At 42.5% G+C, this 144,179-nt stretch overlaps 3 protein-coding genes across 5 annotated transcripts in view; 2 read left to right on the top strand and 1 right to left on the bottom strand.

Annotated features, from left to right (window-relative positions):
• LRCH2 (leucine rich repeats and calponin homology domain containing 2) overlaps positions 1-3,321 on the top strand; it is a 35,275-nt gene extending 31,954 nt beyond the window's left edge. Inside the window, exon 22 of the mRNA XM_062503170.1 lies at positions 1,392-3,321. Within this exon, the coding sequence (XP_062359154.1) occupies positions 1,392-1,511 (120 nt within the window). The 3' untranslated portion in view covers positions 1,512-3,321. The remainder of the gene's footprint in view (positions 1-1,391) is intronic.
• A 21,543-nt stretch (positions 3,322-24,864) lies between these two features.
• IL13RA2 (interleukin 13 receptor subunit alpha 2) lies at positions 24,865-35,462 on the top strand. The gene is made up of 7 exons (XM_062502985.1): positions 24,865-24,943; positions 27,771-27,922; positions 30,023-30,176; positions 30,707-30,827; positions 32,574-32,758; positions 33,832-33,989; positions 35,199-35,462. The coding sequence occupies exons 1-7, from the start codon at positions 24,865-24,867 to the stop codon at positions 35,460-35,462; spliced, it is 1,113 nt and encodes a 370-aa protein (XP_062358969.1).
• A 14,658-nt stretch (positions 35,463-50,120) lies between these two features.
• HTR2C (5-hydroxytryptamine receptor 2C) lies at positions 50,121-128,685 on the bottom strand. Of its 3 annotated transcripts, XM_062502870.1 has the most exons (7): positions 128,459-128,685; positions 121,010-121,429; positions 103,746-103,918; positions 101,664-101,746; positions 87,989-88,631; positions 61,943-62,143; positions 50,121-51,080 (listed from the first exon to the last, which is right to left on the bottom strand). In XM_062502870.1, the coding sequence occupies exons 5-7, from the start codon at positions 88,371-88,373 to the stop codon at positions 50,248-50,250; spliced, it is 1,419 nt and encodes a 472-aa protein (XP_062358854.1). In that variant the 5' UTR covers positions 88,374-88,631; positions 101,664-101,746; positions 103,746-103,918; positions 121,010-121,429; positions 128,459-128,685; the 3' UTR covers positions 50,121-50,247. The 3 variants fall into 3 exon arrangements, with proteins under 3 accessions (XP_062358854.1, XP_062358856.1, XP_062358855.1); XM_062502872.1 differs by lacking the exon at positions 61,943-62,143; XM_062502871.1 differs by lacking the exons at positions 101,664-101,746; positions 103,746-103,918.
• Positions 128,686-144,179: the final 15,494 nt, after the last annotated feature.

The raw sequence follows: 144,179 nt of genomic DNA, 5'->3' as shown, positions 1-144,179 counted from the left end.
GAAAGAAAGTTTTGAATTTAGGAACTCACTTTGGCATTAATTCAGTTTGCCTAGGAAATGTGCTGCACTTCCTGAAGTCTGTAGGCTGGGTGATTGGTTGTCTTTTTCATCATGTCTGTAGTCGCAGCCCATTACTTGTGCTTCTACTGCCCAAATTTATCCTCTTACCTCTTTTTATAAGGGGGGAAAAGCCTGAAACTTCAGTAATTCCTGAATGTTATGAGACAAAAAATTCCCTTTATCTTCTTTAGTGCAAGAATGAAGTGAAATTAGTTCATAGATTTTGAAGCTTGTTTGCTGCTCTGCCATAGCTTCTGTCTTACATGGGGCCACAGGCCATTCAGAAGCTAGAGGTGCTGAGATTTACCTCATGAATTACTTGTAACACCAACTGGCAGTTGGGAAGATTGTCCAGCTTGGGCTGAATTTTGAGACTGAATGGTGACTTTCTTGGACAAGGGTTCATTAGTGAGTCTATCAGCACTTCTAAGTTGTCCCAAGGGAAAGATTGGTAATAAGTCCACAGAACAGGAGAAAGGGGAAGAAGACCACTGAGCAAACAGCACCCATCAGCTTGTTTTTCTTACTCTGCTCATGAAAAGTCCTTTACTTATGAATTTAGCAGTCTTTTATGTATCTTCTGACACTGTTGTAGTTTAACACTTTAAACAGATTGTAATTATAACAGGTTTCTGCCCATCCTGTTGTTGTAGGGAACCACATGTGACTTCTAAGGCCAAAGGTGTTTCTCTGATGTGTGTGTGGCTTCAGAGAATGTGTTTGTTACCTTGATGAAGTACTTGAAATCTGTGTTTCAACTGCTACAGTAGAGGAAATACGTAGTCATCCAAATGAATTAGACTGTTGGCATAATTTTACTCTAATACAGACTGTTACAGTGATGTGTCTTTCGAGCTGAAATACTGTGGGACTCTCATGTGAATTTAAAATAAATGCCATCCCTACGACAACTGAGTCCATTACAAGTAAATTGATTGTAGGCCCTCAAGCCCAGACCACACCACCCAAGCTGGAACCTAAAATCTATGAAGTCAGTCCATATGTAATTAGAAATAGGGGCCAACAGCAATTACTGTTTAATCCAGAGTGGTCTCTTGAACATGTTAAATTGCTAATGCAAATTAGTATCTCAGAAGTCCAGCCAGTTTGCACTTCCTTCCTAGACACACATCCTTTAAGGGATGGATGACATGGCTACAGAAGCAGGCACAGTTCAGGAGTAGAAGGGATCTTACTGGGATACTGGGAATGGGACTGGGGGTTTTAATTGGAATTGATTTTGAAATATTAATGAATAAGCTGGCCATGGCAACTAATGGCCATGGGGACAAAGGCATGGAACTGGTTAAATGTCCTGTGCTCTTTTGCAGGAGAGACTTTGTTTGCCTCATCACATTCTGGAGGAAAGGGGTCTGGTGAAGGTTGGCCTCACAGTTCAAGCTCTGCTTGAGTTGCCTGCATTGAAAGTATCTCAGCTTTCTTCCATGTGACATGACTTGGCAGCCAGACAGCTTCCCATTTGCTCTGTTGATGTGGATTGCTCTGAGGCACTTCAGCCTTCTACACAGAACACCTAAGCCATCAAAAACTAAAATCTGTCCAGATGCTGTAGAGAGCCTTACTTTGGAGCTGTGTGTGAAAACCTTTGAGTCAGTTCACAGTTAAAAGAACTTAACTATTCTTTTTTGTTTCTTTTGTAATTGGATGTGCAAAGAGAACGTGGTAGCATCAGGTTCTCTTTCTAGTTGTGTTAAAAGCTGCCATTTAACATCTCGGTGTTAGAATTAAATGCTGAATTACTTTTTTTACATTGAAAATGTTGTTTGAATTACTTTTGCAAGAACAAAGCACACCCCCCCATCACTTTAATTTTTCGAGTCAATCATTTGATTTAAAGATAAGACCAAAATGTAGCGATGGTATGATGGTAAAAATGTGAGCAACTGATCACTTGTAATCCCCTTTCACTCTCTGAAAGCTTAATATTTGCGTTCTTTGTTTTTTGCACTCCTGATTGTAACTTACGCACTTCTAGCATTGCCAGTATTGAGTCTGAGTGTCTGGTGATTACACAGAACAGGATAAAGTGAGGAAAGGACACCGTTTATTGAGTTTTTCCAGTCTTCTAGGTTGGTGCCAAATATTTTTTTTCAGTTGTACTGTAGATTGTTTACCTGTGAAGTGCCTGTGTAATTGATAACTCTTAATAGTCTTAAACATTTTTGAAATTTCTTTGTTTAAAATAGATAAAATGGAAATTTTTTAATATTTTAATAGTTTTTTTTGTAAAATCAGTATGTAAAGATTTAAGTAATACTTCACATTTTTGATGTTGGGTGTTTTAAGTTTGTTGCACAATTTCATTGGTTATTTGTTGTCTAATAATTAGAAAATACTGTAAATACTTTTTATTTATGATATTTAATTTGATAATACCTAATTACTTTTGCTTTAATGTATTGTTGGACAAATACAAAGTTGTCTACTTTTCTTTGTTTGGGACAAACAAATACACGTGCTGAATAAGACATGAGGACTAGTGATTCATACAGAGTAATTTAGGACATTTTGATAAAACTGCCAAAATCTCAGGTTTGCACTGTGATGTTCAGGATTTTGTGTAATTGCTCCTGATCTCACATTACATTTTTACAACAGGTATATCCATAATATAGCTGGGAAATATCAGTGTTCATCTTTTTAGTGTTTGCAGGGTTTATTGTGTAATTTACATGAGTGTGGCATTAGCACACAGGTCAGTTTGTACACATGTCACTGTGCTCACACATTGGATTGATTGATAAATGTGAAAACGAAACATTTCCACTGTGGTGGTTTTTTTGAAACTTCTGAGTTCATGTATTTGTTTGCTTCTGCACAAATTCTTGGTGCTTTGATAACATTTGGAAACCATACACAGTTGAGCTCCTCTCTAAACAAGTTGCAAATAATTTCATAATTTTGGTTGTAGATCTGTTTGTATTAGTTTGTTCTTCATTAATAGGTAGCTCAATTTAAAAAGTGTTTTGACTGCCACAGATTTTCAGGCTAAATTCTTTTCAGTTGAGGGATATGTTTGCCAAGCATGTGATAACATTTGATTCTGTTCTTTCCAGTAGCTCAAGACCCCATGTAAGATAATTCATAAAAGAATGAAGGAGGTGTATTGTCTGTTCCTTCTACTGTAGTCCTTATAGGCAATGGCTGACAGGAAAAAAACCCTTTTTCGGATGATAAGTTTAAAAATGCCACTTATTTTTAAATCCATTGAAACAAGTTAGTGTACATGATATAGTTGAAATCCACTATTCTTCATATAGTGTTGTCTTACACAGCTTATGGAGAGGCTGGTGTGGAAATTAATTTGCAAAGTCCCAGATATAAATCTTAGGTTAGATAAATATGTGTTTAAGGAAACTGGATTGCTTTGATATTTGAAATAGCCTATTTCAAATCTATCTCTAATTGGTTCTTGTATCTCTTCTTAACAGTAATTTTAACAACTTCAGTCTTGATTTTTATTACAGGCGCTATCTGAAAAGTTATGCAAAAACTAATGAAAAAGTTATAACTCACTAAGCAAAATGCTTGCCTGCTACATTTAAAAACCCAGCCACTCAAAAAGAGTAAGTCCTTATATTTCATTTCACTGTTGTTGCTACTACCAGAGCAAAGTTCTGGTTCAGTGTTAACTGTGGAAGTGCTGACTATAAATTGACACTTCCAGGTTATCTGAAAACTGATCTCCACTGCTTTTTCATTGTCGTATTTAAAAATATTTTCTGATCTTAATGTAGCATTTTTCCTTCTTGAACTAATTTTATTAAGTTACATCACAATGTAAACATTAAGAAGTCCCTTGATGTAGCGTGGTAGCAGTTCTTCCCCAGAGACGTGCTAGCAACACCCTTGCTTTGCCATTCCTTGGAAACAATTATGGCTGCCTTCTTGCTTATTGGGAAGGATAATCAAGATTCTTCCAAGGTTTTCCTTTTAGCATGGCAAAGATTAAAGCCTTCAAGTACCCTTAGGAGCAGTCTGAGAAAAGATCCACTGTGCTTGGATGAATCTTTTTCTCATCTCTAACTGCTTTTACAAATAATAATAGTAATCTGAAGCCTTGCTAACGTTGGCTTGTACACATCGTGATTTCTTTTGGAGCAATTTCAAAAATTATGCTATAAAGATCTGAATTTTAGGTTTTCATTTCCAAGTAGCCTGTGGAAATAATTGTGTCTTCTCTCTACAAGAATTTGCATACTCTACTCCTTTCTCCCTTTTTATTCCCAGCATCTTACTTATTTTTGTTCATTTTCAGATCCTCATGCATTCATGTTGTTGGTTATTCTGGGCCACTTTCCTCCTTCCTCTTTAATTTTTTTAACAAGTTGTTCCAGTGGCACCAGTAAACGACTGTGATTTCAGAAACCCTGCTCCAAACATTTTCAGTGTTTGAGATAGCTATTTTCCATTTGATGCTATTATTTAGTGTTTGATACAGGTGATGGGGTAGTTAAAAACGGAAACCTGCTCAGTTCCTTTTGCACTTGTTCCGTTTTCACTAAGGATGTGAAGAAAAGTCAACATTAAAAGCTTTAGGAGGGTGCATTAAATTTTCCTAATAAACTTTAAGTTACGTGGCATGAACTGTAAATACAGAGTGAATCAGCACAGTGGCAGGGCTACTGGCCTTGTGTATTTTTTCTGTTTTATGTCACTGGATGCAGTATGTCACACATGACTGATCTTTCACTTGAGCAATAATGTCCCAGATATGGTGAGGTCTTAAAGCAGTGACAGTAAAATAATTAAGTGTGGTGTCTTCCCAGAGAGTATCTCAGAAATGCTTTACATCTGTTCTCTAGCACTGCTAATCCATTGTGCTCACTGGGGCACTGCTGGGATGCAGAAACAATTCAGACCCCTGCATCTGGAGGACTTCCAAAATGTAACCAAGAACTATGAGATAAAATAGGGAGGAATGGATTTGAAACAATAAACAACTGACATGAATCATAAGCAGATTTTTGTTGTTGTTGTTTTTAATCCTAGCCTTTACTGAAATCAAGGCAAGTTTTACCCTTGACTTGAGTAGATTCTCGTGGTTTTGATTTGTGGAATACCTGGGCTGGAGACCATAGCAACGTGGCTTAAACTTGTTTGACACTAGCAAGCTTTAGTATCAGATTCTTGACTAGAATAGTGACCTCTGGTAAGTCAAGCAAAGTTGTAAAATGTTATGTGGATTCATTTAATAAAAAATTTCTGATAAGCCAATTATTTAGATGATAAGAAAAATTATATTGAAGTGAGGTGGGAAGGTGTATTATCTCAGTAAAGTTGTAGGTGAGGACAACCATTAGGTCTTTACTGCACTGAAATCTTTATTTCAAATGCTAAATAATTTAGTGGCAGTCTCCTCAGATTTTGGCATAAAATTATGGCCAAATCCAAACAAAAATGAAGACATCTGTTTTCACTAAAATGGAACTTCCATGTGTCATGTTGGTACTAAGGTCGGGCACTTCTTCCTTTTGCTGATTCCTTAAATGTTTTTTTGAAGGGCTGATTCTGCTGATTTCAACTGAAAGCAGCCTGTGGGAGTTTTTAGCACTAATGCAGAAAGGAGATGTGGTTTGGTGTTGGCAAATCAAATGTCACCAAAGGCTAATGTCTGTGTTTCTGTTAGAGGATCTCTACTTGAAAAGCAAAAGCAAATAAACAAACACCAGCACACACAAATTTGGAATTTAAAGAAGAATGGGAAAAAAGGAGAGGGAAAGGCAGAGTTATCCAAGCAGAAGAGTGCCCTGAGTTGATTTCACTTCACCGGGAAAAGCCTTCACTCCTAGTGAAGAAGGATGTGTTTTGTAGCTGAGGGATGAGGACCTTTGAGTGCACGAACAAGGAATTTGCCATCCGTGTGTTCCAGAGCCCGTTAGGTGTGGACAGCTGTGTCCCAGTGCTGCAGGAAGCGTGGCTCATGGTGCAGAGAGCACTGGGCAGGGGACCTGCCATGTGCCACTTGTGATCCCCTGCCTTTGTGCACTGAGGCCTGTGCAGGACAGCTGCTGACAGAAACACCTCCTCACTCCTAGAGATGCTGCCACCTGAGCAAAAACACCAAGTGATAATTGGAGAGTAATCAATTAGAGATATTCACCAGTATTTAACTTTCACCAGCAGTGGGTGATGTAGTGAGGCAGAGGAATCTTTTGTTCTGAGAACCACAGACCTTTTCTGACTGAAAACTGCACTGGGGCTTTAACCAGTTCATGTGGCCCTCGTGCCACAGGGAATGAGGGAATGCAAACAGTATTGCTGAGTTTGTTCCACATGCAACACACGGAGTCATGTATAATTCATTTACAGACAGAGGGAAAGGTGAACTGTCTGTTCTTAATGAGCAGTGTTATGGTAAGGGTTTGTTTTGTAAAATAAGGAGATTAATTTCTCTTTTCCTGTGAAGAAAAATTCTGCTGGTCTTCACTGCTTAAATAGAGACTATACATGGTTAATTGAATTTTAGTTTAAACTTGCCACTGCACAGGAGCAGTTCTGGCTCCTGTGTTTGTTACATAATAAAATGCCCTTTGCTTTGTCTTTAGGTATTTCACGTAGTACAATTTTGGTAGCATATTATCTTAAAATTATGGTTATGTGAAGTGTTTGTTCCCTCATTGGGTATGACCATTATTTTTTCAGCATGGGAGGCAAAGGACAGCAAAATTGTTGCAAGCTACTTGGTCAGTTTCTAGGGAAGGAATGCTAGTTATCATAAAATGACATTTAATCAATCATTTTTACTTCAAATTATATATAGAAAATTGCATTTTCAAAAAATAATTTTTGGAGTATTTTTAAAATTTTAGAATCCTAATCTTAAGCCAAACAAAAAAAATTTACGTGGCTCTAGTATATTAGGAAATTCTAAAGGAGAAGAATAGCTCAGACTGACAGCAAATTTAATAGTTTTGGAAAAATTTTGATTTTGGCAGTTTAAATTTGCAGTTGAACTTGATCCATTTAAAGTCTTTTCCAGCCTAAATAAGTCTATGATTGCAAGGCTTCAGTGAGACCAGAGTTTCCCCCCAGAGTTTTGTAACTCAATTCCTCCACGAAGTCAGTCATTTAAAGTAAATTCTTGGCACTAAGGAGGGTTTCCTCACTTCATTCAAAGTTACGTGAAATAAGGCAAATGTAATTTTTTCCATCATAGTTTTATGAAGGCATATTGTAAAATAGAGAATATTTGGAAAGTCCACAAGGATACTTTTTGCTTTGTTTCATTTTAAAATAAGTGAACCAGTGAAATATTTCCAAAATTATTATATTTGTGTAGGGTTTGGTTGTGCCATAGCTGGCGCAGGAGCTTGCAGTAACTGTTCAGTATGAATCTGTGTTCTGGAGCTGTGCAGGACTGTGCTCTTCCCATGGAGCTGCTGTGTTTGTTTGCTGCAGAGATGTGAGACCTGAAGCATTCCTGCAGCCAGGGGAGTTCTTGGCTGTGGCACAGCAGCAAGGCAAGGCTGAGATTCCCAGGAGGAGCACACACAGGTGTAGTGAAAAAGAGTGGGTTGGTGGAATACACTGGGAGTAATGTGAATACTTTTTACTATTATGGAATGTCTAGAACAATGAAAACGTGATTGCTTTACAATTATAACTCAGTTGGTCTTCAGTTATTTTATTTTGTAACTTGTGGTTATAAAACTCAGAAGATGCAATGTAACCAAATGGTCAACATGTAAATGTGTGCAGGATGTGGCAAAAGTAGTTCTGAGAGCACAGCAGGAGAGTGATCATTTAAAATAGATGCTCAAGTTGTATATATACTTGCAAAATTTTTGATAGTGCATTTCAGTTGATTTTGCATTTCATGTTCTTGTAAAGTGTATCTTTCATACTTTTGAAGATTGTCTACTTGTACTATACTGTATTAAGCCTTTTTTCGGGATTTCCATTATTGCTGGAGCTTCCAATATACATGTTTCTTTTGAAAAATGTTCTTACTGTTTTGTTGTTGTTGTTTTTTTTTTTTTTTTGTAAATAGTGTTTTGTATTAAATTTGCATGGATAAAACCCACATTTCCAAAACCAGTGTACATACATTGTATAAAATACAAACTTTCATAATTTTCATGTAGTCAAGTTATTAAATTTTATTTCATTTCAGTTTATATATTTGTAGTAAATAATGAGAATTTGTTGTATGTTCTCTCAAATGTCTGTGTTGTCATTTCGATAGATAAGTGACCTGCCTCATTATGTCAGGAAATACATCCTCTGACAAACAAAAGAAAAGCTCACTCCTGGTTCAGGGAAGTAGGACACATCCACATATGAAGTATGTTGGGATTTCAGTTTTAACCAGCACATATTGGGCTCAAGATGTCCTCACTTGTAGCAGTCTTTGTACATTTATACAGTTTACTGTGAAAATCACCCAGTGTCTTCTTGCATATATATTTGGAACAAAGTAGAGTTTTGAGTCTTGCTAATGATAACCTTAACCCAGCACAGAAATTCCTCACAGCAGAAGTGATCTGCTTCCCTTCTGTTCCCTGGGCTGGCTCTGGCAATAGCACAGATAATCTGTGTGGTTTCCAGTCATCAATTGCTTGATTCAGCACCAGGGAAACAAAACTGCCAGGTTTTGGAGCTGTAGTTAAGTTGGGTTATTCAGATGCAGCTTAACAGAGTGTTTTACGCGACCAAATTTTTTTTACCTTAATTTCTTTTTGATTATTTAAAGATGTAGACAATTTTAGTTTTAGACCTGAATATTTGAAAATAAATACTCTCTTTTGAGAGATGTTTTTTCTCTGTGAGACCTCGTTGTGCACCTGTACACATCCAGCTGCTCTTTGTTTTCTGATGAGGCACGTTTGGGGGCTGCAAAGCAGAAATTGAGGAACAGCATTCTAAAGAAAGTGAACACCATTCCTTTACAAAAACATCTCAGCAGCTGTAACTCTTTTTTTGCAGTTACCAATGAGGCGTTTATAGTTGAAATATTCTGTGAGTCTGTTGTTCAGTTTTCAGCTCTGAAGAAAACTCCTCTTATGAAAAGGCTTTTTTGGATGTTCAAGAGCAATGATACCACGGTCAGAAGCCTGTGTTCCAAGGTGAACTCCATGCAGTTCAGGTGTGAGGAAGAGCAGCTGGAGGGGCTCCACCTGGAGAAAAGGAGGCTCAAGGGGGACATTATCACTCTCTACAACTGCCTGACAAGAGGGTGGAGCCAGGTGGGAGTCCGTCTCTTCTCCCAGATAACAAGTGACAGGTCAAGAGGGAATGACCTTAAGTTGTGTCAGGGGAGGGTTAGATTGAATATTAGGAACAATTTCTTCTCTGAAAGGGTGGTCAAGCATTGGAACAGGCTGCCCAGGGGAGTGGTGGAATCACCATACCTGGAAGTGGGCAAAAGCTGTGAGGTCGTGGCACTGGGAAAAGGGTTTAGTGGTGACCTCAGTCTCAGGAGTCTTTAACAACCTTAATGGTTGTATGATTCTAAGATGAAAATTGACTCTGTTCCTGTTGAAACCAAGACAATGACATATTACTGTTTTTATCTTCCATGAAACTGTCAGAGCTAAACTTCATACTCTTCATCTTCAGCAGTCCACAGGTGCTTGTTGCTTTCTCTCCTAATGCATTTCCAGATACTTTTCCACAGTGGAGGCTGAAATCCTTTTGCAGCTTGAGTGAGAAATACTGGTAAAAATGTTATTTTGTGTTAATAAGAATATGACATTCCAGATAGGTATAAATTCATGAGCTGATGCTGTGTTGTTCATTTCATCCACTCCCTTTTGATCTCTAAAATCTCCAGCTCTTGAAGAAGGTGGCAAAACAACAGCCAACACTGAATTTCCTAGCAGAAGCTTAGGTGCATGAACTTCTGAAGAATGCTTAATAAGACAAAACAACCCATGTTCCCTGTATTCTCCAGGCTCTGAGCAACAGAAGCAAAAGAAAGCAGGATTATCTCTGAAAACTCCCAGGGTTATAATTTAGAAATAGATAAGTAGTACTGAATTCAGTTCCAAATGTTTATGTGAAAGCTCCTCTCCTCCACGAACCACTGGGTGATGTGTCTAGCTTGCACTTTTCACTGTGTACTGACATAGTAAGTGCATTCTGTTCTTTCTCCAGTAAGGACCCTGATAATTTTGTAATTTTTGGCTCAAGCAACATAAACTTCTGTTTCCTGGGAATAACTTGTTGTTTTGTTTTTTTTTTCTGGTGAAATGATAGGGAAGTTCCCAAAGTTTTCTTCCTCCTGTATATGCAAACAGGATTACAAAAGAGAAATAGCAGATAAACCCCCCCCCAGTCAATGAACCATGATTTATTACTCAGTGTTATTGGCCTTCTGTGAGCAGCTTCAGTGCACAGACTGCTTCTGATGTCTGCTCTTTTTAATAACATGCTTGATATCTTTTTGATAACTTGTTTGAGATGTTTGATAACATTTTATTCAAAGTGCTTTCATTGCAAATTCTGGAGTTGTGTTTGATTCATAAATTGAAATGACAAACATTTTATTTAGGAAAAATACTTGATTATTTCAGGATTTATGTGACCACAAACTGGGGTACATTCCTTTTTTTTTTTTTTTGGCTCAATTATTTGGCCTTTCAGATATCAACAAATTGCAAGGAGTTCTGTTTCATCTAGAAGCAAACTCAGAATTGCTATAATGTAGGTAGAAGACATCTATAAAACAGATCAGATCTTATCAGTTCTGTTCTCACAGGTACAGATGGGGAAATAAATAACCTCACCACCATCTGGCTTTTCTCACTTGGACTTTCACATAAACCAAAAAAGCCTTATGCCCAGAAGGGTAAATTTAGTTTCTGTAAATACAAAGTTTTAAGATTAAATCTATTTAAAATTTAATCTTTTTAAAAACCATTAACAAATTCATGTCTAAATTGACAGTTTATTCAACAATGGTAAAATCATGATGTATTTTTCCCTGTCTTACAGATTGCATCTATTTGACAAAATTGCAATTTATCCTGTGTTCACTTGTGAGTGCAGGTTGAGCTCTGCCTGCAGACAGTGAAAGTCCCTTTATTCTGGACTGAGAACTGCTCCTGCACTCTGATCTCCAGATCTACAGAGCATTCTGCTCTTTGCCACTTTTGCAGCTTGTTTATACAAATAAACACTTGATGCCACTGAAGCTGTTACCTTTCCAAGCTCGTAAATAAGAAACATCTAAGCAGTTAAAAATACACATCTGGGTGGTGCTCAGGGCTGCCTAAAGGAGTTTCAGTTTTCTGTTAGCTTCCAGCAGTGTCACTGAGCCCTGGCATCCCTCCACCTCCTCACCAAATCAGGTGAGCTCCCACACCTGCCTCCCCTACAAGGCTAAAACATGTTCTGCTTAGATTTTAAACCAGCTGCCCACCTGTTGGTGTGTTTGACCCATCTCTGCCAGGAGGGTGGAATGGGTGATCTCCTGCAGTCCCTTCCAGCCCTGGCTCTGATCTGCAGTGTCCTGTCCTGTCCTGTCCTGTCCTGCCTGCTGGCTCTGGGCTCCCCAGTGTGGTGCCTCAGGCAGTCCTTGTTGGCCAGCAGACTTCAGACAGCAAATCCCACAATTTTTTTTAGGAAAACAGTTGGGGAGCACACAGGTAATCCCATCAGCTGGCAGAACAGAGGGTGAAATATTTTTTCACAAAAAAGAGTGTCATATGCTCTGATATTTTCGAAATGAACAGCTGGATAGTCACAAAATGTATCTCAGTTGCTGGTTAATTTGTCAGGCTTGCTGTGATTCTGATGGACCAGAGGAGGAATCCAAAGGCAATGTTACCCTGCCTCACACTACACTCTTTAGTTGGGCCCACCGTTTTTTCATGGACTCTGGTGCCATGAAAAACTCCCACGAGAACTGCTGCTGCAGGCCAGAATTTTTTTGGACAGTGTAGGAGACAAACTGCAAGTCAAAATAAAGCATTTGAAATCAGGCTGTCAAAAGTGATTAAGGCTGAGTTTATTTACTTGCTTCCAACCCAGCAAGCAGACAGTGTCTTAGTTAACTTGTGTCTGTTAACTGTTGTGTCCAGTCCTTCTCCCAAGGGATGTATTTCTGACCTCTGATGAGTGTTATCCGTGCCAGACATTAACAGAAATAAAACCTACAAGTATAGGAATATTTGTTTCATGCTTGATACTCCCAGACTGGGAAATAGGAAACCAGTGAGGGACAGATGCTGTGGACTGGAAGATAAACCAAGGCTGTGGCTCATTAGCTTCAACTGGAGCAATGTCCCTTTTGTTCTGGGGCAAACAGTGCCCTCTCCTCTCCCTTGTCCCCTCCTCAGCACACTCAGAGCCAGCACAGGATCCCCAGTGCTCACTCCTGTGCCCAAGGCAGGGCAGGGTGGGCACCAGGCTGAGCTGGCAGCTCCTGCCCCAGCAGAGACAGCAGGTCCAGGTCTCTTCTGCTGCTGCAATCACAGCCTGTGGAATTAAAGGTGATGCTCTGGAGCAGCAAAGCCAATAACCACTTCAGTGGCTGAATGTCTGTGGAGATTTTCCCTGCTTATCCTTTTCCTGACATTATATGGGTTCATTTAAATGCATTTTGGTTTGTAATGAGCCATGTCATTTGTTTTGGGCTGAGCCAATGCATGGAGCAAGGGAGTTCAGGCCTTCAGGGACTTGTGTGCTGTAGGGCTCCACAAAGACAGCATCACAGGGTGCCTCTGTTCCCATGGCAAACTCCTTTTGAGAGATCCCTTCATTAAAATAAATATTTTTCTTTTCTCTAATAAGATAAATCAGCTAAAATCCATCTTGTAAGTGGCAGTTGATTAATACATTGATGAAGGATTTATTGGTATATTTCTTAAAGCTTGTTGAAATATTTGTTTTTACTGTTGTAAATCTTTTGAGTAGTGTTATTTACTGAAATCCACAAAGTCATCCGTAAGGCAGGGCAAGCCCCAAGAACAGAGCATAACACCAGTGAAAGTCAGAATAGGGAGCAACTAGGAAATAATAGGAGGATCTTTGGGCTTAATCCTGCAGACCCACAAGAGTCTGTACCTGTGGGACCTCTCTATTTCTCAAGCATGACATGTCAGATATTGGGTGTTAGCCAATATTTTTGTTTGCAAAAGCAATCTTTAAACTGTTTGAGCCCTGCCTTCAAGGTGAAACGAGCACTCTCTTTCTTACCAGCAGCTGCTCTGCAATTAAACCATCCCAGCTTGGGTTTGTTTTGTAAATGTTGATTCACAGCAGCGATGTAAAATCCTTAAATTCCTTTAACCCAAGATAAAGTGCAGTGGTTAGTGCAATTGCTGCTTGGTGAACTTCTCCAAAAGAAAAGCCCATCACAGCCTCTATTGAAAAGGATCCTTAGGACACTTACATGGGAGCCCTCAGGGCTCTGGCTTTGGAAATTTGCTGTGCTTTTGTAGAGGTTTGAACAGGGTTAACTTCAGGTCTGGTTACATTGACCCAAACCTTTATCAGTATAATATAAATTGTTGGTAAATTATCTGGCAAAAACATCTGGCCCCAACATCCCAGGGACGGCTCTGGCCAGCGCTGGTCTCTCCCACTGCCAAGTGCAGCTCGCCTTTCCAAGCACAGCTGAGTGGGATTAGGCAGACCACTCCTCAAGAGGGTCTGGGTGTGCCCCCTCACCCCCCTGCAGACCACAGCCCTGCAGCAGCTGCTGGACCAAGGCATCCTGCCAGCAATGCCTTCCAGAGGGCACAGCTGCACAGCAGCTCATCGTCCCCCCTGGATTACTTCTCCTCTGCTTCCCTTTTCACTGCTCCCTGATGTGTGCCTGCTCCTGGGCTGTACAGGGATTTCAGTGCTACCAGAAGAGGCTGGTGTACCCCTTTTCCCTAATCATATTCCCTAATCATATTTCCTGCTGCAGAACAAACCTATGTAAGAGCATCCACAAACCTGGTGAGATCAAACCTCTTCCTGATTTTGCTGCCAGTCAGTGCTGGGAAGACCAACCAGCTGTGCCTTGGAGAGCAGTCCTGTGAGCACATTCTTCAGCATAATGATTTATAGCTGGAGAGCCAGTGTCTTCCTCAGGATGGGACATCTGAGCTCTCAATGAATCAGCTGGATCCCACCAGTGTCATATCTGCCTGAAACTGCTTGAGGCAGTTTTTTCCATCTGCTGAGTTTCTGTTTGAAAGCTGCACTTATCTGGTCAGGACCTTGGTCAAAGCAAATCTCACAGGAAATAACAATGGAGCCGAGATTTTTCTTTGATGAAGGAGCCCCATCCAATTTGAAAGGACCCAGTGGAAGCCAAGAACAAAATTTCTGATTTGATAAAAAGTGTTTTACTTTCTGATACTTGCATTTGTTTCTGGAGGGTTTTCCCCCATAAATGAAGAAGTCCAGCGGGCATCTGCCTGTGGACACCTGTGCCTAGCTGAGGTGCTGATGTTAGCCCAGGATGTGCGGAGCTGCAGCAGTCACCACGTCACAGGTGATGGGAGCTGGGAGACCTGAGACCTCTGAGACCAGCCAGGATTGCCAAGGTTCTTCATCTGCTGGACACAGAGCCCAGACCCCAGCTGCAGGATCCCCTCCCTGCTGGGGCCTGCCTGTGGCACTGTCCCTGTGCTGTCCTGCAGTGTCCCACAGCCAGGCAGGGCTCTTCAGGTCACATGGTTTTCCCAGTCAAATTGCATCCTGTTGAGAGGAATGATGGATTTGTCTTTACAAACAAGCTGTGGGTCTGCTGGTAGACAAGACTAGCACTGAGAGAAAAAAGAAACTATGGGAAGGATTCCACTGATTTATCAATGGAAAAAAAATATTTGCCTTTACAAACAAACTGTAGGTTTGCTGATAAATTAAATTGGATATTGAAAGAAGAAAGAAACAATGGGGAAAAACCATGAATTCCATAAGAATTAAAAATTAAAAGGGAGGGTTGTACATTAGAGGGGAATCTCAGGTATCAGGCATTTTGGGAAGTCTGTACCTCTCAGGTACCTCAGCCAGTAGGGAAAGAGAGAGGGAAATGTGGCTGGGAAATCAGGATAAAAAGGAGGCTGCATCCTCCAAAAATCTGAGAGATCCCAGGGGAATGCCCCATGGCCTCTCCCTTTATTTGAATAAAGTAAAAGGACTCCTCTGTCTCCTTTTTGGACACAAACCTCTGGTGTTTGTGGCTTAATTTTCCTAACACTGACGGGAAAGTCCCTCACACATCATGTTGTGGGGCTGTTTGCTACAACCCACACGTGCAGTGAGCTGTGCTGCCTGGGAGGGGATGCTGAGCCTGACGTCTGTGAGCACTCGGTGCCTGCCCTATTTCTTCATGTGCATCCTACACACAGAACACTTCGGGCTGCCTGGTCAGATGCAGCTGATCAAAGCTCACTCTCTAGAAACAGGAACATATGCAGGACCTTTTTTTTTTTTTTTCCTCAGTCTTACAGCTTTTCTCTTTTTAAGAGCTAAGAAGTATTTTGTCTAATAAGTTACCTGGCTTAAAGAAAAATCCCAAAGTGTGATGGTAAGTTATAATTACTTTATACTGTGATTTTATTTTGTGTGTGTCTGTTTGAAACTCTCCATAGCTGTTCAGTTGTAGTACAGAATATGGATTTATGCCTACCCTAATTTCTATATAAATTTGCAAGAGTTTTCCAGCACCTCTTTATTTTTAAGTGGTACTGATGTCTGTGTTCTTGAAATAATTTTGGTTGCATCTGCTCAGAGTGCAGGGTGAGGTTTGAATTGTAGATTTGCAGACAGTTGTATATGTATGTGTGCATTTACACCATTGTTGTACCAATATGTGTCTCATCCCTTCCAAGCCATATTCTGGCTGTTCTGAAATCCTTCTGGTGATTATTCCTTAATTATCTTCCATATTTTTTTCTTTTATTGGAAGATTTAAACAGCTTTTTATATAATTAACCAGCTTTAGGCTTGTCCTAATCCAGTATTAGCTTGCTGATAAGAGCTGTCAGCAGATACCATGCAAGGGTTGTCTGTCCTGGCCAAGCAGTTATTCTGGGCTCATTTCTGTCCTGGGGGAGGTGTCAAAGATCAGTCTCTGAAAAGAACAAATCCATCCAGTATTTTTGGACTCTCCTCTCCTCTCCTCTCCTCTCCTCTCCTCTCCTCTCCTCTCCTCTCCTCTCCTCTCCTCTCCTCTCCTCTCCTCTCCTCTCCTCTCCTTTCCTCCCCTCCCCTCCCCTCCCCTCCCCTCCCCTCCCCTCCCCTCCCCTCCCCTCCCCTCCCCTCCCCTTTTTTCTCTTTTCAGTTTGTCCACTGTCAAGCCAAACCATACGTCTAACATTTCACACAGCAGCTTTCAACACCAGTAAGTTGTTGATGTGAGCAGTAAAGACTTGGCTGCTGTTTGCACTGGTGATCCCTGGTCACCACATGGGACTGGGAAGGCACAGGAGAGCAGCCCAGCACTGCTGCCCCCTCAGACTCCAGGAAAACTGCCTGTCCCAATGGAAAATGATGCTTTATATGCCCAGGGTTGCAGCTCAGGGTTTGTGGACCAGGTTGTGAGGATGACCTGGACATTGTCCTTTCTCCTGCACGTGCCAGCTGCCCTGCTCAGGCACTGACCCTGTGCTCATCCCTCTGGAGGTTACCAGATCCTGCTCTCAGCAGCAAAGGCAGGTTTAGATTCTGGCTGCAAGTTGCCTCCAGGGCTCCCTGGCTGACCTCTCCCAGCCAGCCTCCCGTGGGTGCCTGGCTGTCCTGGCATTCCTGTGGATGGCCTTTTCCTGCATATGGCCCCAGCAGCACCTGTGGGGGTGGTGGCTGCTCAGCCCCTGGCAGATCCCTACCCTGTCCATGGCACCAGCAGTGCTCCATCCCCACTGGAGACACAGGCAGGAAGCAAAAATGAAGAGATTGGGAATTGCCAGCTCCCCTGGCAGCTCAGGCCAGTTCAGTGTACAGTTCTGTTCAACAGTACAGAATATCTGTTTTTTCACTTATTAGTGCCACTGCACAGTGATTGCACCAGAACACCTCTGCCAACATCTCCATAAACTCTCTGGTGCAGGGCTTTGGATGGAGTTGAAAGGAGAAAGAAAGGGAAATTTATTTTGCTTATCCCAAGGGCTTGGAGGCTTGTGGAGAACAAATCAGTTTTAAAAGACAGGGCAGAGAAGAAGAAACTAGGAGGCTGTTCTCACTTTAAGATGCCTGAATGGAGCATTGGCTCCCTTTGCTGAACCCTGCCTGCCAGGATCCCTGCTTTGCCCATGACATTGCCTTCCCCATCCACATTCTCGGGGCCAGCCTGCAGAGAACTGCCCTGCTGCCAGCCTTGTTCTCATAGTTACTGGGACAGCACTTCATGGGAAGTGTATCTGCCTAAATAACGACTCGACCTGGGTTTTTGTATGTCTATCTGATTCTAGAACAACCTGAACACAGTATCTAGAACAAACTGAAATACCACTGGGGATAATTACTTTTACTGCAAAAGCACTTACTTTTGGGGGAAAATGCTACTGGGATAAAATTGGTACATGGGAGGGCAGGTGGCCAGTGGAGATGGTGATTGCCTGCCAGCAGGATGTGCTGGGAGGAGGCTGGACTGAGACCTGGGCACTCATTACAGGAAAAAGTCTGAGCATGGTCGTGGCAGAAGAGTCCCAGTGTGGTGCCAGCCCCTCCCAGGGTTTAGCACTGAAGAAGAGATTGAATGCCTGGCTGTCATCGCTGATGTCACTCTGGTGACAAAACTGCTCTCATGGAAAGGCACCAGGCTCTTGGCACGGTGCTGCACTCAGGTTTTCAGCAGCAGGATGGCAGCCAGCCTGGGAGCTTGCTCTGCCCACTCCAGCAACTGCAGCTCAGACTGGGCTCAGCATTGCACCAAGATCTTTTAATACTTTTGCTTTTCCAGGTAAACTCAGTCTTGAAGCTGGGCTCAAAGCCATGCGGTGGGAAGATTTTAGTCTTTCCTAAGGCAGCCTCTGGGCCGGGTGGGGGACCAGTTGCATTCACCTGCCCCCTCAGCAGACTGGTGGATTTGGTGGGAGGAAGAAATTGGAGAGTGTTTTCTAACTCCCATTGAATGCCTGCATGGTCAGAGCCTGGTGCCCAGGAGGGTGGCTGACTCCTGCTCAACCTGCAGGATAGGCAGGGGGAGAAGTGGTGGGTGAGAATGATTTATCTTCACGTCTTCATTTTCTCTGCTCCAGCAGGGCTCAGTCTATTGGATACAAGGTGTTATTTGTGCCTGCTCTTACCTGAAGAGCAGAAAGTGGTCCTGGAGCAGCCTTGGACTGTCCTGCGTGGGGTCAGCATCTCCCCCTGACTCTGGGCAGCACAGATCCGAGTCTGCAGGAAGAGGGGAGCAGGAGCTACAGGGGAAATGGCACCTTTCTCGGAACAGGGATACACAGATCTTCCCTGGAAACCCCATATCCCCTGGCAGAGCCCACTGCAGCCAGGCAGGACCCCTGGCAGGACCCCATTGCCCCCAGTGCTGATGGTGCTGGGACCAGCCGGGCCTGCCAAGAGCAGCCACGTGCAGAATTCTGTCTGCACCAACAGGTACAATGGCTCTCTGTGTCCCCCATTCCCTCTGGGAGCTGTGGCAGAGCCTTTCTGTTCTGGAGTTATTTTTTTACCTTCTTTTACATCTCCCTCTGGATGTATTCATGGCCTGTTGCAGTTGTTGCTCTGCCAGCTTCGTGTCTGCAGTTTCTTTCTGTAATGCCCTGGTGCATTTAGTGGCAGAATTTGGGTCCTGGCATTCTAGGCTGTGCTCCTGTTCCCCTTCCAACACCTCTCCAGTCTGCCCTGCACACCCCCAGCCTCTGGAGCCCTTCTTTTCCTGCAGGCACTGCTATGCACTTTGGTCAGTGCTGTCTAATTCCTCATCCATCTTTGTAATTCCTTTCTACCAAAGTTTTACGTGCACTGCTGTTTCAGGGTAGAGTCACCAAGTTCTTTATTAAACCTGACATTGTGCCATGACATGAACTAAATTATTCTCAGTCTCTGCTAAAGTTAAGCCCAGCTGCATCAGAGGGAGAGTCAGAGCAAGTCCTTGTGTAGGCAAAGGGTACGTGCAGGCTGTGGAAGAAATTGCTCCAGGAGCAAAAGATGACTCAGTGTGAAGACAGGAACCAGCAGGTTGTGGATGCTTTGGTCAGGGCGTGCTCCCAAGGTAGCAGCCACAGCGCACAGAAACCATTTCATCAGGAATTGCAGGAAACTTATGATGGATTTGGGTGCCTCAGGCAGTGGAGAGGCTGCCAGAGTCTTCTGAAAGGCAGAGGGAGTGTGTGACATTTGACTTTGGGCTTGATGGGTGTTTCTGGGAGCAACACTGATTACAGAAAACAAAGATTTCAGTGGAGTCAGCTCTGTGACAGCTGCCTTGATGGCTCAGATGATACAGGCATATTCAAACATCATAAGATGCCATCTAAGCCAGGATAGTAGCCAGCAGCAAAGAAATATGGAAAACTGAGGTCTCCACTCATTAGAAAAATAAATATTGACACTGGGCATTGCTAGAGAGTCTGGATTCTTTCCATCATTTCCTGAAATCCCATAACAGCCATAAGTGTTTAATTTATGAATGCAAAGAAGGGATTTTTTCTTGCAACACTCTGTCTGTCGCCAATGCCCCATGCTCCTTTTCCTAGCATTTGTCCTTGTGGTGACATCCCCTCTCCAGTGGAATCCATAACACTGTGCTGGAGGCCACAGGTCTGCTTGGAATTACTTAGTCCTTCATCCCGGTGCCTTGGAAAGAGCTTGTTTAATGCAAGTTCTGTAAAAGAGACTGATTTCCCTGAAACACCAGGCTGTTAAGAGGCTTTTATAAATCATCCATTTTCCATGCCACTGGCAATTTCAAAACTATCCTTCTGGACCAAATGAAACATGCTATTTTATACTAAATGGTCTGTTCATGGCTGGAGCCTTTCTGTTTTTATTTCGGTGATTAGGAAGCTGCTTCTAAACATGGAGGTTGCAAAGTTGAAAGCTTTTTTTTTTGAGCTATCACTTCCCAATATTTTAACCTAGGTTTACAATGGATTGTTTGACAAAACCAATTTATCACAAATGGGATGAATATATCAAATATATTTCACCCAAAAAAGATTTGTCCCATTTTTTATATTTAGCTCCATTAATGATCTTTGCCAACATCTTTGCCAGTTGCAATGAAGCATTTCAGCAATGATGCTGCTGTTCCTTTATTTCCTCAAACAGAAGCAGATTTTTACAGGAGGGCTTTTTAACTTCTGCAATGCAGCTGCATATCTGTCATAGTCCAAGAACCCAGCTCAGGGGATTCTCTGCTCTTTGAAACCTCTTATTCAGACTGGTGGCATTCAACCTTTACAAGCTTGCATGCCCTCAGCTGTAGTGCTTTTATTAATCTTGCCCCCACAGAGCAGCTGTGAGGCTCTGGGAGCTGACCAGGCTCTGGGAGGAGGAGGAAGCTCCTGTGAGGTGTTCCTGAGCACACAGTGACTCCAGAAGTCAGCCACCCAGCTGACAAAGCCTAAAAAATCTCATTCATGAGCAAACCAGATGAGTCAGCTTCCAAATGCTGTTGCAACAGGGAAGGCAGACAATGAAAGGGGAAGCAATCCCTGTGTTTTTGCTCATCGCTGGGCTCAGGGGAGTTTTGCTGCTGATACCAGGGGCTCCAAGAAAAGGTGGGCACAGGGGATGCAGGGAGGGACTGAGCCCAGCCGGCAGAGAAGCATCAGGCTGAGCTCATTGCACAGAGCTTTGGCAGGGCTTGCTGGTGAGCCAGAGCTGGTCTGGTTTTATTTATGTAATCTTCCATGAGCTTGTCATCATCACCTTATGATGGATTTTATTTTTTTTTTTAACTTAATCCCATTTACAGAAAAGTTAGTAAGATCAAATCACCTGCCTGTCCCTGCCATGACCTCGGGGCCCTGAGGCTCTGGTCCAGCACAAGCAGGGATTGTCCCTGCCTGTCCCACAGCTTGCTGGGACACTGTCACAGCTGAAATCAGTGAGCTTGGTGTCAGCCAAGGTCTGAGCACACGGCCTGTGCAGAGCTGTGCCCTGGGCACTGATGCCTGTCCCACCCATGGGCAGTGCCTCCCCTCGGATTTGCTGGAATGGGGCATGGATCCTCTCCAGGGTGTCCTCAGCTGAGCTCCTCCAGAGGCTGCACCAGCACTGGTAGGGGAGGAAGGGAGCAGGAAAAGCAGGTGCCAACACAATGGCACAGGAGAGGAAGGGAAAAGCACCTGTAGTTCACAAAGGGAGTTGTTTTGGGCAGGATGTGGCCAGAGCAGCTGAGCCAGCAGGCACTGCTCAGCACAGACCTGCACTCTCTGCTCCTTCCCGGATGCTCCAGTGCTGCTGGATGTGTGGTGGAGCCCTACTGTTACAAATCCCAACTATGCATTTTTTTTCCAACCTAATTTTCTCAGGAATTGGCCCAGTTCTAGCATTCAGGAACTGGCATTCACTCTATTGGCAAATGCTTCTTATTTGTTTCAAACGCTGTGTCCACTGCGACCTTTTCTGCTTAAATAGCTTACACAATGGGAATACATGAATGCTAAATTCTAATCTTGCATAACTCTGAAAGCAGGGCCATACATTTACCAGCAGTAAGGGACTTTTTTCCCCATCCTTTGCAGGAAGTAAGAGGGAAAAGGTAGCAGTGTGCAATTTGAAGGGAAAACTCACCCCTCACCCCCAAAATTCACAAGGCTCTCAAGGCAACAGTGTTAGCACTACATATTTCTGCGTGTCTACCCACACACACGTAGAGAAATGGAGAGGACACCTGGCAGCTGGAAAGGGGCCTGATCTGCCTTTGCTGCTCCAAAACATTCCCATTGATGACAACTGGAAAGTGATAACACATTCATCCAGGCAGCAAATCAAACAGCGATACCGAAAGTCTTGTTCAGGTGCTTGGAGGACACTTTTCTTCCTAACAAGCACTCCTTCAGTTCCTGATGCCATTTGCCATGCAGTTTGTATGCCTAAACTCTTTCTCAATATGCCTAAATTTGGCCATGGGAAGAGTCAGCCTGATGCCACAGCCCATTTCTTGTCAGGGCATGTGCACCACAGCTCTGCTGTTCCCAAAACAACCCTATTGTCCCTCCTGGAGGGCACTCACTGCAGTCAAATTCCTCCAGCTCACATGAGGCAACATGGCCATGACTGACTCATCTATGACTGGCCATGACCTTGAATGATCCTCAGTAGATCAGCAAGAACCATCAGATGCTTTTACAGCAGGGTGAATTCAGCAATAGTTTCTCACCTGGGGTAAGCCAGGTGTGGTTGAAGCACCTGCTCCTTGCAGAGTTCTCCAGGCTGGGGCAAGCTTGCAGGAAAGGAGGGACGAAGTAAATGGTGACAGGCAAGGCTGTACAAATCTTATGGCTGAAAGCCTGGCCCCAGGAGAGGAGCGAGGAGAGGGATAATTCACTGTATTTCCTGCAGAGCCCCAAGAGCCAGGAGAGGCTGGGTTTGTCCCAGAGCCAGAAGTTTATGGGAAGGCTCTGTGGTGGGTCACACTGGGGGTGGTCCCGGGGACCCCGTGGTGGAGCCACAAGGGCTGCAGTGATCCGTGGGACTGCAGTGAGCCACGGGGCTGTGGCTGCCAGCTGCTGGGGACAGCTCTGTGTCACCACCTCCAGCAGACAGCCTGCACTGATTCTGACATTTGGTTTTCATCTTAATGAATCACTTCAATATTTCAAACATACCTTTGACCCGCTTGAGCACATAACAGCAACAATTAACACCAGCACCTCATAAATCCCAGCAACGCTCCCTCTGGTGCTTAGTAAAGCCTCTGACCGTGTGGCCAATGCCATTACAATACAACATCTGATCCCTGGGGAGAACAGAGAGGACTCTTTAAAATACACAATATTTCTGTGAAATACAAAGCTTTGAGCCATGAAGCTGCTGAGGAGCTCCACGCTCCAGAGATAGATGGGCTCCCACACAGTTAGAGGTCCAGGTAAGAGCACTTTGATGGTTTTAAACCTCTCTGTGAAAGCATTTCTTTATTTTTACTTGCCTTGTGTAATCATATGAATATATTCAAATATGCTGGAAATGAAAAGAAGCTTTCTGTGCTAACATGCACACACAGTCCTTGGATGCTGCTGCTCACCAGCTCCAAGTTAGAGCTGCTGCTTCTCCCAGCTCTGTAAGGCAGCTTTCCTTATCACTGCATCCTCGGACCTTTCTGAAACACAGACTCACTGCCTACATCCAGGTTTGTACTGACACCAGTTTTATCCTGTGTTTAATAGGTTAAAGAATTAATTCCAGTTATTTCTTCTGCCTACATGTTCTCGCTTCACAGTGAAACAGAAAAATTACCGGTATTGCTGTAATAATAATAATACTTATGTAATAGTTACACTTATGATAACTTATAACTTATGAAAACATCATTTATGTGATGGATTTGTGTGATGTAGTAGTTACAATTATGTGATAGACTGGGGGTATTTGGTATTAATTTAAATTGAAATTTTGCTGTTAAAGTTGTTGTCTATTTTTAGTTGCTGCTGTGTGCTGCCAGCTCTAATTTCTGGTTTATTTTAAACATATACACATACCCTGACCAGCACCACCTGCCTCCTCCTCTGGCTCCCCTGACCCACTTCTTTCAGTGATGGGGGGTTTTTGTTGGCTCCAGTCCTCAAGATTTCTATAGACCTCTCTGACCTGGAGTTCTGTCATTCAGCAGAGCCTCAGTTTCACATTGCTGCGTGGTAGCTGTGCGTGCAGATGAGGAAGAAGCTGCACCAGTCTGACCTGGGATTTCACCTGCTTAAGACAGACTTGTGTGGGCAATATCAAGTGAGTTTGTTTTCCAAATAGATCTCGGTGACAGATTGTATGCTTACACTGAGGTTGCCAAGTTCTTACTCAAGTGGAGCTCAGTCAGTGGCCCCAAGGTTCCAGGAAGATTAATGTCTATATCTATACCTATTTATATGCCTAGGTCTGTGTCTATATCTAATCTATGTCTCTCTCTTGTCCTCCATCTCTATCTAATTTATACCCACACCAGTATCTATATGAAAAAAAATGAAAACCCTGTCAGAATCCATGTGCTTTCTGGCATAGGGAGGAATGCTGAGCTGGGGTGCCCATAGGCAGTGATTTCTAACCACCTTTAGCATGAAACCTAAAAGAAGGAGTAGCCCTCTCCTTGGAAACTCTACTCCTCTCCCTCTCAGTCCCCATCTTCCCTCCAGCAGATTTACACATGAATAGAAATTTGTCCCCTTCAAATATTGCCATGACAACTAAGAAGAATTCTCACAAGCATTCCTACCATTCCTGCCAAGATCTTCCAAGAAATAGCAAAGGCAAAAGGTGGGAATAGTTGCATAAGATGTGTCTGTTTTTTGGATAAGGCAAGGCTCAGGCATTCTGTTTTCACTTTTTTTTAATGGAAGTATCATTGGTCCGAGGCACTTCCTGTGGCAGGGGGTTGAATCACTTTCCACAGAAGACATGAGACAGAGAGAGGGCTCGTGATTGAAGTACTGAAGTACTGACACACTTCTGGAGAGTGTGCTTAGCTGGCCACAAACTATGTCAAATGAAGCCATGTTTGGCCATTACCAAAAATTGCAAAGGGAAGTCCTCTGGGAAATGATTAATCAGCCTTGGTAAACAAGTAAAGCCATGCTTACTGTCAGTGCTGAGCCTGCAGAGGGAATACCAGAGCTCCAGGTTAATGCTGAAGCCTTTGAACTTTGCTGTGTCTCCACAGCCTTCTCACACCGGTGCTGCAGGACTGCTCTTCTGACCAGCCCCTGGCCACTGGAACCCCTGATGGCTCCCTGGAGGCTTCCCGTGCTCCCCGTGGCTCTGGTGTGGGGCTGGGTGCTGGTCTCCTGCTCCCCCAGCACAGGTAAAGCCCAGCATGCTGCTGTGTCACTGCTTGGTGTCCACTTGGTCCTTTGGGGAGCTCGTCCTTCAGCCAGAGCTTTTCTTCTCTGTGTGTGCATTGCCGTGTGAGTGGCTGGTTTATAAACCTGTAATCCACCATCTAAATATGTTATGTGTTTATTGGTTATGTTTCTGAGTGAATTTGGAAGGAGAAAAGACTGCCTTTGGTGCACAGCAGATATATCTGAGAGAGAGTTATCAAATATAAACACTGCTATAAATGCTCCTGAGCATGGTCCCAGACAGTCAGACTGTGCCAGGTGTGAGATGCACAAGGCTTATTTGTGCTCGGAGAGTAATGCTTCTAAGAGAATGCTGCTCTGCAAGCTATCGTCCATGGCAATGGCACTTCAAGCACCCTTTGCTTCAAGCCCTTGAGCATCTCTCTGCTGCATTGCACCTGCTGGCTCTTTTGGCACCTGGCACCTGGCACTTTGCACCCAGAGAGATGGTGAGCAGGTCTGGCCTTCCCTGATGAAAGCAGTGCTTGGTGCAGAGGTGAGAACATGCTCAGGAAGCCACTGAGAGTCTGTCTGTCCTGCCAGCCAGCACACACAGAAATCTGCCAGCAGCCCCCCGCTGCCGCGCCGAGCAGAGCGTGCTGCCTTTGAAATGGGTCCCAGAAAATGTAAGTGTCACACCTCACCCTCTCTGAGCAGCACAAGGAAGTGCAGGCATAGAGGGGGGACATATAAGGAGACACCTGGCAGGCTGCTGTTTTTCCACTGGCAAAATAGGGGGGAAATTGCAAACTCCAGCTGCTGCTTGCAGCGTCTCAGAGGGTGTGGTGTGGGCAGAGGTGGTGGGGACGAGCAGGGGTTTGTCACCAAAGCAGTGATGCTGGTGGCAGCGTCCCCAGCAGCCAGGAGGGGTGGCTGTCTCACAACCAGCTCAGCATCACTGACTCACCAACCACAAACATCGGGGGGAGAAGCTGTTAGTTTCATTTTTTACAAGAAACACCCGGGAGAAGCTGTCAGTTTGATTTTTTACAAGAAACATCCAGGAGCAGCTTTCCTTCAAGAGTACATGATGAAATAGAGCATTCCTTGTCTTGTGTTCTGTATGAGTGATGTGAGACTGGTAATGTATTATTGTGAAAATGAGAAACTGCAAGAGGCAGTGCTGACATTTAAAAAACAATAAAATCCCAGAATGCAAGAAACATCCCAAAGAGAAGCTTTTCTGTTCCCTCTGAAAACTAGTCAAAATTTATTTTGTGAGAATTGCTGTTTACAATTACAATTGTTTGAAAAAATACTGATGTTTTGCTCAATCTCACAATGTAAATAAATTCCAGAGCATTCTCCTGTCTAGTCAGAAATTCCAGTTCTGTCCAATCTAATCCTCTCTTGACAGCTTATCATGACAAAGGTTAGCAGCTTTTTGCCTCGTTGTTTGCACTGCTGTGAGGCTCAGCATTTATACACTCAGGAGGAGCCTTCCAAGCACTTGGTCAAGTATCATCCAAAATACATCTCCTACTTCACCATCTAATGTAGTAACAAATCTCCCATGGAGCTTCATGTACTGGGAAAAGTGGGATTTTCAAACTGCTGTCTGGAGTGCATTTCATTCGGGAAAATTTCTGTAGAAGAAACAAATCCTCCAGCAATGTTCCCTGCAAATTTTTCAGGGAGCACATTGAAGCTGGATTTATGTCACCATCTTCCACTGAAAAATATCCTTATGGTCTGTTTTCACAAGGGATTTATTAAAATAATAAAAGAAAAAAAGTGTTGTAAATCCCGATAAAGACATGAGAAAAGTGTTAGAGAAGCCAGTGATTTGGAGGCCAGATTCAAGGGGAGAATGGTGGTAAAGCTGGACTGACACTGCCAGGAGAGGGGCTCCAAACTCCTGTGAAATAAAGTGTATCATGCAATGAATATGTAGAAACCAAAATAATATCACCTCTAGAGAGGGGAGAAAAAATGACCTTAAATATTAACAAAAATTGACTTTGTTTCAGCTAATGCAACTGAGCATCCAGACAGTTTTTGTCATGTCAATGACAACTCCATATAGAGATGGACCTTTAGAACATGTCTTAGTATGGAATGCATCCATACTTCCTTATTTATTGACACATATCTGCACCTTAAAATACCTTTATAAAAGCCAGATCAACTGTAAAGGCACATTTTTGTATAGCTGATAGATGTCCACAACAAGAATTATTCTAATTCTCTGCTTTTTGCCTTTTTTTTTTTGTGTTTGTTTGGGGTTTTTTCCCCACCCCAATAATCTTTAATATACTTGAAAGGAATTTTTAAAGCAATATGGGTGTCTTGTTTCTATTATGGTAAAGGAATATAAATCCCCCTGACTGCATGCTTTTATCTGTCATCCTGTGTTGGTGTATGTGCTGAACACGTTTGCAGAGATAAGTGTCCTGAAGGTTGATAAATATCAGGGGTTGAAGGTAAGCAAATATAGGACATGAAAGGTCATCCCAGGACAGCAGTTATGCTTAAAACATCTTGAAAAAGAGTGTCAAAAAGTGGAATTCTGTGTGCCTTTCCAGTGATTCTTGAGTGTTTTCTCCAAGCACAGGCAAAATCTCTTTTTTTTTGGAGGGGGGTGGGCAGGAGCAGAGATGTGCGTGTTTGTTGAGAAGAGTTTATCAAACAGCCAGGGCTGCAGCCAGCAGCACTCCCCTCCACATCCAGCAGCTGCATTTCAACAAATCATATCAACATATTATACCAACAAGTTTAATGGCTGCTTTGGGTTTGTTTTCCTCACTTTGACACTCTGTTTTACCCTCTCCTTTGTTTTGAATGTAGTTGCTCCCCCACGAGACCTTCGGATCACTGACCCTGGACTCCTGGGTTCTCTCGATGTGGAGTGGAAGCCTCCACCCCATGTACAAACCTTCAACGAATGCACAGTAAAATACAAGTTTGAATATCGCAGCACTGGGGATAGAGACTGGAAGGTAGGGCAAAGTATGAATTAATCCTCCCAAACCAGGGCTATTGTTCTCCCTTTAATTCCTGCACAGGTTTATGTTTGCATTTCAAGGAGTGGAACCAAAGCCATTCCAGGTTTCCATGAAAAAGCAGGGTTTTTCCATGAACAAACAGGGTTTTTCCATGAAAAACTGTTCCAGTGGTTTGAATGGGAATGTGTTTTGAAATGTAACAGCAGCAGCAGCCAGGGAAGGGGTTCCATCTGTCACAGGGCTGAGTGTTTGCTGTCCAAAATAATTCAATAACATTTCTCTTTGTAAAGGGAAAAATATTTAGACTTTTCTAAAGCATCTTTATGGGGCTTGAACTGAAACAACAGATCCTTAGGGATGCAGAGCATTGAACAAATAAAAGTTAAATTTCATTAATTATCCTAATTCGCTAAAATTCCCTCTATCCAGAAGTGTGTTCCTAATTGCCATTTACTCCTCTCTTTTCAATATGGTTTACTCTAAGTCAGCTCTGATGAAATTGTCAGTCATCTGTCATTGATGTGCAGCAGGGCAGTAGCAGGCACAGCACAGAAGGGTTGCTGGAATATATTTTGTGAGTGCTTAGAAGATGAAAGCTGCTGCAGGGTTGGGAAGGTAAATGGAATGGGGAGAGGAGAAACTGAGCAGTGGGGGCTGTTTGGTTGGCACAAAGTAATGAGGAACACATAAAAAAATATGCTGAGGATCTCCCTCAACAACCTAAAATACAGATTAAAATCCTGAAAGAAAAAGGGATTGTTTTTGCACAATCCTAAAGCAGGAGAGCTAGAGGGCTTGTCAGCTCAAGGGAAGGAGCAATCAGTGAGGCTGGCAGTGCTGTGGAGCCCAGCTCCTTGCTGGACCAGGAGGAGCAAGGGCAAGACTGAGGCAGCAAAGCCAAGGCTGCCAGGCTGTGCTCAGCCACCACAGAAATGGGGTTAGGCCCAGCCCAGCCATCCCATAGGAGTCTGCAGAGGGGAAAATCCAGTTTCAGCTAGAGATTGCAATTGCAAGGGCATGGAAAGGGGCTCTTGGACCTGGTGTTGGTCATGGTGCACCTCATGCTCCCAGCTGTGCAGATTCCTCCAGGATGATTTTAATTGCAATTTCAAGGAAAAACATACGCAGTTTCAAAAAAAAATAAAAATCAGAATTCCTGAAATCATGAGTAATAAAAGTTTCTTATATGAGGCAGATGTACAGACTAGAGCAAAATCATATCTGGCACCTTGCCAAAATCTTGACCTCAGTTAAGGTAATGGATAACAGAGCGAAGAAAATCCATTAGACATCAGCAGAAGCAAATGTCATTGATACCTGTTAGAAATACCTGGCTCGACAGAGCTCTCACACCTGGGGAGTGCTGAGGACAGCCTGACTCTGGGCTGTGCCATTGCTGTTCCCACTGCAGCACACAGATGGTTTTTATGGCACAGATGCATTTTATGGCAGGTTACCTCTGTCCTAGGTGGGCTAAAGCAACACTTTGTCTCATCGTTTGTTGTAAACCTTGTCAACCTTGTTGTCCTTGCATAAATTGAAGGGGAATAAGTCTGAGGGGAAAAAAATAGAAAAACCTTCAAAGGGGGTGCTCAGAAAGTCCCCCAAAAGGCAAAGCCAGGTGTTGCACAGTGGTGGGTGAGCTGTGCTGCACTGCCTGGCTGCTGGTCCACCCTTTCAGGGGTGGCTGCGCTTCCACAGAAACAGCCCTACCAGTTTGTAATGAGAACAACTCATTGTTCTTTCTGTTTCTGATTATTTCACACCATAAAAAATGCCTTATGTGTGGATTTATGGTGGTATCCTCCTCAGGCTGTCCACAGTGCTCCTTGCTGCTGGGGATCCCATTAATCAGCCTGCTCTGCCTTGTCCTTGCTGTGTCCTGTGGGCTGAAGGGACTCACAGCCAGCAGGGCTGGGCACAGCAAGTGTAAATTAATGCTGGAGGAGCACTGGGCAAGTGAGGCAGGACAGAAATATAGACAATAAAGCACACAAATGAGACTATTTGCAGCTGGAGCAATAGCAAGGGTACCTAATTCTGCAGCCCACTTAGTGACAGAAGAGATGCTTAAAAAGTCTGTCTTTCAACCAGGTTATTTTTACTAGGAAGCTAAAATTCAGAGTTGGATTTGACCTCAGCAGGACTGCTGAAGTGAGGCTGCAGACACTGCTCAAAGGACGGTGTACGGGTGACGTGGAGGTGCAGAGTGACTGGATTTATGCAACCTTTCAGATTGCACCACAAGGTTAGGAGAAGCCTGTGGTACAGTTTTGTGCTTTGCATGAGCCTGCTGCCTGAATCAGTGCTGGCTTAAGGGTTCCTGGATGATAAATTATTGCAGGGCTTGCTGATGTTTAAGACAGTAAAGCAGCTCTGCTGCCAAAGGTGGGGTTGTGGTTACTGGATACCTGGGGCTTGTTTCCCTCTGCCCATGCCAAAGCTGTGCTCAGCTGCCCTGCAAGAGCTCCACTGATGAATGAAAAGGTCAGTTAAGCATCTTTCTGTTCAAAGATGGTCTGGCTTTTATGAGAAATAATGCACTTGGCAATAAAACTAATAATGCTGACTGGCTGCCTTTTCCTTTCTCTTTTCCTTTCTCTTTTCCTTTCTTTCTTCCTTTATTTTTCCTTTCTTTTTTTCCTTTCATTTCATTCATCTTTCATTTCATTCATCTTTCAACTGCAGCACATGGTTGTTCAAAGGCATAAAACTGTATTTTTGCTGCATCTGACTGGTACATTGTTAAACAGCAGTTATTTCCCTCTCATTTGACAGGAAAACTTGAATCAGAGGTCCAGAATTTCCACTGCATATATCATGACTGGGAATACCTGAAATGCACCTGGCAGCCAGGCCTCCTCACACCTCGTGGTGTACATTATGGGCTATATTATTGGTATGTAACAGCAAAATAGGAAAACGTCCAGGCAGCAATCAAGTGAACCACTCAGAGTACAAAAATGCCACAGTAAATATGCTTTTACAGCTGGCACTGCTATTGCCCAATTCACCCAGAATGAGCCAAAATAATGTCCCAAGCAATGCATGGCTTCTAGCAAGAAAACACCAAATACTTTCTTACTTTCTTAAAATCAGGCCCATGCTGATCTTTACCAGGAAATGTCCTCTCATTTCCTCCTTTCGTTTTATTCATCCCTGGGAGGTGTTTTCCACATGTTGTCCACCATAAAGACTTGTTCTTCCTCTTTGCTGAACACACCTGGGTAGTTCTGGATGCACATTTTCCATGATCACAGTGCATATATCTCAACTGGACAGGATTTAGCACAAAGCTACCAAACTCAGTGAACCCTAGACACAGAGTGAAGCTTCTCAGCAACTTAGAGTTGTAGTGCTCAAATATATTTTCATAGCCTCAGCACATCTCATACAAGAAAACATGCTGCCACAAGGTAATAATAATACATAATTTTCAGCTTCTTCTTTAACTAGTGCCTCAATTCTGTTCTGCGGGGAAAACGTAGCTAGAATTAGTGGTTTGGGACAAAGTAAATACTGTATTTGTGCTTCAGCTCCTATGATATTATGGAAAGGATGACTTAGGCTGGGTTTTGTGTCACTGGGCTACGTGGAGAGAGGCACAGCTGCATTTTAAAGAGGTTCCATGTAGTTCTTGGAAACAGTCTTCAAAGCAGAAGCACCAATTCAAAACCATTTTGCTCACTGCAAGGATCTGCTTGAAGGAAACCATGAAAATGCATGATTCATGCTTAAAAGGAAAATAAACACTAAAAAAAACCCCCAACCTTGATTTAATTGCCTGCAATAAAACCAGACATTTGGATCTGGATCCCATTTTATAATAAGATTGGGTGGACGCTACAGCATCCTTTGATCCCTGTGAGCAAATTTTTGTAGTACTAGAACATAATTTTTTGCCCCAAAACATAATGTGCTGTGGAGGGAGAGTTTTATTAGGTCTGGAGTACAGTGGCCAAATTCAACCCTGCCCTGAGGGCATAAAGCAGCAGGAGTCTTAAAAGGTAATATGAAACACCAGTCAGTATTTCCAGGATGCAGCCAGCAGCTCAGGTTTGGGGAGCAGCCCTCAAAGGCAGAAGGTTGTGGTTGCACATCAACAAAGAGCAAACCTCTTCCTGGCTCCCACTCTGAGTTTCCATGTGCCCAGGGGGAGCCATGGGAACTCTCTGCAGTCATCCAGGGCAGCTCAGCAGCACTCAGTACACCTATGGCACATGTCACCTGCCTAAAAACATTTCATTTTGGCTTGGGAGGGGACCTTTCTGCAACTCCAGACTCTGTGGCTGATGGTGCGGGAAGGGCCCTAGGGGACCAGGACTGCCTCCATGGGTAGAGGCCAGATCCTTCCCCAGCTCCAGTCACACAGTGGCACCTCTTGTGCTCCAGGAATGGGCTTGGGGTGAGCCTGGCACAGCCTAGAAGCCAACCTGAGAAGCTGTGCATGCATGTTAATTTGGGATTTTTCTCTTCTCCACACTTTTGCAAAGCAGGAGTTCAGGTGACTGATCCACAGCACTGTGCTTTGGACAAAGGCTGGGATATGGGCAATACGTGAGGCTTAGGTCCAATCTTATAAAAATCTCTTACTAAGTAGTAATTTGCTTTGGTTATTTTTTTCTGTTTCCCCACACACTGCTAGGTATGAGGGGCTGGACCACACGGTGCAGTGTGATCACTACATCCAGGACCACGGGATAAACATCGGCTGCGTGCTGCAAAACCTCAGCCAGGCAGAATACCAGGATCTGAACATTTGTGTCAATGGTTCAGCAGCAGCCACTCTGCTACGGCCACTGTACACCACCCTTCGCCTTCACAACCTCGGTAATGATGGTAGGGAAGCAACAGGGGACCCTCGTGGCCAGCACCCACCCCAGGCCCACTTCCTGAATTAGGGGTCTCAATTAAATCTGTGCTTTCGTAGCTGGCTGGTTGGAATGCGTGCATTTCCCCCAGGGAAGGGGCTGTGGCATGTGCCAAGCAATACTTCAGTTTCCAGGAGTGTTTGCAGGCAAGCAGCACCACCCAGCACAACCCTGGAGGGTCAATGTGTGCCTCCAAGTGCTGCAATTGGAAGCTGGACAGCTCGGGACATAAATGGCCTGCTGGGCATGTGGCAGAGCAGTTATGGGGTTTTTGGCTCTAGCAGCACAGTCACAGAGATATCTCCATTTACTCCTACTGGAATTGAAGCAACTGCTGCACTCCTTGCAAGCACAGGAGAGATCTTTGGGCTTTGCTGTTCAAACCAAGCTAAGGTCTGGGGTGAGCTGAGTGCAAGGTGTGGTGGGGTCTGTCAGAGCAGAGATGGATTTCCAACCCATGAGAGACAGGGAAGGGGAGCAAAGCACGGCGTGATGCACAGACATTACATGTGCTTGGTGTTTATTGTGGGCACTCACCATGCTGGTGCATTTGCCTACACGCCAGAAGGAGAAATGGACAATCGTCCAGTTAAGCCACTGGGCTAAGGAGCAGGATTTCTGAATTCAAGTCGTGCTGCCATGTGCTTCATGTGCAGCTCTGGGCATCGGACATAAAGCAGAGCCTTTTGTGGGGTGCAGAGAGCTCAGGGCCAGCAGAACTGTGGTCACTGCAGCCCCGGCAGCACGGGGAGCGTGCCGGGCACGGTGCTCACACCCGCGGGCTTCAAAACCCCTGCCCCGCAGCCCCGAGCAAGGACCGGGTCCAGCCTGTATGTCAGGATATAATAAATAACCCATCCTCCAGACGTGGTGTCACCCTGCTCCTCCAGCATTGTGGCTGAAAGCCAGGAGCGCTCAGAAATCCCATCAGCGGGGAAAGGGGCAGAGGCTGGCGGTGATTAACTAAAACTTTTCCACCAGGAGCTGTCCGAGTGCACCTCTTGACCTTCTCTGTTTCTTTTCTTCTCCCAGCAAAGCCTTCAGCCCCGGAGCAGCTGGCGCTTTCCGTATCTGCAGCCGGGGAGCTGCTGGTGGCCTGGAGCCCCCCGGGTGGGCGAGTGCCGCCGCACTGCCTGGAGTACGAGGTGCAGGTGGCGGAAGATGCGGGGGAAGCCGCGGCTCCCTGGGCGGTACGGACAGCACCTGGGTGCCCCAGGGAGGGGAAGGGGTCGGGGAGGAGCCGGTATGGGGGCACAGGCTGCAGCAGGGTATGAGTTATCCGAGCACGGGCTGCAGCAGGGTGTGGGTTATCCGAGCACGGGCTGCAGCAGGGTATGGGTTATCCGAGCACGGGCTGCAGCAGGGTGTGAGTTATCCGAGCACGGGCTGCAGCAGGGTATGAGTTATCCGAGCACGGGCTGCAGCAGGGTGTGGGTTATCCGAGCACGGGCTGCAGCAGGGTGTGGGTTATCCGAGCACGGGCTGCAGCAGGGTGTGGGTTATCCGAGCACGGGCTGCAGCAGGGTGTGAGTTATCCGAGCACGGGCTGCAGCAGGGTATGGGTTATCCGAGCACGGGCTGCAGCAGGGTATGGGTTATCCGAGCACGGGCTGCAGCAGGGTATGAGTTATCCGAGCACGGGCTGCAGCAGGGTGTGGGTTATCCGAGCACGGGCTGCAGCAGGGTGTGGGTTATCCGAGCACGGGCTGCAGCAGGGTGTGGGTTATCCCGGCGAACATCCCTGGCCAGCTGCTTCACTGCACATGTTCCCCTTAACCCCCTGACCTCCAGCTGCAGCTCTGTTTTAGCAGGAACAGATCCCAGCAGGAGGCTCCAAGTGAGCATTTCTTCAGACCTCCTGCCTTCTGTTGTCTCAGAAAACTGCCTTCGAGGAAATTTTAAGGTTTCTATGGTTTGTTTCCCTGAATAGGGTGGCATAACTTGAGCCAATGAAACCATAATTTTAATATCTCAAAAGGAGTAGCCTGGGACAGAACACATCATTTATGGTGCTTTTTCCTTGTGTATTATCTAGGTGCAGTTTGGAGGCAAAACTGGAAAGGACTAATTAATCATAGGGGACATCTCTTTTTTTAATTGCCATATTCCCATCATGAGTCTTCTTAGGTAATTAAAAGAAAGAGTCCATCAATTAATAGGCATAAATGGCAACATACTTGATGACACCTCCAGAAAGTATTTTCAGTAGATTTGTCTTCATAGTCACATTATTTGCATTAACTTGCACAAAACCATTGTGAAATCATTTAGAACTGCCAAAAGATAATCCAAAGGTTTACAGAGCCTGGACAGTGTTCAGGAACACCAGGCCACATCAGACAGATCCTGGTGGTGGCACGTAATTCCTTGATATATCTTCTTTTTGTTTTGTTTCTCAGTTTGTGTCGACCCAAATGGAAACTGCTTTAACAATTTCCAGAGCAAATCAAAGCCACGTTTCATGTGTTCGTGTCAGGGGGAGAACAAACATTTTTTGTGCTGACCATGGCTTTTGGAGTGAATGGACACAGGATTGTTTCTCTGGTATGGAATTCAAAGTAAAGGGTGTTTCTTTTATATCCTTCATAAAACCTGTTTGGGTGCAAGTGCTGATGGCTGCCCTGGGGATCTGCTGGTGTCCAGCACTGGAGGTGGGGTGCTGACTTAGTTACACCTTTAACCTGCTCCAGCACAGCCATTCCTACAGCTTTGTATCTCCATTGCACTCAGCAGGCAAGCCCCAGAACATGAGTGCTTCTGCAGCAGCACCTTTCCCTGCTGCATGGGGACAGCTGGGATGGAGGAGCGACTGCTGAGCAAGAGAGGGCATGGGGTACTTGCAGTGTCTCCACAGGGCATCCTCCTGGTTGTCCTGCACCACAGATCAGCTCCTTTGAACCCCTCTTGGGCTGGGGAGCAGTGACTGCATCCGTTTGCTGGAGATATCCATCCCTGAAGGAGGATGTGACCCCTACCTAGTAACATATACACTTAATAAACAAATAAATACAAACATGTAGGGTAATGTGGACAAGATGAGTTTTCATCTGAGCCCAAGCTTTGTAGGAGGTCATATAATCCATTTTAACATCTTGTTTCCTGCCATTTATCTTTGCAGTGTCCAGAAAAGAGGACAAGCAGCTATTTATCCTCATTCCAGTCATCCTGAGTTTGTCAATTAGCCTCATAATATTTATGTTAATTGGCCAGTGCAAGAAAAGGTAAGCACCAAGGTAGCCTGTCCAAGCAATGTGCATTTTTGTTGGTGTCTGTAACCATTTATAACAACAGTTGTAACTGAAAGATCACATTAAATGCCTAAGGGCAAAACATTAATAGATGCTCTAATATTGGACACCAAACAATAGTTCATTTTCAGTAAACAACCTTCCTGAGTGTGTCTGTTTCTCATATGAAATGCCCCTACAGCAATCCATAAACTCACTGCAGAGACTCAAATACTGCTCATAAGAGCTCAAATTGCTTCTGCTAAATGCAGCAGTTCCTTGCATGCACAGCAGCATAAATAAAGCTATTACCATTCCCCAAACCACTCAAGAGCAGAGATTTGTCCTAGCTGTGTTAAAGCAGTGCCATTTTAATGGGCTAAATCCTCATTCTTTTGGCACTCGCATCCCAGCTGTTTGCATTCATGTCTGTGATGGCACGAGGGGAAAGCAGACAAGTGGATGGATTTGTCTGTTTTTACTGATGATAATTTATTCAGGTCTGAGGGGTCACTTGGAGAGAACTGATCCTCCAGTACTGATAACTATTTTCTTTTCCTGATGGCTATGTAGCCTAAGCAAGCAGGAAGCTTTTCTAACATGCCTTTTAAGGCATCACTCATGAGGGAGAACTGGCTCTAGAAATACCCTTGTGTGGTCCCCAGAGATGAACTGACACCTGTTTGGCAGTCAAATGCCTGGAGTCCCACAATCCTTCATCTCTGCTTTGCATCTGCCTTCCAAATGTTTTGGTTTGTGAAATTTGAACAAAGTGTAGATTCTAGTGAGAAATCTGTGGAAAGCAAATGCTTCCTAAATTGCCACTGGGATGTGGTAATGTCTGACAGGGATGCTGCAGCATGTCCTCAGCTCTCTCGAGGTTGGGAATAACAGTGTGTCCCTTTCAGAGCCCCAGCAGGAAAGCCATTGCATGCATCTGTGGGACACTGACTCTGCCTGTGCTGCTGTACTGCTTGTGTTTGGTGGGTTGCTCATGGAACACCATCCCAAGGACAGCCGAGGAGCCCTGAGCTTTCTGCAGCCCAGATGGGTCTTCCCTGCCTGCTGCCACTTGTGAAGGCAGTTGTTGTAATCCCAGTCCTTAAAGGGCCCAGGAAAACTGAAGGGGCTTAAAATGACTCGAGGAAAGCTGGAAGAGATCTAAACTGTCTCTGAGCAAGGTGTTTCTGATAACAGGACAAGGGAGAAAAAAGAGGAAGTGGAAACTGCCATGAATAAAGAGAACGTGTTGTTCTGTGGGCTTGTTTGGGTTTTTTCTTTTGTAAGGACTCCAGAAATCTGTCAGCAGGACTCTCACACTGAAGGGCAGCACCTCACACACAATGTCACACACATGCAAACATCTGCATCCAGCCCCTGTGCCTCACCTTGCTCTCACCAGGTCTTCCCTGTTCCCAAATACTCAGCCGTGTGAGAGCTTCTAAATGCTGAACAGGAGCTTCCTTGAGCTATTTATTGCATCAGCTGATATATCTTGTCTGTTGAAAAGCTCAGGTGGAGAGGCTTGAGAGCAACTTTTGCTATAAAGAGGCATGACCACAGCTACTGCAAAGGACAGGTGATTTAGAGAAGTGAGGGTCACTGCAGCAAATGTGGGAATTTCTCTAGGAAGTGGACATTGGCACCAGAATTCAATGAAACACATCTGATGTTTTGCAAGGCCATGCAGTCAGGTGATGAAATTGAAGATTGATTTTTTTAGGATTCATTCCTTATGATGATGATAGAAAAAAATTAAAAAGCGTCACTGGATGAGATACCCTTTTCCAAGCCTGTTCTGGTTTTTTTGTTTGTTTTTTTTTGGTTTTTGTTTTGCTTGAAGAATTAACCAAGGCAAACACATGAGTTTAGTGTGGTTTCACTTCATCAGAACAACCCTGAAAATGTATTTTCTTGAAGGAGCATTTATTCAAAGTGGGAATTACTAATGAATAGTAGAAGCTCAAATAGAAAATCAAGTTTGTGTCAATCAGCTATGCAAAGAGCCATACTAATCCAATCAGAAACAAAGCTACTGCTGTCTTACACATGCAACTGCAAAATTATTCAGTCACTATCAGCTGCTTCCACGGTTAAATGGGCAACAGCCCAATGTAATTTGGGGAACCAACCTAAGGAGGAAAGAGCCAGGAAAAAAATGGTCAATGCACAGACTGAAGCAGAAATGAAGTTTCACGGTTGCTGTAATTCTGCTGAGACATGACCTCTGCCTCTACTGTCTCCTGAGCAGCCACCATGGGATGGCTTTACTTTGAAGAATACCAGTGAGCATGCACTGGGAATGGATTTTCAGAGCTGCCATTCAGGCCTCTGAAGTTTTGCAAGACTCTTAAACAGTTAAAATGTCTACTAAAAATCATGTGAGTGTGTTGTGAATGTCCCCAAAGGAAAAAGTAGGGCGGGCAGCCAAGCCCAGCCTGTTGTCCTGGGTACATCTGGTGCACTCTCACCTACTTTACCAGGTAGGAATGCTGGGCACAAGCATTTGGACTGGAACAAATACTGCAGTAGCCCCAACCTGCTGGGTGGGTTTAAACTGGGCTAATGCCTGTAGTCTAATTTTCACTGAAAAAAGGTAAGAAGGGAAGAATTAAAGTGCACGGGTGCAAGTAAGAGAGAGCAAAGGAAAGGCTGTTGTACCTCCACAGCTAGAACTCACCCCAAAAAGGATCAGAGCTATTTCAGTAACCACAAAATATAAAAGTTAGGCTGAAGCCTGCCTAGAAACCTGCCTAGTAACAGAGTGATAAATTAAGTACATCTACTTATGGTATCTGTATGCTGCAGCTTTATAGCAGCATTTACGTGAGGAAAGCTGGGCTTGGCCCCAGTGCAGGGCTCCCTGCTCCCCAAACTCATCCCTGCAGAGGGTCCTCACTGCAGCAGCAGCAGGAAAACACCTCCTACCTGCTTTCCCACAGTATCACATCTGCAGCATTTGCAAAATTCAGCCCTAATGGATGGCCACTCAACTTCCTAACATCCTGAACCTCACTAGAATTTCATTAGGGATTTTTTTATCTCATGTTTTTAGAATTACACCAATGTATTTCTTTCACACAGTAGTCTCATTAGAGTGTTTTAATTCATTTGCATGTAGTCCATAATTAATATTTTTAGTAAAGCACCCTTAAAATCCCTCCTTTGGCATGCTCTGCTCTTACTGTTCCCAGCTTATGTCTGAGTTCCCAACTAAGCTCTACATGTTTGGTGAGACATGTCTTTGTCTTTGCATACCCATGAGTTTAGAGTCTTCTTTTTTTTCTTTGACTGATAAAGTCTTAGAGCCATTTGTTGAAGAATAAATGCAACTTTTCCTACACAGCTTTTTCTCCCTAGAGAATGTCAATACTTGTCACACATACAAAAGCACGATCCTGTGCATGCTGCAGGGAAATGCAAAATCCATTTAGACTGTCATATTCTACATGCTTTTGGGAAGTAGCAAAACAGGGAAGATTAACGCCAAGGTCTCTGAACTCAAAAATCATCCTCCTTCGGTTGCTGAGGTGTATTTTCAAGCTGCCAGCAAGAGAATAATTTGAAAATCACTTTACATTCTGTTTCCTCATATCTATGCTCATATTTTTTAATTTTTCTGAGTAACCCCTCAGTACAAGTGTTTCAACCACTATAACTTGCAAATGGCTGCAGGAAACAAAGCAAGGCTGGCATCTTGGAACACAGGAATTTCCACCTGAACATGAGGAGGGACTTCTTTACTGGGAGGGAGACAGAACACAGGAACAGGCTGCCCAGAGAGGCTGTGGAACCTCCTCTGGAGATACTCAAAAACTGTCTGGACACAATCCTGACTAAGGAGTGCTTGGAGACCCTGCTTGAGAGGGGTTTGAACAAGATGAGTTCCAGTGTTCCCTTCCAGATTTACCCATTCTGTGACCTCTCCGTAACTCTTCACTCCTCCTGCACTTGAGGAATTGAAGTGGTTGATTTTGTATCTCACCGGCTGAGGCATCTCTGCTGAAATTTTCCATCTTGTACAGGCGCTAGAAATCCCACGGCCACTGGGTGTCAGCATCTGTGCTCGGATGCGGAGGACATGGAAAGCAGGTGCAACATCGGTGCTGCCAGAATTTGGTGTTTAGTGCATGAAAATTAAATAGAAGGGGATAATTTCTCCGTGACCATAGGAAAGAGGTGTCGTGTTCTTTCTGTACTGCGAAGCAGAGACGTGTCACAGCTTTGCTCCATCATTTGGCTCTGGTGTGACTGAGGGGTAACATCTCTTTGTATCTCGTGCCATTGTGACCACAGCCCAGTGCTGCTGCACTGACCAGATCTGTGTCCCCCAGGGCATGTGCCCGCCAAAATCAGCCCCTGCCACTGCCCTTCCCCATGCTTGTGCCACTGAGCACCCGCAGAAAGGTCCCACCAGCCCAAACTGGAGGTTTGACTGTGCCCTGCTGTGTCCCTGCCTCACTCTGGCACCAGCTCCTGCACCCCTGAGCCCTGTGGATCTCAGCACCCTTCCCTGAGCACTGCAGTGTCTAGATCTTGGAAGGACAACACGGCTCTTCTGGCTGCAAGTTCTAGGTGTCAAGGCTCTGGGACTGCAGGAGCTCATGATATTATCTGAAATCTAAAGAGCTTCACAGGCCATGGCAGGTTTGCAGCTCACTGCCTTGTGTGGCATTTGTACATTTGAGAACATTGTCAGCCTCTTTATTTCTATGTAGAAGCTAAATTTTCTCAGGTGGGTCTCTGGTTTTCACAACTCCAAGGCAAGTAAATACAGCTGATGCATGTACTTGACAGAACAATTTGAGGAAACATTGTGGTTGAGTTGTCTGAACAGCTGAAATGGCTCTGCAAACTGTCTGTGTCAAGATACCCTTCTCAGAATACAGAGATAAAACAACCAGCTTAAAAAATAACAGACACCACAAAGTTTAGCCCAAAATCAAGGATTCATGTCCCTGCCATCCTGGGCTGCTTGCCTCCTATGTGGATCTGCATCCAGACACAACATGGGACTGCTACATTCAGGAAATAAAATGTCATTTCAGCAAGTCTCACACCATCAAACACATTAAAATAATTAAAAAATAAAAAAGGAAACTAATTTAAAAATATTAAACATGGCTTTGATATTTCCTTTCTTGGTGGGTCTGCCAAAGAAACAATCTCTGTGTTTAAGTGGGTCTCAGTCCGGGGAGAGCTGAGTGTGGGTGCTTCCTTAGGCTGGGAGGCTGGATGAGCGTGGTGGCAGCACTGCTGTGGTGCATGCACTCATGTCTTACAGCAAGGACAGCCTGCACAGCACCTCTGACTCCTCTGAGATGCCAAATGAGGTTGCACTGCCTTGCCTTTGATGGAAGGTGTGAAAGGTTCCTGCAGCTGCAGTGAGGGGATTTGAGCCACGGCCATCAGCCATCATCCACAAAGGATGGGTTTTGTTTCCTGGCCTGGGAAGCTGTGAATGGAGGTGACAAAGGCATGTCACACCTTTGGCATGCTTGGATGGCCCACCTGCCAAAGCATCAGTGACTCGAAGTAGTTATTTCTCATTTGGGAAAAAAAAGTACTTAATATCAGGAATTTTTTTACAAACCAGGGAGCACCTTCCTTTAATGTTATCTAGATATCGTTGTGACTTAAAAACAAAGAGTGGCAGAATTTTCTTCACTCATGCAGTAATGGAGAAAACATGCAAAGCAAGCAAACATGCAGAGCCTGATCTTCCCAAGGATTAGAGCCGCCCTCCAAAACTGCTCTTGGCCATGTCACCCATGCCAAGCACCCTCCCTGCATGGCCATGGCACACAGGTGACAGCAAACAGGTGCCAACAGTGTCTTAAACCACCCAGAGAACAGCTGTCCTGCAGGAGACAAACTTCAGCAGCACACACTGATGTGAAGCTGCTCTAATTTTAACAAATGCAACCAGGCAGTGGTCTAACACATCAGTGAGTGCAACATGACATGGCTACAAAACATTTACACAGGAGAAGGAAACAGAGACAGCAGACACAGGATCCCATCGGGTCTCTAGGTACCCAAACATTCTTTGTACCCTCTCTGTGTCTGTCTGAAGAACCAGGGCTGCCCAGGCAGCCTGAGAGAGTCATTGTGCCACCAAGAGGTCCCCACCTGATGCATGAAGCCCAGAAGAGAATAGTCCTTGCCTTTTATCTGATGATGTTCCAGCTCTTAGCCATTGAAATGGAAATATGTCCCAACCTTCCAGACTCTCAATTTGATCTTGGCTGGTAGCTGCCCAGAACTTTGTGCCCGTGAAGCCAATTTGTTTAGAAACACACTGAGAAAACAATAACCTTGCTGCCTGCCAGGTTCAGCAAAGTTCACTTTCAACAACAGAGAGCTTAAAAGGCCAACAGCACAATTTACTTAACTGAAAAAAGAGCATGGAGTTCCTGGCTACAAAAACAAAGAACAGTGTTTTTAAAAAGTCAGGCAGTGCAAGAACAAAGCAGGCTCAGCCCTGAAAGCTTCTCACCGGAGTTTGCTCTACCACACCAGCTGAAGCCAGCCCAAAAGGACATTACCTCAATGCTGTTGCTCTCCTGAGCAGACAGAGACCATCTCCAGTAACACTAAATGTCCATGAAAATGCTGTTGTATAAAACAAAACACACTTACGTGACAAGCAGTCAGGCTTGGGCTAGCCAAGCTGGATTCTGGATGCTTCTGAGAATGCAAGTGAAATATTGCTTCACAGAATTTGGGGCTGGCTCAGGGCTGGGAGCACACAGCCTTTGCCATGCCTTGACTTCATGCTGTCCTGCGTGTGGGAGATGCACTGACTTGGCATGGCTTCTCCTGCCTTCCTCCAAAATTCTAGCATTTTCCATGGCTTGCTTAGGACTTGGAAGGACCATAGCCCAGAAATAGTGTTCCCTCTTCAGGATGTTTTGTTCCTCCCACACTTTGGGATGTGTCTCTAGGGCGGTGCTGCTGTGCAGATGGTGGGCTTGGTGCCTGAGCATTGTCAAACCAGAGGATAAGGACAAATGAGCTGACCTGGCCTCTCCTGCTGTGCCTATGGGATAAATTCCTGTGTGAATGCAAGAGCTGAGCCCTCAGTGATCATTTCAGCTGCTGTTACTGCTGTCTCACCAGGAAATGCAGTCCCAGACCTGGAATACCCCACTTGTTGGAAGCCTGCTTCTAACTCTTACTTTATTTCCACTCTTTCTATATATCAGTGTCTTTCTCTAGCCTTAATACCTCCTCTCTCACCTTAGTCAGATCAAGCACTCCCTGATATCCTTATGGAGAGATTTTTTTTCACCCATCTTCGGATGCTAGGAGGAAAGCCAAGGTTTCTGCTCTCTTCTCATAAAAGGCCCTGTCTGGCCTTGAGCCCCCACCCTATGCCTGCTGCTCAATCCCATCTATTCTCTAAAACAAAAGTGTCAACTGCCTTCAGACCAACAGGGAATAATGTCCATTTACCCTTTCCTGGCAAAGGAGATGCAGCAGTCCTGGCCATGGTCTGCTGCCTCACTCTGCTGCTGAGCTGCACAGCAGGAATTCATCCCTGCACTTTGCCAAACGCCATCACTGGTGCAGGATCCGGGCAGTTTTCTCTTCAGTACACCTAGAAAAGGTACAAGAGAGAGCAAATGTTCACTTGAGGGGTGTCCCACCCGTGCTCCAGCCTTGTGCTGTGCTGCAAAAAGAAAAGATGAGGAATACTTAGCCAAGGGGACCAGACCTTGCCACGGCTTCTCGGGTGAGTCACTGCGACCCGTGGATCTTCAATGGAGACACTGTGGGACATGAACTGCTGATGTCTGTAGGGGAGGAACCCCAGCACAGCTGAGATCTCTGCTGGGCTATTGTGCTTACCTGTTGCTTTGAGCAGTGTCATGATCTTTGGGAAGTGCAGGCTCCACAGGAGAGGCACTGAAATCTTCCTCCCCCAGTGTCACAGGAGAGCTATTCTAGCTGTCAGTCAGGGAAAAGGACCCTGATTAAAACCTTTGATAAACATCCATCACTGGCACCCACCTGTCCTTCTGTAGGAGGAGACAACAACATCAGCAGCACACACAGATGTAAGGCTGCTCTAAATTTTAACAAATGTAACCAGGCAGTGGTCTAACACTTCTAACCGGTCTAAAATCTTTACGGAGTTTTTTTGTGTGTGTCAGAAATTTAAATCACTCAAAATTAGATCCTATTAAAAATACACATTGGATAATCTAGCTGTATTGTAACTAAACATTAATTTATCCAATTTATACAATTCAAGCACAGGAAAATTCAGAACAATGGATTTAACATTCCCCTGTGTGGTGCTGCATGATTAATTTTTCAAGTCACCTAAGTGTTGGTACCCTCTAGAGTCACAAAGCAGCTACCACCGTCCCAGGAATCTGCTGGGGAAATTACATTTATCTGCTAGGAGATCCTTTGTTTTTTGGAGAAGCAGAGCATAAGAAAACATTAACATAATATGGAAGAAGGATTGCTCCAGAGTCTCAGTTTTCTACAATAATTTGTCACCCATTGCCTGCTGTGAGCGGTCTGTGTAATTCTCTTGTTGTCACCACCCCAGAGACACCAGAGTTATTTGGTCTTTGTCACCACTAGACACTTACCCATTTGCCAGGCCCCTCCACAGACCCTTGGAGCTGTGGCTAGGGAAGGGCTCCTGCAACAGCTTCTGTGGCTGGAAAGGGTGGAGTCAATCCCATGGAAATGTGCTGGGATGCTGTGCTGGGTCCTGAGACAAGCGTCCTCTTGGAGGGACCATGTGGGAGATCTGCCCAGAGCAGAATCCCTGCTGCTGCCACACTCCCTCCACATGTACCCACACACCCTCCTGCTGTCAGCAAAACCTGGGATTTAGGACAGCCTTAAGCAAATTTTTTGTGTGTAGCTCATGCACTTGACTGTTTATTAAAGATGTTCTGGTGTGGTTCTTTAATCAGCAAGTGTGACTTTTGCACTGATTTGCATTGATTGTATAGAGCTAAAGTCTCTCACCTGAATCCTCTCCATCTCCATGTTGTTATGGGACTGCAGCCTCCCTGCACAGTTGAGAGGGAATGGCACATCACATGGATGTTTTCTGATAGCTTCAGAGCACAGGTTTCAGTGTGTGCAAAAGCAAACAAGCAGAAGACCTGAGACTTACAGAAAAAATGAGGGAGAGACAAAACAGATAATAGTTCATAGTTAAAAAGGAATAAAAAATAACAAAAGCATTTTTTTTTTTGATGCATGCACTCCCACAAACTACATTATCACTGGAAATGTCCCCATCTAACATTCACACCAACAGGTATATTTGATATCCCCATCACAGCTTTCCTCCTCGGCTTTTCAGATACTCCCATTTTTTCAAAGGAATAATAAAGTGTGATGACATCTGCGGCTCTCTGGGCTCTCTGAGATGTGTGTGTTCATGTACACAGATGTGTGCACACATCTGCCTATCTCTGTCCTTCTGTTTCACCTGCACAAGGCTTGGTGCTGGTTTGTGTGCCTTTTCCTAGGAAAAAGCCTCTGATGCCTTTTCTGCCCCTGAAATGGAAGCAAAGCCAAATGCAGTTCTTGGCAAGTGGCTCTCCTAATGATGCTGTGACACAGGGGGGACAGCCATCCAAGAGACATCTGCTTCTTTATCACATGACAGGCTCTGCTTTTGGAATGCACAACTTGCCTGCCACGGTATCAGACACCCTTCAGTAGTCCAAAGTTAAATGGTATTTCTAAAGGGCTGACTGAGGTTTGCTTTTCTTCCTTAAAAGATGTTTCTTCCTTGGAATCTGTGTCTCTCCAGGGCCCTCATGTCTCCAACACCTTGGATGCTGACTGGGAAGAGCACCAGGCACCCGCCACACCAGTGAGGAAACTTTTCACAGGGCTCTCCAGAAGAAAGGCTCTAAGGATTGACATTAGTGTCTCTGCAGAGAAAACAGCAGGAACCACACTGTTCACAGTGCTTACTCACACATCCAGCATTTACATCTTTAAATTATCACTCAGATGAAAACTATTGCAGACTCACAGTTATTCAGACAATAAAGAGCCGTGCTGAGGTGGGATGTCTTGAGGCTGCTCAGCATTGGCTCTGAACTGTGTCACCTCTTAAATGCCACAGTCTCTGGGTAGCTGCTCTTACCTTCAGCAAGCACAGGACAGGAGGAGCTGACCTTCTCCTCAAAGCACAGCCTGTGAGGCACGCACGGGTCCCCAAAGCCACCACGGCTGATCCCACGGATGCTGCACCCCAGACCTGGCTGTGTGGGCCAACATGGAACAGATGAGATGAGCCAGCTCAGCTCTAGAAACCAGACTGCCCAGCCACAGGGGTTTGTGCCTGAACTCCATGGCCAGCCTTGCTTCTGACCTCGGGCTGCAAGCCCCTACAGCTCAGAAAGATGCCAGCTCTGACCTGGGCTGCCCTCAGGAGCAGATTCCCCAGCTCCAAAGGGGGTGCTCTGTTTGCTGGGACAGAGCCTCTGCGTGTGTGCTGTCCCATGGGGCAGCCTGCCTGCACAGCTCCATCTGGTTTGGGAAGCAAAGCAGCCAGCACATCTCAGCCTCCAACCATTTCCAAGGAATTATTGACACTTCTTCAGTCCAAATAAAAGCAAAACACTACCACAGACACTATTTGTAAAACAAAACCATACCTGAGCTGGGATTTGAGGACTCACACAAAGCTTCCAGCAGATGTTCCCACAAGACAGCCCCAGGCAGGGCTTCTGGAGGCACCACCACAGTTAATGGTTACATCTCAGGAGAAGCAAAGGAGCTGTGGGGACAACCTGCTTTGGTTAAGTTTCAGAGAACCAAATCAGTTCTTCAAATTCACACAGCTCAAAAAAATGCAAATTTTAACAGTTGTTCCTGCAGGGAGTAATTTGAAGAGGGAGAATAATCTACCACTGCTTTCACATTTAACAAGTTTTGGGGTTGGGAGTGTTGGGATGTCTGCTGACACTAATTCCTGTGATTAAGCAGCTGTGGGCCATATTTCAAGTAGAGGTCCTTATCCTCTTTTTGTTGTTGGTTTGTTTTCTGGCCAGGACATATTTTAACTGGGGACAGATGAAAGAAAGAAAGCGCATGTTCACTTATTTATTTTCTGATAGACCATCAAAAAAAAAAAAAAGAAGAATTATTAAACCAACAAACTTCCTTTAATAAATTAATAGCAGCATCACAAAACCCTGATGTGAATGACCCAAAGAAAGTTGGGTACATGACAGTATTTAACCATTCAGAGAAATGTTCTCCCCTGCTGGCTGGGAGGAACGTAGGTGCTGTAAGGCAGTCCCCTTGGCTCTTCATCCAAACAAGAGACAGACATCAGAACAGGTCCAGCTGAGGTTGGCATATTTACAGTTCTGGCGCTGAAATTTTTTAAAAACACTTATAAAAATTCTGAAAATTCTCTGTTCAATTCTCATTATTTACATCCAAATATAGCAGGTTCCCTTTTTGCCCATACAACAGAACTGGCAAGGGTGGGACATGAAGGCTCCTATGCAAAGACAATGCCTGTGTGAACACTTACACTGAGCTCGAGGATGCTGTGGAAAAGGTGCTATTCACACAATTTACACGTGTTCTAGAAGCTACTGTAATTCAGCTTATTGCTAAAGGCTTTCAAAGTCTCTGGTTGGTTTGTAAAGATACATATGTGTATATATATATATATATATATGAGTACAAACTCACACGTGTATATATATACACACATATACATGTTTGGAAGAGATATCCTATAAATTCACCCAGAGGGGAAAAATTTAAAATGCACTGTTATTTTTCTGATTTTTCTATACTGTTTGAGATAATAAAATTTGACTCAGGGTAAAGGGCAGTCACTGAAGGTGCAAGTTTGTGTCTCTGGCCAGTGGTATTCCTACTGATTACCTGACATTTTTGGAGAGGCAAGTGGATTCCCAAGCCCATGGTGGTATCTGCAGGCTGGCAGGTTGAGCAGCTCAGCTGCCTTCTGCAAGCAGTGAGCTGCACCCCGCACTGGGATACCTCACCTCTCTGCAGGGAAGTACTATGGATTTATCCCAGGAGGGGATGAGGGAGAAAAGAAGATTATCAACTTCAGTGCATCAGTCTGGGATCAATCCCTGCAGCAGATACAGCCCAAACGTGTTTCAGCAGTGGCCTCAGCAAGGTTGCAGCTGCACACAGTAGTGCAACAGCACAACACCACCTCAAGCACTGGCAGAATTTTCCAGTTCTTCTACAAATTAATTTTAATGGAATGAACACAACAAGCTGAGAGTACAAGCAAATCATGTAAATAAAATGTGATTTATCCATGCCTAGTGTAAGCTTCTCTGTTCTGACAATTATCTTAGCCAGAGGCTGTCAGTGATGCTCAATGCATCCATGTTAGATGGGCACTGCAGCATCTGTGTAGTAGTTAATGAAGATATAAAAACCTTATGGGTGATATCTGGCATTAGACAATATTCCACATAGGGAAATCTGCATGAGAGGCATCACCCCAGAGGCACAGTGCCAGAAAGACACAGTGCCTTGGAGGGTTTGTGTACACAGGAATGCAGAGGAAAATTAATTCAAATTATACATGGTGTGTATTAAGAGCAGATTACTTAAAATGCATTCAATCCCAATGTGGGTGCTTTCATTAAAGATGTAAGCGGTGTTAATATGATATACTCTAATTTACTTTGGGAGTAAAATGGAATAAATCAAATTTAGAAGTTACTCCAGATTAATACTCCACACAGGCTAGCTCCAGGTGTGCTTCCCTGTTGTCCCTGGTCACTGTTTGCTTTAGAGCCATGTCACCAGCAAATGATTCCACTCAAATGCTCTGTTCAGCTCTGCCCACCCCCTCCTGAGACAGGAGCAGGGACCCTGGCTTACACCTCTCTCCAGCATTCCCCAGGGAGCTCCCCAGGGAAGCACATCCTGCTCCTCACAGCTCGACCCTGGCCAGCACCACACACAGAGAACCTTCTGCTCTGCCCCCAGAACAGAGCAGTGTTCTACCACCAGCACTGTGCTGGAAAATAAAAACCAATGCTAAACCAGCTAAAGAATAACTAGATGTGAGAAGAGAAGAAAGAGAAGAGAAGAGAAGAGAAGAGAAAAGAGAAGAGAAGAGAAGAGAAGAGAAGAGAAGAGAAGAGAAGAGAAGAGAAGAGAAGAGAAGAGAAGAGAAGAGAAGAGAAGAGAAGAGAAGAGAAGAGAAGAGAAGAGAAGAGAAGAGAAGAGAAGAGAAGAGAAGAGAAGAGAAGAGAAGAGAAGAGAAGAGATTTGGACTCTTCCAAAGCCAGAAGTGCTCTTCTTCAGGTAGGGCAAAGCCCCTGATCCTCCAGCAACCTGTGGGGCAGGGCTGGCCACCCTGAGCACAGCCAGCTCCATCCCAGAGCTGATGGGGATCTGCAAGACCAAAGGAGGGCTTTTAATGAATCCTAGGCCTTCCATTTACTGAATGTTTGAATTAGATAACTGGGGATCATTCTTTCTCATGCTTCTTCTCTAAGTTTGAAAGTGATCCCAGCCAGGAATGCAAAACTGCATTCCCTACACTTCTTAGGGGAGCCAGAGACTCCTGAGGAATGGAAAGAAAACAGCAGGATTGGAGAGGGAGCCAGAATCTAACAAAGGCCCCTTGAAGTGCAAGACTGGCCCAGTATGGCAGAATCCACTACACATAACAGGACATGTCTGGCCAGGTGCCTGCATGGCCACCAGACTGTTGTGATGTCTCTCTGCCAGGTTTCTGTAAAGTCTTTACACGGCACAAATAGGGGTGAGGATTTAAAGTATATATTTACTGTCAACTTGAAAAAGAAAGTTATACTGACCAAGTCTAATAGCATGTATTTGATATATAACTATTAACGTGCCATTCTGGACTCCAGCAAATTCCACCTGAGATAAATATTCAGCATTTTTGTTCATGCACTGGAAGAAGAATTCAAACATTTTGTCCATGACATATGCAAAGTAACTAATAGTTCTGATCTAGTATTAACAGTAAATATAGAACCTTAAACTTCACTGCAGTATATTAATATATATTATTTTAAGTACTGGACTGGAAGGACAACTCTTTTTTCTCTTAAAAAAAAAAAGAAAAAAAGAGAAAGCTTTGTTCAGAATGCAATATTTACATTGTCCTTTGACCAACACATTTTTACACAATATATTTTGGCTACAGATACACCGTAGCAAAGGTCTGTGAGAGTCACTTTTACACACAGCTCACTCGCTCACTTACAACATTACAGCTGTTTATGGAGAGCTCTGAAGTCCCTGGTTGCATCTCAAGGCCCTCCTCTGCCTCATCTAGTTCCATGCTATTGAATTCATTGCCGTTTCGATAACTAGTTAAAGTCAGGTCTTTTCCATATAAAGCTGTTGAAGCCACATTCAGACACTGATTCTGCCTCAGTGCTGATTTTTTACCGGGCTTGTATTGGCAGCGGATGTAATTGGAGAAAGCCCTGCGGTAGGTTTTGTTGAAGAGGGTGTACACCAGGGGATTCACCCCAGAGCACACGTAGCCCACCCAGACAAACACGTCAAGGAGTTCACTCAACAGGTCTTTATCGCAGGCTTCCTTGCAAAGGACCGACATGACATTAGTGATGAAAAACGGGCACCACATGATGAGGAACAAAAAGAAGACGATGCCCAGGACCTTGGAGGCTCTTCTCTCGTTGTTGATGGACTGCATCGTTCCTTTCCGGAAAAGCACTGCCTCCTTATTTACAGGGGAGTTCAAGTGGGATGCCCCCTCGTGATTGTGAAGCATTGAAATGTTCTCTGTGTTGTTTTCCTTCTTGAGGCAGTTCACGCTGCTCCTCCTCTGCTTGGGCACCTCTCCACACATGAACACCGTGGCCTGTCTCTGCAGCACCTGGACAGTCAGGCAATACGTGATCACCATGATGATGAGAGGGATGAAGAAAGCCATGAAGGATCCAATGAGGACGAAGTTCTCGTCATTAAGGACACAGGTCCCATTTACAAACACCCGGGAGTCATCCTGCAAACCAATGACTGGAATAGGCATAGATATCCCTAGAAAAATGAAACCAAAAAGGAGACTGTTACCTGCACAGATCTGGCTCCAAAGAGGCAGCAGAGACAATGCAGGTACTTCATGCATTCAGCCCACTGCCTAAAGCTGCCTGCAAGAGAAGTTACTGCTTCCAGGTGAAAGGGAAAACATTCACCAACACGCCTGGGAGCACAGCTCCAGGGTATGACACCCTCCTCCAGGAACAGCAGCTTTGCTGTGCTCCACAGCTGACTCAGTGAATGCAGCCTAACTCCAATTGTTCTAGCATTAATTGGAATTTGGGGGTGTAGGAAAGGCAGTCACCACTCTGCTGTGTTCCAGGTGACCACTCCATACCTGCCAGTGTGGAGGGAGAGGGCAGTTTGAAATCACTGACATAGGGTGGAAAAGAGGATATTTTAGAGAAAAATTTTTGAAATATGGAAGCATTAAAATTATGAAGATTCAAAAGCAAGATTCTTACAGTAATTAAAATAATCCTGACAGAAAAATAGCCACTTTTTCCATGGCATCACAGACACATGGAAGCAAAGTTCTGGATCTCATGGCCACTGTAGACAACCTCAGTGCAAACAGAAAGTGGTCTCTGCAAGATATCACTCAAATATTTTTCACACGCACTGAAATCCAAACTTCATCCCCTGATCTGTGAAGCTCAGTCCCACATCAGGACAGACCCAAAACCTTCCAGAAGAAACAGCATATTTTAGAATATCACAACCTGTGTGTACATGAAAACATGCGGTGGGCCAGATCTAGTTAAGAGTGTCGTGGGTTCATCTAGTCTTGTCTCATGTCTTTGGTAAGTACCAGAAGTTTAGGGCCGTGGTACAAAATGGGTAAAAAATGGGTACAAAATGGGGCAGCTGTAAGCATTATACCTTAGAAAATTCCAAAGCAAGAATTTGTATCCAGAACCTCATTTTTAAAATAACCTTTGAGAGATCTATCTTCGTATTAAATCTTATGAATCCTTGATCTCATTTCTAACTCCACAATACTCAATGGAATTCAGGTCCTCAACCTATCTGTTTTTCATCTGGACAAAGTGTTTCTTGCTCATTTAAATTTGCTGCCTTTGACTCCCCACAGTTCACCTGCTGTGAGGAACAGCGAATAATCACAATCTGGTCACCTTTTCCACGTTCTTAGTGATTCTATAGACCTGTAATCATCTCGCCTGTCTGTCTGACATCTCCTTTGGAGCTGAAGAATGCCATGGAAATGCTGTTCACTCCCTCTCCTCATACCAAATTCATTCTATGCCTTTGATTATCTTTATTTCTAGTTCTTTTCTACCCTTTTAAATAAACAAACCAACAAAAAAACAAAAACAAAAAAAAAAAAAAAAACAAAAAAAAAAACCCTCCTGCACATTCAAGCAGCTAGAGAGCAACAGAATGAATCCTGTGCTCCCCTCTGGGCACCTGGCTGTCATGGAGCACCACTCCTCAGACACCTCTGTGGCTGGCCAGGCCCTCCTTGAGCTCCTCCACCCAAGAAATAACCAACACAACCAGGCCAATGTGTGCCTGACTTGCTTTTTTGGAGTTGCTGCGAACATCACAAGTCATAAAGCGAATCCTGTGGGACTCTGAATTTCTAAACAGGAAGAATTACATGCTAAAGAGATTAACAAGGGCATTTTTCCCACTCCAGCTAAGTGTTTCAAGATTTTGGGGAATTCATCTGCACTTTGTCATTACCAGAAAATTACCATTTGGCAGTAATCAAGTGATGAAATTTCTTCTGAAAATTAACAATTATAAATGCCTTCTGTGACTGGAGCATGTGTTTTCTTAGTTCAAGTACCAGTTCCAGGATTTGCTCTTCTTTCCTCTGCATGTCAATGCTCATCAGTTCACCTTCAGCGAGGCAACTGCCTCCTTTCTGATATCTTACCTGTTATTTGCTTGTGCCAATTCCCTGCCACTGCAATAAACTTCACCCCATAACTCCATCATTAAAGACATCATCCTAATGCCTTGGCTCCATCAAACCACAGACATTTGGGAAATGGTGGAAGAATGAGCACTCTTTCCACGAAGAAGAAATTTGAATTAGGTCAATGCCGTTACACCAGGATTGTATCTGCATGTTTTTTATGCTCTAGTGCCCTCTATAACACCCATTCTTTGAAATTAAACTCCAAAATGAATGAAAGTTCACTCATGAAGTAGTCATCATTTAAGTTGGTGTTATTGCTTTAGCCAAGGGAAATGAGATGGGGTTTCGGGATATCTTCACACATAAACTGACATTCATGTGACACACGTGAAGTATATTTGGGAAGAATAACCTAGTTCTGGGATGTGATGGATGTACAAATCAAGAGCACTGATGACAGCCTAAAATACTGCAGAGCATGAGATAGCTCAGCATCAATGACAGGGAATGAGGGGGCAGCTGCTCCCTGGAATAGTTGCCCTCACCTCTCACATAACAAAGTGAGATTTCAAACTGAGGATGCACAGAAGAAAGAGAGAGCTAAGTTTTTATTTGCACTTTCTTCCATTCTGGGAAAATCCCATCATTAAGAGCAGTAGGAAGAAAGATGCCCTCTGATAAGCTTTGATTCAGCTGTCAGCTGGATTCAACACTGCTCAGGGAGCAGCACTACCCTCATCTCAAATACCTTCTTTCACCTCACACCTCTCCTTTGAAACTCGTTCTTTAATATATGATTTATCACCAATCCGCTGCACAATTGAGTCTGATTGGGAACTAATTCTGCCCATACCTTGGGCAACAGGGACTGACTCACAGTGAGACGTGTGAAAGGTCTCAGACACCTCAGAGGGGCTTCCTTCATGGGGGACTACTGCAAAATCACTGCTGCCACCATCCCCAGTGCACGAATATCTGCTTGCAGACACGGCTCACAGCCTGGCCCTTGTTTCAGCAGGGGTGCCTTGATCACCCCTAAGCATTGCCAAGGCTCCTGGACAAACATGGATGCCTGCCCGTCTGAATTCTGCTGTTTGAACAAGTACAGAGAAGGCATTCAGCTCCACTTGACTCAAGCAATCCACAGCACTAACAATGCAGTTTTAACTGTCCATAATTTAAGAACTGAGGTCAGTTGGTCGGAGAATACCAAACTCCCCACAGCAGTGCAAGGAGGCTGAGTGTCAAACCAGGCAAGAGGCTCTGAAGCTGACTGCTGTCCACAGCCTTTCGTCAGTGCAGCTCTCTGAGCCCCAGCAGAACATTTCCTGAGTTTCTCCCTGACACACTCTTCATCAACAAGCATCAGGCTGACTTAGTGAGCTGAACTCTCCAGCCTCAGAGGCTTTTTCCAGTTGTGTCAAATAACCCTTTCTAACTAAGGTGGCAGCAAATTCCCCAAAAGAGGCAGCACTGCTCCAAAAACTTGCAAGGTTAAAGTGTTGTATATCACAGTGCTCTTCAGCCTTCTTGGTCCTTTTGTTTGAAGTCTGAGCAGTGTCTGGCACAGCTGAGACAACCAGCCACTACCAGGCAGTAAACCATGAACCAGGTCCCTGCTAGACTCAGCACTGGGAGCTCTGGGCACCCTTCTGCCAGGCAGCAGCTTGAGGAGGACATCCCTTTACACCACTGCAGAGAAGGTGAATGTGATTTTTTAAGCTCCTCTACCCTCCTTCAGCTTCTGTTTGAGAGAGGAGCACGAAGCCACAGAAAGAGGGATCCTCTGGATTACAAATCCAATTACAAGTGTTGTCCTAACTCCTGCCTGTCAGCTTTAATGTCCTTAAGCCACTAGAAATGTTCACCAAATGGGGCTGACATGACACTGTGGACACAGAGTAACAGATGCTCTTCACAGATTCTAAATTAATAAAACAAAACCCAAATGACTACAAATACAGATTAATAAAATATTTACTAGAGAAAAAAGTTGGCTAAAAAAGTCCAAATTGATATTCACAGATACTTAGATTTAAATGAAAAACAATATATTTTTTTTGTGTTTAATATCTTGTGTTCTTCAGTGAAAACCCAGGAGACTGACAGAGATTAGAGAGATTACTGAATAGCTGTGTCTTTGATGGTTATTTCCACTAACAAAGGGAGTAATTTCCACTCTTCTAGGAGAAAACATTTTCTTCAACAACAGCTACCTGAACTAAAGAAAACAGAGGCTTGCGTATGGGTTTACTCTGTTTATCCATGTGTGGAATTCTCAGGGCTGAATACAAAACGGGTCACATTTTGCTGCAGCTACCTGAGCTTGGGAAGGCCAGGGACCACCTCTCCTGGTGTCAGCACTCAATTCAAAGTCTGCTGTGTCCATGGGAAGAGCTCTGCTGCTGCAGGTGGCTTTGGACCTCACTGCCACTCTCCTGACATTTGAAGACAATTGAAAAGAAAAAGACAAAGAAAAAGCCGTGTGCCAAACAAATCTGTGGTGCCAAAAATACACCACTGTAAAAACAAGAACGCTGCTGAAAACATGTTCAAATCCATATCTTCAACCTCATATTTAAACAAACATAAGCAAAAAAGCACCTCATATTTAAACTGAAACAAATCTGTTTGGTTTCTTAACCGAAATGTCTCAAAGTTCCTGCACATTTCTCTAATTTAGAGAGCGAGAAGCAAACCCCAACAGCCAGCAGCCCCATGAGTTGCAGTGTGTAAAAAATGGCACTGGGTTCAGAAATCAAAGCTCTTCAGAGAAAAATTGAACAATGTTGCTTCTGAAGTGCCCAAAATCACTAAAATTCCACATCGTCCCCATATTTCAGTAGACTAACTGCAGTGCTTTTCATGTACTAATATTGCAACAATGCCCCTTCAGGGCTGGATTAGGTCTAGTTTTATCTGACCATTCCAATAAAACAACTGTGCCAGCCTTGTATTGGTTTAAAGCCAAAGATAAAAGGGGGATGAACTTTGAAGGGCCTCCCTGCCCACAGCAAGCACAACTGTAAAGGGATGAAAGCCATTACTGACTGTGCCTGGAAAGAGCTGCTGACCTTTACTCAGACCTTGGGAGAGCACTGAGCAACCTGAGCCCAGATGGAAAACCAGCAAACAACAGCATAAGACTGAATAAATAAATTATTTTCCCACCTGCCCTTATATTTTGCTGAATTACTTCTGTTGGTTTGTGCATTTGATGGGGCTCCAGCTCACACCACAGCTGCTGGCCTTCCCCAGGCAATCCAGCAGTGATGGCTGGGCTGATGTTCAGGAGCAGAACCTCAGACACAAACATCAGCATCTCCTTGGGAACTGAGCTGGTTGGATGATCAGTCTAATTTCTGTCAAAATTCTTCACACACAGTCACCATCTGCTGCTCTTCCAGGTAAAACCTTTCACCGACATCTAATGACAAGATCAAACCAATCCAAGCAGCCTGAAATCACCTGAAATACCAGGGTAGTTTCCTTGCTATGAATTCAGCTCATTACCAGCCAATATGTTCTCCCTTACCTTGACAACTCTTGGTACTGTGCTAGGGAGATCAATGACCCTCTTGGGAATCACGGAACAAACGCTCAATCAAAAAAATGTCTTTAGATAAAATAACTTTGTAGACAACTCAGACAAGTGGGAAACACGCAGATGATGCCTTAGCGTTTTGCTCTAAGTCATAAAGCAAATATTCTGTCTCACCACCAGGTCTGAAAGAGTTTTATGAGCAGAAGCCAGCTCTACTGCTCTACCAGAGGCAACTTGCAGCCCAGCTTGCAATGCAAATGCCACCTCTGCCCTCTGATGAGGCAAAAAACTTATCAGAACACCACAACCAAAGCAGATCTGCCTGCATGCCAATCAACTACAGCTCTCATGCTCACAAGAGAAGGATTTTAGTCAAACATACACTGTCAGACATTCCGTGTCAAATATAAAAAGGCAAAAAATAATTTTAAATACATTAATACAGTATATTTGAAATCTCCCAAATCTGAAGGGATATCAAGCTCCCTTAGGCTTTACTAGTACGCAGCCATATTTCTCAGCAATATATGTTGTAAATACATCCTTCTGCCAAGGCAGTGCTAGTAGTCAGCAATCTGTATGCTCTTCTAGGAGATGGAGGGTGCCTGTCTAGCCTTTCTTTCACCAGCAACAGTTGTTTTAGCAGTTTCCTTTTGTCCAAGTGATGAGCCACAGAGCCAGCCTGCTTAGTGGGAAAGGTTTGAGCAAAATCCCAGGAACACATTTTGACCTTCCATGGGCTGTCTTCTTCATTAGCAGTGGTTTTGCCTTTTTTCCATAAAACATGTCCAAAGGTTTGTGGGCTAACCTGAAGCTTGCAAAGAAGTTCCTTGGGTTTTGGTCTTATCCAAAGCGTAATCTCCCAGGAGCAATTACAGCCCAGCATAGAACTAAGGGTTCCAGGATCAAACACATCTCACCAGCACATGAGCCATGGAAATGCCTTGCTGAGAAAGCCCCTGATCCCAGAGACACACTGATGGGCAGAAATGCAAACCAGAACCCTAAATGTGCTCTGAAACCGTGACCTGAGGGAGGCTCTCTCTATATGAGAGCTATTCCAGGCTCCCTTTATCTCCATGCACACCCTGCCCTCAGCATATCCCCCTGCCCACAATTCCTTTTGGATAAGCGGGGCCACTCCAGGCACATGCCTCAGACTGAGGATTATCTCCAGTGAGAAAGGGGAAGGCTTAACTGGTACCTGGAGGCTCTTGAAGGTCAGCATTAGAACAGCTTGCAAGCATGAGACCACTTAAGTGAGAGACAAACACTCAGGGCAAAAACAAAAAAGCTGTTAGATGTAAGTTCACTTAGTCTGAGATGAGTGTTTACTGAGCCTGGCAGCACACATTTGTACTTTTCATACTCTTTCATGTTTCCATAAATAAATCTCAATGAAACAATCAAGTACTGTGAAAGTTAAATGGGGATTTAAATTACATTTTTAAACCTGGATAGCTAATTGTATACAAAGACCTGAGGTACATACCTGAAATCAAAATGATATTATCATTAGTGAGTCAGAGAAAGAATGAAAATGTTTTCAAACACACACACACACACACACACACACACACACACACCCAGTTTGTGGCATCTGCCTATGGCACTGACACACAGAGCAAAATTTAAAGGTGGCCTTACCTCGGCCACTTATGAACTAAATTGAATTTACACTGCTTCAGAGGATGTAAAACTGTGAGCTGGAAAATTGGTAACATGTGTGATTTCAGCACTCTATAGCAAATGACCAAACCTTGAGCATGCTGGGAAGCAGAGGAAAAGCCCTTCCAGGCATATATTTGGGTCATAAGGAACTTCAGAATTAAAATGTTTCAGTTCTTTTCATATCAGAGGTAATGTGTGTGTACCTCTAGATCAGTAAAGTGCTTTCATTCATATTTTCAAAGGGATATTTTGTTTATTTTAGTATTAGCCAGTTAACACTTTCTCCTGTATGACCCTTGCTGCTGAGCACTGCGTGGGGACCTCCACTGACTGCCAGAGTGGCCCAAGGCCACATTCTTCACAGCAGGGCTGCGGGAGTCTGGTGAGATGCTCAAGACCCCAAGTTACTGGTGAAAACTTTGAAACTACACAAAGTCTGAAATATTGAAACAATACAAAGATTCTGCCAGCAGGCTCACACCTAAAATTGATTTTCATTCTCAATTGTGGAGATATTTCTGTTGCCTGTGTTTTTATTTCCAGCCTCAGCACAGTGCTATCTATCACAAAACTAATTTTTACCAGCCCAGTCCTTCACAGCAGCCACTTTAACTGAAAAAAAAAAAAGCCCTGCTCAAGTAATGTTTGCTAAAGCACAGGACAACTACCTGTGATGTATTTTAATCTGGAACAAAGAGGACTTTGGAAAAGACCATTCACAAAGAAATTGTCAAGAGACAGGAGGAGTCTGTTACATTCCCCTACCTAAAAACCTAATCATAAGTTTAGACTTGAGCAACTTGACAAATTTGTAGCTCAATGAACAAAGAACCTCTTTTATATTTTGCTTTTATATTTTGTCAGCATTAACATTTCAGAAAAATGGAATACAAAAGTTACTGAATTAAGATAAATTACATTCATTTTACTTCTTATTCTGAATTCTGATTTAGAAACTGAATTCAGGATTCTTTGCATGGAATACATTTTATAGTCTCTTCATCTGAAGCAGGATTTAGGAAATGCAAACTGACCAGCCTGCTCTTAAGGGCTGCTTTGAATTTGATACTTAATCACAAACAAAAATAAACAAATTCTTTTGTGATACTTAACACCCAAGTGAGGATGAATTCATTTAACCTATTTCATCCTCTTGAAATTTGTACAGGATTTCACCAGGCCTTTCCAAGTGACAGGTAAGGTAGTTAAGAGCTGGAAAACAGCAACAATACACTTTAAGTGACTTCTCTTTCATTCCACGCTCAGTTTATTCCTGTGTCTGCCACATTTCTAAATTCATTTATGAAGTTCAAATAGTTGTGCTGAAATGAGTTAGATGCATACCAAGAGTACTTTTCTTTCTCCACTTAACATAACACATTGCAGAAAGCCTGAGTAAAAGGGCAAGCCCTATCAAATGCACTGGGGAGGGTGGAAATCCAGCAGCATTTCAGTGCCCTGAACAGTGTTGGGGAGTATTGATTCTGCCTGTATCTTCAAAAAAAGGAATGCAAGCACAGACTCTCCTGGGCCAGCAGTAGCTGCATCAAAGAGAACAAACAGAACATAAACAAAGTCCAGATGTGCTGCACACCCTCCCAGCTGTGATCCTAACACAGGAGGGCACACAGGTACAGCTGCTGCCCGTGTCCCTTCCAGCCTGGGGAGCAAAGTGCTGCCCAGGGCAGTCCCCCAAAGTGCTGTGCACTGCACACATCCCACAGAGCTCACAGCTTCTCCCTAAAGCCTTTGGGATGCTGGGGAACAGCTGCAACACCCGTTACCTTATGGAGAGCTGATAAACTAAGTTCCTTGTGGAAAAGTGCTGTTCCATGTCCTTTCCAAGCTATGGAAGCTTCATTTCACCTGTTTCATACCCCACCATAAATGCAGAGTGGTTAAACATCTCCTGGGGAAGCTGGGTAGGGGTGAGGTGTTTGCCCTGTAAGGCTGCACAGAGTCACCTCACCTGTTGTGGCTCAGGTACCTTTTTCCTTGGGGTACAGCAGAGCTCACAATGTGCCTATTTTCCATCATCACGAGCCCAGTCCTCACCAAATAGCTCCATGAGGAGACAGGCTGTGTCTTTACACCTGTTAGGTCAGGCACCAGATTTTCGTACCAGTCTGCTGAATCAGAGAACCATGCATGAAGTACTTACTTTATCCCTTGGACCCAGAGTCCAAACCACCACTTGGTCCCCAAGGCACTAGTGCAGAGAGCCACCTTCAGCACTAGCCAAAATTTCTAAGGATATGCCTGCAACGTCTAAGGCAGTACAGACAGAAATCTGCAAATTAGCTCCAAAAATGGAAGCGGAACGATTTTATTGCCCAGGTTTTGCAATGTGATTTATACATCTCAGCTGAGGGTGGGGGTGGGTCTATCAGTTCTCCCTTTGCATTCCAGTGCAATGTGGAGCACAAATTCTGTGCTGATTCTGAGCTGCCTGTGCAAATCGAATCCATGTGAACTTGTCCTCGTGTGACTGTTTATGTACTGAATTCAGCAGCTTTCTTTCCCATGTCAAATAGAGAGCGCAGAGAGTTTAAAAAAATAGCAACAGTAATTTTAAAAAATCTTGAATTAATTGATTAAACCCAGTCCAGCTTCACTGAGGATTGTATTACCTATGGGAAACGTAGCAGGCCTGTGACACATGAAAACTTGTTCCTAATTTAAATTCTTATTATATTCATGAGGAGAGAAAGTATGTTTTCCCTAATTTATCTTTTTTGTGTGTGTGTTTTCCCATAGCCTTTTCCCAAGGCAAGCTTCTTTGAAATCAGTCCCTGTAGCACCCAGACATCCAGAATTATATTCCACTTCTAAAGCAGGCAAAAACTCTAGAGAAATTCAAATACCTGGAATATGCTTTTCCTTGCAGTACAGCACTGAAAGCAAAAAACCACTTTATGAAATAGAAATTAAATGTTAAATATCTGTAAGACTGCATTTTAATCAAGCACAAAAGTCAATAGACCAGATAGATATGGTCGCACAATTCTGCCCCGGCCTCAAATGTCTCTTTTCAAAGCACATTTAAAGAGTCCTACCAAAAAAAAAAAAAATATATATATTCACATAATTCTCACTATTCCAGAGTCATCTTGGTATCATTTTGTGTTTCCCCCCCTATTTTATTGCTGCTTTATTTATTGTGTTTTATCAAAGTAATACAAACATGCCTTCTGTTATGCCTACTCCTCCTTTACTAAGACTTCAAACTTTAGCTCAGTACTAGCAGCAATCCAGCTGTGGCAGAGAGCGGTACAGGCTATAAAGCCTGAGCAGGAGCAGTAAATATCTCACTGATAGCCTGTGATAGAACTCTGTGCTGCTCCACTTAAACCATTACCAGGACTTGAGAGAGTTGAGCTGCAGCGACCGCAGAGCAGCCACGCAGTTTGTGCTGGCCGGGCTCTGCTAATGCTGCTCTCTGCTTTGTTTACACAGCAGTTTTACAGCACCACTTGTCCTGTTATTGCTGTTATCGGCATATTGACAGGGACACAGCAGCACTGCTCTGCCGTGGAGAGGGCTGCTGCTCTGAAAAATGACTGCTCACTCTGGTCTCTAACCAGCTGCAAGGAAAGGCTTCCATTTCCAGTTATTCTGCTCAGGCATGCAGGCCAGGTAAATTAATTTGAGTATCCTCTTAAAAAAAAATAAATAAGTAAATAAAATATCCTAAACGAAAATTGGAGTAACGCTATTATTCATTCAGACACAGTCAAGACCGTGAGCCACGTTGCTTACCTATGGATATGGTCCAAACTGCAGCAATTTTCATAATGGCCTTGGTGCGGGAATTGAAGCGGCTGTGCTCAATGGGATTGCGAATTGCTACGTACCGATCAAGAGAGATGGCACAGAGATGCATAATAGATGCAGTTGAAAAGAGCACATCTAGGGAAATCCATATAGGGCACAACTGTTTAGGCAAAGGCCAAGCATAATCTGAAACATAGAGAGAAAAGAAATGAAAGGAAAAAAAAGGAAAGGAAATAATTTGGGAAGGTAGGCCACCATTTCTGAGAAACCATTGGGGTATTTGAGCTCTGTGACACCAGTACGGGGCACGTGCATGAGGAGTGGGTAAGAAACCTCTCATGGGACTTCTCTGTGGGCAGTTCCTGGCTCTGGACACCCCCTAAACCCATAGCCAGTTCCCATATATCTAGTTTCTGAGACCAGTAACTAAAGGGCACTGCCTGCCTGTGACCATTTTAGCACTGCTCCCCACTCTTAACCTTTCTTCCATATCTTTAGGAAATCAAATATTATATTCCTTTATAACTTGCTCATCAGATTTTTTTCACAGATTGCAAAGCACTTTGTGGCATTAACTTCACTCAGATCCTTTCTAAAACTCCCTTGACATATCCATCTCAGTTTCTGTCTGCTGAGGAGAAAAGTAGCAGACAGTTCTTGTGCACAGTCTAACACATAGCAAAATGACACTACTTCACCTGTTCTCCCCAGGCAGTGTGCCTTGAGATCAAAGGAATACTTGCCTCCTTACAGAGCTGCTGGTATTGAGTGGCTGAAATTCAAAAAACTCTTTTGAGGATAGACAGAGCGGGGTGTTATCCTTGACAGAAACTATGTTAGCAAACAGAACAGACTCAATAGCCACATCTGTCAGCAGCTGGCACACAGCTCATTTGGGTGCCTGCACTTATTTAACTGTTTACTCAGTGCTGAAGTACACCTTGAGAATAAAAGTGACCCAGAAAGATGCTCAAGGGTCACTTATATTTAAATTAAAGCCTACAGAAAAAGTATTTGTAAATGATACCCCCACATCAGCATCCAAAATGGATTGTGTGAGATCAATAACACATCCTGCCAAGCTCTGGGCTTCTTATCAAAACAAATCAAGAGTATCTAGAGCAGCTGAAAATATGAGAGACTTCACAGTAGTTGAATAACGAGATATTCTTGTGTATTCATTCAGAACGTGGATATCTAAAGCAATCTTGAAGTTTACCCCGAGGATCAGAATCATCACTCTGCAGAATCAATGTTATATTAAGAATGGTGCAGCTCCATCCTACTGATCTCAAATGGAAAGGATGAAACATTAGTTTCAGAAATCATAGTTTGAAACAAATTACCCAGCCGAGAGAGACCCAGGATATCTTCATGCAGAAACCTGAGATTAACTGAACCAGAGTAAATTGTTATTAAATGTCCCAGAGAAGCCCAGGAACCTTTCACAAAGAGCACCAAAGAATGAGATGGACACATTAGTTCATTTTACCAGTGGGAAGCAAGCAGACAAAGTGCTAAGTACTCACCAAACCCACACAGCCAGACCTCAGCCCTCGGGAGAGATAAGCCACTCATTTCAGGGAGTTTGTACCACATCTATTAAATGGACTGTGAGCGGACTGAAATCCACAGCAGCAAGCATTTAAGAGGTCCCTGTCAAAGGGAACTGAGTAAAGCCCTTTGTGGCTGGAGCATCTTTACTTTAAGAGACACCTCTGCTGTACAAATGAATAGAGCTTGATTAAATATGACTCAGCCCCTTTATAACACTATGATCAAATTCTCTGCCTCCTGCTCACCTTCACACTTTGCAATAGCTGAGGACACCATTGCCATCAACCTGCAACTGAGCTCAGAGCTGCAGCTGAGCACACCTTGGTGTATACCAACGCCTCAGTGAATGTTCTGGGGAAGAGCAAGTCAGAAATCCTACGAGTAGTAGCTGTGCCCCCTGTACAGCCCCAGGCTTTCACTGCCAACCCACACTAAAACACATTCAGCACACTTTATCCCTCCCTACTTTCCTCTGAGTTGCCAGAGCCAGCTTTGTGCTGCAGGCTGAGATGAACCACGGGCACAAAGATCCTGAGCGTGCCCTGCGGGAGGAAGAGGTCCCAGGGAGCTTGTGCAGCGTGATCATGGCTGTGCAGCAGCCCCTGCAGAGGGGAGCAGTGACACTGATGGCTACTCCCCACATCAGGCAGATGGCCAGGAAACCTCCAGTGTCTCCAGAAAAAGACAGCCAGCCTCCAGGCTTCCTGTGCGTGGGAGCCTCTCCAGTCTGATCCGTGGTGCTGCAGCGGGTACAGCCGGATGCCTGACATTTGCTAGACCTGGAAGAGGTTTCTACAGCAACCACCTTTTCAGCCTTATTGAATGATGAACAGCCTCTCTTACTTCTTCCTTCAAGCTATTCAAACACTTCAATGACTGATTCCCCCCGGAACCACTTCTGCTATTGAGCTAGCACAGCATCACAGCTGAAAACCTACCAGCAGCAGAAGGTGTGAGGAGAGGAGACATCACCTGCTGCCAGCCCTGGCACTGCAGGAACCACAGACACCAACAGACCCAACCACGCTGCCCAGAACTGCTGCCCAGGCAAACTGTCAGGATGTTTGGGAAGATAAAGGTGAGATTAGAGTTCTCCTAATGCCAAATCCGGTTAGTCTTTGCTGTCCCAGGGCACTCCATTACACTTCTAGCCTGTTGTACAAGTAAACATTTTACTTCCTCAGGAAGTTTCCTAAAATGTTCTACGATAACAAAATGTCACTCTGGAAATCTGTAGAATATCAGCTTGTAACACATCACTGTAGCTCAATAGGAAGGGCATAATATATATTCTATCTCAAAATGTAATTATTTTTAAGTAAGCATGGTGCATGCCTTTGAAAAACACCTACACAGCCTACAAAGCCAGTAATTTGTAAAAAAAAAAAAAAAAAAAAAAAGAAAAACAGCTTTATTGTAATTCTGTTTTGAATAAATGTACAAAACATAGGAAATGTGCCCTGTGACTGTGCCAAGATGCAAACAGGGATTAAAAAAAAATCTGTTAATGGTGTTATACCTTTAAAATAATTTTATCCCCAGAAACACTCTAATTACAGAGGGTAACATTTCTCTAATTTGTTTTTTTTTCCTCTCATTTCATTTACAAAGAATAGCAATTACCCTATATTTAGAAGAGCAGATGACTGAGTGAAATGAATTCTTGGACCCCAGGACCTCTAAGATGTAGTAATTGCATTTCCAATGGAAAACATTCATCTTAGTCCAAATTTGGCTCCAAGAGTGAAACAGTGCTAAACACCTGCATAAGCAAAAAAACCAAATTCTTTGTAAGAAATGCTGATTTTTGTACCTTGAATTAATCTGAACCCTTAAAATCATATATTTAATGATGGCAAGTAGATCAGAGAGAAGAGTGCTGAAGGGAATTAGATGAGTGCAGCAGATCAGAACAAAAGTTGGTGTTTCTTTAGCCAGCATGCAATCAAACCACAGATTTTTTTTTTTTTGCCTCCAGATATTTTGTGGGTGGTAGAAATTTACACTGGCCAAATTCACAGAGAAAAGTGTATAGAAGACTATTGCAGTGATATTTGAGATCAGTGTTAGCTTCTGGCTCTGGTCAGAATAAAACCAGCATGTAAAAAATCCTTGCAGGAAAGAAACTTCTGCAGAATATTGCTTCAGCCTCTAGGACTGAATAGCATCTCATGGCATCTGTGGTTGATGTGGTTCCTCACAGGACACATGGGACAAACACTCATATTTAACCAGGAGTCATGGTCCCCAGGTGGGATTTCATCTCCTGCCCTAGGATGAAAAAGCAAACCACAGTTCCTGTGTGTCACTGAACAGCTGAGATGAGCACAAACTGTTGGCAGAAAAATAAAGAAACTCAACGGCATTTTGGCAAAGTCACAGACCATCTCTGTGTGTAGTTAATTTGCTGTCAGATAAGAGTTCCTTATATTTTTTGTGTTTTCCATCAAGAAAGATGGCAGCTATGAAACTGAGTCATTTTTGTCAGATTCTTTATACATATGGGTAAAAAATATTAGCACTGTTATGGTCACTGTACTGTTCAGTGCATGAGAGTCAGAATTACCAGCTACTGCAGAAGGAGGTGGCTGAATAACCCAAAACACAGCAAATGGAAGCAAAATTAAGCATGTCAAATGGTAAAATAGGATTGCAGGAGAATGGTTGTACAAAAAAAAAAAAAAAAGTTTCCTGTGCATATTCAGTACTTGTACAGTGCAATCTGCTCCAGGATATCTCCTGGGAAAGTCTAGTATAACACCTAAGACTAATCTGGAATAACAGCAACAAAATACCTGCTTACACAACAATAAAGTGAAGAATTATGTAAAATTCATCTCTGCATCTTCAAGAGTTTTTCGTGAGAAAGTCACAGCAATTGGTATCAATCATTTCTTTTCCAGCCATGAACAGGAATTTGGGAAAGGTTTCAAGACACATTTGTTGTGTTTAGCCAATGCCTTGTATCTATTGGGATGGATAAATGTTGATAAAAACCATCCTTCAAAATGATAGGAAGAAAAAAGGTGTATTTCATCCCATTATGACATTCGACATATGTATACATATATGCACACTGTATATATTATTTCTATAAAAGAAACAGAGCTAACAGGTGCAAAACAAGCACTAAAGATGCCTCTGTGTTCAAAAGCCTAACACTGTTCATTGGGTTGGCTAAAAATTTAAATACTTGTGCTATTTATCATTTTATGCTTCTGATATTTACTGTATTTACTTTTAACTAGTTTAATGAGTTGAATGAATAAAAAGTAGGAGTTTGAATAAATCCCAGAGCACAATTTCCCAGCAGTTAAAATGGCAACACTGCCTACGCTTGAAGCACCTTTTGATCATCCTGTAGCTGCCACAGAGCAGTTTCAGGTCACACCCTGAGCCACTGCCCTGGAAGTGTTCTGACTCATCATAAGTCAGCTGCAAAGATCCAGGAGATGCCTCAGATAATTCCCTGAGAATTCCAAAATGAGGAGTGCCCTTTGCAATGAAGTGCTGGCTTGGGTTTCCTCGCTGTGACCAAGAGCAGCAGCAGCCAATGCAAACAGCAGCCCAGAACATACCCCAGATCTGTCACTTTCTGATGGGCTTTGCTGCTTTTGAAGACTCTTTCGTGCATTCCAGGGAAACCCACCGTTGTGGTTTGTAGAATAAAGCCTACATTTTCCCACTGCTTTTTACCCCCACTGCACCATTGATGAAAATGAAGAGTTTTGTACAAACCAGAATTTCCAGTGTTCACTTTAAAGTTTCATATCTGCCACAGGCTTGACAAAAAAATAGGAAGTAATTACATACACTTTTAACATGATTGCATTGCATTATTCCCAAGGGAATGAAAGAATTTAAATTATTCTCTTCTCTCTTTTTTATCTAGGAAGTAAAGCATTTCTAAGTCTGAAATACCACATCAGGAAGTGTAGAGCTACGTTATCTCTTTTCGGCTAGTTTGTTTTCCTCAGATTTACATAGACAAATGACTCAGAGACATCCATATCACTCTGAGAGTCACACACCCGAGGGTGCTGAAAATCTCCATCGTGCCCAAGAAGTACAGAATGTCTCATTTGATCCCCCACAATCATCAGTGTTTACCAGCGTGTCCACAGAGGGGCTCAGGGACCTGCAGCCTCCTGGCTAAGGAAACAGCTGATCTCGAGGGCAGCACTGCCAACCCTTTTGCTTTTATCATCAATAGAGTGTGAGTCAATAATTTACCAATATATTAAACTGCTGGGCACCAAGTTACATAAGAAATTATGTTTAAGTTTCTAGTCTGCATTTTTCTAGAGAAAAAAAAGGGCTGTCCTAAGACTATCTGGATCCTTTAAATAGCACACATTCTACCACAGCCAAGAACAAGGACATAATTTACACACAGAGAATGATGGTGACTTTTAGGAGAAGGACTGTGCTCTTCAGTGCTTCAAGTTCAAAAAGGCTTGAGCATCCCAACAGGTGCTGAGCAGAGCATGTGTTCTCAGGTGATGGGATGGCCAAGGGAATGGAGGAGACCACCAAGCAAGAAAAGCAGGTGACCCTGAGTCCAGCACACATTGGAGAGATCACTGCTGGCACCCTACACTTGACTTGAACATCTGTGAGTACAGGTTGCCATAGTGCAACACCACAGTAAGGATTTAATTGGATCTGTGCTACTGTCCACATCCAGCTGGGCTGTGACACTGCTCCTGAGCTTCAGTTTTCCTCTGAGCTATTTGTTTTTCAACTCCTGAAGATGTCAGAATGGCACAAGTGGCCCTTGGGCAGGGAGCAGTGTGGTCTCCTTTGGAAACCCCCCACCACTGAGGGAAACTCCAGAGAAGCTGAATGTGCCTCCGAAGATATTTTGGTTCTGTTCTCACAAGTTACAGCAATTAATTGATGTGACTGTATTTTATTGCAAATTAAACAATCACACTCACTATGCTGTTATAAGAATTTTAACTAACTGTTAGATTTTCCTTTCTATCCAGTATTGCAATGACTTACAGTCTTGACAGGACATATAAGAAAGAAGGAAAATTAAAGCTAGAGCAGATATAATTATCTGAGCTAGCGAGAGGTTGCTTGAATACGATTTAAGTAACATTATAAATGCAAAGAGCCAGCTTTCCATATACTGTACTTAAAACAAACCAGTTAATAAAACGGGGTGTTTGCTAAGAAGCAAACCTAGTGAATGTTGTTTACATCCCAATGTCAGAATCTCTTCTCTTATAGAAATATAAAACTATTCTGGTGAGATTTGTCATTCCATAAATCCATGTATTATATTGATTTTTCCATTTATTGGTGGAGACCAAATCTATGTTTGAAGCCAGAGGATAAATTTCTAGGCTCAATGCTGTTTTCTGCTCACAGTTTAAGCATCTGTAGTTGCATCTGGAATTTTTGCATTGAGTGATAGAGACAGTTACCGGAGCAATGATACAATTAATTGAATTGTTTCAGCAAGTTCACATAAAGGGTTCCTTCCAGCATTTTAACTCCAAGAGAGCTATGATTTCTTCACACACTTCTGAGCTACATGTTCTTCATAATAATTTATCTAAATGAAACCACTGTCTAATGAAATATTCAGAAAAATAAACATTTCCTATTTACTCATGTTTCTAACTATTCATGTCAACACAGCATCAGGACAGTATCCTCTCCTTCAATTTCCTTCATGCACATCAGAGAGCAGCCTTCACCTGTTATTTAAACAACCAATAAAGCAACAGCTGGATGAACACCACACTGGAAAGTAAGCTCACAAACAAACAAACAAACAAACACAGACGTCACACAAATACCTTCTGAACATGAGAATATAAATATTTTCAAATAATCTGTCTCATGACAAAGTGTACAGACATGTTAGTAACAGGTGGTTTTTCCCCAGTTTTGATGAAATTGAGAAAGATCCATTATCACAAAAATATCTGCCAAAGCCTACACATCATTTGAGGAAGCTAAAATTCAGAACTGAAAATGAATGTGGCATTATTCAGTTACAGCTGACTGCTGAGCAGAAGCCATCTGCTTGAACTCAGAGTTCCTAATACCAAATCAATTTAGACTCTTCCTCGATCACAGGTCTGGCTCTAGGGCTAGTGAGAAGACACAAAAACATAAAAAGGATTTCTTTTTTAGGTATTTGGTTTTATTTCAGCATAACTCAGTGGCAATTCAGATGTCTGTGCTCTGCTGACAGCTGCCTGGGAGCCTACATGGGATTAATCCTCTTTCTCAGCTCAGGCTCCCTCCTGACAATGCAGCTGGACAAATTGGCATCTGAATTGTGATAAAATACCTGATATCAGTAAGAGATAAAATATTCTTCGGGTATAAAGGATTCCTTATTTAGAGAACACAGATCTGTCAGCTTTAACTAGCCAACATTTTTACTAAATCTTCCAGGAAGGTGACAAATTCGATAAGAATTTGCATACTCCCTGTAAACCATGTTCTGCAAACCAGCAGAAGTGTTAGCTTTGAGCATACAGATGCAGAGGTTTGCTCTGCTATACCTGGCATGTCCACTCAGTATTTTTTCCCTATGGCTTGGGATATAGAGCATGATGTGAGATCTGATGTTTGAAAAGTGTTAGTGATTTTGCCTCCCTCTTGCTGCAGGCTGCTTGATGTGTCCAGGATGTGGTCCTTGTTTTGGCCCCCATTCAGTGCTGCCCTGCACTTACACCAGTCCTGTGCCAGAGCAGAGTGTGACCCACACTCAAGAGCTTCAGGGAATTTAGAGATACTGAAGGAGTTCAGTGAATCAGCTTTCCCATTCGCGGGTTAGTGCTCTGGCTGCACTTCATGCCAGTGTGAGGCACAGTTTGTTGTCTGATGAGGTCAAAAGCCAGTACAAGCAGTTGGAGAGACTGATACTGGCAAGAAACTACTGCAATCAAAGGAAAGAAGCCATATTTTAGTCATGCTAATAATTTTCATTCTTGATATTTCTCAGGATTAGCAAAACACATTCCACATTCAGCTTCCTCCAAAGGCGATGGACATCTCTGATTCTATGTGAATCAGAGGTAGGAATGCCAGTGTGAGAGTGCTCCACAGCAGCCACTGCCAAAAGCAATTATTTGGTGGTTGCTAAGAAGCCTGGAAATTCTGGTCCTCATCCTTAGTGACATCTACTGGCCTGCTGTCACTTCATGCCTTAGGTGCACTCCTCCCACTTGCAAAGCATTTCTGCCCCTGTGCCCAGACCAGTCCTGACCAAGAGCAGACACATTTTTCATTACAGCAGAAACGTCAGGCTGGAGTTCAGCACGCTGGAAACAGCACCTTCAGGGGCTCTCTCATGGGAATAATTTGCTAATGAACACTGTTCCATGTGCAGCAATCCCAAGAAAGTGTGTGAGCATGTGAGCAAGTATCACTTCTCTAGGCATTTGTTAATCACCATGTACCAGCTCAGCACAGAAATCTGTGCAAGTGAAACCTGCCCCAATTAAAAGGCAGCACAATGAAGGATCACGGTCATTCCCTGAAACAGGAGTGGAGGACAATCCATCCTGTATGTAAACAAGAGACAGACATTTAATTAAAGAACTCTAACAGCTACCTAGAAAATGAATGTATTGCTAATCAGTTCTATACTCTATAGGAATAACCTGCTGAACCATGCAGGTGTGCAAAATACTCCCAGTCTGCACTCAGAAATGCACAATTATCCACTAGGATTCTTGATGTGCGGTGTGACCCAGACAAAACCTTAGGGAATTTTGCTGATAATTGTCTTTTAACTGAAGAATAAGACGTAGAAATGAGAGGAAGAAAACAAGTGCCACTAAAATAGACCAAGTTATTTAACTGCTTGATCTTTTCTCAAACCCTGAACAATACTTGAAAAATATTATTTCATTAGCCTTTATCTTTCAGCACAATGTTTCAAAGTCTGAAGTTAACGTCAATTACCTAGCAGTCTTTCTCCACTTCTTCCCTGTTTTCCCATAATTCTTAGATGTTTCCTCATTTTGCCCCACTATGGAAACCCTGGAGGCTCCTTTCACAGGCCAGGAAAATAATTTTCCACAAGAAGACTAGGTCTGAAAGCTTTATTGGTTCATAAGCCTGCCAGGGAGCTCATTTCTCTCAGCAGCAGAGGAGCTTTCCTAGACAGCCCAGACACCCATAGGACACGGGTGTGTGAGCAGAGAGCTCCTGCTGCAACCCACCCCACTTCTGTGGTAGCAAACAGCACCGACATTAAAGGCTTGTGTTTAATCCAACACCTTGGGGGGGAGTGTGGACAGAATCATGGTCTGGGGATATCTCTGCATCGAGCCTTGGAGGGAAGAAGGCCGGCAGCCTTCACCTTGGCACGTTGCAGTTCTTCCCTTTGCACCTGTCAAGGCCTGCAGGATAACACCATCTTCAGCCCAGGAGCAGCCAGGTGAGATGAGATGCCGCAGATGAGAGAGGGCTCAGCTGCTGGCCCTCCTGAAGGATTTTCCACTCTGACTAGCTGGGAATCAACCTCCCACCTGCATACCATGCTCAGAGAAAGCTGGCTTGTCCCAAGCCCCCTTGCTGTGAACGGGGCAGGTCATCCTGTCACAATCATCCAAGCATCCAAAGCAACCCAGGGAAAGCAGGGGTCTGAGAAGGCTGGCTGGGAAGGAAGCTGCAGTGTCTATCTTGACTAGAACAGGGCTATCTTGACTGGAACATGCAGCCCTGCTCCCTTCATGCCCTCCAAGAAGAGCTGTTATATCCTCAAACAGCCTAATGAAACATAATTTTAAGTCATCCCTTTACTCCAAGCAACAGATTTGTAATTTAATGTCACAATGCAACACATAAAGCCACATAATATGATGTTGAGGATTTCCATTATTGTAAGCATTTTGTGCACAACTTGCTAATAATTAAAACTGCTCATTTCTCGGAGTCCACTATAAAAGACTTGAAGTTGGAATGTGATTTAACCTGAGGTTATGGTGTTCTACTGCAGTGCTTACACCCTATAAAATGTCCAACTGTTGGATGAAGACACATAAGAGTCAACTCAGCACAGCTTTTTTCACATATCCAAAGGTCTAGAAACACTTCAGACTAAGCTAACACATGTACCTCCATCTTCACGTCCTGAAATTCAGGTGACATTTCTCAGCCAACATAAAAATGTTTTGGGATGTGAACCCTATTTCTGGTAGGTAACATCAGAGAAAGTGGAACTTAACATGTGGCCACCCTCTGGGTACGGTTGTACTCCTCTGAGTTCTGCAGAAATTGTAGGCCTATTGTAAGTTCCATTAACATGAAGTAGAAGTTTAATTTAACATGGATAAATGAAGCGTGGGTGTACTGATATATTAGGAAGAATACTATTACCCAGAAAATTATAGTGGTCTCATGAGGTGGTAAAGGAAACCAAAGAAATTTTATTTAGTTAAGTTATACCATTGGGGGTTTTGATAGGCTTGTTTTTGCTTTGTAATCAAGTGCAACATTATTTTATTATCATGGTTATACTATTATTACAGTGTAATCTTGCACTTGATTACAAATCAAACCCAGTGATAACTACAATAATAAAATAATGTGTTAACATAATAATCTAGCAAAACATAATAAAATAGGTGCTGTTCATCAGGCACAGCATCACCAGCCAGACAAGGGAGGGGATTGCCCCACTCTGCTCTCAGTGGGGTGGCCTCACCTTAAGAGCTGGGGACAGTTTTGAGTGCCACAAGAGGAGACTGAGGACAGACCTCACTGAGCTCTGCAGCTTCCTCAGAGAGGGGAGGAGGGGTCAGACACTGATCTCTTCTCTGGTGACCAGTGAAGGACCCAAGGAAATGGCCTGAAGCCAAATCAGGGCAGGGTTAGGTTGGATATTAGGAAAAAATTCTTCACCCAGAGGGTGGTTGGGCACTGGAAGGGGCTGCCCAGGGAAGTAAACACAGCCCCAAGCCTGGAAGAGCTCAAGGAGCATCTGGACAATGCTCTCAGGCATGTGGTGGGATTTTTGGGGGTTTCCCATGCAAGGCCAAGAGTTGGACACAATCATCCTTGAAGGTCCATTTTAACTCATAGGATATTCTATGATTCTAAAATTCTTATTGTTGTCTAAAGTTTCACAAATACAAATGAATAATATGAATGCTGTGTATAATTAGCTACTCCCAAGGTACAAGAGGCACCTATCCCCAAATGGACTAGAAAATCTTGGAAAATTCCTTATGGAAAGTAGATGAAGTAAGGTGTAAAAGGTATATTTAAAGGACATCATCTTGAAAGTTGTTTTTCCTGTATTCATGCGTGTCAACGTCAACATGCTGTGTTCTATCAATCAATTAATCTTGTTCTGCTGCTGTGCACCTTGGATGGACACAGCCAGCTAGATTTGAGCAAGAAAGCAGACTCACTGCTCTTGGCTTCTCCTCAGTTAAAATGCAATCTCCCTTTCTGCTAATTACAAATTGACTAATCAGAAGAAATCAACAAATTACAACTGGAAAATTCAAAATTTTACCCAACAAATCCAAAATTTAAATAGTGCAGCAAGAATTAATTCCCATTCAGAACAAATGTACAGGCAGAAGGGCAGAGTTCTGCTGCCTCCCAGAACCAGCCATCAATATTCATGGGTGTCAGACACGCATTTACAGTCTCCTGCATCCCAGTGGGTGCCAAATAGGTACGGTAAAAGCCTGTCATACAATTTCCATATCTCAGCAACACCAAGACCTTTCCATACAGCTGCTGCCTCTGATTGAGGACAGAAATAGACATTTATAAAAACAAGCAAACTACCCAAATCTTACCAAAAATAAACACGTTGCAAAACAAATTATACTTCAGAAGGTGGAGAGGTATTGGTCAGAATAACAACTGGTCTGTCCTGATAATTCCAGCGCTGCTGGAGAACTGAGGCTCCCACCAATATGTCAACAGAAATGGAAATCAAACCACCCAAAAAAAAACAACCATGAATCAACAGAGCCTTATCAACCATCCTGCCTTGCCCATCAAATCTCACACCTAAGAGCTGATAGGGGAACTCTTCATGTTTGTATATTACTCATTGAACTTTCTAGTCCTGAACCTTTTTCATCTAGGAAGCAAGACAGCATCTTGGATGAGAGATTCACTCACTGAACCCACTGCTGTCACTGGGCTTATCAGACTGCCTGGAGGAATAGCAAACTTTTCCAACAAGAAAACTTGTTACAACCAGAAAACACGGAGACTGGAAAAATGGAATATATCTTTGAAACTAATGCATGAAACCAAATTTTCAATGTAGCACATATTTTTAATCACAGTCTAGGCTCCATGACAGGTTCACACACAAATTCCCCTCATGCCATTAGCATCTTCAATGACAATTTTGGCAGAATAGCCAGTAAGGAACCATTCAGCTCCTCTTGTAAATTGTCCATTCAGGAAAAGATTGCATTTTGTCAATGAGGCAGTGTGCAAAATAGTGCAAGGCAGAGCAATTGGCATGTGGTCCCTCTTCCATCTATGTAATTTTCATTTAATTTCCATGCAAGCAGATGAATCATATACAGCCTGTTTCCCAGCATGTGCTTTTGAAATGCAAAGTGGGAACTGACTGCTACTCTTACTATTAGGTCTCAGGGAAGTGAACTAACTCATGAGGGTATTTTAATGAATAATAGACAACTCTAGAACCAGAATTTCAAGGAATATGTCATGTGAATTGGATGGAGACAGTAAAATAATTATTTGCTGGGTAGAATTTAATGATATCAATTCAACAGATGGATTGGAAAGGAAGTAGAATGAAAAAGTTGAGTTAATTCTGAGTTAATTGACCCAATCATGGAAACATGCATAATTAAAACCAATATATTATACTGGGATATTTGTCTTACAACATATTCAAGGGAGTGGTAGAGATTTCACTCACTTCTCTGTATTTCTTTTATTTATTTTTTGCAAGTTGTGGAAAGCAGCTGTGTAAAGCATCTATAGATATATTGGTCTGCCCAATGGCAGCGATTTTGCCCATATTTTTGAACACAAAGGCTGAGATGGCCCACAACATCCATCTTTTCTAAAAATGCAGCAGTCTATTGGTCAGGTCTTGGCATTTCACCAGCATTCAGGTTAAGCCCTCAAGGCAAGAAATAATGATATTATTGTATTAGTCACATAAAGTTACCATACACTAAAAAGAAATCTTACTTTTTTCACACAGCGTTTCCCATAATAAAATGCAGTAAAAGCACTAAATATGTTAGGATGTACACAAATACACCAAACAGCAAAATGCAGATGAGGCACCCACCTGCATCAAACAGCAAATTTCCTGAGTGATGAGAGGAAACGGCCTCAAGTTGTGCTGTGGGAAGCCTAGATTGCATATTACAAAAATTTTTTCACTGAAAGGGAGTTCAAGCATTGCAAAAGACTTCCCAGGGAAGTGATGGAGTCACTGTCCCTGTCAGAGTTCAGAAGATATAAGGATGTGGTGCTCGGGGACACAGTTTGTTGCTGCCCCTGGTAGTGTCAGGTTTATGGTTTGATTTGGTAATCCCAGAGGTCTTCCCCAGCCTGAAGGATCCTATGAACACAGACTGAACAAGGATGAAAGAGCTTTTCAATGTTAAATCCAGGCAGAGAACAGAAATATAGCTGACCAGCCTTGGAGTTCCGGGGTTTCTCTTGAGTTCTCTGCTCTCTATCTGCAGCTGCAGCCAAGAAAATGAAGCCATGTGTTAATCTTTACAGCAGACTGCAATAGACAATTTCCAAATTCCTGGAAATTGTGGCTGTTCCTTGATATGTGTGGAGAAACACATTCTACTGACTATTTCCTCAGCCCAGTTTCACTCTGCTGAGGTTAGCAAGGGAAAGCACGTTCTCAGCATGAGATAATGCATCCCAGATATTTAGTGCATGGAAGTGTTGCTAGATTTAGCTGCAGTCACCTTCGAGGAAGGAAAACAAGGAACTTGTGTGTAAGAGGAAACATAAGTAAAAGTAATAACTGGTATGGGGTGTTCAGGATGGACAGAGTGGCTTAAATCTCTTGATTTTAAAATTTTAAGAATGGGGATGAAACACATCCAAGGAGGACCCTGGGTGTCTGCGTCTCACATGGGTCCAGTGCCTGGAGCTGGTGCTGTTCTTCCTCTCAGATGAGGCCAAATCTGTCTGTGGGAAACACACAACCTGTCTTCATTTTATTTGGCATCTGCATGATCTGCCTGGTGCCTTTATGAAGCACCAAATTTACTGCAGGAACAGTTTATCATCACAGGGTCTTTCTTCTTACACATAACAATTCTGGTTTTCCCATTATCTTGTATCAATTTCTGGTTTGCTACAAAGCATGTGAGTTTATATTTCTTTTCAACTATACTCATAAAAGTTAATTACAATGAGGCAATGCACTTACAAAACTCCTACTGGATCCAACAGGCTATTGTCATAAAACATAAACAAAGGTTCATGCATTTTAAAGCACATTTAGCTTCACTGATCTAGAAGCAAATTGGGCATGAGAAAATTGCACTGACAGCATTAAAACTGCTGCTGTATTTAAATTGGCATCAGTGAAACAGAGATCTATAAAGCAGAAATGTCACTATACACGCTACACATTTTGGGGGCTTTACACTCCTGTGAAATTTAAAACCTGTTGCATCTTCCAAAAATTTTGAGCAAAAGGATGAAATAAAAACTATAATTGGATCTAAAACTTTATTTGCATTAAATAAAAACATTTAAATGAGTGCCATTCAAAATCATTCTAATGAGTCATTCTTGCACAGAAAAGATTTATTTTGGTTGGGCAATTCTCAATTTCACCAAGCAAGCAAGACAGTCAATCCAATTTGATGTCTAAAACATTAAAAACAGCTCCCTGATTGGATACAACACACAAGCTGTGGGTAAACTGGAAAAATATAAGGCCATATGTTCAACATTAGCTGAACATAATAGGATTTACTCCACTGAAATCATCTAAAGTATTTTAACATTTCCCTTCACCTCTCAGGAACAGGCAGGGCAAAAGTAGACTCTGCCAGTTTCTTCTCCACATTTGTAGAGGTGGCATCCAAGGAAACATCCTGAGATGCCTGGGTGATAGTTTATGTGGGTTGTCCTTACCTAGAACTGCTTCCATGGTGCGTTTTGGGGTGACACCACATCTCCTGTGGAGCTGGCAGTGCTGAAAAAATCTCACCCCCACATCACCAAGAGCACACTGGGGTTTTGGTACCTAACCTGCTCTGCAGCCTGCCCTCACTGTCACTTAGCTCCTGGCTCTGTTTCAGAGCCCAGCCCTACACAGTGAAGGGATGATGGGCACAGCTGACCCTGTGATGACTTCTTGAGCCTCGGTAGAGCTGTAAGAGAGGAAATTCTGGTAACACGTTGCACTGGATAAATCTCAAAAGGGAAAGCAGCCCAGTTTATCAGCTTTTGGAGGAAAGTTTCAAAGCACATTTGCCTCTTAAAAAGCACGAAGGTGAATGGATGCTCTGTTTTTTTCACACTGCAGTGTTAGGATTTTCTATTTAAAAACTGCTGCTTGCAATAAAGTTAAGGGTTTTGATTTCATAATAAGTTGCTCAGAGATTTGTCCTGGCTTTCTGTTGCTACACAATGAAACACAGATATTTTGTCTTCAATATCCCAAAAGAAGGCAGCTGGAAGAAAAGAAGCCCTGGAAAATGGAAGATATGACTGCAGCAGCTCAGTGTCTTAACAATACTCAGTAGGAAACAATAGGACACAAGAAGTCAGAAAGTTCTTTTCAACCCTGCATCCCTGTGGGATCAGGAAATTCCCTTTGTGATCTTTGTGATTCCTCTTTCTTATCTGAATTATGTAGCTCAACACAATATTTTTCTAAGGTGTGTTTGCTTCCTTTATCCTTTAAGTAATTTTTTGTTTTTAATCAAAACAAATGAATTTAACAGAAAACCTTCAGCAATCTCAGCCAACCCAGAAGAGAGGAGTTCACTCCTTTTGCAGCAGGAAAAGCAAGACACAAGTACCTTTGGGAAAACCAGCCCCACCCAGCCAATGCTAAGGCAATCACAAGAAGCTTTTCATGCCAAACTACATTAAGCAAATGGATGCCCACAGAAGCACACTTTAGAATCAGGCCCTGCACAGATGAGGAGCACACTTGAGCACTGAGCTGAATGTTCCACACTGTGCAGCTCTGGGTCACCTTACCTGGGCAAAGGCCAGCCCATTTCTCTTACCTGTAAATTCCATAAAGCTCTAACAGGAGACTGGCTCGTGCTTTGGATGATGGTGCTGAAACCTAATGAACAGCAATGGCATGAAAGGAGCTGCATTGCAGTGGCAGAAGAGATTTCCTCAGACTCAGGGGAGAGCAGCAAAACATCTCAGACCCATCTCAGCTGAAGGCTGCTGCTGCAGTCATGCCAAGAGCTGCAGTCATGACCAGGCAGGAAGAGTGTAAAGAGGTTGGAGGAGACAGAAAATTGGTCTGGCAGGAGTCCTAGCCTCTCTGCATGTCCTGTCAGTGTTCCCACTGACTTTACCATAGTCAGAATCTCCCCTCATGGATTTTGTAGGAAGCTGTTCCCCAGGTGCCCTATGCTTACAGTTATTTACCTGCTGCCTCTGAGCAAAAGGGAGGAGCAATCCATCTAGAAAATAAAATCTAAGGTGATCTGTAGCGTTCCTGGTTTTCATTTTTCCATATTTAGGGGGGAAAAAAGGTAAGTACTGGATGTGTCACTTTAAATCTCAGAAATAAGGTCTCATGCTTCCATGCAGGTCAGAACGACTGCTTTTGTCCAGGCCTTTCTGCAAGAACCTCTGTCTGTGAGAAAACCTGTCAGACCCCTGAGGCAAACAAAGAATCTCTGCAGAAACCCTTGGCAAACTGTGAAAATCTGGGCTACAAACACATTTTCCTGGAAAAGGCCAGGATTAGCTCCCAGCCTGGAAATGCTGCCACATGCCAAGGCTGTGGCTCACACACACCTGACCTGCCAGGCTGGGATGCTGGCACAAACTCCTCATTCCCTGATGGGCACCCTGCTCTGGAGGGCACACCTGGGAGCTTTGGGATCCTCTGCACCTGTCTGGAGGGGTGTTGTTTTATCTGAATCTAACAATCTGACTCACAGGGTGTGCAATCCATAAATTTTACTGCAGCCAACAGGGAGCAGCCATAGAACCTTCTCCACGAGCAGCCCTCACCATGGAAGCTACCAGAACCAGAGGCTGCTGGAAGTGTTTGTGCTCTGCTCATCTGTGCTGGACTGAGCAGCCTGAGCTCCATGGGCAGCAGCCTCATCCCTGGCAGATCACAGGCTAAAAGCCCCATTAACCCACAGCAGGCAAAGGAGCTGGTTGTTTAAAGCAAGGGGTTTGGAGGAGCAAAAAAAAAAATGTTTACAAATGTGGAATGTTTATTGTTCTCTCATGTTTTCTCCTGATGCTGGCGAATTGACAAGATCCTCTTGTCAGAAGGAACAAATACAGAGAAGACAGTAAAGAATATTTCTGCCTGTCCCAAGAAGCCAGCCAAAGTCAAAGCTGGATGATATACAGGTGGCACAGGGTGAAGAAATAACAAGAAAGAGACAGGTGGCAAAAAAAAAAATAAATAGCAACTGTTCTGCCTTTTTATCTGACAGCAGAATTTGGTCTTCAGAGTCCTATAAGCTAATGCTCCAAAATGTGGATAATAGCTGAGCGCAAATGAGTCACAAAGATCTGGCACAAAACTGCCAGGCCCTACCCACAGCAGTAAGCAAGGTGCCATTGAAACTGTCTCTGAAGCTGGCAATGATTTATTCTGGTGACAATTATCTTTGCACCACAAACCCTCTGCTGCATCATCCAGAGCTCAGCAGCAGAGGAGGCAAGATCAGAGACCCAAGGCAAGGGGTCCTCTGCTTTCCTTCTGGAAATCACAAAAGGCTTGCCACATGCAAATGACCCTGAGCAATGGGCAAGAAGTTCTAGGAACAGCTCCTGTGTGAGATGGGGCACCCTGGGAGCTCAGGCAGAGCTGCTGGCACCACTGTCAGATGGACACACTGAGCCCTTCCCTTGGAGAAAGGTTCTTGCTGACCACAGAAAGCAGCTCCTACTCCCCACAGGCTCCAGAGAGCTGCCCAGCAAGAGTGGATCTCACAGCTTCATGGCCCTGGAATGGCTTCTGCTCTTTGGACACACTAGATAGAATCTGAGCTTCCCAGCAGTGTTACAGGGTTGGAAATTAATTTTCATTTAGCATTAGAATAAATGTGAGTTACCAGATTTTTGCAAGAAGGGAGTTGTATTAAAAAATACGTATTTTCAAGACAGAAATTCTAGTTTATGGCTTAAACTATAGTCCAATACACCCCGGAGATCATTGTGCTACTGGCTAAATATTTAATTTTTTGCAAGAGATCACCATGAGGCTGGCAAAATGGGGACTTGGGCTCCACATGCTGCAAAGTGCCTCACCATCAATGAGAATACCCCATCCCTCTTCCAGCTTCCCAGAAGTGCTGCAGACATGGATACACTCCCACAGTCTCAATCAAAAGTGCAATTAGACAAAAGCCCTGTCAACAGCTTTATTTGCCATGACATGCTCCTCAGGATGCCTCCAGAGCAGTAGCCAGAGAGAGCCCCCTTATTTCCCACTTTTCCACGAGACATCAAGTGGTGCATGGCAAAACAGAGCCCAGGCTCCCACGAGCTGCAGCAGAACAGCTCCAGGGGAGAGGGGCTGCACTGAGAAAAGCATCTCATGAAGAATAACAGCACCCATTCCCAGAATGAAAGTGCAGAGCAGAACACCCTGTGGAATGTGACCTTCCTGTCCATAGCTGGGCAGGACAGGACATAACAAAGCTTTGCTGAGAGGCCAGGAGGGACATGTGCACTTCTGATAGCCAGTTATTAACCCCAGGCCACCCAGCTAACACACAGCAGCGCAGGTAAGGACTCCAAAATATCCCAGAGGCCAGGGGGTAATCGCAGCTGGCTGCACCCAGGAATTGTAGCCCCAAACACTTGGTCTGACTTTGGCCCCTACAGCCTGGACACAGCAAAGAGCCTGGCCTGGGTCAGGGTTTGGGGTGGCTGTGCTCTCACATGGGGTGGAGCTGCCAGACAAACCTGGGGAATGGCTTGCACCAGGTCCCTGCTGCCCTTCCTGGTGGGGCACAGGGCTCTGGGGATGCCATTCAGGTGGCACTCGGGCTGAACTACCAGCAGGCACTGCCTGCTCCTCTTGGATATGTATTCTGGCTGTCACATCCTGCTTACCATGATAATACTGCAAATTTACCAGTAGCACATAGGCCTGCTAAGGGAAGGACAGACTTGTCCTGAGGGAGAGAAAAGAACATCCGTACCATCCATACAGAAGACTTATGCCAGGTCCTCATGGAATTTTTTAGGAGGAATTTACAATGCAAGCCAAGGTTTTACTAAAATCTGAATTTTTATGGGGTTGGTTCTTATTACATTAAAAGTGACAAGCTTTCTAAATCCGTCTGTACAGGTGCAGCATAAGGGGAAAAAAGAGCTCAGTTACCAATAAGTACACGGCCATCTGCCCAAAGAAGTGATGGCAGGTCAAGTGTCTACACTGTTATAATTTAATCTACCAGAAGACAGACAGATCTAACACCTGCAAGTGTTAGAAATGAGGAAAAACTGCTTTCCAGAAGTTCCAAGTGCACTCTTTAGCTCTTCTCGCTCTACCCAAATTTAGGTTGAGACACTGTTCAAAAGACAAATACAAATCCATTTAATACTTTAAAATAATTTAAATAAACCTCCAAATTGACAACAGCCTGTTTGCAGACAGTAGAGACTTCTCTGACTTGCTTTCCTGAATTCATAAAATTTATTTATGGACTGCTCCATTGATTGCAAGTCCTGTAACCAAAATACATTCCCAAAAGGAGGAATTCAGCAGAAAGCAAACCAAGATATAAGCTTGACCAGAAAAGTTTTCACTGTCCCCTTCCCAGAACAGAACCTCACCATCAGTGCTGTGTCTTGCTTCATGTAGCAGAGCTGCAGCTCATCAGGGAGGAGGTGGACATGACCCTTCTCCAGTTTTATGGGCTGCTGAATTTTGGATCTTTCTCTTACCCAACCTGGCGAGGACTAAAACTTCAAGAGGGATTAGAAAGCTGTATATGAGGAAGCCACTTCAGTTAAATGAACATTTCCAGACAAGAGGAACAATCAGTACAAGTGTTACTGGTGACATTTTACTTCATTGAAAATAAAAACTGCATTAAGCACCATGTCTGTATCATGAGGTACCTGTGCCCACATAAACAGCTTAACTGCATCCATGGTTTTACACCATTTCTGCTTCCTCTTCGTTCATGGTCAACCCTCAACACACCATCAGGGCTTCCAGCTGTTTTTGGGGTTGTTAGCATAACTGCTATAAAACTGCAACATGCCTCTAGAAGAGTGTCTAGAAGAATTTTTTCTATGAGATGAATTGAGATAAAAGGAAAGATACGGAAAGGAATGGAAAAAAAAATTAATGTTAATTTGCTAATTTTATATGAAGCACTTATCCCAGTGGAGAATATTGTACTAGAGCTATACACAGCCTGCCTGCTGAGAAAGTCCTGGGGATGGGGCTGCTGCATGGATGAACAAGTGAAATTTCATCAGTTAGGAAAGAAAAAATATATATAAAGTCCAGATGACTGTATCCATCTCATATTGGTGCCATTCTGCAAATATCAAATTCTATTTCTCATCTCCCATAAAAGAAGCATATAAAATCTTGAGGAGATTTTCAGACAAGACATCACAAAAAACACACATCAAAATACTGAGAAAGAATAACAAAAGGCTACAATAAGTTAAATTGCTCTGACAATTTTTAAAAGCAATTCAGCTTTAATAAGACTAGTGAGAAGATTATTTTCAAGGACCATGGAGCACTGTGGTCTTTCCTTCCAAGTGCTTTGCATTCCTCAGATAATGACACTTTCCTTACTCATCTGACTTCCAGTCTTTATTGTCCAACATTAAAAGTATAACAAAAAAAATTAAAATAAGCTATATAAAAATACCAGACATAAAGTATAGAAAATCTTGGACAAAATCAAAGATGAAATTAAGAGGAAATTTGTGTGTGTGGAGAAAATCCAGCTTTCAATATGACAATTAAAAGCTGTGACTCAAATGCATTTGAAGGGGGTGATGCAAATATAAGTTTAATAGATTTAATCACTGCTGAGAAAGGGTGTGGAGCACCATTCCTTCCTCTTAACAGGTATAATTGCCCTCTCCAGTCCTGAGCTCTTGTGCTGATTTCAGCTCTTCAGCCTTTGACTCTCTCTTGACCAGAAGCCATCAGTTTTCCAGCAATGCAGGCCAAAGCTGTGTAGGTTCCTAATGCTGTTTCCAAACATGATCAAGCAGAGAATCATCACAGGGTGCCACATTTTCGGTGGCTCTGAAAAGTCCTGCAAGTTAACATTTAAGTTAACCTCGAGATATTTTACAACCAGGGACCCATATTCAATGAGATACAGGGAGTATCTCCTTAGTATTCCCTCCCTCCTCTCATTCTAAACACAATTTAAACCGTGGGTAGCAGAAAAGAAGCTGTTCTATGGATTCAGGGCACACCATACAGAGCTTTCTTTCCCAACAGCAGCACAGATACGTCACAACTTAATCCCATTTGTCACATCAGGTAAACAGGCAGTTGTTCATGCAGGGAAAATTCAGTAGCAAGACCATCTCAACTAAAGTTTCCCATGTATCTAATAGTCTGGAAAGAGGGTGAATAATGATGCAGTAGGTTTTCAGATTTCATAGAATTCTTTAGGTTACCTGAGGGGGGCTTGGAAGGAGAATAAATGCTGCTGGGTGAGCACACAGTGTGGCAGCCTATGCATCCTACTGATGTCAAAAGATAAACTAACACTTCCTGTCGGATATAAATTTCACTGCACACAGCCCAAGTACAAGGTGTCATTGGAGAGAAAAAAAAAAAAAAATTCCCATCTCTGAATTTATGACAGAGATAGTGCAAGCAGTGTAGGAGTTTCCATTCACTCTCACCGTAGCAGAAGAATAAAATGTAGCGGTTACTACGCACAAACAGAAACATTATCCATTTAAAACTATCAGGAATAAAGAATAATTTCTGGAAGTAATGCAACTGTCAGCTGGAACTTGATGTAGTCAAGATGCATTTAAAGCCATGACTTGATATAGTCTTCAAAATGCCTGATCATTTTTAGATACCTGAATGTCACACCCAAAGTGCTGAACTGCACTGCTTCCCCCCTCTGCAGGGAAATCAGCATCAGGGCCTGCCCAAGTTCTCAGCACATCTCTGTCACCACACGATAATGATGGTAATTATCAATAATCACAATAACGTGGGTGTAAATCTGCTCTGGCAGCTGGGGATGATGAAAGCTGCATCCCATACCAGCCCCCCTGGAAGCCGTGTCAGCCCCCAGCATCACAAAGGGAAGGGAGAGCCTGCACTGCACAGAGGGGTCTGCTGGCTGCTTCTGGCCATGCTCTGGCAACTGGTTGGCAGCTGTGAACCTTCTGCAAGAACCAGGAAAGCCTCTGCAACCTCCACTCAGCTCAGCTGATGAGATTCTCTTGCATTCCTTCACCAGCCCTCTCTTTCTTGCTCATAAAAACATGACACAAAGTAAACCCACTGCTGCTTGTGCCTAAAGTGCTCAGAGGTGAGAACACAGTCTCCACCTGTTGTCTGAAGCTTCATCATGTGTAAGATACCTGATGCCCTATCAGTACTTTTACAAAAATACCATTTTTTAAATTTATCAGGCATTTCTCCATTGAGATGAAACATTTCTCATTTACTCTCCCCAACACATGCTTACTAATTAGCATACTAATTTGCTTAGTTCTTTAGTAATTGCATGCCGGGGAAAATGTTCTCAGTCGTCAAATGCAACTCATCGATTACTGTAAGGCACTTAAAGAATAACTGATAAATATATCTGAGGCCTGATTAATTGGTGAAAAATCCATGAAGTTGCATCCTGCTGTCCCTTCCATTATAATGAGACTCTTGAATTAACTTACAACTTGATTTTTCCTCCTTTTAATTACAAAAACCACCGAAAACCAGAAGTATTTGTGGAGGGTGTCTATTCAATTTTCTGGTTCTGCTTGAAGTGAAATCTACTTCATTTATCTTGTTAGCCCAAAAGTAAGGAAAGGAGCCTACTCTGAAATGAGTTACTCTGTCAACTAGAATTCATCTTTGGGGCTGAGAGAGCTGATGTGGAAACTTGAAAGTAATTTCTTCAGTCTTCTATTTGCTATATGTGTTTTTTAAGGTTCCTTTCTGATTACATAAATTAAAAGTGACTTCTACAAATCTGGAAGAGATGTGCTGCATACACTTCCCAGCACAGCATATGGCAGCCTTTGAAACAGCCCAGTGTAAGATTATGAGGACTGTATAGAATGAACAAGGTAAAATATACAGAGTAAAAATGACTAAACAATCACAACGATGTTTCCGAGCAGCAGCACTCCCTGCTCAGTCCATGGCCATGCACCCCTGTTATTCTCACAAGAATTCTGCTGATGTAAGGACATTTTCCCTCTCCTTACTTCCACAATTTTTAGCTTAAATACTATTAAAAAATTACTTCACTGGGGTCCTACTCAGATCAGTTCATAAGTTCCTCTGAGGTTTGTTTTACCCCAAATGGAACTTTTCCTCCTCCCCCCCCCTCACAAAGCCTGAAGGTTGTATTCCAGCACTGCCCCAGCAGCCTCCTCAATTCTCAAACTATTTCCACAAACCTTCCATGCCTGTCCTGAATTTTTTTCCAAAAAATCTACATAGTACTGTTTGTCTGTGAAGAAATGTTTGGGCTATTAACAGCCAATACTAGTTCTCTAGCAAAAAAAAAAAAAATTGGGATAATTACAATACCTCTTAAAATCAGTGATATTTCCTTGCTGCTAGAAGGGTGGCATGCTTTACACCTTTAAACTACCTTAAGTAATCATTTTCTAGGCAGAACAGAAAATCCATTTCTATTAGTTTCCAAAGACCTTGAAAGTATGTATGTAGGAAGATCACTTCCATAAATCCACCTTTTTAGAGACACTGGCTAATGTAGAATTTATGCAAGTGCAGGTCAGTCACATAATTCAGTATTTATATACTCCCCTTCAAGCGCCAGGGAGCTGGAGTAAAATGCTAAAAATAAAATACACATGTTGTAATACACACAAGATTTAGAGATGCAACTATTCTGACAGTTCAAAATAAAAGATCTTTGTGCATAAGATCTCTGTAGCTAGGCCTCTACCTAAATCACATATTGATTTAACTCACTGTAGACAAGTTATATAAGCTTTAGAATGATGTATGCTTGATCAATGTGTTTTAGAAATTAATCTCTGTCAGACTTACTCATTTGGGCAAGTGAAGAAGTCAGATAAATATCCCTACATTTTATTTTATAGGACAGTAAACCAATTTCTAATCAAATTTGTAAGTAAACAGCATTATTTGTTTCCAAGAAATATCAATATTAAAATACCTAAGAAAATCTGGAAACAGACTTCAAAATTTAGTAAGTTTTATCTATGAAATACACAGATTATAAAATTGATACATGCTTATACAAACATGAGGATCAGAGATACAGAGGAGAGCAAAACCCCCCTTTGAAATATCCAGGGATGGAGATTGTGGCACCACACTGAACAAAGGGATTTGGAGTCTCAGCCAGATGAAAGTTAGATGTATTTGATATGTTACTTCTTTGAAGTGCTAGCAGTGATTTCACACTTGAGTGCAGGAGCGATGCCCCACTCCACTGCAAACACACTGACCCTAATATAGGGAGAAATAAATGTTTACACCTACACAGGCAGGCCCCTGGGTGCTTTAAAGCAGAGCATATTCTCAGGTTAGAGATAGGGAAACTGAGGCATGGAAAGGGAAAATGACCCCCTGAAAGGCACAAGGTAAGAAGCAGTACAAATGCCAAGAGTGAAGGCTTTAAATCTGAATGCCAAATCTACTAGTGCAAATCTCCTTTCTGATCCACGTTTTTGCTCAAATCCTGCTGATTGTAGCAGTGGGAGCTCAAGGACAGATCCTGAGCTAAGAGCCGAGTAGGTCATGAACAATGAACACTCTCCTTGGCTTTTCTGTGAGCTTTTGTGTCCTAGCTCGGCTTTGGGAAAATCCATCCAGAAGGTAAAAAGCTGACTTGCTGTCTCAGATTCTCTTGGTGGCCCCAGCAATAAGAACCCCCAGTTAGACATGATTCCCAGGTCATTCCTGGCAGCCTGAACAGAAGCTCTGCTCCGAGCAGAGAATGAACCTCAGCACAGACCCATGACCAAGTACACACTGAAGCTCCCCAGGCTACCAGCACAGGGGAAATCGGGCACAGCAGGATGCTGCAGCCTCAGGGACTGCCTGCAAAAGTAAATATTCAAACTAGGAAGGAAGGCACTTACCATACAGGACTGCAATGAGCGACACGGGCATGACCAGGATACCCACCAGCATGTCTGCCACTGCCAGAGACATCAGGAAGAAGTTTGTGGCATTCTGCAACTTCTTCTCCAAGGACACAGCCATAATTACCAGTATGTTGCCCCCGATGGTCAGCAGGATGACAACCAAGATCAGGAGGGCTGGCCAATTCTTCTCCCTCACGGACATCCGAGAGGCTTCGCCCTTCTCAGAGGTGTTGAGAGGATCAGATGTGGGCAAACTCTGGTTCAGAGTCAAATTGCTGCTTAAGGACCAAGCCATCAGACCACCATGCAAACTAAAATCCAGTGTAACAGACACTGTTGTTAAGCTGAGTAATATTCCAGTGCTACTTAAAGTGCTCATTGTCTGGGGCTGGCTTCTCTGTCTCTTAACCGTGCCTCAGAGACGACCCCTTTTCCAAATTCCAGGTCCAAGGCAGATGCCGAACATCACAAAACCTGAGCCAGAAAATCATTTGATCTTCCATAGTGAAGTAGACCTTACAGAAGTTAGCGTGGAGCTCCTCTGGTTTCCTTGGGCATGGTAGATGACGACCACTGACCACCAACCTCAAGGGAAAGGAGACTTTGCAACCTCCAGCTGGTTTCCAAGGTCACCATTCTGAAAAGTAAAGGAAAAGGATATTCTTCACTGAAACCACTGTATACACAACATCTTCTTTACTCTCCATGCAACTGACAGCCTTATTCTTCCCCCTTCTGCTGGCTAGGACATTCTCCAGACTGCAAGCAATTTATCTGAAGGGTACAGACTATGCCTAAAATCATGGGGAAGAGAGGCAGAGAATCACATCAGTGTGCTCTGGCTGGTTAAAAGCTGATTATCACTAATTAAATGTTTTGTGAAACCTGCAAAAGCAAGTCTGAAGAGCAAAATATGTTTCAATTGATATCCACTTCACAGATACTCTGCTGCTGTGTAAAATAGTAATTGCACAAAATTCTAACCAATCCAGATAGTGCAGCCAAGCACAGGGTAATCCATCACCTTAAATGGAAGGGTTTGGATGTATTTTACATATTCTGAGGTAAAATGAAGGTGTTGTAAAAGCCGTCAGATCTTAATGATTAACTCTCCTACAATAACAAATATTGTAGTTTGGTTTCTATTGGGAAATGAATGGTGGATAAGATGCAATATCTATTAGGCAACGTTGTATGATCTTTCTGGAGCAGACAACAAGGAGTGGAGAGAAAAGAAAGGACAAACTTTCATAAAAGCTGAGCACTTATTTCTGCTTTTCATCTGTTTTTGTGCCACTGCTTCCTACTTATCGTGAGCACACAGCCAAGCCAGTAAACCTAATCCCAGCAATGTGCTGCTCAGGACTACTGTCCCAACACCCTCATCCCACACACAGTGGGGGGAAAGATTTCCTCCCAGCATCTCACATGATTTGTGCTACTTCAAAAGTAGCTGACAGTGAGGGCGAGTCTGATTACGACCCCTGACTGCCCATGTAACACAGGCAAGAGAACATCACTCTGCTGCTTCTGAAGTCCTTTAGCCTCATGCACTGAGCTGATTTGGTAAATTAGCTGTACTCTTCACTTCAGGCACATGCCAGCACCCACTAAAGTTAAGGGCATGTATTCCCAGTCCTGGTTAAATCATGTTCTCGGCAACTCAATGATTTTGACTGCCAGTGCTGTACAACTGATGAAAAACAGCAGCTTTGTTTTGCAATTCCTCTGAATTGCAGTTAAACTCCCAACAACCACACAGGGCTGAAAGCACAGAAGGAAAGCATTTAGTTGAGCAGTGGTATGGAAATGGACCAGTAAGCAGAATAAAATCAATAGCAAGTGACTTCTTTAGAGCATATCCTCAAGTCCTTGTGAAGCCCACAGGAAAAGAGCTGTTCTATCACTGTTAAACAAATAACAAAATAAAAGCCAGATTTTGGCCCTTGAATGCACTGTGGCACCCATCTGACACAGCAATTTTCTATCCAGGTATCAAAAGCTAGATGTAATACATGAGATTACATTTGATTTCATTTAAATAGGAAGTGCTCAGAATCCTATAATAAAATGTTTTACATTGATGAAGCTAATGGGCTTTGTGCACAAAAATATTTCTTAAATGAGCAGTTCATACAATGAACCCAGATTTGCTTCTTCATTGTAGTTAATTACTCCCAGAGGGTCTCTAAACCTCATATTTAGGAAGAAGTTTTGCACGATGGGCAGAGAAAATAATTTTGCAGCTGCACATGCAGATGAATGAACAAGTGGTCACTGGACCATTTATTTTTTCCAATTAGTTGGCCTCAAAAACAGAAAAAAGTCTCTATAAAGTTTCTGAATACTTCAGAATTTTTTTTACAAAGCACAGCTTTTAATTCAAAGCTGTGATGACAATTTTTCCAAATCACCTTCCCACAGTGAAGCGGACACTAGGCAGCCAAAGGATCATAGACAGGACATGACTTAACTCTAGATCATGAAAACAAACTAACAACCCCCAAACAAACAAAACCACAAAACACAAAACAACTCCAAGATAAGGCTTCTGAATTAAAAGTGTCTATTTTTATAACTGATCAAGTCTGTACACTGAAATGGTGAGCAGAGTCATTCTCTCTTGCATTTTGCATATTCAGTTTGAAAAATCATGTGGGAATTTGACTACAGGAATGTTCAGCTGGGCTCCACCTTCAGAATTAACTGTTCCATTGCTTTGCTAATACCCTTGTTATTATTTTACACAGATCCTGGCTTGAAGTCATCAGTTTTCCTTTTCACTGCATCCCTCAGTCTCCTTGAGGTAAATCTTTATGACTAATTCCTTCAACTACAGTCTTCTAAGCACACCACTGTACCAGAAAAATAATTCACAATTTATTCATGGATTCTGCATTTATTTAAAACCATCTCCATAATTTTAAATTGAACCATGGGCCCATCACAGATTTTTTTTCCAATAGCTAACATCAAAGTACACATACTGAATTTTGTGGTCAATCATCAATTCCAGTTCAATCTACTACTGACAGTCCTTTAAATTATAATTTAAGCATTCGGCAAAACCAAGTTCTTTTCTATGCCACTCCCGCTTTTTGATAAAGTAAAATAGCAATTTCTTTTGGCATATTCTTTACTTTCAGTCTTTAAGTCCAGCTTAAAATAAACTGAATGTAGAAAACCATTTTTGTCTATCAAGAAACACATGAATTATTTAAAGCAGAGGTTGGTGTGCTGGAGTTTTTAGGCATTCCAGAAGGGTAAGCTGGAGGGAAACAGAAGCTGCAGTGGTTAATAAACCTGTACTGGTGGGGCACTGGAGGGCTCTCATGCCTTTGAGAGTATTTACCACCACTACACTTGCTGAAAGATAAAAAAACCAAACCTTTTTTGGAATAAACACAATTATTTTTTTTTTCCTTTGAATTAAATGCATTCATCTTTAGTTGTTTTACCCTTCAAAGCTCAGAGCACATTTTCCTAGAGAGAGACAGCTGCCTGCTGAGAACCTGAGATGTTCCCTGGACCCCAGCCAGGATCCTGCTTCTCCTGGACAGACTGCAGAGCTCCTGAGCTCTCGTGAATCACTGAGGAAATCTCTGGGACTCACACCCTGGATGTTAACAACATGCATTTGAAATTGGGTAAGAAATCAAAGATTGTCAGTTCAGCCAAAAAAAATAAAAAAGAACCTGAGTTTCAGGCAGACTGAAACTGCATTTTCAGGCATTAATTCATGGTGAGCCTTGCTGTAAAAAAAAAAAAAAAACAAACCCACAAACCAGAAGTACTTAATGTTCAAAAGTGATGACTTTCAGCAATTCCCACGCCACAAGAAAAACAAGAAATGTCCAATGGCATCACGGGTACAAAGGCCATATGCAAGAGAGATTTTTTCCACCCAAACTACTGGCAGTGTCCAGTTCTCCAAGTCACATTCACATCTCCCCAATAACCAGATGAAAGCCAACAAGCTGCTAAAAATCAAACATTTTTTTAAAAAAGTTTGTCCTCCAGCCTTGATTTTGATGGCAGACCTACATCAGGGAAAAAATAAATCTGAAGTCAACTAAACTGAACTGCAAGTTCTGCATTTTTTTGACAGGAAAACAGTTGTAGATAGTTCACAACTATCTGAGTCAGATAGTCAGATGACAATTTTTACAGCTCTATGAAACCCTTTTCAAAACGGTAAATAATTAAAAATATATAATAAAATACACAATTTATGCTCAAGAAGGCAGATTTAAGGCTTCATTCTTCACTCTAAACCCTGTATTTCTTGCTATTTACATCTTTATTATTTTTTAATCTATTGCAAATTTAATTTTCACCTTTTTTTCGGAACAGAAGGTTGCTTTAAAATACAGATTTTCATGACAAACTTGCAAAGGCCATTTTCATTTTAGTGATTCAATAATGTTATATTTTTATACTAAGAGAATCCTATATTTTGGGTAGTTGGAACTCATCTTTCCCCTTTTTGTAGCAGCACTAGGAAACATCCCTATTTCTGTGCTGTTCTATTTTTAAACAGCATGTGAGAATGCTGCAAGTCTAATGGAGATGACCAGGGGGATGTAGGAGGAAGCACATTAAATACTGGGTTTGGTTCAGCCCAGACAAAAAGCTTTGAACAGAGATGTATTTGCTGCCTACATCTACCTGCTGGTACTTACAGAGGAAACAGGGAGATTCTTCCAAAAGATGGACAGCAAAGCAAGAAGAAATTGTCACAGTGATAGATCTAAGGAAATCATGCATGAAGTAGGGAAAAAAAAAAACAAAAAACAAATAACTCTCAGTGCAGGTGGTGAAACATGTGGGACACAGAGACTGCAGGATCTCCATCCTTGCAGTCTTGGAACACAGCTGGGATCTACCCTCAAACACCCCATGTAACTTTGATGTTGGACTGGAGACCTTCAAAAAAGTCCCTTTCAGACTAAATTATTCTGTATAACTGGATCAGCACTGTGCTTCCAAGCAAAGCTGTCGAGCATGGGGATGCTTTTGAGATCCTGTCCTTGAATTACACACCCTCTGCTTGTCCCTAGTGCTCAAGCTCAGGATTAGACCAGCACATCCTCTCCCCTTCGGTTTCTCCAAAATAAAAGTGCATGGCCAGGTGGGAAAACACAGCTGTGAGGACTCCAGTGTGCTGCTGTGGGATCTGGGGCTCTGCAGCTGCAGCAGCTCGTGCCCATCACACCAGAGAGAGGCACACACCAGTGCCAGCTCCTCACCTTCACACACCTGCTGAGGTCACCAGTGTCTAAGATCCTACAGATCAAGCATACTCTGAAAAGTGGCAATTCTGGAAAGCCACAACCCATTTTAGTCACTTGGCAGCATCAGGAAATCTCCTTGTGTTTAGAAAGCAATGCCTCCACTGCCAACACAGAGGCAGCATTTTCACAGTCACAGCAGCGGGGAAAGAAAAGTCAAAACCCAATGATTATTCTGTAGATAACCACTGCAAAGTTAACTGAAGTTGCAATCCAGAGAAGTGGTTATGCCTAATTTGACTATTTTCCTGAGCTACTCTTGAACTTGGGAATATATTATTAGCACTTTGTTTAAAGATTTTCTTTCCAAGGAAGAATTTGATGCTTCCTCTTCTGTTTTGCAAGAAATTCTGGAATTTTTCCCAACAGGTATTGGAGATAAATCAGCGTAAAAAGCACTTAATAAAACCTTAGGGAAACTTCCCGAAATGCGGTTTTTCACCAGTCTTTTTCTAATTCTGACACAGAAAATAACTATTTAATTACTCGTGAACTAAAAAAAAGAATATTTCATTTTTTCACAGCAAGAGGAAAATGGATTTTCTCGGCTAAGAGCTCAAGCAATGATATTTTGTGGGGTCATAATAATGAATCACTGCCATTCTGTCCAAAAGCAAATAGCATCAATTTCCCTCTCTGTATCTTCCCTCATACTGAGTCAGAAAGGCATTAATTTCTTTTCCAGACATTTCAAGGCAATACAAACACACAGAGAGATCTTAATATACCTTCTGGCAGTAAGACCAGCATCCTTTTTCTTTTCCCTTTGTGGAAGAGCACCTGAGAACCTCACAAGGAGATGCAGATACTCTGCCACTCCCTGCAATGATAAACTTGCTCTCTTGGCTCAGACATGCAGAAATACTACAAGAGAATAAATCTGAATCTCATCACACACTGTCCTAACTTTTTTGGAATGATTATACCCTAGTTGTTCATATTTTCCATGGGTAGATATAATTCCAACCCACCTCTCTGAGTTTTTGTTTCTTTTTTTTTTTTTTTTAATACACATGTCCCCAGTGGCTGAAATTCAAAGCACATATTAACTCTCTGCAGTTAGTGCATTTATCAGGGCAATCCTGACCCTGCTTTCCTCTTGCTTCAATAAATCACATTATTCATGGATCTGGATCATGCAAAGTCCTGTTGAATGCAATCAAACCCACATTCCTGGACTGGTAACTGCACTATTTGTACAGCTGTGTTCCTGAAAGTTCTTACTGAGCTTGACCAGCCCTTAGTCTGAATTGCCTATAACCTGAATTTGAGCCCTGCTTCTAATTTCTGAGGACCAGCTGGAACACAAGGGACATTTATCTTTTGCCAAATTTTTATACCCTTAATGCAACAGTATTGTGGGTGTTTGCTCCCTGGCACACGGAGGTTTGAGAGTCCACAGGATTCCCAAGGCATCTCTTGTGGTTGTAAGGACCTGGCTTCTGCCCCCACTGCAGTGACATTCCCTCTGTCCCTTTCTAATTCAGCTGCACAATGTGTTAAACATCAAGTGTGATATCGGTGGAAAAATCTTGTGAGCTTTTTTACACTTGGCTTTTCAGGGTTCCTGTAGTAAGCTACTGTTAAGCTTTTTTCTACTCTTTCTAAGCTTTCTTTCTCTCTAGAAAACCAATTTTTCTTCTCAAATGTTTTGCATGGCAGGTCTTTGTTTACTTTATTAAAGTCTGGAAGTGAGAACTTAGCCAAAATTAAACGTAACAAACCGAAGCAACAAAACCACTTGCTTAACTTTCTTTAGCTGACTTTTTTGCAAGTTTTAAAGCCAGGCCTATTTAAAAACAAGAAGACTCCACAATTTCCAGCAGTTTTTGATGCACAGTGCTCTATCCCATGTGTGGTTGAACAACTTCATAGCTGTAAGTGCAACCACAGCAAAGCACACCTAAATTCCTACATGCCTCTAAATAAAAAAATAATCATCAAGGGATTTATATTCAATTCATGATTTAGGGGAAATATCACACCCAGTATCCAGGAGCCTGGCATTCTTTAGTGATTGTGCAGTTTGCAGCAGTAGCAGAGAGCAGCAGCGGGTGGGGACAGGAGAAGGGGAGCAGTGGGAGCTGGGTCACAGCCTGAGCACACCCAGCCCTGCTTGGGGGAGCGCTGCTGGCTCACCATTGCTCGGTTACTCACCCTTCTTCATCAAGCAAGAAATCTCTTGATGTTTCTCTCTGAGTCTTCTCTTCATCTCTCTGTGCCTTCTGAATGCACGCCATGAGATCCCTCGTTTTCCAAAGACACCAATTTCTGATTCAGTGATGGGGTCCTCACCCTGCACCTCATCCCACACGAGATCCAGGGGAAAATCTCCCCTTTCATTTGTGAGAGGAATGTCAGATTTGTCTTTACAAACAAGCTGTGGGTCTGCTGGTAGACAAGACTAGCACTGAGAGATAAAAGAAACAATGGGAAGGGTTCCACTGATTCATCAATGGAAAAAGATATTTGCCTGTACAAGCAAACTGGAGGTTTGCTGATAAATTAAATTGGATATTGAAAGATGAAAGAAGCAATGGGGAAGAACCATGAATTCTGTAAGAATTAAAAATTAAAAGGGAGGGTTGTACATTAGAGGGGAATCTCAGGTATCAGGCATTTTGGGAAGTCTGTACCTCTCAGGTACCTCAGCCAGTGGGGAAAGAGAGAGGGAAATGTGGCTGGGAAATCAGGATAAAAAGGAGGCTGCATCCTCCAAAAATCTGAGAGATCCCAGGGGAATGCCCAATGGCCTCTCCCTTTATTCAAATAAAGTAAAAGGGCTCCTCTGTCTCCTTTTTGGACACAAACCTCTGGTGTTTGTGGATTAATTTTCCTGACATTTGCCTGTGGGCCCTCAGCTCAGGCAATCTGAGCCCTGGTGCCCTTGCCCAGCCTGGTACATCCCCAGCATGAGGCTGCTCACTGTGGAGTCCACGCTTTGGAAACAGCTTCTCCCCTAAATCTGTTTCCCCTGTAGCACCTCAACCTGCAGAACTCTCTAATCCAAGGCTCAGGGAGTTATTTTTCAATAGAGGTCTCCTGCCTGCTGTGGTGGTGCACTCAATATAGGTTACAGATTTGTAACTCTTCTGTCGTCATTGCTGTCCAAATGTCTTTAGAAAGAATAAATTACAGCACCAAATAAGCCACGGAAAAGGAAAACAAAGCTCAAAGCGTAATAAAAGGTGTGCCTAATGAACTGACAAATGGCTCAGGGCTTTTACTGTAATAGCTTAATTAAATATGTGTTTTCACATACCTGTGCAGTGTCAGAGAAAGGATTATTGAAACATTCATAAGCTAATTGACTTACCTTTATCTCATGCCTAGCAACAGCTGATACAATAATTACATAAAAATGTAGCTACTCATAGGAGGCTTTCTTTTTAATTTCCTTTTTTTTTCTGTTGGAAAACTGACCCACAGGGATCCAAAAGGGGGTGGCTGACAGTATAAGTTCAAAATAACCCAACATTTTTTGGATGTAAGCATTTTATAACTGGATATTTTGATAAATCTTTACTAAGGGAAACTCTAATGATAGAAATAGATCGAAACTAAAACTTTTAAAAACTGGTATTAAAAAAAAAAAAACAGGAAAAGGACAAAGAAGAGCAGACTGAAACAGTTAAAGCAACTGGTTTGTGTGATGCCTTCATTTAAAGTTGGAAAATGATCCACACAATTATAAACCTCTTAGTTTGACCTTAACCAGGCAAAAATTCAGAACAGATTGAAAAGGAAAATTTGAGACACAAAAATGTGTGGAAAGTGCTGTGGAAGGCAACATGAGTTTCCCAGATGTACATTGTAAGGCTTGATTTCGTGTCTTGGGGTTTTGTTCATCTGTTCTGTAACACCTCATCCTTTAGGAAAATAAAATTTAAAAAAATTAAAAAAAAAAAAAGGCAGTGTCTCTAACTCACACTTCATTAAACCATTTGATACGGTGTCACCAGGGAAGTTATTATGTAAACTCCAGAGAACATAATGAAAAGAGCAATTGTGAAGCTACCACGGTATTAGTTGCAAAGGAGATGAAAATGGATTAGGCTGAAAAAAACAAACCCTGGTCTGGAAGTAAGGAGTCTGTTGAGGTTGGCAAGGTTTGATCTTGCTAGTAAGCTGGGGGGTTTTGTTTGTTTGTTTGGCTTTTTAATGTCGCCTAACCAAAACATTTACTTTGGGAATTAAACATATTGATAATTCAAAACCAGGATTCAATACCCACATCCGTAAAGGCTGGAATGTAAGACAGGAAAGTCAGAATGACTGAGGACTGAACAAATCAAATAATAATGAAATAGGATAAGCCATGAATAACTAAAATAATTTGGCTGTAAACTATAAGTTTATCAGTCAGAAACAAAGATTACTTCAACATCTGAGACATATGTATGCACAAGTGGGACATGAAAGAGACAAATATAACCCAAGCTATAGGATATACGAAGCAAGGACTTTCTGCACACTCCATCACTCCAAAAGCAAATACCTGCCTCCACCCCCATCACACATCGACTGTTTCATGCCATAAGAGGCCACTTTCATCTGGATGCCTTATTCCAGATAAACTCTGCATTGTGATGCTTCTCCCACACCAAGCTAGGGGACATATCTGAGCTCTTACACTATAGTAAATCACAAGTATTTTCAGTTAAATGACAATGCCCAGGGGGCCAGACAGAGCTCAGTATAGTCACTCTTGATTTGCACTACAAAACAGGCCAATTGTGTTGAAACATCTTCAGTATGATTAGAAGCAGGCTCTTTATTTAGGGAAATAATTTAATTTTCAAAGCATTTGACAATTTTAATAGACATCATCTATGAATAAGTCAGGGTGCGTAATGTGCCTGGAGCAGGAAGAAAAAGGCTCATTAACTTTGAGAGAATAGACAGATGGGCAATGTTGGGGTAGTGCTCTGACAGCTCCCAAATTATGTAAGCAGAGGAGTGAGGAGTCGGCCGCCACGCGCATGTGTGCAGGAGTCATTTCCATGGGAGCAAATTGCACTGACACAAACTGTCATCTGTGACATCAATACATGAGACAGGGAAAATGAAATGAAGGAGACAAAACATAACAGAAAATACTTCATTTTCCAGCATGACGTGAAAGGCAAAGGAGGTGTGTAAAAGCTGATGTAATTTGGATTAACCTGCTTCTCCTTGTGAGTGTACCCATGGAATAAGGATTTTGTACAATTTGGATTCTATCCCTGCTGAGGTGTGCTGAGCCTGCAGCAGAGGGAGCAGTCCTGAGGTGCTGACAAGAGCAGGCAGGTACTTGGCTGCATTTAACAAAATGGTTAGGATCACTGAGAAGAACATGGACATAGGAGACAAGCTGCAAACAAAACCAGCAACATAACAATGGAGAAAATATGAAAGCTAAGAAGGAGAAATGTAAAAGAAAACCTCTCATATCAGTGACAGTCTAAGAAGGAAAATTTGCATTTAGAAATTCAAACAGGATCCAAAGCAGCCAATTCCTTTCTAAAAGGAGTATTCTTCCTACATTTACCTAAATGTGGGTGAAATCTCTCAGGTGCATCAGCATTGTTTTCCAGACAGGCTGTGGATGCTGCTGTGAGTGGTCAGAGACCCAAAGGGATCTGTCCCCATGTAAGCCATGGTGTCAGGGGACCAGGCTCTCCTTCCAGGGGTCACACCAGCATGGGTATATCAAAGGGAGAGTACCAAATACAGTTTTATTAAACCCTACTGAGGAAGAATAATGAAACTATCACAGAAATTTATATATCAATCAGGTAGTGTCTGCTTTTTAATGGCTGAAACAAAGACAGCTGAACTCTAATGATTTTATCTTGCAAGTGAATATTAAATTGCTTCCACTTTGTCAGCAATGTAATATCTCTGTGAACAGCTCAGAGTTAAGGAAGTGACAAACCACCAATTGTCAAGTGGAGAAAAACAACACACATCCACATACCCTGAAATCATGTTTGGAAGAGAAACACTTCTGTTCCTCTGGTAACAACGAGCCCTTCACACAAGGAAAATACTCCATCAGAAACAACAGGGCAAGTCCATCATTCCTGGCTTCTGATCTCCAACAACTTCAGTATCACAAACCAAAATAATTTGGGTGCTGGCACTACTGATTATAAGTGAATGAGAGTTTTGCTGTGTCCAGTGAATCCAGCAAAAGCATGTTTGGAGGCAAGATCAGAAGTCTTTGAGCAAGGAGTGTGTCCCTTTCTTGCCAAAGTTCAAGTACTGGAACAGTTTGAGACAGAAATTGCTTTATTTTATAAGTACAACTACAGTACACAGCAAGCACTGCACAGAGAGACATCAAATGAGGTTGGAGAACCAGGGAATCAGCAGCAGAGAAATCTCTCTGGACACTAAGGCCATTAATTACCTCTCTGGTCAGTGTGGGGATGAGGATAACACAGCCAGGCTGTGTCTGGGAGTCAGCTCTGCTGAGCTGCATCGAGGGGAGCTTGGGATTCCTGGTGCACACACACCTTGTGACAAATAAATATAACTTCTCTGCAGGCTGGGTTAATTTATTATGCTGACCTGTTGACCTAGTACCAATCAGGAAAGCCAAGAAGCAAAGCCCAAAGCACTGATTCCTGTATTGCTACTTTTTTTTTTTTTTTTTGCCCGTTTCATGCACATTACAGATGTAGGGAGGTCTTGTCCCCTGTATTAGCCAACTTGGAACAGATGCAGATATAGGGCCTGGATATATTTGTGCTATAACAAAAACACCTCTTGAGTTCTGTGACAGTAAATTGCATCTTACATTTTCATTTTCCAAAACTACTACCAATCCAAACAAATGATCATGGGAATATCTAAAGTAACAATATTTTAAGCAACTTTATACCAGGCAGTGTAAACATTACAAACATGCTCTGATAAATAGTAGTCGTCTAAAATTGAAACAATTATGTTACTTCCATGAATTAACAGGCAATAAAACACATCCCTGGGCAGGTGACCTAACAAATATTATCATGTAATTTAAAAATTACACTGGCAATGTTTTTCTCTTACACACATCTGACCCTCAGAGAAGATTTGGGTATAAAGGGAAAAAAAAAAGTAGTCAACACATTTTTCAGATCTCAGTTTTATCAAGCTAAAGCATCCCAACTGGAAATTAGAAGTAGCAACTACTCAATGAGGCTGAAACCAGCTCCATCCAAAGCATCCACAACAGGAGCATGTCCCAGCCTGTTGATGCTGGGACTCAGTTTGTGGGGCTGAAATTGTGCCCTTTAGTCAAGGGGACATGGCACAACAGCCTGCTGCCACCACTCCTTGCTGTCTCCTTAACAGCTTAGAGGAAGGATCACTGGACCATCATATGGCTGATGTGTGAGGTGCATGGTTTTGAACTCATGCCTATTGCTTACAGGGCTTTTAGTGAACTGTCTCAGGAGCTCCCAGAAATAAAAATAAATTCACTCCTTTGATATGTGCCCCTTACCATAACACAGGGCTACATGAACATCTGAACCTTACTGCAGGAAAAATCCTGCACAGAGTGTGACACAAGCCAGGTTAAAGTCTCCATGAGATTTCCCTAGGCAGAATGCTCTGCTAAAAATTATGACAGACCTCTCAATGTCCTTAAAAACAGTATCTTCCTCAAGCACTTTATTCTGCAAGTGTGAGCCTTCAGAAAACCAAGGAGCTCAGTATAGATAGATACTGACACAAAACAGGATGGTGTTCTGTGATGGAAAACTCCTTTGTGCTCTTGCATCATCAAGTGGTGGAGAGCAGAAACTGCTGGCAGTGATGTGCTACTGCACAACACTTCACAAGAGCTTCAAAGAAAGCAAGATCTGGCAAAACAGACACCTGAACATTATTCCAGAGCAGTGGAAACCAAAACCTGAGAGGTCTCATCATTGCATGAGAAAGGAGGACTGGATGAAGGCACACATATTCACCAAAGTGGGGAGCACCATATAAGCTGTTAAAAACCTCAGAGATGTATCAGGCAACCAGCAGTCACTAAACATCAGGGGTAGAAATATCAGTTTATAGCTTCTGAGCAATACTGAGCATATCTAACCTAGCTGCAGTCTCAGTGTTTATCTGTGGCTGTGAGAACTCTTGAGATGGAAGATGTTAGAAACCAAACATCTCTGAAACACTGGAGAAAGTCACTTATGCACAGCTGAAGCAAACCAAGAAATCCTCTTGCAGCAGTTTGTATCAATCAGAAATAAGATGGGACACAAGAGAATCTTGTTTGAGCTGATGGCAAGCACAAATTAAGATATGTTACCTTAAATCTCTGTCATTACTGCCAAGCTGTGAGACTTTACATTTGCTGAAGACCAAGGGATTGTGCAAGTATTATTACCATTGCATATACTGACCTGAGGCACAGAAACTTCATCAAATGCAGGGACCTGAGCCCCACAAAACCTGCAGACAACTCTGTCCTGGGCAGAGAAGAGCTCTGAAAATAAAGAAACATTAACTTAATCCTGCTTTCACTTCCCCAGCAAAGCTGTGTGGGAGGACAGACATTGTTCAAGCACAGAACCAAGGATGAAAGCCAAAAAAAAAAAAAAAAAACAACTACCAAAACCTAGAGATTGTAACTTCATTGAGAATTCACACAGCATAACAATACAAAACAGAAGTTTTTCTCTTTGACGCTTCTATAGCATTAAACTCATTTAGAAAACTGAAGTAGATTACACTTTGTGCTTTCCAGATAAAAGCACTATTGTAGTCATTTGGATGCAGAAGGGCTCAATTCTGCCAAAAAATATCATCCTGGTGTTGCAGAGCAGAAGCCCTGAAACACGAGACCCAGCTCTGAATGAGAGCACAGGGTTCATTCAGAGCCCAGGGGGCTGCACTGCCCACCCAGAGCCTGCCCCAAGCTCCAGTGCCAGCAGAGAGAGATCTGCTGCTGCTCTGGAGAATGAGACAAAACCACCCTGCCCAGCAGCTCATGGACACCCAGCTCCCAGAAGAGCAGCTGGGAGGGCAGGCTGGAAAAAGTTGGAAAAGCAAGGCTTACTTCTTGAGAACTAGAGCTATTTTGGTGGCCTACTTGTTAAAATAATACACTTCTTTAAAAACATATGAGTAAAGACCAAGGAAAAGCAAGTGCTTACATCAAAGCCAAGTGCTCCATTCTGCTTGCTCCCAGGAGAGGAACAGAGATAGCCCCTCACAGATCTGAGTCTTAACACATAACAGGAAAAGCACAGAATAAGCTTTTATTTTTTATGAATGACTGAAATAAGGGACAACTTTGAATTTCAATAATAAATTTATTTTTTAAAGATTATAAGGAATTCTTGTAAACAACTTAAAATACTTCTTGCTCCTACTTGCTACTATTTAACACCAAATGAATTCTTTTTACTTCCTTTCTTTTAAGCTGCAAAAGCACAGACCAGCTATGAGAAGTAATGGCAGTGTGAGTTATTTCATCCCTGCTTTCATATTACTTTGGAAAAAATGAAACTCGTCCAGTTTCAAACTGCAAACTGCTGTAGGTTTTCCTTGCAAGTCTTTCAGTGTCTTGTGTCTTGGGTTTTTAAATTCCAGTCCTTTGAGACAGATCATCTCAGGGCTGCAGACAAAACAAGAAAAATACACCTCCTAAAGGCTTCAGAAACAGAAAGCAAAAATACATATAAAAGCAGGGAGCACTATCATCTGAATTTTCTGATCTTGGGCATTTGACTCATGTTTCTAAAAGTTATCTTAACGCCAGTGACTTTGCACTCAATAATTTCAACAAAAGATTTTTTTAAAAGCTCCCCATCTAGAATACCTATTTTTTTTTAATATTTACAGAGCATAACAGAAACTTTATGTGAGACAAAGTCCACAGACCTTGAGTACAACCACAGGTTGTACCTCCTAAAAGAGGAGTGTGTTTGTACCAACAGCCTTTTGCCTACAGATGTTGTGTCAGCAGCAGCTGAACATGTTTCCTTACTGAGATCACCTCAGATTAGAACCATTTTAGAGAATACATTAATCTCTGCTGTCAGCATCACAATGGAAATTAAAGCCAAAATAAAAATTGGAGACACAGAGGAAAAAAGGCCACTCCCCCCAGTCCTAACCTGTCCTTTAGGACCACCAGTGCTGCACTGTCAAATGCCAGCACTGCACCATTTACCCCAACAGACAGCCCCCTGACCACGCTTTACCAGAGGTGAAATCCTGATTGCATGATTATTTTTCTGACATTCTCTGTGAAGTCAGAAAATAGGAGGCCCTCAATGATACAAACTGTACACAAAGAATACATGAGCAAAGCTATAATCCTGAAAACAATTCGGTACAAGACAAGGACTGGAAAGAATTCAATAAATATCTTCTTAGATAAGTATTATTTAGAAAATTTCTTTATCAATACAGGTAAAAAGAAGCACATTTGCTGTGGTATACTTCACACAGACCATCAAAAGCAAAGCCATACTTACCCCTGTTTGCCTGGTGTGTTGATTTTTATGAGCTTTAGCCTGAGTTTTGAGTAACAACAGCTGTGCTTTTAACCATCTTCCTCTTCCTGCCATGCTCCAACGTGCCTCACTTGCAGAGCTGATACAGTGATAGCAACAAACCATCAGGGAATTCCTGCATTATTCCATTCCTCCTGCCAGGATATCAATTATTTTATGAGTTGCTTTGTTGGTTTTTGGTTTTTTTTCCCCTTTGGTGCTTTTGAGGTTTTTCACAGAATACCAAGCTCTGCGCTGTTTTTTGTGATCTGAGAACAGAGCCTGCCTGCCCTATCAGAACACTTTGCCATGTCAAACTAAGATTTCTTTACAATTTATCACCATCCAGCTCAGGCTGGAAGGTAATAAGTTTTCTGTACGTGTATGTAATTATATTTGAACATACACATATATATATATATATATGTATGTAATACATTCATGATTTTGATCTGAATCCACTTGTCATTAATAAACAACTGAGTAATCATTTATTTAAAAAAAAAATCTTAGGGACAAAAGAAGAAAAAAAGGAATGAGAATGAGAGTAGACTTCTGGGTTTGGGGCATTTTTCTTATCATCATCTCTGCCTCAAATCCTTGTTATCTGTGCAAGGACCTTGCCACCTGGAAGAGGGTTTGGGAAGAATTCATTGCTGAGCACCATTTTCCTATATGACTTTTTTAAAAAGTAACTTCCACCCTTCCTTTTCCCAGTGACAGCTGTATCCTGGGGTAACACTAGGTTCTTTCCAAAACAAATGTGGCACAGCTGCTATCATTTATCTTCACAGCTCATAGCTTAGAGTTACAGACAGAAAATACACTTAACAAGGGAATATTTCCACTGTGTGCTCCTGCATGCTGGAAAAGTTTCCTCAGTTGCAGAGAGGAAATTGCCTGAAAAGGTTGGAGCAGCACTACCAAGTGACTAAACCCACATTATGTTTCCCTACAAAATTTGGAGAGCTATACCTAGTTTTGGTGAGTTCTCCAGCTTCTGCAGCTTGAACAGCTTATTTTTGCCCTAGGCAGAGGAAAAGGCTTCTGCAAGTGCAAATAAACCAACAGAGAGTTAGTTGCAGGAAGGTTTGGCTGGGCTTTTCTAAGAAATTACCTCATAAAATCCCTGCTGTATGTGTCCCAGGTTCAGAAGATTTCATAAAACGAGAGTCAGAAAAGGAGCAGCTCTTGCACATAAATTTCCTCTGGGCCCTGGCACAGGCTGTGTTTTAGGGGTGCCAGCACCACTCCAGTATCTCACTCACAGATTTTCTCACCACATTTGCTTGCAAATGCTAACATGTAAGGAAGGAAATAATTATTACTCTAGATGCTTGGGAATAGTTCCACAAATGTATTTCTAGTTGAGATTTCTAGTTTACAGAAGCCTTCAAACATTTTTACACATTCTGAGATTTAACTGAGGGGAGAAAAAGATGGACTGCTGAAAAACAGCTGTGGGCTAGAAGAGTTGTTTCCATCTAGCACTGGTTGAGTTATTAGGCTAGCAGTGAGAGACACCATGTTGCTCTCAGGATCCAACAGCTTCTTCTATCACACTAAGATAAAAACGTGTGAACATCAACCACATGGAACACAAGTTCTTTGTTTTTCTTTCCCTAATGAACTCCGCAAAGAATGTAATATAATTATGCCTCCAAAAGAAACTACTATGCTATCAAGAGATGCTAAAAAAGCTCTGTTCTCTGGCTGGCACCCATCTCTGCAAATGCTGTCACAACAGACTCCAAACTGTCACTTCAGCAACTGCCCCTCACGGGAAAAACATATTTCTTCTAATTAGGCACAATTCTAACTCTGCATCTGAAGAGTAGAATTTGATCTTTTTCTCTAGAAACTCATTAACCACTTGAGTTCAATTATTAACATTTGCATTAATAACTCACTGAATTAACTACCCATTGTGTGAGTGCAGCTCCTGCTTTGGCAGGATGATGCTCTGAGGACATTCCACCAGGGAGGTGGTGTGGGCCATGCCCACCTAAGAAACTCCTCTGAATGTTGCAGAGATGTAGTTCCTGCCTGTGTCTGCCATCAGCTCCCTGGATGGCTTTGGGCAGGTTATCCTCTTCTCCTTTCTACATCTGTTTAAGACAGTCCAGCCATGGGCAAGGGACTTCTCCCCATTCTCTTCCTTCACTCCCTCCAGCATTAATAAAGTGCCCAATACAAGGACACCAAGGTAATAATTGCAATAATAATTTCTGGCAAGGGTGGAAGGTATCATCATTCAGCTCCTGATTCTGGGTCTGGTAACATGAAGCTCCCAATATGAGAAAAAATAAAACAAACTTCATGCCTAGGTAGTGTTTAATGCCACAGTTATTCATGCTGGGGTTCCCGCAGAGCCCAGAGCAGCAAGAAACCTGCTGAAAGCCCTAGGGGTTCTGAGATAAACCCAAACTACACTGATTCCTTGATGGAAACCTTTCACAGTAATGGGAACCCATGATTTATTCAGTAAGAAACAGGTTTTCAAGCAGTGTTGAAAACACTGAACACACAGACACACGCTTGCACCTGCCTTGGTTATAAAATGAGATGACTTCCAAATCCAGGGCACAGTGGGATGATGTCTTTCAAATGCAGAAATGTAACTTCAGAAAGCTATCTCCTCACAAAAGCTCCACAATTTGAATTTAAAAGGGGAAAGGGGAAAGGGGAGCACAGTAAGCTCTCTCTCTCTCTCACACACACACACACACACACTAGCAACACACTAACAACTTCTACTTTTGATTTAAATTACATGAGTATATACATTCAACACTTTTATCAAAAGTAAAGGTTCTTCCAAGTCACGGATCTTCGTCAGGTTATTTCCCACAACATTTATGGGTGAGTACCTCCATGTTAAGGATTTCCTGAATCTTTTTAAATTCTCCATCTGGTACTTGCTACAGTGTTTTGGACGTGCAGTAAGGTGTGAACCTGCTCCGGAAGCTTAAGGGCTCCAGCACCAGCTCTCTGCTATTTGGATACTAAGACCTTTTTTTTGCATCACAGCAAAGGAATGTAACAAAAGTTACTTTTTGTTATGAGATGGATACACTTAAGCAGCTTAAAAAAAAAAAAATCAATGAACAATCAGCGCTATAAAGGAGCTAGGTGAAAAAAGAAACCTTTCCAAATTCCCAGTGCCATAAGATACTTTTCAGATGAATAAAGGCGTAAACTTACACAAGAGCTTCTACATAAACTGTAATATTAGCAGGCATGAGACTCTGGTGCTTTTGTTATTTCTGCAGTTGGTAAATTCAGTAACATTTTCTGAAGTCCTTTGGTTTTTACAAACAGGTGTGATTGACAGCCTCTAAATGCTCTGCTTTTCATAAAGCCATGATTGACAGCCCTTTGGTGCATAGCCCAATCAGCCTAACAGTGTTATTGTTCTCTAATAATTACCTGATAATTTTTTTTTCAGTGCATTGCTGTTAGTTATGGTTCAACTAAGAGTCCTCGGGACTTCCCAGAAGTTTATTTAAGTTGCACAGATTTGGGGCTGCCTTTCTGGAGGCCTCATTCTGTGATGGCACTGGGATTACACACACTGGTTCCCAAGGTGCACAGGCTGTCACTCTGCCTGTAAGCAATGCTTTCCCTGGCAAACAGAACTTATCAGAGCCCCAAAAATGTGACAATCCATGTGTCATTTTGGAATATATCACTCACAAAGTTTTTGTACAAAGAGAAATGTTTCTTAACTTAATGGTCCCTGGAGCATAAAGAATGCAGCTCACAGTTTGCATGCACCCAGGGCCAGAGCCTCGCGTGGGATGCGTGCCTGGAGCTGAGCTCTGCTCAGAACAGTTTACTACCTCCAAGCTGCTCAAGATGGCAACTTGTATAACCTCTGCCGAAAGCAAGAACTGAGATTTTTCTGCTACAGAGAGATCACCCTCAAGAACACTCAGCCAGAGAAACTGATTTGTGTGAATCACATGAAGAAAATCATGACCTGGTAAGGTCCCTTTTCTGGTATCTACAAAATACATTTCTGGAATTGGAAAGTGTGGGTTTTTTTCATCTCTCTTTTGATTTTCAGATAGGATGGGAGCAGGAAGGAAGAGGCAAAGTGAAAAACTTAGTAAATATTTTTTTCTTGAGTGTGTTAAAAAAAACATGATAAGGGCCACCTACATTGCAAGAAGGGCAAAAGAAAAATTTCTGTCAGAGAGAAGCATATTATGATCTATCTAGGTACTCTTAAAAGGACCAATAACAAAAAAAAAGCCTTAATGAAGGAAGTGTGCTCAGTCTGAGTTTTTCCAAACATTTCCAGTTTTTCAACAAGGGTACTGAAAAATTAAGTAGGTATCAAAAGGAGAGAGCTGGGACTTTGCTTTTCAAAACCACAAGTGTGGAACTTGTGCACAGCTTTGCAGTTCACTTGTTGGGTCACCTTTTCAAAAACTAGTCTGAAGTTTGGCCTGCCCACCAACGTACATTGTGCATCATTAAACAGCCTGTAGACCCAGAGCATGGGTTTGTGCTTAAAATGCTGTAATATAGAGGGTTTGTGCATATTTACTGCAAATGGAAACAAGTACACAGTGCATAGACTTTATAATCAAATGGGATAATTCTGCTCATAAACATTTGCTCACAGATATTCAGGGGCTACACTGGGGCCAATTGAATGGATAGACCATTTGTTAATTTACTTTTTAGTACTTCTGAATTTCACCCACATATTTACAGAACTGGCCATTTCCATAATGTAGTACCCATGATCACAATCTCTAATCATCTACAGAGCTCATTTCTTTATTGAGTACTTTTCCCATCCTGTAAACATCCTGGGCATTTTCTTACAGTTGGGTTTGGGTTGACAAATGGTGTAGAGAACAATAGTGAGGTGATGAATCATTGCAATGACAGCACTGTCTCACTACAGGCTGAGGAAACTACTCATTGCATACTAGATACAAAGCAGGGCACAAAAACCAGCCACCTGTAGCTTATGCCAACATCATGAGCAAGACCTAAAAACAGCTTCCCACAGACCTGAAGTCAATGGTATCTCTGACACCTTTTCTCAAGGATTTTCAGGGTGCATTACTGAGTTCTCACCTCAGCACCCTGCAATCCCTCACCTCCAGCTTGGGCTCAGAGACTCCAGTGCACTCATCCCAGCTTGTCCAAAGTCTGCTTTGGCAACTAAAGCTCAGTTCTTCCACATGCACATAACCTCTGCTTGCTCTCCAAAATGCAGGTCAGAGGACAGAACAATCACTGGGCAGATAAAACCTTTGAGGGGTGCAGGGAGGATGGGGAGGACCCATGTGAAATACCTGCGGACCTACCCCACTGCCAGGAATGAGAATAAAGTTTCCAAACAGATGAGAGCAACATCCTTCTCTGCTGTCTAAGGCACAGCAATGTGTGGGAAAGAGAACTGTAAGAACAGCAGAGGTGCTGGTTTGCAGGGAGTCTCTTGCAGATCCACTTTTTAAAAAATTATTATAGCAGTGGGATTTCTTCTGCTGTTTCATATAAGATTCCCAGACACTTTTGTAGCACAAACTGACCCCTGCCAGGCACAGGATGTCTTGGAGCCTGTCATTCCTGCACTTCACAGATCAAGCTGTAGTGGGTTGGTACAGGCTGGGTGCAAGTCCAGAGCCTCTCTCTGCCCACTCTGCAGCTGGACAGGGGAAAGAAAATACAACAAATGGTTCATGAGTTAAGGACAGACAGAGCTCTTAGCCTTGAGGTAATTCTGCTGCACAGAAGAGTGAGATGAAGGAAGTACTTCATACACTTTCAGGATTAAAAATGAGGGTCAGAAGCCACATCACCAGCTGATCCTTCACAGGCAACCAGCTGCCCACAAACAAGCTGAAGAAAACCCTGCATGTGGAAGAAGTGTGGCAGCATCTAACAACAGCTCACACCAAGCAGCTACACAACCACAGTGTGTGTTGTACTTGACATAACAAAAGTAAAAGAAATTAATGCTGGTATGTTATATGGTATAAAGTTTCTTCCCTGCAGTGGGTGGCACAAGAATTTCCTTCAGTTTTTGCTGTGTTTCAATTAATTTGCCTCATCTTGCCCTCACCAGTTCTACAATGAAATCCGCAAAATCCCAGATGCAAATCCCGAGAATAATCAATAAATTTATATTTTCTTATTCAATACAAGTTACTGATTCATCTAAGTTTATTCAATATGTTTACACTCTTCAGAGCAGTTTTGGTGACCCCCACTTTCATTTTATTACAGTGGAAATCTTTCCTTAGCACTGCTTCATTATAGGAAAAATTGAATGCTGTGAGCTAAGGCCATCCTAAATCTTGAATAAATTACTTTTACCCTCTCAAATTATTACTTACCAACAGATAAACTTCCAGCATCCTGTTCCCATTCATATTTTCTTACATTCACAATCTGAAACTAGATGCTAATGAATCAGCATTTGTCTGATTTCCAATTTCACTAATTATTTATGAGATCAACTAAATCAGTTTCATTTAGAATTACAGACTTAGTTGCTCAAGGCAGAATTGTCTCATAATTAAGAATTTTAAGCTGCCTAAAAGTAAATAATACAATAAATTTTAACCTCTGCTCAAGGTTCAAATATATTAATAATAAGTTATTTTAAACTGGCAAGAACATACTTAATTCTAGAGGTATCCTTTTAATCCAAAATGAATTAAACAAAAATGGGAAAATAAAAACGCATTATTGAGTATAAAAGACCCTGAAAAATCACACAAATGCATTTTTATATTCCAGAGATAACACTGAAACCAGCCTGGTTTTGTATCTTCAAAAATACTATGGAATATGAACATATAAATCCTGTCAATAAATTAGACAAAATTTAAGGTGCTGAAAGATGCACAGACCTTCATCTGCCAGAGGCTGACTCCAGAGATGGGAATGTCACAGCTTTGGCATTAGAGCCCAGCAGGTGACACTGCACCACTGCATCAGCTCCAGGAAGGGCTCTGCCCCACTACCGATCGCACAAGCTTTCTTAATTAGATTCTGAGAACTTGTTAAAACTTTCTAAAAGAGTGTTTGGATCATTAGAAGTAAATTATCTTCTGCTTTTACAAATAAACACCTCAGCTGTCCATAGGTGCAGTCCCAGCCTTGAACCACTGGGGAGTGTTTCCCCAAACAGCTCCTGCTGCATTTGTCACCTGCCCTTACCTTTTCCTCTCTTTCACACACGCAGACTAAAGGCAGGCTAAATAACCTGAAACCACGTCTTTGAAGTAACACCTTCCCTGAAGCACAGTTCCCCAAGTCAGGAGGTTGTGGGGGGTGAAGGGAAGGGAAGATCCTTGGCATGAGCAGGAGCCACTGGTTCCAGAGTCCCCAGCCCTGCATCACTCACACCCCACCATCATTTCTTCCCGAGGTAAAAATCACACCGCTTGCTCTTCACCGATTAGCACTTGACTGTTCAATCCATATTTGTCTGCTTCAGTTCACCAAGGAAAGCCAAGTACTTAGGGGTTTTCAGTCACCCTAAATCCCGTCATTATTGACAACAGTACCACATTGCTAAGGTTTTTTTGGACTGTTTTTCTAGCCTGAGGATTTTGGCTAGAAAAATTTTCAGCAAAGTGAAAGAGAATGGAGCAATGATATTGCTGCATTTCCAGGCAGAGTGGCAGAGAGCCAGTTCTCAGAATTTTTCTCAGAAGCCAATTTATTCATGTTTGTCTCAAGTCCCAGTATCCCTGTGAGAAGCTGTCAGAGGGCAGCCAAAATTGCTTCACCTACAGTTAAAAGGCCACTCCCTTTCAATCATATGCAAAACCAGGGAAGTGCCAAAGATCAAACAGCTTTGCCCAGAATTCAGATTGCACCCAGAAGTTCACCAACCATTAGTCACTGCTGTAAATCAGCATGACTAATCAGCTCAGCTCCACATCTTAATGGCAATGGTGGATTTTCACCAGCTCCAGGACCTATCCAACAGAGCCAGGGCAACTCTGGTCAACTGTGTAGTGGGTGCAGGGTCATGGTGAAGAAGCCCCCCCACAAAATCCTCAGCAAGTCTTGCTTTAAGCCAGGCTTTGAAGGTGTCCTGTGGCCAATGCAACCAACTTTCTACTTTCATACCTGGCCAGTGGCAGGAGCCATGCAAGTTGTCAAAATGGGTGGGAAAGAAAGAGCAAAATGGAGAACACCACAACCTGGGTTTCTTTTGGCTTTGCAACTTAGAAATCAGCTTGTGTTAAATACAGAGAGAAATGGGACTATATTTTAGGCATGTTCTTTAGGTGAACTAATCCACCTGACTATATTTAAAAGTATCTTTGTAACACCAATATATGGGTATATTCACAGGAAAACTTCTACAGAAAGCCTAACGGCTAATTTAGCAGGATTCCTTCATTACAACTTTTTTTACAGCTTCTCTATTATCTCAAGCTCTCAAACAGCTTTTCAGACACACACTATCTGTACAACATGTAAACATACTTATGTTCAATTTACAAGCAAATAAACCAAGACCTGATATCTTGGAAAAAAAAAAATCTGGGAGAAGCAATGGAGCAGACACAATAGCCCCAGCTGGGTTCAGCCCTGGATTCTCACTCCAGAAACTCTGGACTGCACACACTCGAGATTTTCAAGCTTTTCATTCAGCCATGAGAGAACAGCACATCCTTCCATCTAAGTGGAACTCTTTGAAAACCACTCTGTTTGTCAGACTAGAGACAGTAACAGAAAGACACAGGGAGATGGTAAAATTAAGGCAGTCATGACTATTTTCCAGGACTTTCATGCTTCAGTGCTGTTCCATCAGACACCCGAGGGAAAACATGATTTTGGTCTTTTTGGACTGGCTATTCATCATGCCTGAAACTCAACATTTTGGAATGAGCTGTACAAGCTCACTAGCCCAGGGGTTTTTTTCTTCTTTTTTGTCTTTATTTTATTGTTTTTTTTCTCAGCTGGGAAATATCCCAACTAATTAATAAGTTGAAATAGTCACTAATGGATTCAGTGAAGGCAAAAACTAATGCAAGAGAAGTGCTGGGAGCATAGAGCCATGAGTGAAGGCAGACCAGGACCCTTCCTTTTAAGAGCAGTTAAATGCTCAGCAGTTAATTGAGCAGAGGAGCTCAAGACATGTTATTCAACTACAATGTTAACTTGAATATCACTGCTGTCCTGTGGAATACTCTACAGCTGCCTGGCACAGTCTAAGCTAGATGCTTGAATTTCAGCATTCAGTGTGAATGTCTGAAAACAGTCTGATGGCTCATGGACCACTTCTGTTGTGAATTTAAAGCAATTGTAATGTCTGAGACATTTTCTTCAATGTCCATAACTGAATTCAAATTAAAAGCAACAACCAAGAGACATGAGCCTAAGTATCTCTGCCTGAGGCAGAAGAATTGATATATTAACTGAAGGATAAGGTGGAACACATTGTACCTCAGGAAATGCATTTGCTATAAAACACATTAAGACTGTCAACAATTTGGCTTGGATGTTCACAGCATGGCACGCCAAAAAAAAATCATTATTGTGCCATAGCATGCAATAAAACCCTCACCGTCAAGATAGTAATGCTCTAGAGAGAAAAGGTACATGGCCAGCAAATCAAAGAAAAAGGTTGCCAGGTTGGAATCAGCAGGGATTAAATTTTTTCATTTATTTGATGTGAAAAGTATTTGATCCCAAGATTTCTCATGGCATGTGAAAGTACTGCTTACCTGTGCTGCCCACAATCTGTTACCACTGCTCTTCATTTCTGCATCACCTCTGAACACACAACACGTGTGGGCCAATGCTGGCCTCCTGCAGCCCCTGTCCATCACAGGGAGACCTTCCACCAACCTGGCAGAGCTCCTCATGAACTGGATGAGGAAGAGAACTTGGGGGTGGACAAGAGTTCTGCTGCAAAGGCAGTCCTGAGCTTTGGCAATCAAAATAAATCTTGTACTACAAACTGCGACTTTGCTACGTCTTTTCATTCACCAAAACATCTAGAGTAAATAATTATTGAGTGTTCCAGGACTTGCTTGTTCTACTTATATCAATATTAAAGAAAGAAAATTCAAGGCCTAGACAAAAATGCAGTGCATTTTCTATGCAGGAGAATAAAATTTACTTCTGGGTCACAAAAAGGCAGACTGGCTGGTGTTGGGAGGGACCCCTGGAGATCATCTAGTCCTAGCCCCCTGGTCAGGCTGTTCACATAGGACAGGCTGCACAGGGGTGCATCCAGGCAGGTTTGAATCTCTCAGAAGGAGAAGCCACCATCTCTCTGGGCAGCCTGTTCCAGTGCTCTGTCACTCTCACAGTCCAGAAATTTTCCCTTCTATTCTGATGGATCTTCTGTGTTTCGGTTGTGTCCATTGCCCTTGTCCTGTCGCTGGACACCACTGAAGGGAGCCTGATTTGGTTGTTGTATAGAGTCTAATGAAATCAAGGGAAAATGGATGTCTGCTGCTGAGGGGTAGAGTTCACCATGGATGAGAACAGAAGGAACTTTGGATATTTAAATGACACCTTTTTTTTTTGTTTGCTACTGTATCTAAACTATTATGTTAAAAATTCACCATGAGTTGTTGATAGGTTTTCTTTTACCTGCAGCAGATGATAGTTTTTGTGGGTAAGTGGAGTGTTTTCTGTAGAGGTTTTAAAGAAACTAAAAAAACTCATTGAAGCCAAACCATATCAGTGCCATCAACTATAAAAATAATTCCCCCCCCCCCTCCTTCAAGCCAAATAGTTTGTTAAGAAGAAAAAAATCCAAATTCTCAGTCTAAAAGTATCAAATAGTGCTTGGGACCACAAGCTGAAGTTCATGCTGCACTGAAAATTTGTTGTGACCAGTGCCCTGTAAAACCACAGCGTCTGTTCTCTACATGGTTTGACTCCCTCACTGTGAGCTGGAAGTTGAACAATCTGGTGGGGGTGATGTTTTTCACTTCTCTACAGTTCCATTCCTTGGAAGATTATCTCCACTTCTGCTTACTCCTTTAGTGACCTTGGAAAATAGAGATAGAGATCATAGAAGCAGAATCCTGAAAGGAGTATTGCTTTTATTATCTTACTATTGGGAAGCTGATTAAAAGCACATATCCTTTCAGAGACTACTCTGTCCATTAGCACTTTCAGCTCTCTTAAGGTCACTGAGCAGGATATTAAATGCAGCCTTAAGTACCAAGCACTCTTTATTTTCAGTACAGCAGTTGCCATGGCAAATGTTGTAGGAAGTTGTCTGTCCCCAGCTCAGGAGTCCTATCTTAATTCCTACTACAACACAACAATGGCAACAGGGATTTTGATAAGAAAACCTCACTGACCTGATAGCAAGGCAAAGAATAGTGGTGGGTGATGGATAGTTACATAAATACTGCTATTTTGTCTGCACAATTTCAGCCAAAACTCTGGTCTGTGATGGTCCCTGAGCCACTGACCTGGCCACAGTGACAATATGCTTGACCTTGTTTGGGGCCATCAGCATTTCTCTGCTGAGTGGCAATACAAAGCCAAAATCACTGTGTGAAAATCACTGCAGATATCACCTCATACTTTCACAATGCCAACAGAAGAACATTTTACAAGGTCTGAAGATAGTTCTTTACTACTTTCCCATTATAATAGCGAGCTGCTTTCTAAAGTAATTTCTCTTGAAGCTATCAGCTGCTTTGGCATCAAGTAGGATCTCCTGATGTCTCTTTCTACCATGTAGAATAGCAAGGCATGAACCCTGGAGACAATCAGTCAGAGAGTCTCTTAAACCCAGAAACAGGTTAGACAGGGAGAGTGTGCTCCCAGCCTCTCTAGTCTGTTCAAAGTACCAGTTATAAAATCAGTGTATTTAAGAATAGATTGCAGCAGTCATCTCCATAAGCACCTAAGCATTTTTGTGTGGTCACACACCCTCTTTAAAAGAGTAGTTTTTATTCCATACCTGGTTTGAGCAGCAACAAATCTGCTAGAACACCAGGGCGCTGTGGTGTTTAATTGAGGAAGAGAGCAGATTGCCAAATGGACAGAAATAACAGAGGAGCAGAAGCTTTTTCTTTTTTGGATGACATTAATACATTGCTGCTTTTACGGAAGAATCCCCCACAAGTTTACAGAGCACTGTGAGTCAGCCTCGTCCCTCTGAATAAATCCGGCGAGGGTCGGTGTTCAGCTGCTGGGATTGGCCCAAGGAAGGGAGGGAGTCCTGCTTGCTGACAGCTGTTATGCAATGCAGATAACCCATCTTCCTGCAGTCATTTGTGGGTGTCAGGAGAAGCTAAGAATAAACCAGGAAAAGCCTCTGGAAAGGTCTGCTAAGCAGTGAGCTGAAAGAAACATCTCTCAAGGTACAGCAAGCATACCCTGGTTCAGCTTAAAAGACAGCCTTAGGTGGCCTCTGCTATGTCACCACAGGTGATAATCACACATTGCACTTGAAATTACTGATTGGCTTGCCCATGAAGAGTTAAAACCAGCAGAGAAAAGTAGACATTAGAAAAAATACTTACATGCCTGTCCATATGGGATATGTTAGAGTTGCTAAGCTTAAGAAAATAGGTAGGTGCCCCCTCCTGCTCATTAAAGGGAGTTGTGAAGCAAATTGCAGCATTTAAGATCCTGCTTATCCACAAGCCAGATAAATTAGAATTTTTTCTTTTTTTTTTTTAACAGCTTGTCTCAAATGAGCTACAATAATATGCACCTCCAACAGAGAAAGCAGGTCAGCACTGGCTGCCATTCAGAAAGAGAGATGGTCAATTAAAAGAAATAAGGCAATTAAGAGGCAGTTGGGCACTCCTAGTCCAGATGATATTAGGGAGAAAAGAAAGGAGATAAAGAACAAAACCATCTGAGAGAATTCAGTCTCCCCAGCAGAGGCTGGGGCAAATCTGGTGTTGTAGATGAGATCCATTTCATGTCCTTGCCTGCAAATTGAGGAAGCATGCTATGATCAGACCCTAAAAATAAAAAATAAAATCAAAATCCAAACAACAGCACTGCATTTTTGTCAGCTTTAAGCTTCCTGCCTTCCTTGTTAACAAGATCAAGAAATTTCTTTGCCAGAGAAAGCTCTATAATTCCGTAAACTTGCAAAGGTTTGTGAAAGACATGATTACTGATTAACTCCTGATTAATGCTGAAGTTTTAGGGCAGTCTAGCAGCTAAATTAATACTTTAATTGTACATGCAGGATTCAAAACTAACTCTATTGAGACATACAAAGCAAACTTGCTCTCAAGGTCTTCAGAATAAGCATAATAGTCCTGGGTTTGGTTCCATGGACTCTAAGCACAACAAAATTGCAGCCATATAAAACCATGGAGAACAAGGTTAGAAGGAAGCCCAAGTAATAAAAGGTCATGTCACATGAAAAGCTGACCCCCACTTTGTTGCAACTGAATTTTTGCAAAAAGAAAAAATGCGCAATACCTTTAGAAATAAAACGTAACCACATCCATTCCCAAATCAAAGGTTAATAATGTTATATGTACCTTTTTTTATTGTCCAAATAACCTGAATATACTGGATCTGTTGACGTGTCTAATACCAGCTAGAATCAAGAGCAGCAGAAGATGAATTTGGATTAAAAGTTTCTTCTGGAATGTGCCAGATAAGGCTTCTTGCAACATCATAAAAACATATGGAGAAGACACTTGCAATTCAATCAGCATTAAAGATTTTCAATTAATTCCAGAGGGGAAACAAAAAAATAAGCACATCTCTTCTCAGCATAAAAAGCAACAGTCTCTGCAGAAGGAAAGACTAATGCTAATGGAGCAGAAGGATGAACGCTTGCTTCTCTTTTTCAGAAACAAAGCTCTGCAAACACTGGGTATACTATCAGTCTGAACCTTCTCCATGCTCTGAATGACTTGGTCAAATAATAGCAAAGTCACTGCCCTGCATTGCCCAGACAAAGTACACAACCTGCTTAGACTTGGCTTCAGAGGAAATCAGGAATGGGACATGGGCATGTTTGGAATTTGAGGAAATCATCTTTTTATTTTAAATTACAGAAATTATCACTGTGTATTCGAATCCACAAATGGTTCCTAATAGAATAACAAGTTGATTAAGTCATCGAACAAAACACTCTAGCACTGGTAGCAGCAAGGCACCAGCTGTTTCTGAGAGCAAGTGTGTCAAGTGCAAAAGCTGACAAGTTTTGAGTGAACATCCAGCTACCTGACCGTGTTGTCCTTTTCAGCAGCAAGAGGACAGAGGCACAGCTCACTTGGTCAGAGCCCAGTGCTAAAACCACAGAGGTCAGGGTTTGACCCCTGTGTGGCCATTCACTGAAGGGCTGGACTCCACGATCCTTGTGGGTCCCTTCCAACTCAGAATAGTCTGTGATTCAAATGTGGAGTCAGCAGGAATGTTCCTACCCAAAGTGCACAGAAGGAAAGGAACCTTTGCCTTTCAATTAATTATTTAAATTACTTGATACAACCCTTATGTTCACAATCTGCAGCTACACTGAGAAACATAAGCAATCCAAAACCTCTAAGGACCTTAATCATAACAGAATATTCAGGGGGAACTTGTTGACAACCACAGCAGTAATTTAAATCTGCTGGAACTTTTGGAAACAAAGAGCTCTGTATAAAATGCAGCTGGAGCAGGCTTCCCCTCCTCTTGGTCTCTGAACACTGACAGCAGGACATCCCCACCTCCACCCACCAGGTGATCAGCAGGGCAGGCAGTGAATCCTGTAGATAATCACGTGGAGCACACGGGTGTTTTCTCTCCTGAGAAAAGCACAAAGCAATTCTTCCGCAGCTGTCACTGAGAAACGCTTCCCACAGAAACAGCCTGTGTGGTTCTTCACAGTGTTTTTACTGCTGGACAGCAACCATGGATTTTTGTGGAAATAGTTACCTTCTCCAGAAGTACAATTCTTCACTGCTAAAATCCACAAGCAATAATAGGTTGGTGATGTTAAAGCTTTTCTGTCTGCCCACCAGAAAGCTATTTTATCATTAATTTTTTGTCAAATTCCAGCAAATCATTCCCACTCATCAGAGGAGGATGTGCTGCAGCAGTCTGAGACTTCACAAGTCCCCAGCCACCAGTGAGACATCCCTGGAGTCTTGACCTTGTGTCCAGACCTTGTCTTTTTGCTGAAGTGCTGCTCAAAACATCCTTCAAATAAATTAAACTTCAAAACACTTCTCTGAATTTTAAGGGATAAGGATAGTACAACAAAAATCAAGAGGCTGAAAGATAAGACGATGCAAAGGAGAAAACCATTTTGCTATAGTTTTTTAGATTAAGTGTACACAGCTTTTATGAAGCTAAAATCTTCTAGATGAGCCTTTAGAGCACATCAATTTAGAATTATGTTCTTTCTACTCCCTCCTCACTAACATTGCCCAAAAACAATGCTGAAAATAATGCCAGCAATGTAATTGAGCCTGTGAAAGGCGCCATAAAGGCTTCTGTGCCTCAAGGCACATCACTTCTGCTCCTCCTTTTATTTTTCCATGTATTTAATTCAACTTGGCAGTAACCTTTACCACATGAAACCAAGATGGCAAAACAGCAGGTTTGATCTGTGTGCTGAGTCTGGATTGCCTTGCTGTGAACTGCTGGGGGAAGGGACTCCTGGAGGTCCCCTGGGTTTGAAATAGGAGAGCCCATGCTACCTGTCCCTCTGCTCCCATTTGGTGGTGGGAAGTTCTGCCCCACATCTTTTCCATGTAGCAGCCCACAGTAAAAAAAAATCAGGATATCAAACATCTGCAGAAATTTCCCCTATATAACTGCTGATAGGGAGCAGTGAGTATCTCACTAGTACAGGCACAGAAACCCAGTCCTTATGCTTTCAAAATATTATAAACCATGGACAATCAAAACTAAAGCAAAACTAAAAACCGTACAGCCAAAACCTTTCATCAACATGATATCTACAGACCAGTCTCCCCTTCACTTCATTTTATGCTGTGTTTCACCCCAAACTTTATGTTTGCCGGAAAGATTTTTCAAAATGGAAAGCAGTATCTTTTGTGTTTGGCTGATATCCAGCAGTGAGGGACATCCTTCCTGGTTGGAAGGTACAGAAACAACACTGCTAAATGTGCTCAGGACCACAAGTATCTTCTCATTTGCAAGGAGAATAAGGAAAAACTCCCAGATAAGGTCCTGAAGTCTGAGATTAGATAAAAGTTCTAAGGCTTACCACACATATCTAATTAGCAGAACACAGTGTACAAGAGAGTGATAACCCTCTGTGTCTGGGTGAGAATGCTCTGAATTGGCACACCTGGAGGGCAGGGAAGGAGACCAGTGCCATCCCATTGGGACTGGTTTGTTCCCTGAAGCCTGGGGCGTGCTGTGGATTTTGTGGGCTGGCAGGCAGGGGGGGGCAGGCAAACACAACCTTAAGTGGCCCCTTCTTCCCCTTTGTACAAGAGATCAGAGACCAGGGTCCTTCCCTGCTCCTGAGGGAGGATGGATAGAGCTGGGAAAGCAGCAGTGTCTTTCTCACTTCCCAGTGGCTTCACCTGCACTGGTCAGCAGCTCCATGTCCAGCTCTGTCGCATCAATCTCAAATTACAAAGCGTTTCTAATGCACAGGACCATAGAAGTTAGTGAAAAACCAAGCCAGTCCTGAAGATGCAGAAAAGAAGAAATTCTGGCAATAATGGAAGGACATAATCAGTATTATTGTCATAAAATGTCTGTAGTTACTACACTGGCAATTTTTCCAAATGTGTTGTCTTAGAGAGTGGCCTCTTTCACTGATTACTAAATTATTTTCTTTACAAAGGTCTAAGTGGCTCTGTTTTCCAGATGAATAGCCTGAAGCCACTTGGTTCAGAGCTTCAGTCCCCTGAGATTCATCTTGGACAGTAAAGAAATGAGACAGATGAACACTAAACTACTCTGTGTACAAACTTAACAGTGGCTTGGCTGATGAGAACACTTTCTGTAAAGTACCACTGAATTTGAAATAAAGACAGAGGTGAACTGAAGCTAGTTAAAAGTTAGAAGTCAGAAGCAGTATTGGATAACAAAGCATTTTAAACCGAATAAAGCCTCCTGAAGAGAATTTTGGCTTCACCACATCTCACTTCATCTTGGAGAGCTGCCTTGCCAGGCAAACTAAGAGCAGTGTGCTGGAACTGGCACTTTCCCAATCCATCCACTGCCAGAATTCTGGAGTGCCCTGTCCCCCTTGCCTGCCCCCCAGGAGCAGCAGTTTCTTTATTTGAACATGCATTGATACATTTGCCCAGCACTTGCTGAGCAACACTTACTTTTTTCTTGAAAGAGAGCACCTGTGCTCGGGGAGGGGAGCTCTTTGCAGCCACTTGCACATCTGGTGGGTGAGGATGCAGCTCTGGTGGCAGGGACAGGAGCAGGGAGAGGCTGTGGGTGAGCAGGGCAAAGATCTCACGCAGAACCACGAAGTCGTGGGTTCCCACCAACCTTTGCCAGCACGGAACAGGATCTGGGCAGCACAGCAGGAAAAATGCAAGTTCAGCCCCTGTGGCAGCTGCTCCAAAGGAGATTTGAGGTCTGTGTATGATGATGAGCTGGGCAGCTTTGCTGTGCCTGTGGCTCAGGACCCTCCTAGCAGGAATTCAGTGAGCTCTTCTCAAAGCACTCTGAAGCTGTGCATGGCACTGGGCTGAACTGCTCACTGAGGAGGAGACTCAAACACGCCAGGGAGACCTCTGGGGAAGAGAGATAGAGAGATGAATGAAAAATAATGTTTATCCTTGAAATTTAAATGTCTGTGGCTTTCCCAGAGTATGTTTGAAACATCCCAATTAAATTAGTCCATTAGACAAAATCCTATTAATTGGACAGCTTGGTCAGCTGCGGCTTACTCAGAATTTGTTCTGTTTTAGTATTTTATCATTAAACACAGTACTGAGTAATTCAAACCTCACAACACCAAGGAAAAATTGCCCATAATTAACATCTTGAAGCGCAAGAAGTTTTCACCACAAACACCAGCAAGAGCTCATACCACTATCCTCTACTCCACTTGTTTATTTAGTCTGATTTATCACTTAATTTCTTCTCTGGGTTCCACTGTTGCAAACTTGCACTGGTTTGAACAGCTCCTCTGCAAACACAACAAACCAGCTGCATACAGGAAGGTTTAATCTGTCACCAGAGCTGTTCAGCAATCAGATCCCTAAGCATTAGCTTTGTTAATTAAAGTAGTACATCTGAAAAATTAGCAGAAGGGAATACATTGGCATATATCTGTGCAACAGGGAGAATTTATACCTTTAGCAGTCACCAGTGTACTGAAAAAAGCCAGTATAGCATGACACATGGTGTTGCAGCATCCTTGGACTAAAAAGGCAAGTAATATGAATCATTTAAAAACTAGAAACATTCAAAAGGTCTTTAAAAAGCTATGAAACCTCACCACATCAAATAAATACGTTAATCAATTAAAACCTCTAGGAAGCATCCTAATGGAATTTTGCTGTAGTAGTGTCACATGGCTGTGGAAACTGCCCTTCAGTAATCCAACCAAAAATCGGCATGTTCCCATCCCCACTTATTCGCCCTGATTAGTGAAAAATCAGAAGGAAATAAGAAAACAAGGTGGATGGATTCAGGAAAAATAAATTCCAGTATTTAAATTTTGTTTTTTCTTCTCATTCATGATTCTTAAACTCATTTATCCAAGACAGTGGATGGCATTCTTCTACAAGGGGCGAATTGTGGCCATGAAGCACTACACAATACATGGAACACAGCATCACAGGAGTCATCCAGCACAGGAGCCCAGGTCAGGGAAAAGCCTGACACTCTGAGGAACGGACCATCCCTTGCTCCAAAACATCTCGACTGCACAGGCCAAGAAAACAAAATGGCAAAGCTCCCCAGTGCACCCTACACCCACACACACCCCAGAGCCTGGAGCAGCACCAGGGAAGCCTCCATGCAGAGGCTGTGCTGGAATCCAAGAAAGTCAAAATCTCTTCTCAGGAGCCTCCTATGATATCTAGCACAGCACAGATGTGCTAAATGAGAGGGGGAAGGAGCAGGAAAAGCAGCAGCAGCACAAGGAAGGCCATGAGCAGCTGTGTGTTGGCTGCAGCACAGTGTCTGGCCCACCAAAGCAGGGTCAGCAGAGGAACAAGAGCTCAGGGGAGGCACTGACATCTGTAAGCGTGGAAAACGGGAAAATTACAGATGTAACCAATCTCAGCTAACCCACAGACCTACTGTCATATCAATACACCAAATCCCAGCCCATCAACGCTCTTCAAAGGGCAGAGGAAGTAAAGCAGGAGGCACAGAATATTTGCACAATGCGTTCGTGTGTCAGGGGATCCTGTGTTGGACCATCAGTGCAGGATCAGCATCACTGTCTGTTTTCAAGTACCACAAAATTTCTGTCTTTAAAAAGCCCTTTTTCCAACAGAAGTGACTCTGAACTGGTAACTCTCCTTTACCAGGCCACCCAATATGATGTAATTTATACTGCACAAAATTGACAAACCCCCAGTGAAGACTTTGCCATGCTACAGTCTGAGCCCAAGGCACTCATCTTGGTGACCCTGTCAGCATGTGATGGCCACTGAGATGAGCCTATGAGCAGAGGACAGAGTGCAGCAGCTGCTCTCAGGCTTGAAGGAGTGAGAAACCCCCAGCCTTACACACTACACAATGCCTCCTCCTTTATCTTTTGTAAAATGACCTCTCAGGAAAGCAATTTCCAAAGTGACTAGTGTTGCTGGTGACACACAGCTAGGGGAAAGAGAGAATTTACAGTGATTAGAATAGATCAGATTTATGGACTAACAGGACAGGCGATGCGTGAAGCAGGGAATGAGATGTAATGAGGCCAAGAAAAAATTAAGCACGTGCTCTATTTTAACCTAAACAGCAGTGTACAATAAGACAGGAAACACAGTCTAAAACAATTCACATAATGTTTCATAGCAGTATAAAGAAAAAGCAGAAAAGATCTTGCAGCTCTTACAGACTTCACAATACAGAGAACAAACCAAGGGAAGACTGTAAGGCCAGTTGAAACATCCCTATGAAATGCACAAAGAGCCTGTCAATCTCAGGAGCACTTTTTGCCACACTGAAAAATGTGGGACACTGCCAAACATGCTTCCAGAAGGTTCAAACTCAGTCCTGAAAGATTTCATAGAGACCGTGTTATTTAGGCAACACGAGCATTTTTCAAAATTAAACCTACAAGTTACATTAAATCATCCTAAAGCTTGCAGGATCTGATGGCCTTTAGGCATAAATGCAACAGCGAAGCTGTTTCTCAAAATGAAAGGGTACAGCAGGGAATAAAACCAGCCTAGAGGAGAACAGGAATTAGAAGCCAGGAGTTTGAATTGGTCCTTGAAAAAGCCTTGGTGGTCTGGTAGTGGGGCTGAGCCATACTGGAGAAAACTCTGTGCCAAAGGATGTTCTGGGTTACCAAATACTGCTGGGGGGAATATTTTAATGCAAACAACTTATTTACAGATAAGGATACCCTTAAAACTGTGAAAATTTTCTTTGTGCAAAGTTTACGTTTCTACTCTGAAAACATTTACATACATGCTTAACTTTATATGTGTTGACTAGTTAAATCAACTGGGGTAATCATGGGCTCCAATTTAACATGTTAAGCATTATAAAAAGCAAGGAGATTAGCAGGTTGGTAAGTTTTTATCTGCCTTTGGTTCACTGTATTTTTTTGCCATTGTACTTGTGACAGCAAGAAGAACTGCAACAAAGCAAAGAAAAAATGTAAGGTTTTAAAATACTATCAGATGCAACAAAATTTTTCTTTACTGGAGATCAATAATTTTTAAAGGCCCTCTCTACATACTATATTAAAGCATTTCCTTCATCACAGCAACTTCTTAGCTGTATTCCTGACTAGGTTCTTGATTGGGCTCAGAAGTAAAATTATCATTCAGATATTAGCAGTTTTCCTGTTCAAAGTCTAATCTATTTTGAAAGCTTAAACAAAGTCAATAAATATTTAAATTAAATGTAATCTGCAATTGCTTAGTGATTTTAATTAATAACTAAGTTGCAGTTCCCTTGAAAAATGTGTTTAAAGTCAATAGGAGAATAATATTAGGACATTTCAGGCTCTGTACCATTATTAATATATTTTTCATTATATTGCAGGCTGAGTTTAGCACTGCAGTCGATGCTGAGACACAACTACTCAGAATTATCTTTAAAAACATACAAAAAAATTTAACTCAACTTCTATTTTCAGTTCAGTTCCTTCAGGATTCTCTCCCTGAGGCCACTGGGTGTGACAAAGGAGTCTCACAGCGATTTATATGGCTTTATGTGCTGGCTTCACACAATTCTTTTCAAACAAGAGTGTTACAGTCCTATTTAAGACAGGTTTATTCCTTGCATGAGGGTTACAAAAGTTGAATCCCATCCATGGGCTCCCCTCATACTAAATAAATCCAGGACCAAAGGGTATCCCACCTACCCCAGAGTACATCCCCAGCACAGGGAACCTCCACAAGTTACAAATCTCACAGACACCTGCAAGTTTTTTCCTCTTGTAATCCCCAAACAAGTAAAAATATTTCTTCTATTTGTTCAAATCTCTGGAAATATGCCTGCATAGACTGTGGTTGCATTTTTACCACAACATGGACACTGCATTGGACAGATTTTTCTTTGGTTTAAGGGACAGAGTGAGATGTGGGGGCACAGCCCGTGTCTGCTCCTTATCCCAGAACGGGGAACCAACAAAAAAAAAAAAAAAAATAAAAAAATAAAAAAAAAATTTAAATCAGTTTTAATAATTATGTTGCTAACTAAAGTAAAATTGGTGTTTTGCAGAGAATGGCTTCCAGTTTTCATTTGAACAGCTTTGTGACATGTAAAAAGATAATAAGATAGCTCTATGTCTCTGGACTCCTGATTTTAAAAATCTCTAATTCAGAACCAACAGCCACTCTCTGATCTTGAAATAAACACCCCACCACAAAACCCCAACTCAGCACCCCACAGAAGTGCAACACACAGTCACAAGAGGGCAGAAGATTAGCTCTCATTTTGATCTGTTGATGAGAAAGAGAAGTTTTGACACAAAACTGCATTTTCTCCAGTGGACACAAAGCATCTCAGAGTAGCATAGTCCAAGAGAGGATTTTCAAAACTGCCATCCAACTTTAAACTGCTCTACTAATTCAGCTGGTGACATCCAATGCCCCAAGGCATGAGCACATTGCTCTTTTCCTGCTAAAGAGTCAGCATAGACAATATAGGATATTTAAGTATTTTAGAACACACTTAGGAAAGAAAATTAAACAGAACAAAGCACAGCTAGAAAAAGCTAGCAATAATATTTTCCACTACAGCAGAATTTTAATTTCGTGGAAGTTTGGCACTGGGTGCCTAGAAGCAGAGTCTCTGCCAACAAGGTTGGGTATAAGAAACACCTTAAACCCACTGCAATTTTTCCTGGCTTCAGCTTTGCCCTCTGTCATTCTTCTTTTTCCTGCCATCCTTTGCACAGAAAATGAGACATGCCAGCATCACCTTTCACTCTGTCCCTCAGACACCTCTCTTCTGGCTTAATTTCCAATTAACATTCCTGTTTTATATCCAGTATATCACTCATAACAATTTTAGTGCAGTCCAACAGTTCCTTCCCAAATGAGAGGAAGGTTAATGACACTTCCTGTTACTGTCACTACATGCTTTGCATAAAAAGGGAGTGGATTTTAAATACCAGGAGACAACTCTCCTGCAATGCCTCAGAGCAGAAGATGTCCTTTCTTCATCACTGACCTCCGGCTGCACTGCCCAAGTTTGACAAAGCCAGGAGGTGCTTTCTGCCCTGACACTTCTGTACCCTGAGGCCAACAGAGAAGGGGCCCAGGTACCCTAAGCCTAGATCCCTGCTGTAACAGAGCAAAAACTGTGCCTTGAAAATGGAGCCAAATGCACCAGTGACAAAGGTGTTTGCATTGGAGCTCTGCTGGGAGTGTCTTCTCCCTTCTAGACCAGATGCTCAGCTCATGAACCACACACCAGCCCAGCCCTGGACTGGGGCAGGCTCAGGGGAGGGGTCCTGCTGCTCTGGAGCCAGGAATGGTGACAGCAGTGTCACCCTGCTTCCCCTCCAAAACAGTGCACCTGAAACACAACTTATGGATTCAAAGAGCAGAAAAGATTAAGGGGAACACAATGCAAACAAGAGGGATGATCTAAGTAGGAGTCTGACCTAGGAGCCACTGACTGCAGTCAAAATATTCCCATTTAAGTAACTGTTGTTAATCCTATTGCATAATTCCTGTTACCTGTTAATCTCTCCCCGAGGAAAAAAACCTAATTCTGATTGTCTGGTAACAGTTACCATTAGTTGTGGCATTACAGTAACTTCAAATGTTTTTATACTAATAGCACACCATGTTAGCAACTATACCTTTTGCTAATTTTTTTTACATTTCTTGTTGTTTAGATAATTAATTTTACCTCCAACTTATGTCAAACTTCTTTTGAATCAAAGTTGGAATTAAATTCACAATGCAGGGGAAAAAAGCATTTTAATAGGTGCAGAGGGTACAAAAGAAACCATTGAGTTTGCATTTAAAAAGGAGTCAGCATATGAAGAAAATTATCTACATAATTAGTGACTTGAGGCAATTGTGCCTAATCACATTATGATCGAAAGATTAGAAAGGACCTCAACTCATCTTTCCCTAAGAAAGGATTGGTGATAGCTGCTGTTTTTATGAACTACAGTGGTTTGCAATTCACGTGTTCAGCCAGAGAATTCCCTGGGTTGTAGCTTTCTTTGCATGTTAATAGGAAACATCTTAGGTTTAAATATTTGGTTTAAGTGAACTTGAGATATTATGATGGGTTTAAGTCTTAATATAGAAAATATGCAATGTCATTTTCGTTCTGAAGGGGTATATTTCAAACATTTTGATTTCAAATAGACATACAAGGTTCAAGTTAAAATTATAAACCCAACCCAGACAAAACCACCAACAAGCCTTCCCCCTCTTCCAAGACTTCACATTCCCTGGAGATGGAACTGATTTGGAGGATAACAACAACAAGAAAGGGCAGCTTCAAAGCTTAATTCCCATCAGAAGCAAAGCAGATGGGACAGGAAATGTAGTCCAGCACCCCCACACAACCAGTTCACAGGAGCAAAGGGGTCTTATCCAAAACAGGAGACAGCTCCTGGGCTGAGCAGGATGTCAGGCACATCATCTCAGCTCATCACAAGGCTCAAACACCCACTCCAGTCTCTGTTTTTCACTGGATCCCACTGACCCCCTTGCCAAAGTGGGAAAACTCTCTGTGTGCTGTCTGTGACGGTGAATTTGTCACATCAGTTTTACTCAGCATCACAAACAGAAGCCACGCTGGTCCCAAGAGGGTCCGGATGCTCAGCAAGATCCATTGCCACACCAGGCTGTCTTTCCACCCAGGAAAGCACAGGCCCTGCTCAGGGCTGAGCTGGCCAAACACCCCACACCCCTGTGGCAGGCTCGCCCCGTGCCCAACTCAGTCCAGACCCTGCAACAAATCTGGTGAGAGAGCCCAGGTCCCCAGTGCCACAGCCACGGCGCAGGCAGCTGTGGTTCTGCAAAGCCTGGCTTAAGCTCTGGCTTTAGTTCAAACAGGAATCAATTCAGGGAAGCCCTCAACGATCCCTTCTGCCTTTAAGAGCACTTACAGCACAAATCACTGCGTTTTGTCTTGGTGCCAGGCTTTGCACTTACTTTGTGTTACCATGAACGGCTGCCAAAAGAGAAGGGAGAGGAGCTGGGTCCATTAGCCAGACTTCAGTTTTTCATGATCTTCCCAGAAGTCGCTGCCCATGCTGTTCTGATGCATCTGTGCAGTTCTCATTCAAGTCACTGAAAGCCCACGCTGCAGCCCTGGGGTATCTGCACCTTTTCATCCTGGGTGACAGCAGCAAAAAGAGAGCAGATCCTCCAGAAATTATCACTGGGAAGAATGAATTCTATGTCCGCTCGCTGTCTCCACGGAGTGACATGCACTGGCCAAGCTGCAGACATCAGAAAAGGTGCTGATTCTGGATATATGCAAAGTGAAGGAAGTGGCATTTCTATCAGCAGGAAACATTTGGGTGGAAATTAAGACAACTGTTTAGGAATGACCAAGTGTGCTTACCCAAGAGGTCATAGCTAGTGAATTCTGTCACCTAAAATTTAATGAGCTATTCCCACCAAAAGGGCTGTTCTTTTTTCTGTCCCTTCAAGGGAGACTCACAAAAATAATCTCCTTAGTGCTCACAAGGAGGTGAAGAAACACACTCTGGGGCCACTGTTACAGCCACTGCCTTCACAAAATGCTTATTTAATGTTTAATGGCTGTGAGGTTATGCTTTGCACTGTCAGCTTTAAGACCTAGCCTACCTAGGATGGGAAAAATGCAGCTAATTTAAATTAGTTATTTGTCTTTCAAAGAAGACTCAGGGAAGGTTCTTTAAGAACACAGAGCAAGAACAATTAATAATATCTGAGTCACTGGGCTGGCTTGATTTAAGACATCAAGGGGTTCTCTGTTGGTTTTCCCATTTATTAGTATTCTAAATGTTTTAGATTAGAACATTATTTTTATCACAGATGTTGGGAAATAAATATCTTTAAGAGGGTATTTCCCTTTTAATGCAGGGTTACAAAGTGATTTACACTGAAAATTATGAAGACTTAATATTTGAGTTTCCTCTGGAACAGAATGTTCCAACAAAGTCAGTACCATGGAATAGTATTTCAAACTCATGGAAATACATGTGTTGTGGGGCAGCCAAGATGCTGCAATCCCTAATGACCTGTGCCACAGGACTAAGAGCCAAGCAGCTGCAACTGCCAGCAAAGTTTTGATCATCAGTTTGGAAATTAAAAGCCCTCCTAAACTGATTATAGCCAAGATTTGCAGGGACAGCACAAAGGGCACCTCTTTCCCTGACACGAGTCATTACCTTCCATATGATTTGCTTTCTATGTTTTAAGATTCCCCAAACACTTTTGCATTAATTGCATTAATGCAAGTAGGTAATGAATGCAATAAGAAAAAAAAATAAAAATCACAGGACTCATTTACTTTCCCAGTCATTTTCTAATGAATAATTTTACATGCAGACAGTATCCACTCTGTAGAACGGGTCCCTCAAAGGCAGGGTTTGAACATCCACAACCCAGCACTTTAAAAAGTGATCACACCAGTCCCCACGTCTGCATTCATCCAAAAATACACATTTATTTACAGGTTTCCACCATTTCAGAAGGCTGCACAATGTCTTACAGATAAGCAGTACTGCAGAGGAAACAAAGGCAGGGAAAGGGCAGGCACTGGGGACAGGGACTGACTCCACAAGACATCCATCATGGAATAACAAGCACTGCATTCTTGGCAGGTTTATCGCTGCAAAAAAAGGAATTAAGAGCAGCCTGAAGAGCCACAGCACATGGGAGCTGCCTAATGCTAGAATTTCACATCTGGATTTACTGATGTTGTAAATGCCTACATCATGAGTCTCACAAAACTCATACCCTGCAATCAAACAGCCATGTGAAAATTTAAATTTTTGCAATACTGGGGGCAGGACAAGGGGATTATTCCCCATGGCTGAGAACCAATAACTGAAAATAGTGTGATGCTAAATGAATAAAACTTACAGAAGTAGTTAAAAAAAAACATAAAATCCCTCAATGTAAAGTTGCTGAGTCAAGTTTTTTTGAGTCTGTGCCAAGGCTGCACTGCTCAGAAAACAGATGAACTCTTTAGTAAAGATCTATCACAACTCTTCTGAAAATAATTTTTATTTCAACTCACTTGACAAACTTCCCAGTAGAGACAGTTGGGAATCACACATCCAATGCCACACTGTGGAGCTGTATACCTAATGCCTGAACCAAATCCCTAATGGACATCAATTATTATATAGATGAATTAAACATGAAGATTATTTATTTCCATAATACATTTTAAGTATGTACTTGTATGTGATGAAAATTTTATTGTTTGTGTTTGGGAAATAAAAGGGGCAGAATGCCTAGTGTTAAAATGAATTTTGTAATTGAACTTTAATGAGCCTTGTCAAACCTCTTGGTGCAGCTTTCTTGCTTCTAAGGATCACTTGGTCCTTATCTAAAGAATGAGCCTGCATGAGCATTTAAGGGCAACAGGGCTGTGCATGTTGTACCTTAGCTTTAACCTGAGGCAAAATATTTTTATTTTAAAAATTAGCCAAAAGGAATTAGCTAATGAAATTATTTTACATTATTTTAGATAATGTATGCAATTTATTTACATTATTTCATTTATGAGGGAAAGCACTACGGAGAAAGAATAAATAAAAAAAAAACCCTCTGGTTGTTGGGAGATTAAAAGCAACAGCAAATTCCACATTTCATAAGTAAGTTTTCCCTAAAGTTTCCCTTGAAAACAAGAAAATTTTGCCTTTTCAACAAGAGATCACATTTTGACCACTTTGCAATGACCAAGGTCATGGCAAATGCCTTAGAAACAACAGTACATTTATGCTGTTCATACTGCCTGGAAACTGTTACCCAATATTCTGAATATTTTTTTAAATGCAAACATTACTATAGGAAAGAAACATTTTGTGTGATTCAAGCAGAGAACAGTTCCAGAAAAGTGAAGTCACAGAGGACAGTGGGGCCGTGCTCCTCGGGACCTCTCTGGGCTGTAGCAGGTTCCCAAGCACCACAGAGAGGCTCCCAAAATAGACCCCATTTTTAACAATAAAGCATACTAGGTTTCCTAGTTTCACAGACCTCTTGGAAACATCTTCTTTCTCTTCATGACAGCCTTTCCCTCTTATGCACAGCTCTTCCTTTTGCCTCAAGGAGACTTTTACAGCCACTGCATCTGGTATTGGAGATCTGAAATGCCACATCCAGCTACAACAGGGCAATGAATTATTCCTGTCAGTCCATATCACAGACTCAGGAACTCAGATTGCTGCCACTGTCAGGAGTGCTAAAATTCATGAATATAGTTTATGAGTAACCCTTAGTTCAATTTAATTACCTTACACCAAACGAACTAGCAAAAACCGTGGCTTCAATCCAGAAAACAGAGTATTATCCATCAAAGCATAAGAGCACTCCTAATATCAGGTTGGGCAACCACTTACTCTCATGCCTTTGTGGTATCAAAGGCTTCTGTCATTGAAAAGACATTTTCAATTATGATATATTCCTATTCTTTTAAAAGAGGAGCCCCAAAGAAATATAAAATCCTCATTTAATTACATCCCTACCCTTACAAGCCCATTGCTGCTTTGTAAGACTAAAAAGTTCCTAGATATTAAATAGGAATATAATTCCAAAGCAAAAATAATGTCAAAGATAAAACTTTGTTCCTGAAGAAAACTAGAACTTCAGTTAGTATTTTAAAGACTTCATTAACAAAACCCTCTGTGGGTATCTACAAATGTTAAATTAAGATCAAGACCTTAAACAGTTTGTCAAACAGATGAGCACATCAAAGCATTTCAAAAAGGAAGAACCTGAGACTTGAAAAGCTGTCAAGAGAGCAGAAGTGAGAAGAAATAAAGGCTAATGAAGTAACTGCAATGCCTGAAGAAATGTCTGGAATAGGTTTTCCCCTACATTATCATTTTAGAGCACTAAAAATGAGGTTGAATTCATTTTATGAGGCTGAATTCACTTAATCACATTCAATATTTTATTATATAGAGTTGCATATTTCTATAAAGACCTAAACCCCCCCTCTCTTAATCTCTTTATAACTGAAAGATCTTTTTGCTGTTATTTCAAAGTTATTTGTCACATTGGGAAGTAGAGGAGAAAATATTGCATCCATTGCTGCACAGCTGCTGGAAGGTGCTGTAGTCCTGGTGCAATCCCTGGGCCAGAAATGGGGGGGGGGGGGAAATAGTCCATTTACTGTGGGTAATTCAATGTCATTTATGTCAATAAATCTCCACAAAGATCCAGAACAAATAATTCAAACTTTTCTTCATCGATAACCTAAGGCTCAAGGAAACCCACAACACCCTCATGGTGCAACATCTTCAGGCTTGAGGCTTTAATTTGGAGGATAAAAGCATCTTCTCTGGCCTTCAGCATGATGCAACTCTGTATGTGCACCTCGCATCCCCAGCGAAGGTAGGTGTATGAAAAAGTTCATTCATTGGCTATATGCTGCTGATAATGAAGAATTTTTTGTTAGAATGAAGACAAGTTAACAACTGACCCCAGCTCTAAAACTGCAGAGCTCTTTAGTCATCTTTGCACCTCCTCTATGAGCTCACAAACAAATGCATATAAGCTGTTCAACTACTTCTCTTGTTTTCAAAATAATACTTTTGTACACATCGTGATTTTTAAAGAAAGTCCATTTTTATCTTGTGTATTACACACTAAGTCTGCGTGCTAATTATTTCAGAGCCACAAGGCTTGCATCCCACATGGAAAGTCTTAAATCTTCTGTGAGAGTTGGAATTAATCCTTCTGACATGGAAAAATCTGTTCTCAATCCTGTCTCCTTGTATTCATTGCTGTGTTGTTCCCCAACACAACCTGAATTTTAAGTGTACTTGCTGTGAGATTACTGGAAGATGATGTTTCAGTTGCCTATTTTATTGAGTGCAATGCTTCCCAAAATATGATGGCTTTTGATGGATGGTTATTTGAAAGCCCTACTTGTAAGATAAAAGCTAACTCAACAAAACAATGCATTTACTTCAGCAGGTACCATTTGGGAGCACTGCTGGAGATGCACCTGGACGAGCTCATTTGTAGAGACGTGTCTGAGTGCAGCAGGGGACTGGCCATGGTCAGACCATGGGCTCTTTTCAGCAAAAGGCTGCAAACCTCCAGAGCCAAGCAGGAAAACTCCTGCAGCTCAGGGAGCCTTGGCCACAATATCCCTGCTGGATTTATCAGCCTGTGGCCCCAGGAAGGAAAGCCCCTCCACCCCAGAAGACAAACCTTCATGTCCCAAATCCAGTTCTTCAGGTTCTGGAGCCTCACCCTCGTGAGGATCAGAGAATGTGGTGCTCAATTTTTTAAGCTCATTTGATATGGGAAAATAAATATTGTGCAGGATGAAGACAATTCCTTTGCCACCAATGTAATTCATCATCATAGAGTCAAGCACAGCAGCTGCACAGTCAATTCCCCACTCCCATCTCCCACTACGAGGTTTTCACAAAGACACCCACACCTGTTTTCAGGGGCATATTGATAGATAAGACAGCCCTGACATCATCCTCCCTCCAGAGGAAGGAAGCAGGGTAGGGCTCCCAATTACCATAAAGTGTATTTTTTATCTTAATGCTTAGCAAAGCATAAAGCAAACATACACTATCAGAAGCAAAAACACAACCACAGACCAGTGTTGATGCCTCTTGGAAATTGTGTGATAAGCTGCCTGCAAGCTCATTATAACCCAGATTCCAAAATAAATTAGAAATTTTCAAAGCCAGAAAGATCAATAATTTTAATAATTTTAAAATGGCATTTACTGAGGAAATAGCATTATAAAACTATCTGTGCTGCTGCTACAAACTGACTTTAGCCACAGAATTTATTAACCACTGATAGATGTCAATCACAATTTTCCTCCCCAGACAAAGAAAATTTTTTTGAGTTCACCCTAGGCCCCATAACTGGCTCGTTAATGTTCTGCTTAGTGCTAGGGATAAAAAGAATAATGGGATTCAAAATACAGTATTGTTCCTAAATCTTAATAAAAGGAAAGTCAGCAAGTGCAAACCTGAGTAATTACTTGTACTCAGAAGAAAATTACTCAGGCAGTTCCCCAGTTTAAAGCACTTGGAGAAAAAAAAAAGTTATGCTAGGGCTTGTTTTTTTATAATTGAGCTGTTTTTGTGTGCATGACTAAGTAAATAACTTCTTCAAACAAGAAAACAGGGCCCAGGCTGCATGCATGCAGCTGCTACTCATTCCTTTCAACAGTATTTTACTGTACTTTTGCAAATATTTCAATTTTTATTTTAGAATTATATCTTTCACTAGAAGTACCAGAAATCTTTTCAGTTACTAGTTTGCAGAGTTTCATTGAGGTTAACAGTATCAAAGAAATCTCTCTCACAGTACCCTCAGGGAACAAACTTCTTAGTAAGTAGCCCTAGATAGCAGTGAGTAAATTACTTGTTTAAAGTTACACAATATTGCCCTTGGTGGGAAACAGTAGGTAAGTAAAACTTGAAAAAAAAAAGATGCAGGAATGTCACCTTGTCTTTTTATTTGAGTTGGAATTCTATCAATAGACATATTGAATATTGCCTTTGGGGACAAGTCTCCATGACTGGGTAATAGCTGTGATCACTTCCCACAGGAGTTTAGTGTGTTCTTGGTCTGATTATCCTCACCTCGGGGAAGGAAAATGCCAACAGAGCACAGATTTGAGATGGATTGAGGTATCCTGGCTGTGGGTCACAGTGTCGGTGACATTTAACCAGTTTCCAGGTATTTCTCCATGACTGACTTATCTAGAGGATCAGCAGGTTTATTTGCAAAGCTAAAAAAAAAAACAGCTGCACATGGGGGCATTCTGGAGCCAGCATCATCTGCAGGGGCTCAGCATTTCTTTACACACACAGCTTCTAATAATGACATGTCTCCCTGCTGCCAGGCACTGCCAGAGCCACAGCTGGGAGGAATTTGGTGTTCTTTCACAAGCAAGGGCCATCCCCAGCTGCACAGTTCTGGTACCTGGTCACATGGGAGAAAATTCTCTCCTTTTTCCATTTCAGCCTTTCTGCTTTACTCCTTGGTTACTTTTCCCAGCCTCACACAGCAAGATGAATCAGACTAGATGCATGTTACAATGCCACAAAAACACCCCAAAAAGTTTGAGCTCACTGTTTGCCTATCTCAGCTATCCCAGAGCCCCTAGAACAACTCTGACCCTAAAAACCTCTTGGATTCTACTGCAGGGCTCATGCTTAATGTTCTGTGGCCTCTGAGGGAATCCCATCCTGCCTCTTTGGTTTGAGGGGGGGTTCAAACTGCAGACCTGCAGGAATCACCAAGCAGTTTGGGATCCAAGAGCCCCAAAACCTGTTTATAGCATAGATAGCCACTGCAGAGGAGCTGAGTGGTAGCACCCACACATTTATAGTTTAATGAAGAAAGAAATCTTCCCTGCAAACCAGAACCAGGAGGAATTCTGCAGAACATGTCAAGCTCCACTGATGGAGATGGGTCAGGCACAGATGAAGTAAGTGATAAAGCAAATAGCTGCAAAATGGATGTGAGGGACCCATACACCCACATATGAAATATCTCCCTGCAAATGAAGCAGTTCATTATCTCCCAGAATGCTCAAGGAAGTCAACATGGAAATGTGAATTATTTTAAACCACAACAACCAAAAGAGCTCTCACAGAAGGGAAAATATTCATGGTTTTAAGCAAATCTACTTCAGTATTTTTGCTATTTTCAGGATCCCATGTGTGCACAATGAAAAATTAAATAATTTCCAAAGTCACTCTACATGGCACTATATGTAAACCAGGGCAGTTCAGATGCCTTAACAAAATTTCTCCTTAGTGCTCTGCATTACCTTTTGCCTCTGCTATGAATTTGACAGACTGGCACATGAATGCCCCCCTTGATCTCAGGTTCTCTTGTATTCCTACCTCCTTATTGCTATTTGTCCTACTACTACAGTTTCTTTCACGCTGCCAACTAGACACCTACACTCTACAGCTCCCAAAACAAAGGACTTTTGAGTTACGGGTAAGGAGAGAAAATGTCCTTTTGCAATCAGAGAGTCTCTGAAGTCTCTGCAAGTTATCCTGTTGATTTCTATGGCACCAAAGTAAACATCAGATCCTGACATCTTCTTACTGTTCTTGGAGAGATGACAGCAATCTATTTTTGTTATCTATTTATTCATACTCTTCAAAATTAAGGGCTGTGTTTTAACGCAGGTACATTGCCACTAGGAAGTCTCTGCTATGAACTACTTAGTATTTATATCTTCTCAGGCCTGGAACGTAGAAATCAGTCATTAGCTATTCCTCCTCAGTGCATTTATTATATTCTGAATTCATACTGGTTGATAGTACCCTAACTTCTACATAAACAGTCAGTTTTTAAATTTCTACTTGTGTAATATAAGGCATGCCAAAATGTTTTGCTACACCTACTTCAGGGCCAGGTTCCAGTGCACCAGCGTGGTGAGACCAAGAGCATTGCATGTGAATAGTGCTGTGCTCCCAGAGGATCCTGCTGGCACTTGTGCACTGCCCTGGAGAGCACAGGACTCTTACAGCTGCCTGCACTGAAGGCTGAAGCTGTTTTTAACAGTCAATACTGCTGCATTATAGAGCATCAAACAAACACATCATAGCAAATCCTAGATCCAAACCCAATGTTTTTTTTCAGCAGACCACCTGTACTATTAAATCGATTTTCAGTGCGTCTGAGGCTCAGGAAGGAAAGTATCAGCTGCAGCTTTATGTGAGGAAAAGAGCAAGAATGTTTCAGCCACCCCTCAGCACTGCCTAGGGAGATGAGCTTCCATGGTTTGTAATCCACTTCCTACTGTACAGGCTCTTCCTCCTCATTCAGATTGTGGCCTGTGCCAGAAGAACTTTTGGACCCAATACAGAGTCCTACAAGCTCCAGTCTTCGAAAACTTCTGTGTAATCCTTCCACGGGCTCTCTGGCAAAGGAATCTGAACCAGCCAACATTAGCATATCTGCATTCTCAAAATCCTCTGCCAGCAATGGAAATTTACTTCAGAGTCACAGGGGAAGAAACAACAGCCCATAAAAAATTAGATATCCAGCTCAGTATTGCACTATGCCAGCCTCAGAGACTGGGAGACAAGCCAGGCCACAGGGACAAACTACAGAGGAGATGCAGCTTCAGCTAAACCAAGGTGCCATACCACATAACAAAGACAGTGTCTGTAGATAATGAAATTACACTGATCCACCTCATTGAAAAGTTTTCCATGAGTCCAGCTGCTAGAGGTTCACCAACCCCCATCAAGTTGGGTGCCACATTACCTGGTGACTTTTGATTATCAGTTCTACAAGAATTTATGTTGTAGGGTATTACAAGATAGATTATAAAGTCAGATCTGCAATGCTTCCATTAAGCAAAAAGATCACAGAAATGTTCTTCAGTAATACTTGCTAGGATGCACAGCTCCAGAAAGTTATAACTTTTTGGAGAAAAAGCAATGCAAGTTACAAAGGGAATATTCTCCCTTCAAAACCTTTACAAACTATGTAATGATGCACCCTTACAGGGGTAATAGTAAAGACGCTTTTCTGTTAGGAAAATGTCCCAAATTCTTGTTTAAAAATGTGTTTATAAAAATACATGTCTACTCTAAGGAAAGTATTAAAAATAAATTTTGTTTTGATGGTTAGAAAAGGAGTACAAAAGAAGTGCCACGTTTCCCTCTTACTTAAGCTTGTGAATGGGCATTTGGTGCCCAAGGGTTTAATCTAAAACCTGTTGTTCTCCTTCACATCTACCCAGTCCTTGAGTGCCAACTTCACTCTTCAGGTGAAAAATCTTGATTAGAAAAGTACATTCTATCCGGAAGGAAAATTAAAAAGGCCAGTGCCAGGACTAGAAAGGGGGAAATAGAAATTTTTCTCTCTGGGCTCTAACCTTACTAGTCTTGGTTTTGACCCCTTGGCACTGGGAGCCTTCAGTATATCCTCTTCCAGTCATGCAATTCAAAGAACACTTTGTGCCCTCCACAGGCCTTGGCCAGGTCAGCAGCTCCATTCACCGGGCGTACAGCCCTGAGGCAGTAAAATGACTCTTCCCTGGGCAGCTTCCCATATCAATATGGGAATATTAATATGAGGATATAATATTTAATAATCAAATCCGGCCCATGTTATTTTGATGTTCGTGTAAAACCACATTCAGTGTCTTTCACAACTGGGGAAGGGAAGATTCTTTAATTAGACAATATAAAAATGAAAACATGAAGGACGAGATTCTCTAACCTTGGCCGTAATCCAAAATTCAACTGATTAGGCCTTGAGAGAGTTCAGCTAGTCATGCTCTGCTTGCAGCCTGGGGCTGTACCAGATATCTCCAGAGACCCTGTCTGGGGTATGCTACTTCATGAGTCTTTATGGTTCCAAGAGCTTGCACTTTATTGATTCTGGGTGTAAATCCAAGTATGCTCTAAATTTCCTGGGATAGAGTTTCCCACTCCAAGCAGCAAAGCAGAGTTTTCCTACCTTTAATCCTGCAGAGAGCCTTCCTCTCCTCACTGCAAAGCCAGCTCCTGTGCCAGCCCATCCAGTCTGACTGCACCACCAGCTCCCTGCCCTAGAGCTCAGAAGCTGAAGAGTTAAGATGACCTCCTATCCCAGTTTACAAACCATCAGAGCCTTGAGTGAGAAATACCTGGCAGCTGCCATTTCCCACCAACTTCATCACCAGACAAAAAAAAAATATTACGTCACTTCTAACTTTATTTTTGCCAAAGTTGTAAAGAGAGGAAATGACAAAACATCATGGACACAGAACAAAACAATTTCTCCTCCAGTCCTGAAGCAGCTAGCTCACAGCCCTCTCTGTCTGTGGGCATGTGAAAGCTGCTGCTACTGAGGTAAAGCAGGATTTCTTTGTGAAGGTGCCAATGCTCTCAGCTCAAGCGTGGACCAGGCTGGCTTAGCAGGGCTTCCTCCTCCCCCATGGCTGGCACTGCAGAACCTGCCCTGCTTCAGCACACAACAAGCCTGCTTGCCCTCCTGCACATATATTTACATATTGCTGGCTGCTTACCACTGTCTCTCCTTCAAATCACCTGTTTCAGCTGCAGCCTCCCAAAGCCAACAGGTAAAATTTATGTATCATGTACAAAATATTAATTGTATGATAATCTCATTAGATTCTTCATTAATAGTTTGCCAGAAGTGTGACACAAAGCTAGATGATGATCTGGTGAAGCTGACAAGTGAAGACTCTGTGTGGTAGCACCTCCCTTTCCCAGCCTTGGCTCTACAGATTCCGCCTGGGAACCCTTCCCAAACCCACTGAAGCCACAAGAGCCCAACATCTTGGTCTGAGCATTGGCAGCTGTGTGAATGCCTGAGTTTGGCCTGCAGGGGAGTGAAAAAATAGTTAAAGTTACATTTAAAAACCAGCAACATCACCAGAGGCTAAGGGCTCATATACCATTACCATAGCTCAGGTGATCTGTAAAACTAATCTTGAACCTGAAACCTTATCTATTTACATTGCAGTGATGATACCCATCTATCCAAAATCCCCTGGAATCAATGCAAACTCTCTCTGCATTCAGTGCCTTATGTTTCCTGCTACAGCCACATTATTTACTTTGATTAATGATCACTTTGTGTACTATTAGCTGAGCAAGCAAAGAGTGATGCTGAGCATCTGAAATAAGACCAGGGAGATATTAAAGCCCTATAGCACAATCAAATGGCCTTGCAGCTCCCTGCCCTCTCCTTTCCAGATCCGTTTTAACCAGCTATGAACTACAGGATTTATTTCCTAATAACTGTCCAAAAGATCATGTCTTACTATTGATTGAAATGAAAATATTTAGAGCTCTACTGGGTTGTTATGAATAGCCTTTGTGGCTTTTCAATTTCTGTCAGGCTAGAAAGCTGGAGCAGCACTGGAGCAGTTAGCCAAAATGAACGTTTAGTTTACTAGAATGCCACAGACAAATTGTTGTCTATTGTTCGGGTAGTCTTAAAAGAAAATGGGGGACTAAATGTTCCCATGGCACCAAGAAGAAATAGCCTAAAAAAATTCTAAAGAAGGTATGAAATTTTAGCGCTACATACATATATTTAGTTTCATTCACAGATACAATGGTTTGGTCTGATGATTCAGGAAACCTTCATGGTCAGTGGCCCATGGTCCTCACAATAATTTGGTGAGAGTTTTAAACTCTCAGTGAAGATTTTCAATTATCTTGTTGCCCCCTCTCAGTTTATTTGAATACCATATACAGTGATTATTCCTTTCTTCTTCCCCAATGTAAAAACTACCAGGAAGCATCTTTCTGTAGAAGAGTTTTCATCAGAAAGTTTGCTAGCAAAAAGAAAAAGTGTTTAACAATATATCTCCCCAAAATCAGCAGATCAGATAAATGCAATGGATATTTATGAAACGTGCCAGAGAGATCAGCAATCAGGCTTTTCTTTCTGGAGGAAAAAATAATTATTCAATGAAAGCTTTGTCTTTAGTCAGAACTAGGAGTGGACTTGCAGCTGTCCTTGGTCACAGTCTTTTTCCATCCCTGCACACACACTGGATGACTTTGCCCAACGACACTTTCTCATGGCATGGACCTTTAGGCAAATTCCCAAATTACTTCTTATTAAAGCATTTACAGATAAAAGAGGTTCACTGCCCTTGCGCTACCAAGGGAAGGAGATGCTTGAAAGGGTTCAAGCTTTCTCAACCTCTCTCAAGAAAAGCTTCCAAAACCACGCTGCAGATCACAGCAGCTCCTGGCTCCTGCTATTGGCAGCATATGAAGTGCTGAGAGAAAACAAAATAAACGAACAAACAAAAAAAGGAAACAACCCAAACACATGAACAAAACTATTTGCAGAAGTTTTAGCAGTTCTCTGAAGCCCAGGAACTTGGCTGTGTGTGCTTGAAGATCTGATCTGCTGTCCATCACTCACCACAGGGTTGGGTTTCACAGAGCAGGTCTCCAGCAGCTCTCCCTGCCACCTCTCTGCTCCCTTTTCCCTGCACTTTCAGAGCTCTGCAGACACAGTCACAGAAGAGAAAGAGCCAAGAGTCGTCCAGAGACTAATGGAGGACCCACCTGCAGTGATGCATCACTGGTCTGCTGCTACAATGCAGAGACAAAGTGTTGATAACTATTTTCCACTCTCAATAATTTGCTGCAGTTTCAGGTGCCTGAAAGGTCAGAGTCACAAGCAAATGCTTTCCAAAGCCACCTTTGAGAGGAAAACACAGAGGCCACAGCTTTGATTTATAGCTACTTTGAATCAGTTCTAAAAGTCTCTCTATAAAAAACCCCAACAATTTTGTATTTCAGAGATGGATCTCAGCTTTCAAGATATCAGGATGATTTGAAGGACTACCAAAATGCAGAGCCTACAGACACGTACTTTGTTCAGAACTGCTAAACCTGGCTCACAATTTGGACAAAAATAACCCTATTTTAGAAACTGCCAGAATATATGGATCAGAAATCTTTCAGTTTTTAGAAACCAAGTATTTTGTTAAGGTGAAGAACTCTCAGTGTTCTATTTTAAGTTTCAAGAAAAGCAAGCTCTGGAATTCTTCATAAATATCATCCTTTGATTCACAAGGGGAAGTATTCTCCTTTTATCTCCTTGTAATTCAGAAAGAGGAAGGCATTAAGAATATTTTCCTCCAAAATAGCATTCCCCTGGTTATCTAGATCAGAGGTCTGCCTACAAAAGTGATAATGAAACTGCAGAACTATTTCAGTAGAAGCTTGGCTCCAATAAATTACGTGACTACTTTAAATAGATGTTATGCATCAAACTAAAGTTCTCAATCTTATTTTAGCATAAAACCGTATTCTTAGAATATTTTTATCTTCTACTTATATATTAAACTTGCAGTTTAAATCAATATATAAAGGAAAACTATTGCAGGACTTAGTTATTCTTGTAAAAAGCAAAATGCAGAAGATTAAGTTCCTAGAAAGTAAAATGCTGATAAGAAAGCTAAGAACAGGGGATCTTTTGTAATTTATTTTCAGTCTGGGTTTGATCTTTTTTGCTTTTTCATCCCTTGAGTACCCTCACATGTAGATTGTTCTAAGTGCTCTTCCCATCCTGAGGCAAAACTTCAGCCCTTGGGAAGAGGATGGGTGCTGGCTTCTCCAGTTCTTCACCTTGTAAACATGAGCAGATTTCAAGGGGAGGTGTTGCTGGTTCTCCTTCTTTTCCAAGAGCGTATTACAAGAAACTCTAGATACAAGGAGCAAATCCTCATGCATGAGATCAAATCTGAACAATTGCCTTTAAAGCACACTTTGAAAACTGTCTGAAAGGTCAGAGTGCCAGGGCAGTTCAAGCCATGAAAGTCTGTGAGCAAACCACAAGTCAGGCGTGAACAGGGCAGAGCTGAACACTGACAATTTCCAAATGCAAAAGCAGAAAATACAAAGCCAAAAAACATTCAATGAAATGAGAAAGAGAGTGTTTCTCAGTGAGCTTCACAAATCAGCATGCACCAGGGAGGTGATATTCACATCCAGAGCCTATGGGGGTGGCAGGGGGTGGCTTTGTTTTGAGAATTGTCATATTTCTTCTGGCAGCGGTCACACCACACAGGGCTCAGAGCTTTGATGCTTCTATTTGCCATAAAGGCTTCAGCACTGCCTACTGCCTTCCTTCCTCACAGAACATGAGAAATGAAAATGGGTTTCCTCCTATGAAACCTGCTATCACCTTTCCTCCACCTCTTTTACACCATGTACATTCATGGTCTGTGCACGCTTCTCAAAACTTCATGGAAATATGCTAAAAACAGTAACTTAAGGCATGCATTGAGGGCTTTTAAAAATAATTTATTCAAAGCTAAACACCAGAGAAAATCTAAGGTCACAGAGGTTTAAGTAGCAATTAGCAATGAATATTTTGTTACTGAATTTATCTTTTTTGTCCTGCAGGCAAAATATGTAGGAGTAGAGTAAAAAGGTGTCATATTCATTATTACTTACTAATTTCTACACAAAATATTTGATAAGATGGTATTTTGAAGTCTCAGGTGAAAATATGCAGCATACAAACTTTTAGGGATGCATTCCTGTCATGATTTTGTTACCAATGAAATGCAATACCAAACAGCACAATACAAGGCTCCTTCCCAACTATAATTAAATATATGTTGAATTCACATTCATAATACATTAATATTGGAAAATAAGTTGATTTTACATAAATGTGCCTGCTACAAAAAAATACATATCTCTAGACAGCAAATTTTAAAATAGTTTTTACTTTAATATTCCAGAAGAAATGGCAGTACTTTAGACATGTATTATCAATATACATATCAAAAGCCTGTGCTTGCTGAGTGCTTGAGAGTAACAGTTTTCAAAACAGACAGATTATAATTACCAGACTCCTGATTTGCTTCATCTAGCAAAAGTCAGTGGGAAAAGATTCAGTTCTTCTTCCAGGGTTTCCCCCTGGAGAACATGGACAGTTCAGTTTCAGCTTCTGGAGGCTTTGGCAAAGCTCCCCCACTGCCTTCAGATGGGGAAACACAGACACCCCTTTCCCATGGCTCCTGGGCAGGCAGCAGCCAAGGAAATCCTGCAGAGTGTGAACTGGAAAGCCCTGCCTTTACCCCGGTCCTGGTGTCTGTGGGTGGCATTCAGACAATCACTGCCCCTAAAGCTGACCAGGGAAGGGACTGGTGGGCAAGAGCTCCTCATGGCATTTAAACAACTTGTGCTCAACACATCCC

Source organism: Cinclus cinclus, chromosome 15 (assembly GCF_963662255.1).
Source record: "Cinclus cinclus chromosome 15, bCinCin1.1, whole genome shotgun sequence".
NCBI lineage: Eukaryota > Metazoa > Chordata > Aves > Passeriformes > Cinclidae > Cinclus > Cinclus cinclus.
Note: the sequence above shows the minus strand (reverse complement) of the source record. Positions and strands in the feature narration are given on the sequence as shown.

Excerpts from the sequence above, each read along its gene's own strand:
- HTR2C (XM_062502870.1), bottom strand. The coding sequence starts at position 88,373 with ATGAGCACTTTAAGTAGCACTGGAATATTACTCAGCTTAACAACAGTG. Across the intron at positions 62,144-87,988 it reads GCTCATTGCAGTCCTGTATG|ATTATGCTTGGCCTTTGCCT; the intron begins GTAAGTGCCTTC and ends TCTATGTTTCAG. Across the intron at positions 51,081-61,942 it reads AGTTTGGACCATATCCATAG|GGATATCTATGCCTATTCCA; the intron begins GTAAGCAACGTG and ends TCATTTTTCTAG.
- IL13RA2 (XM_062502985.1), top strand. The coding sequence starts at position 24,865 with ATGGCTCCCTGGAGGCTTCCCGTGCTCCCCGTGGCTCTGGTGTGGGGC. Across the intron at positions 27,923-30,022 it reads CTGGGGATAGAGACTGGAAG|GTTATTTTTACTAGGAAGCT; the intron begins GTAGGGCAAAGT and ends TCTTTCAACCAG. Across the intron at positions 30,177-30,706 it reads CTTTCAGATTGCACCACAAG|GAAAACTTGAATCAGAGGTC; the intron begins GTTAGGAGAAGC and ends CTCATTTGACAG.